Below are 138,551 nucleotides of genomic sequence, written 5' to 3'. Positions count from 1 at the left end.
GTTGGCCTCAACCAGCAGCACAGGCCCTGGTGTGGTGTAGTCGCCTCGGCCATAATCGCAGCCCCTGGTGTGGTGAAGATGGCCTCGGCCAGAAGCAAAGGCACTGCTGTGGTGAAGATGGCCTCAACCAGCCGCACAGGCCCTGGTGTGGTGTAGTTGGCCTCAACCAGCAGCACAGGCCCTGGTGTGGTGTAGTTGGCCTCAACCAGCAGCACAGGCCTGGTGTGGTGTAGTTGGGCTCAACAAGCAGCACAGGCCCTGGTGTGGGGTAGTTGGCCTCAGCAATAATCACAGGCCTGGTGTGGTGTAGTTGGCCTCAACCAGCAGCACAGGCCCTGATGTGGTGTAGTTGGCCTCAGCCATAATCACAGGCCATGGTGTGGTGTAGTTGGCCTTAGCCAGCAGCACAGGGCCTGGTGTGGTGTAGTCGTCTCGGCCGGAAGCAGAGCACTGGTGTGGTGAAGATGGCCACAGCCAGAGCCACAGGCCCTGTTGTGGTGTAGGTTGCCTCAGCGAGAAGCACAGGACCTGGTGTGGAGTAGTGGGCTCAGCCAGCAGCTCAGGTCCTGGTGTGGTGTAGTTGGCCTCAGCCATAATCACAGGCCCTGGTGTGGAGTAGTTGGGCGCAACCAGCAGCACAGGCCTGGTGTGGTGTAGTTGGCCTCAACCAGCAGCACAGGCCCTGGTGTGGTGTAGTCGCCTCGGCCATAATCACAGGCCCTGGTGTGGTGTAGTTGGCCTCAGCCAGCAGCACAGGGCCTGGTGTGGTGTAGTCGTCTCGGCCAGAAGCAACGGCACTGGTGTGGTGAAGATGGTCACAGCCAGAGCCACTGGCCCTGGTGTGGTGTAGTTGGCCTCAACCAGCAGCACAGGCCCTGGTGTGGTGTAGTTGGCCTCAGCCATAATCACAGGCCCTGGTGTGGTGAAGATGGCCTCGGCCAGAAGCAAAGGCACTCCTGTGGTGTAGATGGCCTAGGACAGAGCCACAGGCCATTGTCTGCAATGAAGGGTCTACAATGTCGATGTTGGGTTTTTACTCTTTGTATACGGCGAAGATGGCCTTCCAAAAGACCCTGGTGCGGTGTAGTTGGCCTCAAACAGCAGCACAGGCCCTGTTGTGGTTTAGGTTGCCTCAGCAAGAAGCACAGGACCTGGTGTGGAGTAGTGGGCTCAGCCAGAAGCAATGGCCTTGGTGTGGTGAAGGTGGCTTCAGCCAGCAGCACAGGCCATGGTGTGGTGTAGGTGGTCTCAGCAAGAAGCACAGGCCCTGGTGTGGTGTAGTCGCCTCGGCCAGAAGCATAGCACTATTGTGTTGTACATGGCCACAGCCAGTGCCACAGGCCCTGGTGTGGTGTAGTTGGGCTCAACAAGCAGCACAGGCCCTGGTGTGGGGTAGTTGGCCTCGGCCTGAAGCACAGGCCTGGTGTGGTGTAGTTGGCCTCAACCAGCAGCACAGGCCCTGGTGTGGAGTAGTTGGCCTCAGCCAGCAGCACAGGGCCTGGTGTGGTGTAGTCGTCTCGGCCAGAAGCAGAGCACTGGTGTGGTGAAGATGGCCACAGCCAGAGCCACAGGCCCTGGTGTGGTGTAGTTGGCCTCAGCCATAATCACAGGCCCTGGTGTGGTGAAGATGGCCTCGGCCAGAAGCAAAGGCACTGGTGTGGTGAAGATGGCCTCAACCAGCCGCACAGGCCCTGGTGTGGTGTAGTTGGCCTCAACCAGCAGCACAGGCCCTGGTGTGGGGTAGTTGGCCTCAAAAGCAGCTCAGGTCCTGGTGTGGTGTAGTTGGCCTCAGCAATAATCACAGGCCCTGGTGTGGTGTAGTTGGCCTCAACCAGCAGCACAGGCCTGGTGTGGTGTAGTTGGCCTCAACCAGCAGCACAGGCCCTGGTGTGGTGTAGTCGCCTCGGCCATAATCACAGGCCCTGGTGTGGTGTAGTTGGCCTCAGCCAGCAGCACAGGGCCTGGTGTGGTGTAGTCGTCTCGGCCAGAAGCAACGGCACTGGTGTGGTGAAGATGGCCACAGCCAGAGCCACTGGCCCTGGTGTGGTGTAGTTGGCCTCAACCAGCAGCACAGGCCCTGGTGTGGTGTAGTTGGCCTCAGCCATAATCACAGGCCCTGGTGTGGTGAAGATGGCCTCGGCCAGAAGCAAAGGCACTCCTGTGGTGTAGATGGCCTAGGACAGAGCCACAGGCCATTGTCTGCAATGAAGGGTCTACAATGTCGATGATGGGTTTTTACTCTTTGTATACGGCGAAGATGGCCTTCCAAAAGACCCTTGTGCGGTGTAGTTGGCCTCAAACAGCAGCACAGGCCCTGTTGTGGTTTAGGTTGCCTCAGCAAGAAGCACAGGACCTGGTGTGGAGTAGTGGGCTAAGCCAGAAGCACTGGCCTTGGTGTGGTGAAGGTGGCTTCAGCCAGCAGCACAGGCCATGGTGTGGTGTAGGTGGTCTCAGCAAGAAGCACAGCCCCTGGTGTGGTGTAGTCGCCTCGGCCAGAAGCATAGCACTATTGTGTTGTACATGGCCACAGCCAGTGCCACAGGCCCTGGTGTGGTGTAGTTGGGCTCAACAAGCAGCACAGGCCCTGGTGTGGGGTAGTTGGCCTCGGCCTGAAGCACAGGCGTGGTGTGGTGCAGTTGGCCTCAACATGCAGCACAGGCCCTGGTGTGGTGAAGTTGGGCGCAACAAGCAGCACAGGCCCTGGTGTGGTGAAGATCGCCTCGGCCAGAAGCAACGGCACTGGTGTGGTGAAGATGGCCTGAACAAGCAGCACAGGCCCTGGTGTGGTGTAGTTGGCCTCACCCAGCAGCACAGGCCCTGGTGTGGTGAAGTTGGCCTCAGCCATAATCACAGGCCCTGGTGTGGTGAAGATGGCCTTGGCCAGGAGCAAAGGCACTCCTGTGGTGTAGATGGCCTAGGACAGAGTCACAGGCCATTGTCTGCAATGAAGGGTCTACAATGTCGATGTTGGGTTTTTACTCTTTGTATACGGCGACGATGGCCTTCCAAAAGACCCTGGTGCGGTGTAGTTGGCCTCAAACAGCAGCACAGGCCCTGTTGTGGTTTAGGTTGCCTCAGCAAGAAGCACAGGACCGGGTGTGGAGTAGTGGGCTCAGCCAGAAGCAATGGCCTTGGTGTGGTGAAGGTGGCTTCAGCCAGCAGCACAGGCCATGGTGTGGTGTAGGTGGTCTCAGCAAGAAGCACAGGCCCTGGTGTGGTGTAGTCGCCTCGGCCAGAAGCATAGCACTATTGTGTTGTACATGGCCACAGCCAGTGCCACAGGCCCTGGTGTGGTGTAGTTGGGCCCAACAAGCAGCACAGGCCCTGGTGTGGTGTAGTTGCCTCGGCCAGAAGCACAGGCCTGGTGTGGTGGAGTTGGCCTCAACCAGCAGCACAGGCCCTGGTGTGGTGTAGTTGGCCTCAGCCAGCAGCACAGGGCCTGGTGTGGTGTAGTCGTCTCGGCCAGAAGTAGAGCACTGGTGTGGTGAAGATGGCCACAGCCAGAGCCACAGGCCCTGGTGTGGTGTAGTTGGCCTCAACCAGCAGCACAGGCCCTGGTGTGGTGTAGTTGGCCTCAGCCATAATCACAGGCCCTGGTGTGGTGAAGATGGCCTCGGCCATAAGCAAAGGCACTCCTGTGGTGTAGATGGCCTAGGACAGAGCCACAGGCCATTGTCTGCAATGAAGGGTCTACAATGTCGATGTTGGGTTTTTACTCTTTGTATAAGGCGAAGATGGCCTTCCAAAAGACCCTGGTGCGGTGTAGTTGGCCTCAAACAGCAGCACAGGCCCTGTTGTGGTTTAGGTTGCCTCAGCAAGAAGCACAGGCCCTGGTGTGGTGTAGTTGGCCTCAGCCATAATCACAGGCCCTGGTGTGGTGTAGTTGGCCTCAGCCAGCAGCACAGGGCCTGGTGTGGTGTAGTCGTCTCGGCCAGAAGCAGAGCACTGGTGTGGTGAAGATGGCCACAGCCAGAGCCACAGGCCCTGGTGTGGTGTAGTTGGCCTCAACCAGCAGCACAGGCCCTGGTGTGGTGAAGTTGGCCTCAGCCATAATCACAGGCCCTGGTGTGGTGAAGATGGAGTCGGCCAGAAGCAAAGGCCCTGGTGTGGTGTAGTTGGCCTCAGCAATAATCACAGGCCCTGGTGTGGTGTAGTTGGCCTCAACCAGCAGCACAGGCCCTGGTGTGGTGTAGTCGCCTCGGCCATATTCACAGGCCATGGTGTGGTGTAGTTGGCCTCAGCCAGCAGCACAGGGCCTGGTGTGGTGTAGTCGTCTCTAACAGAAGCAGAGCACTGGTGTGGTGAAGATGGCCACAGCCAGAGCCACAGGCCCTGGTGTGGTGTAGTTGGCCTCAACCAGCAGCACAGGCCCTGGTGTGGTGTAGTTGGCCTCAGCCATAATCACAGGCCCTGGTGTGGTGAAGATGGCCTCGGCCAGAAGCAAAGGCACTCCTGTGGTGTAGTTGGCCTAGGACAGAGCCACAGGCCATTGTCTGCAATGAAGGGTCTACAATGTCGATGTTGGATTTTTACTCTTTGTATGCGGCGAAGATGGCCTTCCAAAAGACCCTGGTGTGGTGTAGTTGGCCTCAAACAGCAGCACAGGCCCTGTTGTGGTTTAGGTTGCCTCAGCAAGAAGCACAGGACCGGGTGTGGAGTAGTGGGCTCAGCCAGAAGCACTGGCCTTGGTGTGGTGAAGGTGGTCTCAGCAAGAAGCACAGGCCCTGGTGTGGTGTAGTCGCCTCGGCCAGAAGCATAGCACTATTGTGTTGTACATGGCCACAGCCAGTGCCACAGGCCCTGGTGTGGTGTAGTTGCCTCGGCCAGAAGCACAGGCCTGGTGTGGTGTAGTTGGCCTCAACCAGCAGCACAGGCCCTGGTGTGGTGTACTTGGCCTCAGCCAGCAGCACAGGGCCTGGTGTGGTGTAGTCGTCTCGGCCAGAAGCAGAGCACTGGTGTGGTGAAGATGGCCACAGCCAGAGCCACAGGCCCTGGTGTGGTGTAGTTGGCCTCAACCAGCAGCACAGGCCCTGGTGTGGTGTAGTTGGCCTCAGCCATAATCACAGGCCCTGGTGTGGTGAAGATGGCCTCGGCCAGAAGCAAAGGCACTCCTGTGGTGTAGATGGCCTAGGACAGAGCCACAGGCCATTGTCTGCAATGAAGGGTCTACAATGTCGATGTTGGGTTTTTACTCTTTGTATACGGCGAAGATGGCCTTCCAAAAGACCCTGGTGCGGTGTAGTTGGCCTCAAACAGCAGCACAGGCCCTGTTGTGGTTTAGGTTGCCTCAGCAAGAAGCACAGGACCTGGTGTGGAGTAGTGGGCTCAGCCAGAAGCACAAGCCATGGTGTGGTGTACGTGGTCTCAATAAGAAGCACAGGCCATGGTGTGGTGTAGTCGCCTCGGCCAGAAGCAGAGCACTGGTGTGGTGCAGATGGCCTCAGCCAGTGCCACAGGCCCTAGTCTGGTGTAGTTGGCCTCAACCAGCAGCACAGGCCCCTTTGTGGTGTATTTGGCCTCAGCCATAATCACAGGCCCTGGTGTGGTGAAGATGGCCACAGCCAGAGCCACAGGCCCTGGTGTGGTGTAGTTGGCCTCAACAAGCAGCACAGACCCTGGTGTGGTGAAGATGGCCTCGGCCAGAAGCAACGGCACTGGTGTGGTGAAGATGGCCACAGCCAGAGCCACAGGCCCTGGTGTGGTGTAGTGGGCTCAGCCAGAAGCACTGGCCTTGGTGTGGTGAAGGTGGCTTCAGCCAGCAGCACAGGCCATGGTGTGGTGTAGGTGGTCTCAGCAAGAAGCAGAGGCCCTGGTGTGGTGTAGTCGCCTCGGCCAGAAGCATAGCACTATTGTGTTGTACATGGCCACAGCCAGTGCCACAGGCCCTGGTGTGGTGTAGTTGGGCTCAACAAGCAGCACAGGCCCTGGTGTGGTGTAGTTGGCTCGGCCAGAAGAAGAGCACTGTTGTGGTGCAGATGGCCTCAGCCAGTGCCACAGGCCTTAGTCTGGTGTAGTTGGCCTCAGCCATCAGCACAGGCCCTGTTGTGGTGTATTTGGCCTCAGCCATAATCACAGGCCCTGGTGTGGTGAAGATGGCCACAGCCAGAGCCACAGGCCCTGGTGTGGTGTAGTTGGCCTCAACATGCAGCACAGGCCCTGGTGTGGTGAAGTTGGGCTCAACAAGCAGCACAGGCCCTGGTGTGGTGAAGATGGCCTCGGCCAGAAGCAACGGCACTGGTGTGGTGAAGATGGCCTCAACAAGCAGCACAGGCCCTGGTGTGGTGTAGTTGGCCTCAGCCAGCAGCACAGGCCCTGTTGTGGTGTATTTGGCCTCAGCCATAATCACAGGCCCTGGTGCGGTGAAGATGGCCACAGCCAGAGCCACAGGCCCTGGTGTGGTGTAGTTGGCCTCAACATGCAGCACAGGCCCTGGTGTGGTGAACTTGGGCTCAACAAGCAGCACAGGCCCTGGTGTGGTGAAGATGGCCTCGGCCAGAAGCAACGGCACTGGTGTGGTGAAGGTGGCCTCAACAAGCAGCACAGGCCCTGGTGTGGTGTAGTTGGCCTCAACCAGCAACACAGGCCCTGGTGTGGTGAAGTTGGCCTTAGCCATAATCACAGGCCCTGGTGTGGTGTAGTCGCCTCGGCCAGAAGCATAGCACTATTGTGTTGTACATGGCCACAGCCAGTGCCACAGGCCCTGGTGTGGTGTAGTTTGGCTCAACAAGCAGCACAGGCCCTGGTGTGGTGTAGTTGCCTCGGCCAGAAGAAGAGCACTGTTGTGGTGCAGATGGCCTCAGCCAGTGCCAAAGGCCCTAGTCTGGTGTAGTTGGCCTCAACCAGCAGCACAGGCCCTGTTGTGGTGTATTTGGCCTCAGCCATAATCACAGGCCCTGGTGTGGTGAAGAAGGCCACAGCCAGAGCCACAGGCCCTGGTGTGGTGTAGTTGGCCTCAACAAGCAGCACAGACCCTGGTGTGGTGAAGATGGCCTCGGCCAGAAGCAACGGCACTGGTGTGGTGAAGATGGCCACAGCCAGAGCCACAGGCCCTGGTGTGGTGTAGTTGGCCTCAACCAGCAGCACAGGCCCTGGTGTGGTGTAGTTGGCATCAGCCATAATCACAGGCCCTGGTGTGGTGAAGATGGCCTCGGCCAGAAGCAAAGGCACTCCTGTGGTGTAGATGGCCTAGGACAGAGCCACAGGCCATTGTCTGCAATGAAGGGTCTACAATGTCGATGTTGGGTTTTTACTCTTTGTATACGGCGAAGATGGGCTTCCAAAAGACCCTGGTGCGGTGTAGTTGGCCTCAAACAGCAGCACAGGCCCTGTTGTGGTTTAGGTTGCCTCAGCAAGAAGCACAGGACCTGGTGTGGAGTAGTGGGCTCAGCCAGAAGCACTGGCCTTGGTGTGGTGAAGGTGGCTTCAGCCAGCAGCACAGGCCATGGTGTGGTGTAGGTGGTCTCAGCAAGAAGCAGAGGCCCTGGTGTGGTGTAGTCGCCTCGGCCAGAAGCATAGCACTATTGTGTTGTACATGGCCACAGCCAGTGCCACGGGCCTTGGTGTGGTGTAGTTGGGCTCAACAAGCAGCACAGGCCCTGGTGTGGTGTAGTTGGCTCGGCCAGAAGAAGAGCACTGTTGTGGTGCAGATGGCCTCAGCCAGTGCCACAGGCCCTAGTCTGGTGTAGTGGGCCTCAGCCAGCAGCACAGGCCCTGTTGTGGTGTATTTGGCCTCAGCCATAATCACAGGCCCTGGTGTGGTGAAGATGGCCACAGCCAGAGCCACAGGCCCTGGTGTGGTGTAGTTGGCCTCAACATGCAGCACAGGCCCTGGTGTGGTGAAGTTGGGCTCAACAAGCAGCACAGGCCCTGGTGTGGTGAAGATGGCCTCGGCCAGAAGCAACGGCACTGGTGTGGTGAAGATGGCCTCAACAAGCAGCACAGGCCCTGGTGTGGTGTAGTTGGCCTCAGCCATAATCACAGGCCCTGTTGTGGTGTATTTGGCCTCAGCTATAATCACAGGCCCTGGTGTGGTGAAGATGGCCACAGCCAGAGCCACAGGCCCTGGTGTGGTGTAGTTGGCCTCAACATGCAGCACAGGCCCTGGTGTGGTGAAGTTGGGCTCAACAAGCAGCACAGGCCCTGGTGTGGTGAAGATGGCCTCGGCCAGAAGCAACGGCACTGGTGTGGTGAAGATGGCCTCAACAAGCAGCACAGGCCCTGGTGTGGTGTAGTTGGCCTCAACCAGCAGCACAGGCCCTGGTGTGGTGAAGTTGGCCTTAGCCATAATCACAGGCCCTGGTGTGGTGTAGTCGCCTCGGCCAGAAGCATAGCACTATTGTGTTGTACATGGCCACAGCCAGTGCCACAGGCCCTGGTGTGGTGTAGTTGGGCTCAACAAGCAGCACAGGCCCTGGTGTGGTGTAGTTGCCTCGGCCAGAAGAAGAGCACTGTTGTGGTGCAGATGGCCTCAGCCAGTGCTACAGGCCCTAGTCTGGTGTAGTTGGCCTCAACCAGCAGCACAGGCCCTGTTGTGGTGTATTTGGCCTCAGCCATAATCACAGGCCCTGGTGTGGTGAAGATGGCCACAGCCAGAGCCACAGGCCCTGGTGTGGTGTAGTTGGCCTCAACAAGCAGCACAGACCCTGGTGTGGTGAAGATGGCCTCGGCCAGAAGCGACGGCACTGGTGTGGTGAAGATGGCCACAGCCAGAGCCACAGGCCCTGGTGTGGTGTAGTTGGCCTCAACCAGCAGCACAGGCCCTGTTGTGGTGTATTTGGCCTCAGCCATAATCACAGGCCCTGGTGTGGTGAAGATGGCCACAGCCAGAGCCACAGGCCCTGGTGTGGTGTACTTGGCCTCAACAAGCAGCACAGACCCTGTTGTGGTGTATTTGGCCTCAGCCATAATCACAGGCCCTGGTGTGGTGAAGATGGCCACAGCCAGAGCCACAGGCCCTGGTGTGGTGTAGTTGGCCTCAACAAGCAGCACAGACCCTGGTGTGGTGAAGATGGCCTCGGCCAGAAGCAACGGCACTGGTGTGGTGAAGATGGCCACAGCCAGAGCCACAGGCCCTGGTGTGGTGTAGTTGGCCTCAACCAGCAGCACAGGCCCTGGTGTGGTGTAGTTGGCATCAGCCATAATCACAGGCCCTGGTGTGGTGAAGATGGCCTCGGCCAGAAGCAAAGGCACTCCTGTGGTGTAGATGGCCTAGGACAGAGCCACAGGCCATTGTCTGCAATGAAGGGTCTACAATGTCGATGTTGGGTTTTTTACTCTTTGTATACGGCGAAGATGGCCTTCCAAAAGACCCTGGTGCGGTGTAGTTGGCCTCAAACAGCAGCACAGGCCCTGTTGTGGTTTAGGTTGCCTCAGCAAGAAGCACAGGACCTGGTGTGGAGTAGTGGGCTCAGCCAGAAGCACTGGCCTTGGTGTGGTGAAGGTGGCTTCAGCCAGCAGCACAGGCCCTGGTGTGGTGAAGTTGGCCTTAGCCATAATCACAGGCCCTGGTGTGGTGTAGTCGCCTCGGCCAGAAGCATAGCACTATTGTGTTGTACATGGCCACAGCCAGTGCCACAGGCCCTGGTGTGGTGTAGTTGGGCTCAACAAGCAGCACAGGCCCTGGTGTGGTGTAGTTGCCTCGGCCAGAAGAAGAGCACTGTTGTGGTGCAGATGGCCTCAGCCAGTGCCACAGGCCCTAGTCTGGTGTAGTTGGCCTCAACCAGCAGCACAGGCCCTGTTGTGGTGTATTTGGCCTCAGCCATAATCACAGGCCCTGGTGTGGTGAAGATGGCCACAGCCAGAGCCACAGGCCCTGGTGTGGTGTAGTTGGCCTCAACAAGCAGCACAGACCCTGGTGTGGTGAAGATGGCCTCGGCCAGAAGCAACGGCACTGGTGTGGTGAAGATGGCCACAGCCAGAGCCACAGGCCCTGGTGTGGTGTAGTTGGCCTCAACCAGCAGCACAGGCCCTGGTGTGGTGTAGTTGGCATCAGCCATAATCACAGGCCCTGGTGTGGTGAAGATGGCCTCGGCCAGAAGCAAAGGCACTCCTGTGGTGTAGATGGCCTAGGACAGAGCCACAGGCCATTGTCTGCAATGAAGGGTCTACAATGTCGATGTTGGGTTTTTACTCTTTGTATACGGCGAAGATGGCCTTCCAAAAGACCCTGGTGCGGTGTAGTTGGCCTCAAACAGCAGCACATGCCCTGTTGTGGTTTCGGTTGCCTCAGCAAGAAGCACAGGACCTGGTGTGGAGTAGTGGGCTCAGCCAGAAACACTGGCCTTGGTGTGGTGAAGGTGGCTTCAGCCAGCAGCACAGGCCATGGTGTGGTGTAGGTGGTCTCAGCAAGAAGCAGAGGCCCTGGTGTGGTGTAGTCGCCTCGGCCAGAAGCATAGCACTATTGTGTTGTACATGGCCACAGCCAGTGCCACAGGCCCTGGTGTGGTGTAGTTGGGCTCAACAAGCAGCACAGGCCCTGGTGTGGTGTAGTTGCCTCGGCCAGAAGAAGAGCACTGTTGTGGTGCAGATGGCCTCAGCCAGTGCCACAGGCCCTAGTCTGGTGTAGTTGGCCTCAGCCAGCAGCACAGGCCCTGTTGTGGTGTATTTGGCCTCAGCCATAATCACAGGCCATGGTGTGGTGAAGATGGCCACAGCCAGAGCCACAGGCCCTGGTGTGGTGTAGTTGGCCTCAACATGCAGCACAGGCCCTGGTGTGGTGAAGTTGGGCTCAACAAGCAGCACAGGCCCTGGTGTGGTGAAGATGGCCTCGGCCAGAAGCAACGGCACTGGTGTGGTGAAGATGGCCTCAACAAGCAGCACAGGCCCTGGTGTGGTGTAGTTGGCCTCAACCAGCAGCACAGGCCCTGGTGTGGTGAAGTTGGCCTCAGCCATAATCACAGGCCCTTTTGTGATGAAGATGGCCTCGGCCAGAAGCAAAGGCACTGGTGTGGTGAAGATGGCCTCAACCAGCAGTACAGGCCCTGTTGTGGTGTATTTGGCCTCAGCCATAATCACAGGCCCTGGTGTGGTGAAGATGGCCACAGCCAGAGCCACAGGCCCTGGTGTGGTGTAGTTGGCCTCAACAAGCAGCACAGACCCTGGTGTGGTGAAGATGGCCTCGGCCAGAAGCAACGGCACTGGTGTGGTGAAGATGGCCACAGCCAGAGCCACAGGCCCTGGTGTGGTGAAGTTGGGCTCAACAAGCAGCACAGGCCCTGGTGTGGTGAAGATGGCCTCGGCCAGAAGCAACGGCACTGGTGTGGTGAAGATGGCCTCAACAAGCAGCACAGGCCCTGGTGTGGTGTAGTTGGCCTCAACCAGCAGCACAGGCCCTGGTGTGGTGAAGTTGGCCTCAGCCATAATCACAGGCCCTGGTGTGGTGAAGATGGCCTTGGCCAGGAGCAAAGGCACTCCTGTGGTGTAGATGGCCTAGTACAGAGCCACAGGCCATTGTCTGCAATGAATGGTCTACAATGTCGATGTTGGTTTTTTACTCTATGTATACGGCGAAGATGGCATTCCAAAAGGCCCTGGTGCGGTGTAGTTGGCCTCAACCAGCAGCACGTGCCCTGGTGTGGTGAAGTTGGGCTTAGCCATAATCACAGGCCCTTTTGTGATGAAGATGGCCTCGGCCAGAAGCAAAGGCACTGGTGTGGTGACGATGGCCTCAACCAGCAGCACAGGCCTGGTGTGGTGTAGTTGGCCTCAACCAGCAGCACAGGACCTGGTGTGGTGTAGTTGGCCTCAACCAGCAGCTCAGGCCCTGGTGTGGTGTAGTTCGCCTCAGCAATAATCACAGGCCCTGGTGTGGTGTAGTTGGCCTCAACCAGCAGCACAGGCCCTGGTGTGGTGTAGTCGCCTCGGCCATATTCACAGGCCATGGTGTGGTGTAGTTGCCCTCAGCCAGCAGCACAGGGCCTGGTGTGGTGTAGTCGTCTCGGCCAGAAGCAGAGCACTGGTGTGGTGAAGATGGCCACAGCCAGAGCCACAGGACCTGGTGTGGTGTAGTTGGCCTCAACCAGCAGCACAGGCCCTGGTGTGGTGTAGTTGGCATCAGCCATAATCACAGGCGCTGGTGTGGTGAAGATGGCCTCGGCCAGAAGCAAAGGCACTCCTGTGGTGTAGATGGCCTAGGACAGAGCCACAGGCCATTGTCTGCAATGAAGGGTCTACAATGTCGATGTTGGGTTTTTACTCTTTGTATACGGCGAAGATGGCCTTCCAAAAGACCCTGGTGCGGGGTAGTTGGCCTCAAACAGCAGCACAGGCCCTGTTGTGGTTTAGTTTGCCTCAGCAAGAAGCACAGGACCTGGTGTGGAGTAGTGGGCTCAGCCAGAAGCACTGGCCTTGGTGTGGTGAAGGTGGCTTCAGCCAGCAGCACAGGCCATGGTGTGGTGTAGGTGGTCTCAGCAAGAAGCACAGGCCATGGTGTGGTGTAGTCGCCTCGGCCAGAAGCATAGCACTATTGTGTTGTACATGGCCACAGCCAGTGCCACAGGCCCTGGTGTGGTGTAGTTGGGCTCAACAAGCAGCACAGGCCCTGGTGTGGTGTAGTTGCCTCGGCCAGAAGAAGAGCACTGTTGTGGTGCAGATGGCCTCAGCCAGTGCCACAGGCCCTAGTCTGGTGTAGTTGGCCTCAGCCAGCAGCACAGGCCCTGTTGTGGTGTATTTGGCCTCAGCCATAATCACAGGCCATGGTGTGGTGAAGATGGCCACAGCCAGAGCCACAGGCCCTGGTGTGGTGTAGTTGGCCTCAACATGCAGCACAGGCCCTGGTGTGGTGAAGTTGGGCTCAACAAGCAGCACAGGCCCTGGTGTGGTGAAGATGGCCTCGGCCAGAAGCAACGGCACTGGTGTGGTGAAGATGGCCTCAACAAGCAGCACAGGCCCTGGTGTGGTGTAGTTGGCCTCAACCAGCAGCACAGGCCCTGGTGTGGTGAAGTTGGCCTCAGCCATAATCACAGGCCCTTTTGTGATGAAGATGGCCTCGGCCAGAAGCAAAGGCACTGGTGTGGTGAAGATGGCCTCAACCAGCAGCACAGGCCCTGGTGTGGTGTAGTTGGCCTTAACCAGCAGCTCAGGCCCTGGTGTGGTGAAGATGGCCACAGCAAGAGCCACAGGCCCTGGTGTGGTGTAGTTGGCCTCAACAAGCAGCACAGACCCTGGTGTGGTGAAGATGGCCTCGGCCAGAAGCGACGGCACTGGTGTGGTGAAGATGGCCACAGCCAGAGCCACAGGCCCTGGTGTGGTGTAGTTGGCCTCAACCAGCAGCACAGGCCCTGTTGTGGTGTATTTGGCCTCAGCCATAATCACAGGCCCTGGTGTGGTGAAGATGGCCACAGCCAGAGCCACAGGCCCTGGTGTGGTGTAGTTGGCCTCAACAAGCAGCACAGACCCTGGCGTGGTGAAGATGGCCTCGGCCAGAAGCAACGGCACTGGTGTGGTGAAGATGGCCACAGCCAGAGCCACAGGCCCTGGTGTGGTGTAGTTGGCCTCAACCAGCAGCACAGGCCCTGGTGTGGTGTAGTTGGCATCAGCCATAATCACAGGCCCTGGTGTGGTGTAGTTGGCCTCAACCAGCAGCACAGGCCCTGGTGTGGGGTAGTTGGCCTCAACCAGCAGCTCAGGTCCTGGTGTGGTGTAGTTGGCCTCAGCAATAATCACAGGCCCTGGTGTGGTGTAGTTGGCCTCAACCAGCAGCACAGGCCTGGTGTGGTGTAGTTGGCCTCAACCAGCAGCACAGGCCCTGGTGTGGTGTAGTCGCCTCGGCCATAATCACAGGCCCTGGTGTGGTGTAGTTGGCCTCAGCCAGCAGCACAGGGCCTGGTGTGGTGTAGTCGTCTCGGCCAGAAGCAACGGCACTGGTGTGGTGAAGATGGCCACAGCCAGAGCCACTGGCCCTGGTGTGGTGTAGTTGGCCTCAACCAGCAGCACAGGCCCTGGTGTGGTGTAGTTGGCCTCAGCCATAATCACAGGCCCTGGTGTGGTGAAGATGGCCTCGGCCAGAAGCAAAGGCACTCCTGTGGTGTAGATGGCCTAGGACAGAGCCACAGGCCATTGTCTGCAATGAAGGGTCTACAATGTCGATGATGGGTTTTTACTCTTTGCATACGGCGAAGATGGCCTTCCAAAAGACCCTTGTGCGGTGTAGTTGGCCTCAAACAGCAGCACAGGCCCTGTTGTGGTTTAGGTTGCCTCAGCAAGAAGCACAGGACCTGGTGTGGAGTAGTGGGCTAAGCCAGAAGCACTGGCCTTGGTGTGGTGAAGGTGGCTTCAGCCAGCAGCACAGGCCATGGTGTGGTGTAGGTGGTCTCAGCAAGAAGCACAGCCCCTGGTGTGGTGTAGTCGCCTCGGCCAGAAGCATAGCACTATTGTGTTGTACATGGCCACAGCCAGTGCCACAGGCCCTGGTGTGGTGTAGTTGGGCTCAACAAGCAGCACAGGCCCTGGTGTGGGGTAGTTGGCCTCGGCCTGAAGCACAGGCGTGGTGTGGTGCAGTTGGCCTCAACATGCAGCACAGGCCCTGGTGTGGTGAAGTTGGGCGCAACAAGCAGCACAGGCCCTGGTGTGGTGAAGATCGCCTCGGCCAGAAGCAACGGCACTGGTGTGGTGAAGATGGCCTGAACAAGCAGCACAGGCCCTGGTGTGGTGTAGTTGGCCTCAGCCATAATCACAGGCCCTGGTGTGGTGTAGTTGGCCTCAGCCAGCAGCACAGGGCCTGGTGTGGTGTAGTCGTCTCGGCCAGAAGCAGAGCACTGGTGTGGTGAAGATGGCCACAGCCAGAGCCACAGGCCCTGGTGTGGTGTAGTTGGCCTCAACCAGCAGCACAGGCCCTGGTGTGGTGAAGTTGGCCTCAGCCATAATCACAGGCCCTGGTGTGGTGAAGATGGAGTCGGCCAGAAGCAAAGGCCCTGGTGTGGTGTAGTTGGCCTCAGCAATAATCACAGGCCCTGGTGTGGTGTAGTTGGCCTCAACCAGCAGCACAGGCCCTGGTGTGGTGTAGTCGCCTCGGCCATATTCACAGGCCATGGTGTGGTGTAGTTGGCCTCAGCCAGCAGCACAGGGCCTGGTGTGGTGTAGTCGTCTCTAACAGAAGCAGAGCACTGGTGTGGTGAAGATGGCCACAGCCAGAGCCACAGGCCCTGGTGTGGTGTAGTTGGCCTCAACCAGCAGCACAGGCCCTGGTGTGGTGTAGTTGGCCTCAGCCATAATCACAGGCCCTGGTGTGGTGAAGATGGCCTCGGCCAGAAGCAAAGGCACTCCTGTGGTGTAGTTGGCCTAGGACAGAGCCACAGGCCATTGTCTGCAATGAAGGGTCTACAATGTCGATGTTGGATTTTTACTCTTTGTATGCGGCGAAGATGGCCTTCCAAAAGACCCTGGTGTGGTGTAGTTGGCCTCAAACAGCAGCACAGGCCCTGTTGTGGTTTAGGTTGCCTCAGCAAGAAGCACAGGACCGGGAGTGGAGTAGTGGGCTCAGCCAGAAGCACTGGCCTTGGTGTGGTGAAGGTGGTCTCAGCAAGAAGCACAGGCCCTGGTGTGGTGTAGTCGCCTCGGCCAGAAGCATAGCACTATTGTGTTGTACATGGCCACAGCCAGTGCCACAGGCCCTGGTGTGGTGTAGTTGCCTCGGCCAGAAGCACAGGCCTGGTGTGGTGTAGTTGGCCTCAACCAGCAGCACAGGCCCTGGTGTGGTGTACTTGGCCTCAGCCAGCAGCACAGGGCCTGGTGTGGTGTAGTCGTCTCGGCCAGAAGCAGAGCACTGGTGTGGTGAAGATGGCCACAGCCAGAGCCACAGGCCCTGGTGTGGTGTAGTTGGCCTCAACCAGCAGCACAGGCCCTGGTGTGGTGTAGTTGGCCTCAGCCATAATCACAGGCCCTGGTGTGGTGAAGATGGCCTCGGCCAGAAGCAAAGGCACTCCTGTGGTGTAGATGGCCTAGGACAGAGCCACAGGCCATTGTCTGCAATGAAGGGTCTACAATGTCGATGTTGGGTTTTTACTCTTTGTATACGTGCGAAGATGGCCTTCCAAAAGACCCTGGTGCGGTGTAGTTGGCCTCAAACAGCAGCACAGGCCCTGTTGTGGTTTAGGTTGCCTCAGCAAGAAGCACAGGACCTGGTGTGGAGTAGTGGGCTCAGCCAGAAGCACAAGCCATGGTGTGGTGTACGTGGTCTCAACAAGAAGCACAGGCCCTGGTGTGGTGTAGTCGCCTCGGCCAGAAGCAGAGCACTGGTGTGGTGCAGATGGCCTCAGCCAGTGCCACAGGCCCTAGTCTGGTGTAGTTGGCCTCAACCAGCAGCACAGGCCCTGTTGTGGTGTATTTGGCCTCAGCCATAATCACAGGCCCTGGTGTGGTGAAGATGGCCACAGCCAGAGCCACAGGCCCTGGTGTGGTGTAGTTGGCCTCAACAAGCAGCACAGACCCTGGTGTGGTGAAGATGGCCTCGGCCAGAAGCAACGGCACTGGTGTGGTGAAGATGGCCACAGCCAGAGCCACAGGCCCTGGTGTGGTGTAGTGGGCTCAGCCAGAAGCACTGGCCTTGGTGTGGTGAAGGTGGCTTCAGCCAGCAGCACAGGCCATGGTGTGGTGTAGGTGGTCTCAGCAAGAAGCAGAGGCCCTGGTGTGGTGTAGTCGCCTCGGCCAGAAGCATAGCACTATTGTGTTGTACATGGCCACAGCCAGTGCCACAGGCCCTGGTGTGGTGTAGTTGGGCTCAACAAGCAGCACAGGCCCTGGTGTGGTGTAGTTGGCTCGGCCAGAAGAAGAGCACTGTTGTGGTGCAGATGGCCTCAGCCAGTGCCACAGGCCCTAGTCTGGTGTAGTTGGCCTCAGCCATCAGCACAGGCCCTGTTGTGGTGTATTTGGCCTCAGCCATAATCACAGGCCCTGGTGTGGTGAAGATGGCCACAGCCAGAGCCACAGGCCCTGGTGTGGTGTAGTTGGCCTCAACATGCAGCACAGGCCCTGGTGTGGTGAAGTTGGGCTCAACAAGCAGCACAGGCCCTGGTGTGGTGAAGATGGCCTCGGCCAGAAGCAACGGCACTGGTGTGGTGAAGATGGCCTCAACAAGCAGCACAGGCCCTGGTGTGGTGTAGTTGGCCTCAGCCAGCAGCACAGGCCCTGTTGTGGTGTATTTGGCCTCAGCCATAATCACAGGCCCTGGTGTGGTGTAGTCGCCTCGGCCAGAAGCATAGCACTATTGTGTTGTACATGGCCACAGCCAGTGCCACAGGCCCTGGTGTGGTGTAGTTGGGCTCAACAAGCAGCACAGGCCCTGGTGTAGTGTAGTTGCCTCGGCCAGAAGAAGAGCACTGTTGTGGTGCAGATGGCCTCAGCCAGTGCCAAAGGCCCTAGTCTGGTGTAGTTGGCCTCAACCAGCAGCACAGGCCCTGTTGTGGTGTATTTGGCCTCAGCCATAATAACAGGCCCTGGTGTGGTGAAGAAGGCCACAGCCAGAGCCACAGGCCCTGGTGTGGTGTAGTTGGCCTCAACAAGCAGCACAGACCCTGGTGTGGTGAAGATGGCCTCGGCCAGAAGCAACGGCACTGGTGTGGTGAAGATGGCCACAGCCAGAGCCACAGGCCCTGGTGTGGTGTAGTTGGCCTCAACCAGCAGCACAGGCCCTGGTGTGGTGTAGTTGGCATCAGCCATAATCACAGGCCCTGGTGTGGTGAAGATGGCCTCGGCCAGAAGCAAAGGCACTCCTGTGGTGTAGATGGCCTAGGACAGAGCCACAGGCCATTGTCTGCAATGAAGGGTCTACAATGTCGATGTTGGGTTTTTACTCTTTGTATACGGCGAAGATGGGCTTCCAAAAGACCCTGGTGCGGTGTAGTTGGCCTCAAACAGCAGCACAGACCCTGTTGTGGTTTAGGTTGCCTCAGCAAGAAGCACAGGACCTGGTGTGGAGTAGTGGGCTCAGCCAGAAGCACTGGCCTTGGTGTGGTGAAGGTGGCTTCAGCCAGCAGCACAGGCCATGGTGTGGTGTAGGTGGTCTCAGCAAGAAGCAGAGGCCCTGGTGTGGTGTAGTCGCCTCGGCCAGAAGCATAGCACTATTGTGTTGTACATGGCCACAGCCAGTGCCACGGGCCTTGGTGTGGTGTAGTTGGGCTCAACAAGCAGCACAGGCCCTGGTGTGGTGTAGTTGGCTCGGCCAGAAGAAGAGCACTGTTGTGGTGCAGATGGCCTCAGCCAGTGCCACAGGCCCTAGTCTGGTGTAGTGGGCCTCAGCCAGCAGCACAGGCCCTGTTGTGGTGTATTTGGCCTCAGCCATAATCACAGGCCCTGGTGTGGTGAAGATGGCCACAGCCAGAGCCACAGGCCCTGGTGTGGTGTAGTTGGCCTCAACATGCAGCACAGGCCCTGGTGTGGTGAAGTTGGGCTCAACAAGCAGCACAGGCCCTGGTGTGGTGAAGATGGCCTCGGCCAGAAGCAACGGCACTGGTGTGGTGAAGATGGCCTCAACAAGCAGCACAGGCCCTGGTGTGGTGTAGTTGGCCTCAGCCATAATCACAGGCCCTGTTGTGGTGTATTTGGCCTCAGCTATAATCACAGGCCCTGGTGTGGTGAAGATGGCCACAGCCAGAGCCACAGGCCCTGGTGTGGTGTAGTTGGCCTCAACATGCAGCACAGGCCCTGGTGTGGTGAAGTTGGGCTCAACAAGCAGCACAGGCGCTGGTGTGGTGAAGATGGCCTCGGCCAGAAGCAACGGCACTGGTGTGGTGAAGATGGCCTCAACAAGCAGCACAGGCCCTGGTGTGGTGTAGTTGGCCTCAACCAGCAGCACAGGCCCTGGTGTGGTGAAGTTGGCCTCAGCCATAATCACAGGCCCTGGTGTGGTGTAGTCGCCTCGGCCAGAAGCATAGCACTATTGTGTTGTACATGGCCACAGCCAGTGCCACAGGCCCTGGTGTGGTGTAGTTTGGCTCAACAAGCAGCACAGGCCCTGGTGTGGTGTAGTTGCCTCGGCCAGAAGAAGAGCACTGTTGTGGTGCAGATGGCCTCAGCCAGTGCCAAAGGCCCTAGTCTGGTGTAGTTGGCCTCAACCAGCAGCACAGGCCCTGTTGTGGTGTATTTGGCCTCAGCCATAATAACAGGCCCTGGTGTGGTGAAGAAGGCCACAGCCAGAGCCACAGGCCCTGGTGTGGTGTAGTTGGCCTCAACAAGCAGCACAGACCCTGGTGTGGTGAAGATGGCCTCGGCCAGAAGCAACGGCACTGGTGTGGTGAAGATGGCCACAGCCAGAGCCACAGGCCCTGGTGTGGTGTAGTTGGCCTCAACCAGCAGCACAGGCCCTGGTGTGGTGTAGTTGGCATCAGCCATAATCACAGGCCCTGGTGTGGTGAAGATGGCCTCGGCCAGAAGCAAAGGCACTCCTGTGGTGTAGATGGCCTAGGACAGAGCCACAGGCCATTGTCTGCAATGAAGGGTCTACAATGTCGATGTTGGGTTTTTACTCTTTGTATACGGCGAAGATGGGCTTCCAAAAGACCCTGGTGCGGTGTAGTTGGCCTCAAACAGCAGCACAGACCCTGTTGTGGTTTAGGTTGCCTCAGCAAGAAGCACAGGACCTGGTGTGGAGTAGTGGGCTCAGCCAGAAGCACTGGCCTTGGTGTGGTGAAGGTGGCTTCAGCCAGCAGCACAGGCCATGGTGTGGTGTAGGTGGTCTCAGCAAGAAGCAGAGGCCCTGGTGTGGTGTAGTCGCCTCGGCCAGAAGCATAGCACTATTGTGTTGTACATGGCCACAGCCAGTGCCACGGGCCTTGGTGTGGTGTAGTTGGGCTCAACAAGCAGCACAGGCCCTGGTGTGGTGTAGTTGGCTCGGCCAGAAGAAGAGCACTGTTGTGGTGCAGATGGCCTCAGCCAGTGCCACAGGCCCTAGTCTGGTGTAGTGGGCCTCAGCCAGCAGCACAGGCCCTGTTGTGGTGTATTTGGCCTCAGCCATAATCACAGGCCCTGGTGTGGTGAAGATGGCCACAGCCAGAGCCACAGGCCCTGGTGTGGTGTAGTTGGCCTCAACATGCAGCACAGGCCCTGGTGTGGTGAAGTTGGGCTCAACAAGCAGCACAGGCCCTGGTGTGGTGAAGATGGCCTCGGCCAGAAGCAACGGCACTGGTGTGGTGAAGATGGCCTCAACAAGCAGCACAGGCCCTGGTGTGGTGTAGTTGGCCTCAGCCATAATCACAGGCCCTGTTGTGGTGTATTTGAACTCAGCTATAATCACAGGCCCTGGTGTGGTGAAGATGGCCACAGCCAGAGCCACAGGCCCTGGTGTGGTGTAGTTGGCCTCAACATGCAGCACAGGCCCTGGTGTGGTGAAGTTGGGCTCAACAAGCAGCACAGGCCCTGGTGTGGTGAAGATGGCCTCGGCCAGAAGCAACGGCACTGGTGTGGTGAAGATGGCCTCAACAAGCAGCACAGGCCCTGGTGTGGTGTAGTTGGCCTCAACCAGCAGCACAGGCCCTGGTGTGGTGAAGTTGGCCTTAGCCATAATCACAGGCCCTGGTGTGGTGTAGTCGCCTCGGCCAGAAGCATAGCACTATTGTGTTGTACATGGCCACAGCCAGTGCCACAGGCCCTGGTGTGGTGTAGTTGGGCTCAACAAGCAGCACAGGCCCTGGTGTGGTGTAGTTGCCTCGGCCAGAAGAAGAGCACTGTTGTGGTGCAGATGGCCTCAGCCAGTGCCACAGGCCCTAGTCTGGTGTAGTTGGCCTCAACCAGCAGCACAGGCCCTGTTGTGGTGTATTTGGCCTCAGCCATAATCACAGGCCCTGGTGTGGTGAAGATGGCCACAGCCAGAGCCACAGGCCATGGTGTGGTGTAGTTGGCCTCAACAAGCAGCACAGACCCTGGTGTGGTGAAGATGGCCTCGGCCAGAAGCGACGGCACTGGTGTGGTGAAGATGGCCACAGCCAGAGCCACAGGCCCTGGTGTGGTGTAGTTGGCCTCAACCAGCAGCACAGGCCCTGTTGTGGTGTATTTGGCGTCAGCCATAATCACAGGCCCTGGTGTGGTGAAGATGGCCACAGCCAGAGCCACAGGCCCTGGTGTGGTGTAGTTGGCCTCAACAAGCAGCACAGACCCTGTTGTGGTGTATTTGGCCTCAGCCATAATCACAGGCCCTGGTGTGGTGAAGATGGCCACAGCCAGAGCCACAGGCCCTGGTGTGGTGTAGTTGGCCTCAACAAGCAGCACAGACCCTGGTGTGGTGAAGATGGCCTCGGCCAGAAGCAACGGCACTGGTGTGGTGAAGATGGCCACAGCCAGAGCCACAGGCCCTGGTGTGGTGTAGTTGGCCTCAACCAGCAGCACAGGCCCTGGTGTGGTGTAGTTGGCATCAGCCATAATCACAGGCCCTGGTGTGGTGAAGATGGCCTCGGCCAGAAGCAAAGGCACTCCTGTGGTGTAGATGGCCTAGGACAGAGCCACAGGCCATTGTCTGCAATGAAGGGTCTACAATGTCGATGTTGGGTTTTTACTCTTTGTATACGGCGAAGATGGCCTTCCAAAAGACCCTGGTGCGGTGTAGTTGGCCTCAAACAGCAGCACAGGCCCTGTTGTGGTTTAGGTTGCCTCAGCAAGAAGCACAGGACCTGGTGTGGAGTAGTGGGCTCAGCCAGAAGCACTGGCCTTAGTGTGGTGAAGGTGGCTTCAGCCAGCAGCACAGGCCATGGTGTGGTGTAGGTGGTCTCAGCAAGAAGCAGAGGCCCTGGTGTGGTGTAGTCGCCTCGGCCAGAAGCATAGCACTATTGTGTTGTACATGGCCACAGCCAGTGCCACAGGCCCTGGTGTGGTGTAGTTGGGCTCAACAAGCAGCACAGGCCCTGGTGTGGTGTAGTTGCCTCGGCCAGATGAAGAGCACTGTTGTGGTGCAGATGGCCTCAGCCAGTGCCACAGGCCCTAGTCTGGTGTAGTTGGCCTCAGCCAGCAGCACAGGCCCTGTTGTGGTGTATTTGGCCTCAGCCATAATCACAGGCCCTGGTGTGGTGAAGATGGCCACAGCCAGAGCCACAGGCCCTGGTGTGGTGTAGTTGGCCTCAACATGCAGCACAGGCCCTGGTGTGGTGAAGTTGGGCTCAACAAGCAGCACAGGCCCTGGTGTGGTGAAGATGGCCTCGGCCAGAAGCAACGGCACTGGTGTGGTGAAGATGGCCTCAACAAGCAGCACAGGCCCTGGTGTGGTGTAGTTGGCCTCAGCCAGCAGCACAGGCCCTGTTGTGGTGTATTTGGCCTCAGCCATAATCACAGGCCCTGGTGTGGTGAAGATGGCCACAGCCAGAGCCACAGGCCCTGGTGTGGTGTAGTTGGCCTCAACATGCAGCACAGGCCCTGGTGTGGTGAAGTTGGGCTCAACAAGCAGCACAGGCCCTGGTGTGGTGAAGATGGCCTCGGCCAGAAGCAACGGCACTGGTGTGGTGAAGATGGCCTCAACAAGCAGCACAGGCCCTGGTGTGGTGTAGTTGGCCTCAACCAGCAGCACAGGCCCTGGTGTGGTGAAGTTGGCCTTAGCCATAATCACAGGCCCTGGTGTGGTGTAGTCGCCTCGGCCAGAAGCATAGCACTATTGTGTTGTACATGGCCACAGCCAGTGCCACAGGCCCTGGTGTGGTGTAGTTTGGCTCAACAAGCAGCACAGGCCCTGGTGTGGTGTAGTTGCCTCGGCCAGAAGAAGAGCACTGTTGTGGTGCAGATGGCCTCAGCCAGTGCCACAGGCCCTAGTCTGGTGTAGTTGGCCTCAACCAGCAGCACAGGCCCTGTTGTGGTGTATTTGGCCTCAGCCATAATCACAGGCCCTGGTGTGGTGAAGATGGCCACAGCCAGAGCCACAGGCCCTGGTGTGGTGTAGTTGGCCTCAACAAGCAGCACAGACCCTGGTGTGGTGAAGATGGCCTCGGCCAGAAGCAACGGCACTGGTGTGGTGAAGATGGCCACAGCCAGAGCCACAGGCCCTGGTGTGGTGTAGTTGGCCTCAACCAGCAGCACAGGCCCTGGTGTGGTGTAGTTGGCATCAGCCATAATCACAGGCCCTGGTGTGGTGAAGATGGCCTCGGCCAGAAGCAAAGGCACTCCTGTGGTGTAGATGGCCTAGGACAGAGCCACAGGCCATTGTCTGCAATGAAGGGTCTACAATGTCGATGTTGGGTTTTTACTCTTTGTATACGGCGAAGATGGCCTTCCAAAAGACCCTGGTGCGGTGTAGTTGGCCTCAAACAACAGCACAGGCCCTGTTGTGGTTTAGGTTGCCTCAGCAAGAAGCACAGGACCTGGTGTGGAGTAGTGGGCTCAGCCAGAAGCACTGGCCTTGGTGTGGTGAAGGTGGCTTCAGCCAGCAGCACAGGCCATGGTGTGGTGTAGGTGGTCTCAGCAAGAAGCAGAGGCCCTGGTGTGGTGTAGTCGCCTCGGCCAGAAGCATAGCACTATTGTGTTGTACATGGCCACAGCCAGTGCCACAGGCCCTGGTGTGGTGTAGTTGGGCTCAACAAGCAGCACAGGCCCTGGTGTGGTGTAGTTGCCTCGGCCAGAAGAAGAGCACTGTTGTGGTCCAGATGGCCTCAGCCAGTGCCACAGGCCCTAGTCTGGTGTAGTTGGCCTCAACCAGCAGCACAGGCCCTGTTGTGGTGTATTTGGCCTCAGCCATAATCACAGGCCCTGGTGTGGTGAAGATGGCCACAGCCAGAGCCACAGGCCCTGGTGTGGTGTAGTTGGCCTCAACATGCAGCACAGGCCCTGGTGTGGTGAAGTTGGGCTCAACAAGCAGCACAGGCCCTGGTGTGGTGAAGATGGCCTCGGCCAGAAGCAACGGCACTGGTGTGGTGAAGATGGCCTCAACAAGCAGCACAGGCCCTGGTGTGGTGTAGTTGGCCTCAACCAGCAGCACAGGCCCTGGTGTGGTGAAGTTGGCCTCAGCCATAATCACAGGCCCTGGTGTGGTGAAGATGGCCTTGGCCAGGAGCAAAGGCACTCCTGTGGTGTAGATGGCCTAGTACAGAGCCACAGGCCATTGTCTGCAATGAATGGTCTACAATGTCGATGTTGGTTTTTTACTCTATGTATACGGCGAAGATGGCATTCCAAAAGGCCCTGGTGCGGTGTAGTTGGCCTCAACCAGCAGCACGTGCCCTGGTGTGGTGAAGTTGGGCTTAGCCATAATCACAGGCCCTTTTGTGATGAAGATGGCCTCGGCCAGAAGCAAAGGCACTGGTGTGGTGACGATGGCCTCAACCAGCAGCACAGGCCTGGTGTGGTGTAGTTGGCCTCAACCAGCAGCACAGGACCTGGTGTGGTGTAGTTGGCCTCAACCAGCAGCTCAGGCCCTGGTGTGGTGTAGTTCGCCTCAGCAATAATCACAGGCCCTGGTGTGGTGTAGTTGGCCTCAACCAGCAGCACAGGCCCTGGTGTGGTGTAGTCGCCTCGGCCATATTCACAGGCCATGGTGTGGTGTAGTTGCCCTCAGCCAGCAGCACAGGGCCTGGTGTGGTGTAGTCGTCTCGGCCAGAAGCAGAGCACTGGTGTGGTGAAGATGGCCACAGCCAGAGCCACAGGCCCTGGTGTGGTGTAGTTGGCCTCAACAAGCAGCACAGACCCTGGTGTGGTGAAGATGGCCTCGGCCAGAAGCAACGGCACTGGTGTGGTGAAGATGGCCACAGCCAGAGCCACAGGCCCTGGTGTGGTGTAGTTGGCCTCAACCAGCAGCACAGGCCCTGGTGTGGTGTAGTTGGCATCAGCCATAATCACAGGCCCTGGTGTGGTGAAGATGGCCTCGGCCAGAAGCAAAGGCACTCCTGTGGTGTAGATGGCCTAGGACAGAGCCACAGGCCATTGTCTGCAATGAAGGGTCTACAATGTCGATGTTGGGTTTTTACTCTTTGTATACGGCGAAGATGGCCTTCCAAAAGACCCTGGTGCGGTGTAGTTGGCCTCAAACAGCAGCACAGGCCCTGTTGTGGTTTAGGTTGCCTCAGCAAGAAGCACAGGACCTGGTGTGGAGTAGTGGGCTCAGCCAGAAGCACTGGCCTTGGTGTGGTGAAGGTGGCTTCAGCCAGCAGCACAGGCCATGGTGTGGTGTAGGTGGTCTCAGCAAGAAGCAGAGGCCCTGGTGTGGTGTAGTCGCCTCGGCCAGAAGCATAGCACTATTGTGTTGTACATGGCCACAGCCAGTGCCACAGGCCCTGGTGTGGTGTAGTTGGGCTCAACAAGCAGCACAGGCCCTGGTGTGGTGTAGTTGCCTCGGCCAGAAGAAGAGCACTGTTGTGGTGCAGATGGCCTCAGCCAGTGCCACAGGCCCTAGTCTGGTGTAGTTGGCCTCAGCCAGCAGCACAGGCCCTGTTGTGGTGTATTTGGCCTCAGCCATAATCACAGGCCCTGGTGTGGTGAAGATGGCCACAGCCAGAGCCACAGGCCCTGGTGTGGTGTAGTTGGCCTCAACATGCAGCACAGGCCCTGGTGTGGTGAAGTTGGGCTCAACAAGCAGCACAGGCCCTGGTGTGGTGAAGATGGCCTCGGCCAGAAGCAACGGCACTGGTGTGGTGAAGATGGCCTCAACAAGCAGCACAGGCCCTGGTGTGGTGTAGTTGGCCTCAACCAGCAGCACAGGCCCTGGTGTGGTGAAGTTGGCCTCAGCCATAATCACAGGCCCTTTTGTGATGAAGATGGCCTCGGCCAGAAGCAAAGGCACTGGTGTGGTGAAGATGGCCTCAACCAGCAGCACAGGCCCTGGTGTGGTGTAGTTGGCCTTAACCAGCAGCTCAGGCCCTGGTGTGGTGAAGATGGCCACAGCCAGAGCCACAGGCCCTGGTGTGGTGTAGTTGGCCTCAACAAGCAGCACAGACCCTGGTGTGGTGAAGATGGCCTCGGCCAGAAGCGACGGCACTGGTGTGGTGAAGATGGCCACAGCCAGAGCCACAGGCCCTGGTGTGGTTTAGTTGGCCTCAACCAGCAGCACAGGCCCTGTTGTGGTGTATTTGGCCTCAGCCATAATCACAGGCCCTGGTGTGGTGAAGATGGCCACAGCCAGAGCCACAGGCCCTGGTGTGGTGTAGTTGGCCTCAACAAGCAGCACAGACCCTGGTGTGGTGAAGATGGCCTCGGCCAGAAGCAACGGCACTGGTGTGGTGAAGATGGCCACAGCCAGAGCCACAGGCCCTGGTGTGGTGTAGTTGGCCTCAACCAGCAGCACAGGCCCTGGTGTGGTGTAGTTGGCATCAGCCATAATCACAGGCCCTGGTGTGGTGAAGATGGCCTCGGCCAGAAGCAAAGGCACTCCTGTGGTGTAGATGGCCTAGGACAGAGCCACAGGCCATTGTCTGCAATGAAGGGTCTACAATGTCGATGTTGGGTTTTTTACTCTTTGTATACGGCGAAGATGGCCTTCCAAAAGACCCTGGTGCGGTGTAGTTGGCCTCAAACAGCAGCACAGGCCCTGTTGTGGTTTAGGTTGCCTCAGCAAGAAGCACAGGACCTGGTGTGGAGTAGTGGGCTCAGCCAGAAGCACTGGCCTTGGTGTGGTGAAGGTGGCTTCAGCCAGCAGCACAGGCCATGGTGTGGTGTAGGTGGTCTCAGCAAGAAGCAGAGGCCCTGGTGTGGTGTAGTCGCCTCGGCCAGAAGCATAACACTATTGTGTTGTACATGGCCACAGCCAGTGCCACAGGCCCTGGTGTGGTGTAGTTGGGCTCAACAAGCAGCACAGGCCCTGGTGTGGTGTAGTTGCCTCGGCCAGAAGAAGAGCACTGTTGTGGTGCAGATGGCCACAGCCAGTGCCACAGGCCCTAGTCTGGTGTAGTTGGCCTCAACCAGCAGTACAGGCCCTGTTGTGGTGTATTTGGCCTCAGCCATAATCACAGGCCCTGGTGTGGTGAAGATGGCCACAGCCAGAGCCACAGGCCCTGGTGTGGTGTAGTTGGCCTCAACAAGCAGCACAGACCCTGGTGTGGTGAAGATGGCCTCGGCCAGAAGCAACGGCACTGGTGTGGTGAAGATGGCCACAGCCAGAGCCACAGGCCCTGGTGTGGTGAAGTTGGGCTCAACAAGCAGCACAGGCCCTGGTGTGGTGAAGATGGCCTCGGCCAGAAGCAACGGCACTGGTGTGGTGAAGATGGCCTCAACAAGCAGCACAGGCCCTGGTGTGGTGTAGTTGGCCTCAACCAGCAGCACAGGCCCTGGTGTGGTGAAGTTGGCCTCAGCCATAATCACAGGCCCTGGTGTGGTGAAGATGGCCTTGGCCAGGAGCAAAGGCACTCCTGTGGTGTAGATGGCCTAGTACAGAGCCACAGGCCATTGTCTGCAATGAATGGTCTACAATGTCGATGTTGGTTTTTTACTCTATGTATACGGCGAAGATGGCATTCCAAAAGGCCCTGGTGCGGTGTAGTTGGCCTCAACCAGCAGCACGTGCCCTGGTGTGGTGAAGTTGGGCTTAGCCATAATCACAGGCCCATTTGTGATGAAGATGGCCTCGGCCAGAAGCAAAGGCACTGGTGTGGTGACGATGGCCTCAACCAGCAGCACAGGCCTGGTGTGGTGTAGTTGGCCTCAACCAGCAGCACAGGACCTGGTGTGGTGTAGTTGGCCTCGGCCAGCAGCTCAGGCCCTGGTGTGGTGTAGTTCGCCTCAGCAATAATCACAGGCCCTGGTGTGGTGTAGTTGGCCTCAACCAGCAGCACAGGCCCTGGTGTGGTGTAGTCGCCTCGGCCATATTCACAGGCCATGGTGTGGTGTAGTTGCCCTCAGCCAGCAGCACAGGGCCTGGTGTGGTGTAGTCGTCTCGGCCAGAAGCAGAGCACTGGTGTGGTGAAGATGGCCACAGCCAGAGCCACAGGACCTGGTGTGGTGTAGTTGGCCTCAACCAGCAGCACAGGCCCTGGTGTGGTGTAGTTGGCATCAGCCATAATCACAGGCGCTGGTGTGGTGAAGATGGCCTCGGCCAGAAGCAAAGGCACTCCTGTGGTGTAGATGGCCTAGGACAGAGCCACAGGCCATTGTCTGCAATGAAGGGTCTACAATGTCGATGTTGGGTTTTTACTCTTTGTATACGGCGAAGATGGCCTTCCAAAAGACCCTGGTGCGGTGTAGTTGGCCTCAAACAGCAGCACAGGCCCTGTTGTGGTTTAGTTTGCCTCAGCAAGAAGCACAGGACCTGGTGTGGAGTAGTGGGCTCAGCCAGAAGCACTGGCTTTGGTGTGGTGAAGGTGGCTTCAGCCAGCAGCACAGGCCACGGTGTGGTGTAGGTGGTCTCAGCAAGAAGCACAGGCCATGGTGTGGTGTAGTCGCCTCGGCCAGAAGCATAGCACTATTGTGTTGTACATGGCCACAGCCAGTGCCACAGGCCCTGGTGTGGTGTAGTTGGGCTCAACAAGCAGCACAGGCCCTGGTGTGGTGTAGTTGCCTCGGCCAGAAGAAGAGCACTGTTGTGGTGCAGATGGCCTCAGCCAGTGCCACAGGCCCTAGTCTGGTGTAGTTGGGCGCAACCAGCAGCACAGGCCCTGTTGTGGTGTATTTGGCCTCAGCCATAATCACAGGCCCTGGTGTGGTGAAGATGGCCACAGCCAGAGCCACAGGCCCTGGTGTGGTGTAGTTGGCCTCAACAAGCAGCACAGACCCTGGTGTGGTGAAGATGGCCTCGGCCAGAAGCAACGGCACTGGTGTGGTGAAGATGGCCACAGCCAGAGCCACAGGCCCTGGTGTGGTGTAGTTGGCCTCAACCAGCAGCACAGGCCCTGGTGTGGTGTAGTTGGCATCAGCCATAATCACAGGCCCTGGTGTGGTGAAGATGGCCTCGGCCAGAAGCAAAGGCACTCCTGTGGTGTAGATGGCCTAGGACAGAGCCACAGGCCATTGTCTGCAATGAAGGGTCTACAATGTCGATGTTGGGTTTTTACTCTTTGTATACGGCGAAGATGGCCTTCCAAAAGACCCTGGTGCGGTGTAGTTGGCCTCAAACAGCAGCACAGGCCCTGTTGTGGTTTCGGTTGCCTCAGCAAGAAGCACAGGACCTGGTGTGGAGTAGTGGGCTCAGCCAGAAACACTGGCCTTGGTGTGGTGAAGGTGGCTTCAGCCAGCAGCACAGGCCATGGTGTGGTGTAGGTGGTCTCAGCAAGAAGCAGAGGCCCTGGTGTGGTGTAGTCGCCTCGGCCAGAAGCATAGCACTATTGTGTTGTACATGGCCACAGCCAGTGCCACAGGCCCTGGTGTGGTGTAGTTGGGCTCAACAAGCAGCACAGGCCCTGGTGTGGTGTAGTTGCCTCGGCCAGAAGAAGAGCACTGTTGTGGTGCAGATGGCCTCAGCCAGTGCCACAGGCCCTAGTCTGGTGTAGTTGGCCTCAGCCAGCAGCACAGGCCCTGTTGTGGTGTATTTGGCCTCAGCCATAATCACAGGCCATGGTGTGGTGAAGATGGCCACAGCCAGAGCCACAGGCCCTGGTGTGGTGTAGTTGGCCTCAACATGCAGCACAGGCCCTGGTGTGGTGAAGTTGGGCTCAACAAGCAGCACAGGCCCTGGTGTGGTGAAGATGGCCTCGGCCAGAAGCAACGGCACTGGTGTGGTGAAGATGGCCTCAACAAGCAGCACAGGCCCTGGTGTGGTGTAGTTGGCCTCAACCAGCAGCACAGGCCCTGGTGTGGTGAAGTTGGCCTCAGCCATAATCACAGGCCCTTTTGTGATGAAGATGGCCTCGGCCAGAAGCAAAGGCACTGGTGTGGTGAAGATGGCCTCAACCAGCAGTACAGGCCCTGTTGTGGTGTATTTGGCCTCAGCCATAATCACAGGCCCTGGTGTGGTGAAGATGGCCACAGCCAGAGCCACAGGCCCTGGTGTGGTGTAGTTGGCCTCAACAAGCAGCACAGACCCTGGTGTGGTGAAGATGGCCTCGGCCAGAAGCAACGGCACTGGTGTGGTGAAGATGGCCACAGCCAGAGCCACAGGCCCTGGTGTGGTGAAGTTGGGCTCAACAAGCAGCACAGGCCCTGGTGTGGTGAAGATGGCCTCGGCCAGAAGCAACGGCACTGGTGTGGTGAAGATGGCCTCAACCAGCAGCACAGGCCCTGGTGTGGTGTAGTTGGCATCAGCCATAATCACAGGCCCTGGTGTGGTGAAGATGGCCTTCCAAAAGACCCTGGTGCGGTGTAGTTGGCCTCAAACAGCAGCACAGGCCCTGTTGTGGTTTAGTTTGCCTCAGCAAGAAGCACAGGACCTGGTGTGGAGTAGTGGGCTCAGCCAGAAGCACTGGCCTTGGTGTGGTGAAGGTGGCTTCAGCCAGCAGCACAGGCCATGGTGTGGTGTAGGTGGTCTCAGCAAGAAGCACAGGCCATGGTGTGGTGTAGTCGCCTCGGCCAGAAGCATAGCACTATTGTGTTGTACATGGCCACAGCCAGTGCCACAGGCCCTGGTGTGGTGTAGTTGGGCTCAACAAGCAGCACAGGCCCTGGTGTGGTGTAGTTGCCTCGGCCAGAAGAAGAGCACTGTTGTGGTGCAGATGGCCTCAGCCAGTGCCACAGGAACTAGTCTGGTGTAGTTGGGCGCAACCAGCAGCACAGGCCCTGTTGTGGTGTATTTGGCCTCAGCCATAATCACAGGCCCTGGTGTGGTGAAGATGGCCACAGCCAGAGCCACAGGCCCTGGTGTGGTGTAGTTGGCCTCAACAAGCAGCACAGACCCTGGTGTGGTGAAGATGGCCTCGGCCAGAAGCAACGGCACTGGTGTGGTGAAGATGGCCACAGCCAGAGCCACAGGCCCTGGTGTGGTGTAGTTGGCCTCAACCAGCAGCACAGGCCCTGGTGTGGTGTAGTTGGCATCAGCCATAATCACAGGCCCTGGTGTGGTGAAGATGGCCTCGGCCAGAAGCAAAGGCACTCCTGTGGTGTAGATGGCCTAGGACAGAGCCACAGGCCATTGTCTGCAATGAAGGGTCTACAATGTCGATGTTGGGTTTTTACTCTTTGTATACGGCGAAGATGGCCTTCCAAAAGACCCTGGTGCGGTGTAGTTGGCCTCAAACAGCAGCACAGGCCCTGTTGTGGTTTAGGTTGCCTCAGCAAGAAGCACAGGACCTGGTGTGGAGTAGTGGGCTCAGCCAGAAACACTGGCCTTGGTGTGGTGAAGGTGGCTTCAGCCAGCAGCACAGGCCATGGTGTGGTGTAGGTGGTCTCAGCAAGAAGCAGAGGCCCTGGTGTGGTGTAGTCGCCTCGGCCAGAAGCATAGCACTATTGTGTTGTACATGGCCACAGCCAGTGCCACAGGCCCTGGTGTGGTGTAGTTGGGCTCAACAAGCAGCACAGGCCCTGGTGTGGTGTAGTTGCCTCGGCCAGAAGAAGAGCACTGTTGTGGTGCAGATGGCCTCAGCCAGTGCCACAGGCCCTAGTCTGGTGTAGTTGGCCTCAGCCAGCAGCACAGGCCCTGTTCTGGTGTATTTGGCCTCAGCCATAATCACAGGCCATGGTGTGGTGAAGATGGCCACAGCCAGAGCCACAGGCCCTGGTGTGGTGTAGTTGGCCTCAACATGCAGCACAGGCCCTGGTGTGGTGAAGTTGGGCTCAACAAGCAGCACAGGCCCTGGTGTGGTGAAGATGGCCTCGGCCAGAAGCAACGGCACTGGTGTGGTGAAGATGGCCTCAACAAGCAGCACAGGCCCTGGTGTGGTGTAGTTGGCCTCAACCAGCAGCACAGGCCCTGGTGTGGTGAAGTTGGCCTCAGCCATAATCACAGGCCCTTTTGTGATGAAGATGGCCTCGGCCAGAAGCAAAGGCACTGGTGTGGTGAAGATGGCCTCAACCAGCAGCACAGGCCCTGGTGTGGTGTAGTTGGCCTTAACCAGCAGCTCAGGCCCTGGTGTGGTGAAGATGGCCACAGCCAGAGCCACAGGCCCTGGTGTGGTGTAGTTGGCCTCAACAAGCAGCACAGACCCTGGTGTGGTGAAGATGGCCTCGGCCAGAAGCGACGGCACTGGTGTGGTGAAGATGGCCACAGCCAGAGCCACAGGCCCTGGTGTGGTGTAGTTGGCCTCAACCAGCAGCACAGGCCCTGTTGTGGTGTATTTGGCCTCAGCCATAATCACAGGCCCTGGTGTGGTGAAGATGGCCACAGCCAGAGCCACAGGCCCTGGTGTGGTGTAGTTGGCCTCAACAAGCAGCACAGACCCTGGTGTGGTGAAGATGGCCTCGGCCAGAAGCAACGGCACTGGTGTGGTGAAGATGGCCACAGCCAGAGCCACAGGCCCTGGTGTGGTGTAGTTGGCCTCAACCAGCAGCACAGGCCCTGGTGTGGTGTAGTTGGCATCAGCCATAATCACAGGCCCTGGTGTGGTGAAGATGGCCTCGGCCAGAAGCAAAGGCACTCCTGTGGTGTAGATGGCCTAGGACAGAGCCACAGGCCATTGTCTGCAATGAAGGGTCTACAATGTCGATGTTGGGTTTTTTACTCTTTGTATACGGCGAAGATGGCCTTCCAAAAGACCCTGGTGCGGTGTAGTTGGCCTCAAACAGCAGCACAGGCCCTGTTGTGGTTTAGGTTGCCTCAGCAAGAAGCACAGGACCTGGTGTGGAGTAGTGGGCTCAGCCAGAAGCACTGGCCTTGGTGTGGTGAAGGTGGCTTCAGCCAGCAGCACAGGCCATGGTGTGGTGTAGGTGGTCTCAGCAAGAAGCAGAGGCCCTGGTGTGGTGTAGTCGCCTCGGCCAGAAGCATAGCACTATTGTGTTGTACATGGCCACAGCCAGTGCCACAGGCCCTGGTGTGGTGTAGTTGGGCTCAACAAGCAGCACAGGCCCTGGTGTGGTGTAGTTGCCTCGGCCAGAAGAAGAGCACTGTTGTGGTGCAGATGGCCTCAGCCAGTGCCACAGGCCCTAGTCTGGTGTAGTTGGCCTCAGCCAGCAGCACAGGCCCTGTTGTGGTGTATTTGGCCTCAGCCATAATCACAGGCCATGGTGTGGTGAAGATGGCCACAGCCAGAGCCACAGGCCCTGGTGTGGTGTAGTTGGCCTCAACATGCAGCACAGGCCCTGGTGTGGTGAAGTTGGGCTCAACAAGCAGCACAGGCCCTGGTGTGGTGAAGATGGCCTCGGCCAGAAGCAACGGCACTGGTGTGGTGAAGATGGCCTCAACAAGCAGCACAGGCCCTGGTGTGGTGTAGTTGGCCTCAACCAGCAGCACAGGCCCTGGTGTGGTGAAGTTGGCCTCAGCCATAATCACAGGCCCTTTTGTGATGAAAATGGCCTCGGCCAGAAGCAAAGGCACTGGTGTGGTGAAGATGGCCTCAACCAGCAGTACAGGCCCTGTTGTGGTGTATTTGGCCTCAGCCATAATCACAGGCCCTGGTGTGGTGAAGATGGCCACAGCCAGAGCCACAGGCCCTGGTGTGGTGTAGTTGGCCTCAACAAGCAGCACAGACCCTGGTGTGGTGAAGATGGCCTCGGCCAGAAGCAACGGCACTGGTGTGGTGAAGATGGCCACAGCCAGAGCCACAGGCCCTGGTGTGGTGAAGTTGGGCTCAACAAGCAGCACAGGCCCTGGTGTGGTGAAGATGGCCTCGGCCAGAAGCAACGGCACTGGTGTGGTGAAGATGGCCTCAACAAGCAGCACAGGCCCTGGTGTGGTGTAGTTGGCCTCAACCAGCAGCACAGGCCCTGGTGTGGTGAAGTTGGCCTCAGCCATAATCACAGGCCCTGGTGTGGTGAAGATGGCCTTGGCCAGGAGCAAAGGCACTCCTGTGGTGTAGATGGCCTAGTACAGAGCCACAGGCCATTGTCTGCAATGAATGGTCTACAATGTCGATGTTGGTTTTTTACTCTATGTATACGGCGAAGATGGCATTCCAAAAGGCCCTGGTGCGGTGTAGTTGGCCTCAACCAGCAGCACGTGCCCTGGTGTCGTGAAGTTGGGCTTAGCCATAATCACAGGCCCTTTTGTGATGAAGATGGCCTCGGCCAGAAGCAAAGACACTGGTGTGGTGACGATGGCCTCAACCAGCAGCACAGGCCTGGTGTGGTGTAGTTGGCCTCAACCAGCAGCACAGGACCTGGTGTGGTGTAGTTGGCCTCAACCAGCAGCTCAGGCCCTGGTGTGGTGTAGTTCGCCTCAGCAATAATCACAGGCCCTGGTGTGGTGTAGTTGGCCTCAACCAGCAGCACAGGCCCTGGTGTGGTGTAGTCGCCTCGGCCATATTCACAGGCCATGGTGTGGTGTAGTTGCCCTCAGCCAGCAGCACAGGGCCTGGTGTGGTGTAGTCGTCTCGGCCAGAAGCAGAGCACTGGTGTGGTGAAGATGGCCACAGCCAGAGCCACAGGACCTGGTGTGGTGTAGTTGGCCTCAACCAGCAGCACAGGCCCTGGTGTGGTGTAGTTGGCATCAGCCATAATCACAGGCGCTGGTGTGGTGAAGATGGCCTCGGCCAGAAGCAAAGGCACTCCTGTGGTGTAGATGGCCTAGGACAGAGCCACAGGCCATTGTCTGCAATGAAGGGTCTACAATGTCGATGTTGGGTTTTTACTCTTTGTATACGGCGAAGATGGCCTTCCAAAAGACCCTGGTGCGGTGTAGTTGGCCTCAAACAGCAGCACAGGCCCTGTTGTGGTTTAGTTTGCCTCAGCAAGAAGCACAGGACCTGGTGTGGAGTAGTGGGCTCAGCCAGAAGCACTGGCCTTGGTGTGGTGAAGGTGGCTTCAGCCAGCAGCACAGGCCATGGTGTGGTGTAGGTGGTCTCAGCAAGAAGCACAGGCCATGGTGTGGTGTAGTCGCCTCGGCCAGAAGCATAGCACTATTGTGTTGTACATGGCCACAGCCAGTGCCACAGGCCCTGGTGTGGTGTAGTTGGGCTCAACAAGCAGCACAGGCCCTGGTGTGGTGTAGTTGCCTCGGCCAGAAGAAGAGCACTGTTGTGGTGCAGATGGCCTCAGCCAGTGCCACAGGCCCTAGTCTGGTGTAGTTGGGCGCAACCAGCAGCACAGGCCCTGTTGTGGTGTATTTGGCCTCAGCCATAATCACAGGCCCTGGTGTGGTGAAGATGGCCACAGCCAGAGCCACAGGCCCTGGTGTGGTGTAGTTGGCCTCAACAAGCAGCACAGACCCTGGTGTGGTGAAGATGGCCTCGGCCAGAAGCAACGGCACTGGTGTGGTGAAGATGGCCACAGCCAGAGCCACAGGCCCTGGTGTGGTGTAGTTGGCCTCAACCAGCAGCACAGGCCCTGGTGTGGTGTAGTTGGCATCAGCCATAATCACAGGCCCTGGTGTGGTGAAGATGGCCTCGGCCAGAAGCAAAGGCACTCCTGTGGTGTAGATGGCCTAGGACAGAGCCACAGGCCATTGTCTGCAATGAAGGGTCTACAATGTCGATGTTGGGTTTTTACTCTTTGTATACGGCGAAGATGGCCTTCCAAAAGACCCTGGTGCGGTGTAGTTGGCCTCAAACAGCAGCACAGGCCCTGTTGTGGTTTAGGTTGCCTCAGCAAGAAGCACAGGACCTGGTGTGGAGTAGTGGGCTCAGCCAGAAACACTGGCCTTGGTGTGGTGAAGGTGGCTTCAGCCAGCAGCACAGGCCATGGTGTGGTGTAGGTGGTCTCAGCAAGAAGCAGAGGCCCTGGTGTGGTGTAGTCGCCTCGGCCAGAAGCATAGCACTATTGTGTTGTACATGGCCACAGCCAGTGCCACAGGCCCTGGTGTGGTGTAGTTGGGCTCAACAAGCAGCACAGGCCCTGGTGTGGTGTAGTTGCCTCGGCCAGAAGAAGAGCACTGTTGTGGTGCAGATGGCCTCAGCCAGTGCCACAGGCCCTAGTCTGGTGTAGTTGGCCTCAGCCAGCAGCACAGGCCCTGTTGTGGTGTATTTGGCCTCAGCCATAATCACAGGCCATGGTGTGGTGAAGATGGCCACAGCCAGAGCCACAGGCCCTGGTGTGGTGTAGTTGGCCTCAACATGCAGCACAGGCCCTGGTGTGGTGAAGTTGGGCTCAACAAGCAGCACAGGCCCTGGTGTGGTGAAGATGGCCTCGGCCAGAAGCAACGGCACTGGTGTGGTGAAGATGGCCTCAACAAGCAGCACAGGCCCTGGTGTGGTGTAGTTGGCCTCAACCAGCAGCACAGGCCCTGGTGTGGTGAAGTTGGCCTCAGCCATAATCACAGGCCCTTTTGTGATGAAGATGGCCTCGGCCAGAAGCAAAGGCACTGGTGTGGTGAAGATGGCCTCAACCAGCAGCACAGGCCCTGGTGTGGTGTAGTTGGCCTTAACCAGCAGCTCAGGCCCTGGTGTGGTGAAGATGGCCACAGCCAGAGCCACAGGCCCTGGTGTGGTGTAGTTGGCCTCAGCAAGCAGCACAGACCCTGGTGTGGTGAAGATGGCCTCGGCCATAATCACAGGCCCTTTTGTGCTGAAGATGGCCTCGGCCAGAAGCAAAGGCACTGGTGTGGTGTAGTTCGCCTCAGCAATAATCACAGGCCCTGGTGTAGTGTAGTTGGCCTCAACCAGCAGCACAGGCCCTGGTGTGGTGTAGTCGCCTCGGCCATATTCACAGGCCATGGTGTGGTGTAGTTGCCCTCAGCCAGCAGCACAGGGCCTGGTGTGGTGTAGTCGTCTCGGCCAGAAGCAGAGCACTGGTGTGGTGAAGATGGCCACAGCCAGAGCCACAGGACCTGGTGTGGTGTAGTTGGCCTCAACCAGCAGCACAGGCCCTGGTGTGGTGTAGTTGGCATCAGCCATAATCACAGGCGCTGGTGTGGTGAAGATGGCCTCGGCCAGAAGCAAAGGCACTCCTGTGGTGTAGATGGCCTAGGACAGAGCCACAGGCCATTGTCTGCAATGAAGGGTCTACAATGTCGATGTTGGGTTTTTACTCTTTGTATACGGCGAAGATGGCCTTCCAAAAGACCCTGGTGCGGTGTAGTTGGCCTCAAACAGCAGCACAGGCCCTGTTGTGGTTTAGTTTGCCTCAGCAAGAAGCACAGGACCTGGTGTGGAGTAGTGGGCTCAGCCAGAAGCACTGGCCTTGGTGTGGTGAAGGTGGCTTCAGCCAGCAGCACAGGCCATGGTGTGGTGTAGGTGGTCTCAGCAAGAAGCACAGGCCATGGTGTGGTGTAGTCGCCTCGGCCAGAAGCATAGCACTATTGTGTTGTACATGGCCACAGCCAGTGCCACAGGCCCTGGTGTGGTGTAGTTGGGCTCAACAAGCAGCACAGGCCCTGGTGTGGTGTAGTTGCCTCGGCCAGAAGAAGAGCACTGTTGTGGTGCAGATGGCCTCAGCCAGTGCCACAGGCCCTAGTCTGGTGTAGTTGGGCGCAACCAGCAGCACAGGCCCTGTTGTGGTGTATTTGGCCTCAGCCATAATCACAGGCCCTGGTGTGGTGAAGATGGCCACAGCCAGAGCCACAGGCCCTGGTGTGGTGTAGTTGGCCTCAACAAGCAGCACAGACCCTGGTGTGGTGAAGATGGCCTCGGCCAGAAGCAACGGCACTGGTGTGGTGAAGATGGCCACAGCCAGAGCCACAGGCCCTGGTGTGGTGTAGTTGGCCTCAACCAGCAGCACAGGCCCTGGTGTGGTGTAGTTGGCATCAGCCATAATCACAGGCCCTGGTGTGGTGAAGATGGCCTCGGCCAGAAGCAAAGGCCCTCCTGTGGTGTAGATGGCCTAGGACAGAGCCACAGGCCATTGTCTGCAATGAAGGGTCTACAATGTCGATGTTGGGTTTTTACTCTTTGTATACGGCGAAGATGGCCTTCCAAAAGACCCTGGTGCGGTGTAGTTGGCCTCAAACAGCAGCACAGGCCCTGTTGTGGTTTAGGTTGCCTCAGCAAGAAGCACAGGACCTGGTGTGGAGTAGTGGGCTCAGCCAGAAACACTGGCCTTGGTGTGGTGAAGGTGGCTTCAGCCAGCAGCACAGGCCATGGTGTGGTGTAGGTGGTCTCAGCAAGAAGCAGAGGCCCTGGTGTGGTGTAGTCGCCTCGGCCAGAAGCATAGCACTATTGTGTTGTACATGGCCACAGCCAGTGCCACAGGCCCTGGTGTGGTGTAGTTGGGCTCAACAAGCAGCACAGGCCCTGGTGTGGTGTAGTTGCCTCGGCCAGAAGAAGAGCACTGTTGTGGTGCAGATGGCCTCAGCCAGTGCCACAGGCCCTAGTCTGGTGTAGTTGGCCTCAGCCAGCAGCACAGGCCCTGTTGTGGTGTATTTGGCCTCAGCCATAATCACAGGCCATGGTGTGGTGAAGATGGCCTCGGCCAGAGCCACAGGCCCTGGTGTGGTGTAGTTGGCCTCAACATGCAGCACAGGCCCTGGTGTGGTGAAGTTGGGCTCAACAAGCAGCACAGGCCCTGGTGTGGTGAAGATGGCCTCGGCCAGAAGCAACGGCACTGGTGTGGTGAAGATGGCCTCAACAAGCAGCACAGGCCCTGGTGTGGTGTAGTTGGCCTCAACCAGCAGCACAGGCCCTGGTGTGGTGAAGTTGGCCTCAGCCATAATCACAGGCCCTTTTGTGATGAAGATGGCCTCGGCCAGAAGCAAAGGCACTGGTGTGGTGAAGATGGCCTCAACCAGCAGCACAGGCCCTGGTGTGGTGTAGTTGGCCTTAACCAGCAGCTCAGGCCCTGGTGTGGTGAAGATGGCCACAGCCAGAGCCACAGGCCCTGGTGTGGTGTAGTTGGCCTCAACACGCAGCACAGACCCTGGTGTGGTGAAGATGGCCTCGGCCAGAAGCGACGGCACTGGTGTGGTGAAGATGGCCACAGCCAGAGCCACAGGCCCTGGTGTGGTGTAGTTGGCCTCAACCAGCAGCACAGGCCCTGTTGTGGTGTATTTGGCCTCAGCCATAATCACAGGCCCTGGTGTGGTGAAGATGGCCACAGCCAGAGCCACAGGCCCTGGTGTGGTGTAGTTGGCCTCAACAAGCAGCACAGACCCTGGTGTGGTGAAGATGGCCTCGGCCAGAAGCAACGGCACTGGTGTGGTGAAGATGGCCACAGCCAGAGCCACAGGCCCTGGTGTGGTGTAGTTGGCCTCAACCAGCAGCACAGGCCCTGGTGTGGTGTAGTTGGCATCAGCCATAATCACAGGCCCTGGTGTGGTGAAGATGGCCTCGGCCAGAAGCAAAGGCACTCCTGTGGTGTAGATGGCCTAGGACAGAGCCACAGGCCATTGTCTGCAATGAAGGGTCTACAATGTCGATGTTGGGTTTTTTACTCTTTGTATACGGCGAAGATGGCCTTCCAAAAGACCCTGGTGCGGTGTAGTTGGCCTCAAACAGCAGCACAGGCCCTGTTGAGGTTTAGGTTGCCTCAGCAAGAAGCACAGGACCTGGTGTGGAGTAGTGGGCTCAGCCAGAAGCACTGGCCTTGGTGTGGTGAAGGTGGCTTCAGCCAGCAGCACAGGCCATGGTGTGGTGTAGGTGGTCTCAGCAAGAAGCAGAGGCCCTGGTGTGGTGTAGTCGCCTCGGCCAGAAGCATAGCACTATTGTGTTGTACATGGCCACAGCCAGTGCCACAGGCCCTGGTGTGGTGTAGTTGGGCTCAACAAGCAGCACAGGCCCTGGTGTGGTGTAGTTGCCTCGGCCAGAAGAAGAGCACTGTTGTGGTGCAGATGGCCACAGCCAGTGCCACAGGCCCTAGTCTGGTGTAGTTGGCCTCAACCAGCAGTACAGGCCCTGTTGTGGTGTATTTGGCCTCAGCCATAATCACAGGCCCTGGTGTGGTGAAGATGGCCACAGCCAGAGCCACAGGCCCTGGTGTGGTGTAGTTGGCCTCAACAAGCAGCACAGACCCTGGTGTGGTGAAGATGGCCTCGGCCAGAAGCAACGGCACTGGTGTGGTGAAGATGGCAACAGCCAGAGCCACAGGCCCTGGTGTGGTGTAGTTGGCCTCAGCCAGCAGCACAGGCCCTGTTGTGGTGTATTTGGCCTCAGCCATAATCACAGGCCATGGTGTGGTGAAGATGGCCACAGCCAGAGCCACAGGCCCTGGTGTGGTGTAGTTGGCCTCAACATGCAGCACAGGCCCTGGTGTGGTGAAGTTGGGCTCAACAAGCAGCACAGGCCCTGGTGTGGTGAAGATGGCCTCGGCCAGAAGCAACGGCACTGGTGTGGTGAAGATGGCCTCAACAAGCAGCACAGGCCCTGGTGTGGTGTAGTTGGCCTCAACCAGCAGCACAGGCCCTGGTGTGGTGAAGTTGGCCTCAGCCATAATCACAGGCCCTTTTGTGCTGAAGATGGCCTCGGCCAGAAGCAAAGGCACTGGTGTGGTGAAGATGGCCTCAACCAGCAGCACAGGCCCTGGTGTGGTGTAGTTCGCCTTAACCAGCAGCTCAGGCCCTGGTGTGGTGAAGATGGCCACAGCCAGAGCCACAGGCCCTGGTGTGGTGTAGTTGGCCTCAACAAGCAGCACAGACCCTGGTGTGGTGAAGATGGCCTCGGCCAGAAGCGACGGCACTGGTGTGGTGAAGATGGCCACAGCCAGAGCCACAGGCCCTGGTGTGGTGTAGTTGGCCTCAACCAGCAGCACAGGCCCTGTTGTGGTGTATTTGGCCTCAGCCATAATCACAGGCCCTGGTGTGGTGAAGATGGCCACAGCCAGAGCCACAGGCCCTGGTGTGGTGTAGTTGGCCTCAACAAGCAGCACAGACCCTGGTGTGGTGAAGATGGCCTCGGCCAGAAGCAACGGCACTGGTGTGGTGAAGATGGCCACAGCCAGAGCCACAGGCCCTGGTGTGGTGTAGTTGGCCTCAACCAGCAGCACAGGCCCTGGTGTGGTGTAGTTGGCATCAGCCATAATCACAGGCCCTGGTGTGGTGAAGATGGCCTCGGCCAGAAGCAAAGGCACTCCTGTGGTGTAGATGGCCTAGGACAGAGCCACAGGCCATTGTCTGCAATGAAGGGTCTACAATGTCGATGTTGGGTTTTTTACTCTTTGTATACGGCGAAGATGGCCTTCCAAAAGACCCTGGTGCGGTGTAGTTGGCCTCAAACAGCAGCACAGGCCCTGTTGTGGTTTAGGTTGCCTCAGCAAGAAGCACAGGACCTGGTGTGGAGTAGTGGGCTCAGCCAGAAGCACTGGCCTTGGTGTGGTGAAGGTGGCTTCAGCCAGCAGCACAGGCCATGGTGTGGTGTAGGTGGTCTCAGCAAGAAGCAGAGGCCCTGGTGTGGTGTAGTCGCCTCGGCCAGAAGCATAGCACTATTGTGTTGTACATGGCCACAGCCAGTGCCACAGGCCCTGGTGTGGTGTAGTTGGGCTCAACAAGCAGCACAGGCCCTGGTGTGGTGTAGTTGCCTCGGCCAGAAGAAGAGCACTGTTGTGGTGCAGATGGCCACAGCCAGTTCCACAGGCCCTGGTCTGGTGTAGTTGGCCTCAACCAGCAGTACAGGCCCTGTTGTGGTGTATTTGGCCTCAGCCATAATCACAGGCCCTGGTGTGGTGAAGATGGCCACAGCCAGAGCCACAGGCCCTGGTGTGGTGTAGTTGGCCTCAACAAGCAGCACAGACCCTGGTGTGGTGAAGATGGCCTCGGCCAGAAGCAACGGCACTGGTGTGGTGAAGATGGCAACAGCCAGAGCCACAGGCCCTGGTGTGGTGTAGTTGGCCTCAGCCAGCAGCACAGGCCCTGTTGTGGTGTATTTGGCCTCAGCCATAATCACAGGCCATGGTGTGGTGAAGATGGCCACAGCCAGAGCCACAGGCCCTGGTGTGGTGTAGTTGGCCTCAACATGCAGCACAGGCCCTGGTGTGGTGAAGTTGGGCTCAACAAGCAGCACAGGCCCTGGTGTGGTGAAGATGGCCTCGGCCAGAAGCAACGGCACTGGTGTGGTGAAGATGGCCTCAACAAGCAGCACAGGCCCTGGTGTGGTGTAGTTGGCCTCAACCAGCAGCACAGGCCCTGGTGTGGTGAAGTTGGCCTCAGCCATAATCACAGGCCCTTTTGTGCTGAAGATGGCCTCGGCCAGAAGCAAAGGCACTGGTGTGGTGAAGATGGCCTCAACCAGCAGCACAGGCCCTGGTGTGGTGTAGTTGGCCTTAACCAGCAGCTCAGGCCCTGGTGTGGTGAAGATGGCCACAGCCAGAGCCACAGGCCCTGGTGTGGTGTAGTTGGCCTCAACAAGCAGCACAGACCCTGGTGTGGTGAAGATGGCCTCGGCCAGAAGCGACGGCACTGGTGTGGTGAAGATGGCCACAGCCAGAGCCACAGGCCCTGGTGTGGTGTAGTTGGCCTCAACCAGCAGCACAGGCCCTGTTGTGGTGTATTTGGCCTCAGCCATAATCACAGGCCCTGGTGTGGTGAAGATGGCCACAGCCAGAGCCACAGGCCCTGGTGTGGTGTAGTTGGCCTCAACAAGCAGCACAGACCCTGGTGTGGTGAAGATGGCCTCGGCCAGAAGCAACGGCACTGGTGTGGTGAAGATGGCCACAGCCAGAGCCACAGGCCCTGGTGTGGTGTAGTTGGCCTCAACCAGCAGCACAGGCCCTGGTGTGGTGTAGTTGGCATCAGCCATAATCACAGGCCCTGGTGTGGTGAAGATGGCCTCGGCCAGAAGCAAAGGCACTCCTGTGGTGTAGATGGCCTAGGACAGAGCCACAGGCCATTGTCTGCAATGAAGGGTCTACAATGTCGATGTTGGGTTTTTTACTCTTTGTATACGGCGAAGATGGCCTTCCAAAAGACCCTGGTGCGGTGTAGTTGGCCTCAAACAGCAGCACAGGCCCTGTTGTGGTTTAGGTTGCCTCAGCAAGAAGCACAGGACCTGGTGTGGAGTAGTGGGCTCAGCCAGAAGCACTGGCCTTGGTGTGGTGAAGGTGGCTTCAGCCAGCAGCACAGGCCATGGTGTGGTGTAGGTGGTCTCAGCAAGAAGCAGAGGCCCTGGTGTGGTGTAGTCGCCTCGGCCAGAAGCATAGCACTATTGTGTTGTACATGGCCACAGCCAGTGCCACAGGCCCTGGTGTGGTGTAGTTGGGCTCAACAAGCAGCACAGGCCCTGTTGTGGTGTAGTTGCCTCGGCCAGAAGAAGAGCACTGTTGTGGTGCAGATGGCCACAGCCAGTGCCACAGACCCTAGTCTGGTGTAGTTGGCCTCAACCAGCAGTACAGGCCCTGTTGTGGTGTATTTGGCCTCAGCCATAATCACAGGCCCTGGTGTGGTGAAGATGGCCACAGCCAGAGCCACAGGCCCTGGTGTGGTGTAGTTGGCCTCAACAAGCAGCACAGACCCTGGTGTGGTGAAGATGGCCTCGGCCAGAAGCAACGGCACTGGTGTGGTGAAGATGGCCACAGCCAGAGCCACAGGCCCTGGTGTGGTGAAGTTGGGCTCAACAAGCTGCACAGGCCCTGGTGTGGTGAAGATGGCCTCGGCCAGAAGCAACGGCACTGGTGTGGTGAAGATGGCCTCAACAAGCAGCACAGGCCCTGGTGTGGTGTAGTTGGGCTCAACCAGCAGCACAGGCCCTGGTGTGGTGAAGTTGGCATCAGCCATAATCACAGGCCCTGGTGTGGTGAAGATGGCCTTGGCCAGGAGCAAAGGCACTCCTGTGGTGTAGATGGCCTAGTACAGAGCCACAGGCCATTGTCTGCAATGAATGGTCTACAATGTCGATGTTGGTTTTTTACTCTATGTATACGGCGAAGATGGCATTCCAAAAGGCCCTGGTGCGGTGTAGTTGGCCTCAACCAGCAGCACGTGCCCTGGTGTGGTGAAGTTGGGCTTAGCCATAATCACAGGCCCTTTTGTGATGAAGATGGCCTCGGCCAGAAGCAAAGGCACTGGTGTGGTGACGATGGCCTCAACCAGCAGCACAGGCCTGGTGTGGTGTAGTTGGCCTCAACCAGCAGCACAGGACCTGGTGTGGTGTAGTTGGCCTCAACCAGCAGCTCAGGCCCTGGTGTGGTGTAGTTCGCCTCAGCAATAATCACAGGCCCTGGTGTGGTGTAGTTGGCCTCAACCAGCAGCACAGGCCCTGGTGTGGTGTAGTCGCCTCGGCCATATTCACAGGCCATGGTGTGGTGTAGTTGCCCTCAGCCAGCAGCACAGGGCCTGGTGTGGTGTAGTCGTCTCGGCCAGAAGCAGAGCACTGGTGTGGTGAAGATGGCCACAGCCAGAGCCACAGGACCTGGTGTGGTGTAGTTGGCCTCAACCAGCAGCACAGGCCCTGGTGTGGTGTAGTTGGCATCAGCCATAATCACAGGCGCTGGTGTGGTGAAGATGGCCTCGGCCAGAAGCAAAGGCACTCCTGTGGTGTAGATGGCCTAGGACAGAGCCACAGGCCATTGTCTGCAATGAAGGGTCTACAATGTCGATGTTGGGTTTTTACTCTTTGTATACGGCGAAGATGGCCTTCCAAAAGACCCTGGTGCGGTGTAGTTGGCCTCAAACAGCAGCACAGGCCCTGTTGTGGTTTAGTTTGCCTCAGCAAGAAGCACAGGACCTGGTGTGGAGTAGTGGGCTCAGCCAGAAGCACTGGCCTTGGTGTGGTGAAGGTGGCTTCAGCCAGCAGCACAGGCCATGGTGTGGTGTAGGTGGTCTCAGCAAGAAGCACAGGCCATGGTGTGGTGTAGTCGCCTCGGCCAGAAGCATAGCACTATTGTGTTGTACATGGCCACAGCCAGTGCCACAGGCCCTGGTGTGGTGTAGTTGGGCTCAACAAGCAGCACAGGCCCTGGTGTGGTGTAGTTGCCTCGGCCAGAAGAAGAGCACTGTTGTGGTGCAGATGGCCTCAGCCAGTGCCACAGGCCCTAGTCTGGTGTAGTTGGGCGCAACCAGCAGCACAGGCCCTGTTGTGGTGTATTTGGCCTCAGCCATAATCACAGGCCCTGGTGTGGTGAAGATGGCCACAGCCAGAGCCACAGGCCCTGGTGTGGTGTAGTTGGCCTCAACAAGCAGCACAGACCCTGGTGTGGTGAAGATGGCCTCGGCCAGAAGCAACGGCACTGGTGTGGTGAAGATGGCCTCGGCCAGAGCCACAGGCCCTGGTGTGGTGTAGTTGGCCTCAACCAGCAGCACAGGCCCTGGTGTGGTGTAGTTGGCATCAGCCATAATCACAGGCCCTGGTGTGGTGAAGATGGCCTCGGCCAGAAGCAAAGGCACTCCTGTGGTGTAGATGGCCTAGGACAGAGCCACAGGCCATTGTCTGCAATGAAGGGTCTACAATGTCGATGTTGGGTTTTTACTCTTTGTATACGGCGAAGATGGCCTTCCAAAAGACCCTGGTGCGGTGTAGTTGGCCTCAAACAGCAGCACAGGCCCTGTTGTGGTTTAGGTTGCCTCAGCAAGAAGCACAGGACCTGGTGTGGAGTAGTGGGCTCAGCCAGAAACACTGGCCTTGGTGTGGTGAAGGTGGCTTCAGCCAGCAGCACAGGCCATGGTGTGGTGTAGGTGGTCTCAGCAAGAAGCAGAGGCCCTGGTGTGGTGTAGTCGCCTCGGCCAGAAGCATAGCACTATTGTGTTGTACATGGCCACAGCCAGTGCCACAGGCCCTGGTGTGGTGTAGTTGGGCTCAACAAGCAGCACAGGCCCTGGTGTGGTGTAGTTGCCTCGGCCAGAAGAAGAGCACTGTTGTGGTGCAGATGGCCTCAGCCAGTGCCACAGGCCCTAGTCTGGTGTAGTTGGCCTCAGCCAGCAGCACAGTCCCTGTTGTGGTGTATTTGGCCTCAGCCATAATCACAGGCCATGGTGTGGTGAAGATGGCCACAGCCAGAGCCACAGGCCCTGGTGTGGTGTAGTTGGCCTCAACATGCAGCACAGGCCCTGGTGTGGTGAAGTTGGGCTCAACAAGCAGCACAGGCCCTGGTGTGGTGAAGATGGCCTCGGCCAGAAGCAACGGCACTGGTGTGGTGAAGATGGCCTCAACAAGCAGCACAGGCCCTGGTGTGGTGTAGTTGGCCTCAACCAGCAGCACAGGCCCTGGTGTGGTGAAGTTGGCCTCAGCCATAATCACAGGCCCTGGTGTGATGAAGATGGCCTCGGCCAGAAGCAAAGGCACTGGTGTGGTGAAGATGGCCTCAACCAGCTGCACAGGCACTGGTGTGGTGAAGATGGCCACAGCCAGAGCCACAGGCCCTGGTGTGGTGTAGTTGGCCTCAACCAGCAGCACAGGCCCTGGTGTGGTGTAGTTGGCATCAGCCATAATCACAGGCCCTGGTGTGGTGAAGATGGCCTCGGCCAGAAGCAAAGGCACTCCTGTGGTGTAGATGGCCTAGGACAGAGCCACAGGCCATTGTCTGCAATGAAGGGTCTACAATGTCGATGTTGGGTTTTTTACTCTTTGTATACGGCGAAGATGGCCTTCCAAAAGACCCTGGTGCGGTGTAGTTGGCCTCAAACAGCAGCACAGGCCCTGTTGTGGTTTAGGTTGCCTCAGCAAGAAGCACAGGACCTGGTGTGGAGTAGTGGGCTCAGCCAGAAGCACTGGCCTTGGTGTGGTGTAGGTGGCTTCAGCCAGCAGCACAGGCCATGGTGTGGTGTAGGTGGTCTCAGCAAGAAGCAGAGGCCCTGGTGTGGTGTAGTCGCCTCGGCCAGAAGCATAGCACTATTGTGTTGTACATGGCCACAGCCAGTGCCACAGGCCCTGGTGTGGTGTAGTTGGGCTCAACAAGCAGCACAGGCCCTGGTGTGGTGTAGTTGCCTCGGCCAGAAGAAGAGCACTGTTGTGGTGCAGATGGCCACAGCCTGTGCCACAGGCCCTAGTCTGGTGTAGTTGGCCTCAACCAGCAGTACAGGCCCTGTTGTGGTGTATTTGGCCTCAGCCATAATCACAGGCCCTGGTGTGGTGAAGATGGCCACAGCCAGAGCCACAGGCCCTGGTGTGGTGTAGTTGGCCTTAACAAGCAGCACAGACCCTGGTGTGGTGAAGATGGCCTCGGCCAGAAGCAACGGCACTGGTGTGGTGAAGATGGCCACAGCCAGAGCCACAGGCCCTGGTGTGGTGTAGTTGGCCTCAACCAGCAGCACAGGCCCTGGTGTGGTGTAGTTGGCATCAGCCATAATCACAGGCCCTGGTGTGGTGAAGATGGCCTCGGCCAGAAGCAAAGGCACTCCTGTGGTGTAGATGGCCTAGGACAGAGCCACAGGCCATTGTCTGCAATGAAGGGTCTACAATGTCGATGTTGGGTTTTTACTCTTTGTATATGGCGAAGATGGCCTTCCAAAAGACCCTGGTGCGGTGTAGTTGGCCTCAAACAGCAGCACAGGCCCTGTTGTGGTTTAGGTTGCCTCAGCAAGAAGCACAGGACCTGGTGTGGAGTAGTGGGCTCAGCCAGAAGCACTGGCCTTGGTGTGGTGAAGGTGGCTTCAGCCAGCAGCACAGGCCCTGGTGTGGTGAAGTTGGCCTTAGCCATAATCACAGGCCCTGGTGTGGTGTAGTCGCCTCGGCCAGAAGCATAGCACTATTGTGTTGTACATGGCCACAGCCAGTGCCACAGGCCCTGGTGTGGTGTAGTTGGGCTCAACAAGCAGCACAGGCCCTGGTGTGGTGTAGTTGCCTCGGCCAGAAGAAGAGCACTGTTGTGGTGCAGATGGCCTCAGCCAGTGCCACAGGCCCTAGTCTGGTGTAGTTGGCCTCAACCAGCAGCACAGGCCCTGTTGTGGTGTATTTGGCCTCAGCCATAATCACAGGCCCTGGTGTGGTGAAGATGGCCACAGCCAGAGCCACAGGCCCTGGTGTGGTGTAGTTGGCCTCAACAAGCAGCACAGACCCTGGTGTGGTGAAGATGGCCTCGGCCAGAAGCAACGGCACTGGTGTGGTGAAGATGGCCACAGCCAGAGCCACAGGCCCTGGTGTGGTGTAGTTGGCCTCAACCAGCAGCACAGGCCCTGGTGTGGTGTAGTTGGCATCAGCCATAATCACAGGCCCTGGTGTGGTGAAGATGGCCTCGGCCAGAAGCAAAGGCACTCCTGTGGTGTAGATGGCCTAGGACAGAGCCACAGGCCATTGTCTGCAATGAAGGGTCTACAATGTCGATGTTGGGTTTTTACTCTTTGTATACGGCGAAGATGGCCTTCCAAAAGACCCTGGTGCGGTGTAGTTGGCCTCAAACAGCAGCACAGGCCCTGTTGTGGTTTAGGTTGCCTCAGCAAGAAGCACAGGACCTGGTGTGGAGTAGTGGGCTCAGCCAGAAGCACTGGCCTTAGTGTGGTGTAGGTGGTCTCAGCAAGAAGCAGAGGCCCTGGTGTGGTGTAGTCGCCTCGGCCAGAAGCATAGCACTATTGTGTTGTACATGGCCACAGCCAGTGCCACAGGCCCTGGTGTGGTGTAGTTTGGCTCAACAAGCAGCACAGGCCCTGGTGTGGTGTAGTTGCCTCGGCCAGATGAAGAGCACTGTTGTGGTGCAGATGGCCTCAGCCAGTGCCACAGGCCCTAGTCTGGTGTAGTTGGCCTCAGCCAGCAGCACAGGCCCTGTTGTGGTGTATTTGGCCTCAGCCATAATCACAGGCCCTGGTGTGGTGAAGATGGCCACAGCCAGAGCCACAGGCCCTGGTGTGGTGTAGTTGGCCTCAACATGCAGCACAGGCCCTGGTGTGGTGAAGTTGGGCTCAACAAGCAGCACAGGCCCTGGTGTGGTGAAGATGGCCTCGGCCAGAAGCAACGGCACTGGTGTGGTGAAGATGGCCTCAACAAGCAGCACAGGCCCTGGTGTGGTGTAGTTGGCCTCAGCCAGCAGCACAGGCCCTGTTGTGGTGTATTTGGCCTCAGCCATAATAACAGGCCCTGGTGTGGTGAAGATGGCCACAGCCAGAGCCACAGGCCCTGGTGTGGTGTAGTTGGCCTCAACATGCAGCACAGGCCCTGGTGTGGTGAACTTGGGCTCAACAAGCAGCACAGGCCCTGGTGTGGTGAAGATGGCCTCGGCCAGAAGCAACGGCACTGGTGTGGTGAAGATGGCCTCAACAAGCAGCACAGGCCCTGGTGTGGTGTAGTTGGCCTCAACCAGCAGCACAGGCCCTGGTGTGGTGAAGTTGGCCTCAGCCATAATCACAGGCCCTTTTGTGATGAAGATGGCCTCGGCCAGAAGCAAAGGCACTGGTGTGGTGAAGATGGCCTCAACCAGCTGCACAGGCCCTGGTGTGGTGTAGTTGGCCTTAACCAGCAGCTCAGGCCCTGGTGTGGTGAAGATGGCCACAGCCAGAGCCACAGGCCCTGGTGTGGTGTAGTTGGCCTCAACAAGCAGCACAGACCCTGGTGTGGTGAAGATGGCCTCGGCCAGAAGCGACGGCACTGGTGTGGTGAAGATGGCCACAGCCAGAGCCACAGGCCCTGGTGTGGTGTAGTTGGCCTCAACCAGCAGCACAGGCCCTGTTGTGGTGTATTTGGCCTCAGCCATAATCACAGGCCCTGGTGTGGTGAAGATGGCCACAGCCAGAGCCACAGGCCCTGGTGTGGTGTAGTTGGCCTCAACAAGCAGCACAGACCCTGGTGTGGTGAAGATGGCCTCGGCCAGAAGCAACGGCACTGGTGTGGTGAAGATGGCCACAGCCAGAGCCACATGCCCTGGTGTGGTGTAGTTGGCCTCAACCAGCAGCACAGGCCCTGGTGTGGTGTAGTTGGCATCAGCCATAATCACAGGCCCTGGTGTGGTGAAGATGGCCTCGGCCAGAAGCAAAGGCACTCCTGTGGTGTAGATGGCCTAGGACAGAGCCACAGGCCATTGTCTGCAATGAAGGGTCTACAATGTCGATGTTGGGTTTTTACTCTTTGTATACGGCGAAGATGGCCTTCCAAAAGACCCTGGTGCGGTGTAGTTGGCCTCAAACAGCAGCACAGGCCCTGTTGTGGTTTAGGTTGCCTCAGCAAGAAGCACAGGACCTGGTGTGGAGTAGTGGGCTCAGCCAGAAGCACTGGCCTTAGTGTGGTGAAGGTGGCTTCAGCCAGCAGCACAGGCCATGGTGTGGTGTAGGTGGTCTCAGCAAGAAGCAGAGGCCCTGGTGTGGTGTAGTCGCCTCGGCCAGAAGCATAGCACTATTGTGTTGTACATGGCCACAGCCAGTGCCACAGGCCCTGGTGTGGTGTAGTTTGGCTCAACAAGCAGCACAGGCCCTGGTGTGGTGTAGTTGCCTCGGCCAGATGAAGAGCACTGTTGTGGTGCAGATGGCCTCAGCCAGTGCCACAGGCCCTAGTCTGGTGTAGTTGGCCTCAGCCAGCAGCACAGGCCCTGTTGTGGTGTATTTGGCCTCAGCCATAATCACAGGCCCTGGTGTGGTGAAGATGGCCACAGCCAGAGCCACAGGCCCTGGTGTGGTGTAGTTGGCCTCAACATGCAGCACAGGCCCTGGTGTGGTGAAGTTGGGCTCAACAAGCAGCACAGGCCCTGGTGTGGTGAAGATGGCCTCGGCCAGAAGCAACGGCACTGGTGTGGTGAAGATGGCCTCAACAAGCAGCACAGGCCCTGGTGTGGTGTAGTTGGCCTCAGCCAGCAGCACAGGCCCTGTTGTGGTGTATTTGGCCTCAGCCATAATAACAGGCCCTGGTGTGGTGAAGATGGCCACAGCCAGAGCCACAGGCCCTGGTGTGGTGTAGTTGGCCTCAACATGCAGCACAGGCCCTGGTGTGGTGAACTTGGGCTCAACAAGCAGCACAGGCCCTGGTGTGGTGAAGATGGCCTCGGCCAGAAGCAACGGCACTGGTGTGGTGAAGATGGCCTCAACAAGCAGCACAGGCCCTGGTGTGGTGTAGTTGGCCTCAACCAGCAGCACAGGCCCTGGTGTGGTGAAGTTGGCCTCAGCCATAATCACAGGCCCTTTTGTGATGAAGATGGCCTCGGCCAGAAGCAAAGGCACTGGTGTGGTGAAGATGGCCTCAACCAGCTGCACAGGCCCTGGTGTGGTGTAGTTGGCCTTAACCAGCAGCTCAGGCCCTGGTGTGGTGAAGATGGCCACAGCCAGAGCCACAGGCCCTGGTGTGGTGTAGTTGGCCTCAACAAGCAGCACAGACCCTGGTGTGGTGAAGATGGCCTCGGCCAGAAGCGACGGCACTGGTGTGGTGAAGATGGCCACAGCCAGAGCCACAGGCCCTGGTGTGGTGTAGTTGGCCTCATCCAGCAGCACAGGCCCTGTTGTGGTGTATTTGGCCTCAGCCATAATCACAGGCCCTGGTGTGGTGAAGATGGCCACAGCCAGAGCCACAGGCCCTGGTGTGGTGTAGTTGGCCTCAACAAGCAGCACAGACCCTGGTGTGGTGAAGATGGCCTCGGCCAGAAGCAACGGCACTGGTGTGGTGAAGATGGCCACAGCCAGAGCCACAGGCCCTGGTGTGGTGTAGTTGGCCTCAACCAGCAGCACAGGCCCTGGTGTGGTGTAGTTGGCATCAGCCATAATCACAGGCCCTGGTGTGGTGAAGATGGCCTCGGCCAGAAGCAAAGGCACTCCTGTGGTGTAGATGGCCTAGGACAGAGCCACAGGCCATTGTCTGCAATGAAGGGTCTACAATGTCGATGTTGGGTTTTTTACTCTTTGTATACGGCGAAGATGGCCTTCCAAAAGACCCTGGTGCGGTGTAGTTGGCCTCAAACAGCAGCACAGGCCCTGTTGTGGTTTAGGTTGCCTCAGCAAGAAGCACAGGACCTGGTGTGGAGTAGTGGGCTCAGCCAGAAGCACTGGCCTTGGTGTGGTGTAGGTGGCTTCAGCCAGCAGCACAGGCCATGGTGTGGTGTAGGTGGTCTCAGCAAGAAGCAGAGGCCCTGGTGTGGTGTAGTCGCCTCGGCCAGAAGCATAGCACTATTGTGTTGTACATGGCCACAGCCAGTGCCACAGGCCCTGGTGTGGTGTAGTTGGGCTCAACAAGCAGCACAGGCCCTGGTGTGGTGTAGTTGCCTCGGCCAGAAGAAGAGCACTGTTGTGGTGCAGATGGCCACAGCCAGTGCCACAGGCCCTAGTCTGGTGTAGTTGGCCTCAACCAGCAGTACAGGCCCTGTTGTGGTGTATTTGGCCTCAGCCATAATCACAGGCCCTGGTGTGGTGAAGATGGCCACAGCCAGAGCCACAGGCCCTGGTGTGGTGTAGTTGGCCTCAACAAGCAGCACAGACCCTGGTGTGGTGAAGATGGCCTCGGCCAGAAGCAACGGCACTGGTGTGGTGAAGATGGCCACAGCCAGAGCCACAGGCCCTGGTGTGGTGTAGTTGGCCTCAACCAGCAGCACAGGCCCTGGTGTGGTGTAGTTGGCATCAGCCATAATCACAGGCCCTGGTGTGGTGAAGATGGCCTCGGCCAGAAGCAAAGGCACTCCTGTGGTGTAGATGGCCTAGGACAGAGCCACAGGCCATTGTCTGCAATGAAGGGTCTACAATGTCGATGTTGGGTTTTTACTCTTTGTATATGGCGAAGATGGCCTTCCAAAAGACCCTGGTGCGGTGTAGTTGGCCTCAAACAGCAGCACAGGCCCTGTTGTGGTTTAGGTTGCCTCAGCAAGAAGCACAGGACCTGGTGTGGAGTAGTGGGCTCAGCCAGAAGCACTGGCCTTGGTGTGGTGAAGGTGGCTTCAGCCAGCAGCACAGGCCCTGGTGTGGTGAAGTTGGCCTTAGCCATAATCACAGGCCCTGGTGTGGTGTAGTCGCCTCGGCCAGAAGCATAGCACTATTGTGTTGTACATGGCCACAGCCAGTGCCACAGGCCCTGGTGTGGTGTAGTTGGGCTCAACAAGCAGCACAGGCCCTGGTGTGGTGTAGTTGCCTCGGCCAGAAGAAGAGCACTGTTGTGGTGCAGATGGCCTCAGCCAGTGCCACAGGCCCTAGTCTGGTGTAGTTGGGCGCAACCAGCAGCACAGGCCCTGTTGTGGTGTATTTGGCCTCAGCCATAATCACAGGCCCTGGTGTGGTGAAGATGGCCACAGCCAGAGCCACAGGCCCTGGTGTGGTGTAGTTGGCCTCAACAAGCAGCACAGACCCTGGTGTGGTGAAGATGGCCTCGGCCAGAAGCAACGGCACTGGTGTGGTGAAGATGGCCACAGCCAGAGCCACAGGCCCTGGTGTGGTGTAGTTGGCCTCAACCAGCAGCACAGGCCCTGGTGTGGTGTAGTTGGCATCAGCCATAATCACAGGCCCTGGTGTGGTGAAGATGGCCTCGGCCAGAAGCAAAGGCACTCCTGTGGTGTAGATGGCCTAGGACAGAGCCACAGGCCATTGTCTGCAATGAAGGGTCTACAATGTCGATGTTGGGTTTTTACTCTTTGTATACGGCGAAGATGGCCTTCCAAAAGACCCTGGTGCGGTGTAGTTGGCCTCAAACAGCAGCACAGGCCCTGTTGTGGTTTAGGTTGCCTCAGCAAGAAGCACAGGACCTGGTGTGGAGTAGTGGGCTCAGCCAGAAGCACTGGCCTTAGTGTGGTGAAGGTGGCTTCAGCCAGCAGCACAGGCCATGGTGTGGTGTAGGTGGTCTCAGCAAGAAGCAGAGGCCCTGGTGTGGTGTAGTCGCCTCGGCCAGAAGCATAGCACTATTGTGTTGTACATGGCCACAGCCAGAGCCACAGGCCCTGGTGTGGTGTAGTTTGGCTCAACAAGCAGCACAGGCCCTGGTGTGGTGTAGTTGCCTCGGCCAGATGAAGAGCACTGTTGTGGTGCAGATGGCCTCAGCCAGTGCCACAGGCCCTAGTCTGGTGTAGTTGGCCTCAGCCAGCAGCACAGGCCCTGTTGTGGTGTATTTGGCCTCAGCCATAATCACAGGCCCTGGTGTGGTGAAGATGGCCACAGCCAGAGCCACAGGCCCTGGTGTGGTGTAGTTGGCCTCAACATGCAGCACAGGCCCTGGTGTGGTGAAGTTGGGCTCAACAAGCAGCACAGGCCCTGGTGTGGTGAAGATGGCCTCGGCCAGAAGCAACGGCACTGGTGTGGTGAAGATGGCCTCAACAAGCAGCACAGGCCCTGGTGTGGTGTAGTTGGCCTCAGCCAGCAGCACAGGCCCTGTTGTGGTGTATTTGGCCTCAGCCATAATAACAGGCCCTGGTGTGGTGAAGATGGCCACAGCCAGAGCCACAGGCCCTGGTGTGGTGTAGTTGGCCTCAACATGCAGCACAGGCCCTGGTGTGGTGAAGTTGGGCTCAACAAGCAGCACAGGCCCTGGTGTGGTGAAGATGGCCTCGGCCAGAAGCAACGGCACTGGTGTGGTGAAGATGGCCTCAACAAGCAGCACAGGCCCTGGTGTGGTGTAGTTGGCCTCAACCAGCAGCACAGGCCCTGGTGTGGTGAAGTTGGCCTTAGCCATAATCACAGGCCCTGGTGTGGTGTAGTCGCCTCGGCCAGAAGCATAGCACTATTGTGTTGTACATGGCCACAGCCAGTGCCACAGGCCCTGGTGTGGTGTAGTTTGGCTAAACAAGCAGCACAGGCCCTGGTGTGGTGTAGTTGCCTCGGCCAGAAGAAGAGCACTGTTGTGGTGCAGATGGCCTCAGCCAGTGCCACAGGCCCTAGTCTGGTGTAGTTGGCCTCAACCAGCAGCACAGGCCCTGTTGTGGTGTATTTGGCCTCAGCCATAATCACAGGCCCTGGTGTGGTGAAGATGGCCACAGCCAGAGCCACAGGCCCTGGTGTGGTGTAGTTGGCCTCAACAAGCAGCACAGACCCTGGTGTGGTGAAGATGGCCTCGGCCAGAAGCAACGGCACTGGTGTGGTGAAGATGGCCACAGCCAGAGCCACAGGCCCTGGTGTGGTGTAGTTGGCCTCAACCAGCAGCACAGGCCCTGGTGTGGTGTAGTTGGCATCAGCCATAATCACAGGCCCTGGTGTGGTGAAGATGGCCTCGGCCAGAAGCAAAGGCACTCCTGTGGTGTAGATGGCCTAGGACAGAGCCACAGGCCATTGTCTGCAATGAAGGGTCTACAATGTCGATGTTGGGTTTTTACTCTTTGTATACGGCGAAGATGGCCTTCCAAAAGACCCTGGTGCGGTGTAGTTGGCCTCAAACAACAGCACAGGCCCTGTTGTGGTTTAGGTTGCCTCAGCAAGAAGCACAGGACCTGGTGTGGAGTAGTGGGCTCAGCCAGAAGCACTGGCCTTGGTGTGGTGAAGGTGGCTTCAGCCAGCAGCACAGGCCATGGTGTGGTGTAGGTGGTCTCAGCAAGAAGCAGAGGCCCTGGTGTGGTGTAGTCGCCTCGGCCAGAAGCATAGCACTATTGTGTTGTACATGGCCACAGCCAGTGCCACAGGCCCTGGTGTGGTGTAGTTGGGCTCAACAAGCAGCACAGGCCCTGGTGTGGTGTAGTTGCCTCGGCCAGAAGAAGAGCACTGTTGTGGTCCAGATGGCCTCAGCCAGTGCCACAGGCCCTAGTCTGGTGTAGTTGGCCTCAACCAGCAGCACAGGCCCTGTTGTGGTGTATTTGGCCTCAGCCATAATCACAGGAACTGGTGTGGTGAAGATGGCCACAGCCAGAGCCACAGGCCCTGGTGTGGTGTAGTTGGCCTCAACATGCAGCACAGGCCCTGGTGTGGTGAAGTTGGGCTCAACAAGCAGCACAGGCCCTGGTGTGGTGAAGATGGCCTCGGCCAGAAGCAAGGGCACTGGTGTGGTGAAGATGGCCTCAACAAGCAGCACAGGCCCTGGTGTGGTGTAGTTGGCCTCAACCAGCAGCACAGGCCCTGGTGTGGTGAAGTTGGCCTCAGCCATAATCACAGGCCCTGGTGTGGTGAAGATGGCCTTGGCCAGGAGCAAAGGCACTCCTGTGGTGTAGATGGCCTAGTACAGAGCCACAGGCCATTGTCTGCAATGAATGGTCTACAATGTCGATGTTGGTTTTTTACTCTATGTATACGGCGAAGATGGCATTCCAAAAGGCCCTGGTGCGGTGTAGTTGGCCTCAACCAGCAGCACGTGCCCTGGTGTGGTGAAGTTGGGCTTAGCCATAATCACAGGCCCTTTTGTGATGAAGATGGCCTCGGCCAGAAGCAAAGGCACTGGTGTGGTGACGATGGCCTCAACCAGCAGCACAGGCCTGGTGTGGTGTAGTTGGCCTCAACCAGCAGCACAGGACCTGGTGTGGTGTAGTTGGCCTCAACCAGCAGCTCAGGCCCTGGTGTGGTGTAGTTCGCCTCAGCAATAATCACAGGCCCTGGTGTGGTGTAGTTGGCCTCAACCAGCAGCACAGGCCCTGGTGTGGTGTAGTCGCCTCGGCCATATTCACAGGCCATGGTGTGGTGTAGTTGCCCTCAGCCAGCAGCACAGGGCCTGGTGTGGTGTAGTCGTCTCGGCCAGAAGCAGAGCACTGGTGTGGTGAAGATGGCCACAGCCAGAGCCACAGGCCCTGGTGTGGTGTAGTTGGCCTCAACAAGCAGCACAGACCCTGGTGTGGTGAAGATGGCCTCGGCCAGAAGCAACGGCACTGGTGTGGTGAAGATGGCCACAGCCAGAGCCACAGGCCCTGGTGTGGTGTAGTTGGCCTCAACCAGCAGCACAGGCCCTGGTGTGGTGTAGTTGGCATCAGCCATAATCACAGGCCCTGGTGTGGTGAAGATGGCCTCGGCCAGAAGCAAAGGCACTCCTGTGGTGTAGATGGCCTAGGACAGAGCCACAGGCCATTGTCTGCAATGAAGGGTCTACAATGTCGATGTTGGGTTTTTACTCTTTGTATACGGCGAAGATGGCCTTCCAAAAGACCCTGGTGCGGTGTAGTTGGCCTCAAACAGCAGCACAGGCCCTGTTGTGGTTTAGGTTGCCTCAGCAAGAAGCACAGGACCTGGTGTGGAGTAGTGGGCTCAGCCAGAAGCACTGGCCTTGGTGTGGTGAAGGTGGCTTCAGCCAGCAGCACAGGCCATGGTGTGGTGTAGGTGGTCTCAGCAAGAAGCAGAGGCCCTGGTGTGGTGTAGTCGCCTCGGCCAGAAGCATAGCACTATTGTGTTGTACATGGCCACAGCCAGTGCCACAGGCCCTGGTGTGGTGTAGTTGGGCTCAACAAGCAGCACAGGCCCTGGTGTGGTGTAGTTGCCTCGGCCAGAAGAAGAGCACTGTTGTGGTGCAGATGGCCTCAGCCAGTGCCACAGGCCCTAGTCTGGTGTAGTTGGCCTCAGCCAGCAGCACAGGCCCTGTTGTGGTGTATTTGGCCTCAGCCATAATCACAGGCCCTGGTGTGGTGAAGATGGCCACAGCCAGAGCCACAGGCCCTGGTGTGGTGTAGTTGGCCTCAACATGCAGCACAGGCCCTGGTGTGGTGAAGTTGGGCTCAACAAGCAGCACAGGCCCTGGTGTGGTGAAGATGGCCTCGGCCAGAAGCAACGGCACTGGTGTGGTGAAGATGGCCTCAACAAGCAGCACAGGCCCTGGTGTGGTGTAGTTGGCCTCAACATGCAGCACAGGCCCTGGTGTGGTGAAGTTGGCCTCAGCCATAATCACAGGCCCTTTTGTGATGAAGATGGCCTCGGCCAGAAGCAAAGGCACTGGTGTGGTGAAGATGGCCTCAACCAGCAGCACAGGCCCTGGTGTGGTGTAGTTGGCCTTAACCAGCAGCTCAGGCCCTGGTGTGGTGAAGATGGCCACAGCCAGAGCCACAGGCCCTGGTGTGGTGTAGTTGGCCTCAACCAGCAGCACAGGCCCTGGTGTGGTGTAGTCGCCTCGGCCAGAAGCATAGCACTATTGTGTTGTACATGGCCACAGCCAGTGCCACAGGCCCTGGTGTGGTGTAGTTGGGCTCAACAAGCAGCACAGGCCCTGGTGTGGTGTAGTTGCCTCGGCCAGAAGAAGAGCACTGTTGTGGTGCAGATGGCCACAGCCAGTGCCACAGGCCCTAGTCTGGTGTAGTTGGCCTCAACCAGCAGTACAGGCCCTGTTGTGGTGTATTTGGCCTCAGCCATAATCACAGGCCCTGGTGTGGTGAAGATGGCCACAGCCAGAGCCACAGGCCCTGGTGTGGTGTAGTTGGCCTCAACAAGCAGCACAGACCCTGGTGTGGTGAAGATGGCCTCGGCCAGAAGCAACGGCACTGGTGTGGTGAAGATGGCCACAGCCAGAGCCACAGGCCCTGGTGTGGTGAAGTTGGGCTCAACAAGCAGCACAGGCCCTGGTGTGGTGAAGATGGCCTCGGCCAGAAGCAACGGCACTGGTGTGGTGAAGATGGCCTCAACAAGCAGCACAGGCCCTGGTGTGGTGTAGTTGGCCTCAACCAGCAGCACAGGCCCTGGTGTGGTGAAGTTGGCCTCAGCCATAATCACAGGCCCTGGTGTGGTGAAGATGGCCTTGGCCAGGAGCAAAGGCACTCCTGTGGTGTAGATGGCCTAGTACAGAGCCACAGGCCATTGTCTGCAATGAATGGTCTACAATGTCGATGTTGGTTTTTTACTCTATGTATACGGCGAAGATGGCATTCCAAAAGGCCCTGGTGCGGTGTAGTTGGCCTCAACCAGCAGCACGTGCCCTGGTGTGGTGATGTTGGGCTTAGCCATAATCACAGGCCCATTTGTGATGAAGATGGCCTCGGCCAGAAGCAAAGGCACTGGTGTGGTGACGATGGCCTCAACCAGCAGCACAGGCCTGGTGTGGTGTAGTTGGCCTCAACCAGCAGCACAGGACCTGGTGTGGTGTAGTTGGCCTCGGCCAGCAGCTCAGGCCCTGGTGTGGTGTAGTTCGCCTCAGCAATAATCACAGGCCCTGGTGTGGTGTAGTTGGCCTCAACCAGCAGCACAGGCCCTGGTGTGGTGTAGTCGCCTCGGCCATATTCACAGGCCATGGTGTGGTGTAGTTGCCCTCAGCCAGCAGCACAGGGCCTGGTGTGGTGTAGTCGTCTCGGCCAGAAGCAGAGCACTGGTGTGGTGAAGATGGCCACAGCCAGAGCCACAGGACCTGGTGTGGTGTAGTTGGCCTCAACCAGCAGCACAGGCCCTGGTGTGGTGTAGTTGGCATCAGCCATAATCACAGGCGCTGGTGTGGTGAAGATGGCCTCGGCCAGAAGCAAAGGCACTCCTGTGGTGTAGATGGCCTAGGACAGAGCCACAGGCCATTGTCTGCAATGAAGGGTCTACAATGTCGATGTTGGGTTTTTACTCTTTGTATACGGCGAAGATGGCCTTCCAAAAGACCCTGGTGCGGTGTAGTTGGCCTCAAACAGCAGCACAGGCCCTGTTGTGGTTTAGTTTGCCTCAGCAAGAAGCACAGGACCTGGTGTGGAGTAGTGGGCTCAGCCAGAAGCACTGGCTTTGGTGTGGTGAAGGTGGCTTCAGCCAGCAGCACAGGCCACGGTGTGGTGTAGGTGGTCTCAGCAAGAAGCACAGGCCATGGTGTGGTGTAGTCGCCTCGGCCAGAAGCATAGCACTATTGTGTTGTACATGGCCACAGCCAGTGCCACAGGCCCTGGTGTGGTGTAGTTGGGCTCAACAAGCAGCACAGGCCCTGGTGTGGTGTAGTTGCCTCGGCCAGAAGAAGAGCACTGTTGTGGTGCAGATGGCCTCAGCCAGTGCCACAGGCCCTAGTCTGGTGTAGTTGGGCGCAACCAGCAGCACAGGCCCTGTTGTGGTGTATTTGGCCTCAGCCATAATCACAGGCCCTGGTGTGGTGAAGATGGCCACAGCCAGAGCCACAGGCCCTGGTGTGGTGTAGTTGGCCTCAACAAGCAGCACAGACCCTGGTGTGGTGAAGATGGCCTCGGCCAGAAGCAACGGCACTGGTGTGGTGAAGATGGCCACAGCCAGAGCCACAGGCCCTGGTGTGGTGTAGTTGGCCTCAACCAGCAGCACAGGCCCTGGTGTGGTGTAGTTGGCATCAGCCATAATCACAGGCCCTGGTGTGGTGAAGATGGCCTCGGCCAGAAGCAAAGGCACTCCTGTGGTGTAGATGGCCTAGGACAGAGCCACAGGCCATTGTCTGCAATGAAGGGTCTACAATGTCGATGTTGGGTTTTTACTCTTTGTATACGGCGAAGATGGCCTTCCAAAAGACCCTGGTGCGGTGTAGTTGGCCTCAAACAGCAGCACAGGCCCTGTTGTGGTTTCGGTTGCCTCAGCAAGAAGCACAGGACCTGGTGTGGAGTAGTGGGCTCAGCCAGAAACACTGGCCTTGGTGTGGTGAAGGTGGCTTCAGCCAGCAGCACAGGCCATGGTGTGGTGTAGGTGGTCTCAGCAAGAAGCAGAGGCCCTGGTGTGGTGTAGTCGCCTCGGCCAGAAGCATAGCACTATTGTGTTGTACATGGCCACAGCCAGTGCCACAGGCCCTGGTGTGGTGTAGTTGGGCTCAACAAGCAGCACAGGCCCTGGTGTGGTGTAGTTGCCTCGGCCAGAAGAAGAGCACTGTTGTGGTGCAGATGGCCTCAGCCAGTGCCACAGGCCCTAGTCTGGTGTAGTTGGCCTCAGCCAGCAGCACAGGCCCTGTTGTGGTGTATTTGGCCTCAGCCATAATCACAGGCCATGGTGTGGTGAAGATGGCCACAGCCAGAGCCACAGGCCCTGGTGTGGTGTAGTTGGCCTCAACATGCAGCACAGGCCCTGGTGTGGTGAAGTTGGGCTCAACAAGCAGCACAGGCCCTGGTGTGGTGAAGATGGCCTCGGCCAGAAGCAACGGCACTGGTGTGGTGAAGATGGCCTCAACAAGCAGCACAGGCCCTGGTGTGGTGTAGTTGGCCTCAACCAGCAGCACAGGCCCTGGTGTGGTGAAGTTGGCCTCAGCCATAATCACAGGCCCTTTTGTGATGAAGATGGCCTCGGCCAGAAGCAAAGGCACTGGTGTGGTGAAGATGGCCTCAACCAGCAGCACAGGCCCTGGTGTGGTGTAGTTGGCCTTAACCAGCAGCTCAGGCCCTGGTGTGGTGAAGATGGCCACAGCCAGAGCCACAGGCCCTGGTGTGGTGTAGTTGGCCTCAACAAGCAGCACAGACCCTGGTGTGGTGAAGATGGCCTCGGCCAGAAGCGACGGCACTGGTGTGGTGAAGATGGCCACAGCCAGAGCCACAGGCCCTGGTGTGGTGTAGTTGGCCTCAACCAGCAGCACAGGCCCTGTTGTGGTGTATTTGGCCTCAGCCATAATCACAGGCCCTGGTGTGGTGAAGATGGCCACAGCCAGAGCCACAGGCCCTGGTGTGGTGTAGTTGGCCTCAACAAGCAGCACAGACCCTGGTGTGGTGAAGATGGCCTCGGCCAGAAGCAACGGCACTGGTGTGGTGAAGATGGCCACAGCCAGAGCCACAGGCCCTGGTGTGGTGTAGTTGGCCTCAACCAGCAGCACAGGCCCTGGTGTGGTGTAGTTGGCATCAGCCATAATCACAGGCCCTGGTGTGGTGAAGATGGCCTCGGCCAGAAGCAAAGGCACTCCTGTGGTGTAGATGGCCTAGGACAGAGCCACAGGCCATTGTCTGCAATGAAGGGTCTACAATGTCGATGTTGGGTTTTTTACTCTTTGTATACGGCGAAGATGGCCTTCCAAAAGACCCTGGTGCGGTGTAGTTGGCCTCAAACAGCAGCACAGGCCCTGTTGAGGTTTAGGTTGCCTCAGCAAGAAGCACAGGACCTGGTGTGGAGTAGTGGGCTCAGCCAGAAGCACTGGCCTTGGTGTGGTGAAGGTGGCTTCAGCCAGCAGCACAGGCCATGGTGTGGTGTAGGTGGTCTCAGCAAGAAGCAGAGGCCCTGGTGTGGTGTAGTCGCCTCGGCCAGAAGCATAGCACTATTGTGTTGTACATGGCCACAGCCAGTGCCACAGGCCCTGGTGTGGTGTAGTTGGGCTCAACAAGCAGCACAGGCCCTGGTGTGGTGTAGTTGCCTCGGCCAGAAGAAGAGCACTGTTGTGGTGCAGATGGCCACAGCCAGTGCCACAGGCCCTAGTCTGGTGTAGTTGGCCTCAACCAGCAGTACAGGCCCTGTTGTGGTGTATTTGGCCTCAGCCATAATCACAGGCCCTGGTGTGGTGAAGATGGCCACAGCCAGAGCCACAGGCCCTGGTGTGGTGTAGTTGGCCTCAACAAGCAGCACAGACCCTGGTGTGGTGAAGATGGCCTCGGCCAGAAGCAACGGCACTGGTGTGGTGAAGATGGCAACAGCCAGAGCCACAGGCCCTGGTGTGGTGTAGTTGGCCTCAGCCAGCAGCACAGGCCCTGTTGTGGTGTATTTGGCCTCAGCCATAATCACAGGCCATGGTGTGGTGAAGATGGCCACAGCCAGAGCCACAGGCCCTGGTGTGGTGTAGTTGGCCTCAACATGCAGCACAGGCCCTGGTGTGGTGAAGTTGGGCTCAACAAGCAGCACAGGCCCTGGTGTGGTGAAGATGGCCTCGGCCAGAAGCAACGGCACTGGTGTGGTGAAGATGGCCTCAACAAGCAGCACAGGCCCTGGTGTGGTGTAGTTGGCCTCAACCAGCAGCACAGGCCCTGGTGTGGTGAAGTTGGCCTCAGCCATAATCACAGGCCCTTTTGTGCTGAAGATGGCCTCGGCCAGAATCAAAGGCACTGGTGTGGTGAAGATGGCCTCAACCAGCAGCACAGGCCCTGGTGTGGTGTAGTTGGCCTTAACCAGCAGCTCAGGCCCTGGTGTGGTGAAGATGGCCACAGCCAGAGCCACAGGCCCTGGTGTGGTGTAGTTGGCCTCAACAAGCAGCACAGACCCTGGTGTGGTGAAGATGGCCTCGGCCAGAAGCAACGGCACTGGTGTGGTGAAGATGGCCACAGCCAGAGCCACAGGCCCTGGTGTGGTGTAGTTGGCCTCAACATGCAGCACAGGCCCTGGTGTGGTGAAGTTGGGCTCAACAAGCAGCACAGGCCCTGGTGTGGTGAAGATGGCCTCGGCCAGAAGCAACGGCACTGGTGTGGTGAAGATGGCCTCAACAAGCAGCACAGGCCCTGGTGTGGTGTAGTTGGCCTCAACCAGCAGCACAGGCCCTGGTGTGGTGAAGTTGGCCTCAGCCATAATCACAGGCCCTTTTGTGCTGAAGATGGCCTCGGCCAGAAGCAAAGGCACTGGTGTGGTGAAGATGGCCTCAACCAGCAGCACAGGCCCTGGTGTGGTGTAGTTGGCCTTAACCAGCAGCTCAGGCCCTGGTGTGGTGAAGATGGCCACAGCCAGAGCCACAGGCCCTGGTGTGGTGTAGTTGGCCTCAACAAGCAGCACAGACCCTGGTGTGGTGAAGATGGCCTCGGCCAGAAGCGACGGCACTGGTGTGGTGAAGATGGCCACAGCCAGAGCCACAGGCCCTGGTGTGGTGTAGTTGGCCTCAACCAGCAGCACAGGCCCTGTTGTGGTGTATTTGGCCTCAGCCATAATCACAGGCCCTGGTGTGGTGAAGATGGCCACAGCCAGAGCCACAGGCCCTGGTGTGGTGTAGTTGGCCTCAACAAGCAGCACAGACCCTGGTGTGGTGAAGATGGCCTCGGCCAGAAGCAACGGCACTGGTGTGGTGAAGATGGCCACAGCCAGAGCCACAGGCCCTGGTGTGGTGTAGTTGGCCTCAACCAGCAGCACAGGCCCTGGTGTGGTGTAGTTGGCATCAGCCATAATCACAGGCCCTGGTGTGGTGAAGATGGCCTCGGCCAGAAGCAAAGGCACTCCTGTGGTGTAGATGGCCTAGGACAGAGCCACAGGCCATTGTCTGCAATGAAGGGTCTACAATGTCGATGTTGGGTTTTTTACTCTTTGTATACGGCGAAGATGGCCTTCCAAAAGACCCTGGTGCGGTGTAGTTGGCCTCAAACAGCAGCACAGGCCCTGTTGTGGTTTAGGTTGCCTCAGCAAGAAGCACAGGACCTGGTGTGGAGTAGTGGGCTCAGCCAGAAGCACTGGCCTTGGTGTGGTGAAGGTGGCTTCAGCCAGCAGCACAGGCCATGGTGTGGTGTAGGTGGTCTCAGCAAGAAGCAGAGGCCCTGGTGTGGTGTAGTCGCCTCGGCCAGAAGCATAGCACTATTGTGTTGTACATGGCCACAGCCAGTGCCACAGGCCCTGGTGTGGTGTAGTTGGGCTCAACAAGCAGCACAGGCCCTGGTGTGGTGTAGTTGCCTCGGCCAGAAGAAGAGCACTGTTGTGGTGCAGATGGCCACAGCCAGTGCCACAGACCCTAGTCTGGTGTAGTTGGCCTCAACCAGCAGTACAGGCCCTGTTGTGGTGTATTTGGCCTCAGCCATAATCACAGGCCCTGGTGTGGTGAAGATGGCCACAGCCAGAGCCACAGGCCCTGGTGTGGTGTAGTTGGCCTCAACAAGCAGCACAGACCCTGGTGTGGTGAAGATGGCCTCGGCCAGAAGCAACGGCACTGGTGTGGTGAAGATGGCCACAGCCAGAGCCACAGGCCCTGGTGTGGTGAAGTTGGGCTCAACAAGCTGCACAGGCCCTGGTGTGGTGAAGATGGCCTCGGCCAGAAGCAACGGCACTGGTGTGGTGAAGATGGCCTCAACAAGCAGCACAGGCCCTGGTGTGGTGTAGTTGGGCTCAACCAGCTGCACAGGCCCTGGTGTGGTGAAGTTGGCATCAGCCATAATCACAGGCCCTGGTGTGGTGAAGATGGCCTTGGCCAGGAGCAAAGGCACTCCTGTGGTGTAGATGGCCTAGTACAGAGCCACAGGCCATTGTCTGCAATGAATGGTCTACAATGTCGATGTTGGTTTTTTACTCTATGTATACGGCGAAGATGGCATTCCAAAAGGCCCTGGTGCGGTGTAGTTGGCCTCAACCAGCAGCACGTGCCCTGGTGTGGTGAAGTTGGGCTTAGCCATAATCACAGGCCCTTTTGTGATGAAGATGGCCTCGGCCAGAAGCAAAGGCACTGGTGTGGTGACGATGGCCTCAACCAGCAGCACAGGCCTGGTGTGGTGTAGTTGGCCTCAACCAGCAGCACAGGACCTGGTGTGGTGTAGTTGGCCTCAACCAGCAGCTCAGGCCCTGGTGTGGTGTAGTTCGCCTCAGCAATAATCACAGGCCCTGGTGTGGTGTAGTTGGCCTCAACCAGCAGCACAGGCCCTGGTGTGGTGTAGTCGCCTCGGCCATATTCACAGGCCATGGTGTGGTGTAGTTGCCCTCAGCCAGCAGCACAGGGCCTGGTGTGGTGTAGTCGTCTCGGCCAGAAGCAGAGCACTGGTGTGGTGAAGATGGCCACAGCCAGAGCCACAGGACCTGGTGTGGTGTAGTTGGCCTCAACCAGCAGCACAGGCCCTGGTGTGGTGTAGTTGGCATCAGCCAGAATCACAGGCGCTGGTGTGGTGAAGATGGCCTCGGCCAGAAGCAAAGGCACTCCTGTGGTGTAGATGGCCTAGGACAGAGCCACAGGCCATTGTCTGCAATGAAGGGTCTACAATGTCGATGTTGGGTTTTTACTCTTTGTATACGGCGAAGATGGCCTTCCAAAAGACCCTGGTGCGGTGTAGTTGGCCTCAAACAGCAGCACAGGCCCTGTTGTGGTTTAGTTTGCCTCAGCAAGAAGCACAGGACCTGGTGTGGAGTAGTGGGCTCAGCCAGAAGCACTGGCCTTGGTGTGGTGAAGGTGGCTTCAGCCAGCAGCACAGGCCATGGTGTGGTGTAGGTGGTCTCAGCAAGAAGCACAGGCCATGGTGTGGTGTAGTCGCCTCGGCCAGAAGCATAGCACTATTGTGTTGTACATGGCCACAGCCAGTGCCACAGGCCCTGGTGTGGTGTAGTTGGGCTCAACAAGCAGCACAGGCCCTGGTGTGGTGTAGTTGCCTCGGCCAGAAGAAGAGCACTGTTGTGGTGCAGATGGCCTCAGCCAGTGCCACAGGCCCTAGTCTGGTGTAGTTGGCCTCAACCAGCAGCACAGGCCCTGTTGTGGTGTATTTGGCCTCAGCCATAATCACAGGCCCTGGTGTGGTGAAGATGGCCACAGCCAGAGCCACAGGCCCTGGTGTGGTGTAGTTGGCCTCAACAAGCAGCACAGACCCTGGTGTGGTGAAGATGGCCTCGGCCAGAAGCAACGGCACTGGTGTGGTGAAGATGGCCACAGCCAGAGCCACAGGCCCTGGTGTGGTGTAGTTGGCCTCAACCAGCAGCACAGGCCCTGGTGTGGTGTAGTTGGCATCAGCCATAATCACAGGCCCTGGTGTGGTGAAGATGGCCTCGGCCAGAAGCAAAGGCACTCCTGTGGTGTAGATGGCCTAGGACAGAGCCACAGGCCATTGTCTGCAATGAAGGGTCTACAATGTCGATGTTGGGTTTTTACTCTTTGTATACGGCGAAGATGGCCTTCCAAAAGACCCTGGTGCGGTGTAGTTGGCCTCAAACAGCAGCACAGGCCCTGTTGTGGTTTAGGTTGCCTCAGCAAGAAGCACAGGACCTGGTGTGGAGTAGTGGGCTCAGCCAGAAACACTGGCCTTGGTGTGGTGAAGGTGGCTTCAGCCAGCAGCACAGGCCATGGTGTGGTGTAGGTGGTCTCAGCAAGAAGCAGAGGCCCTGGTGTGGTGTAGTCGCCTCGGCCAGAAGCATAGCACTATTGTGTTGTACATGGCCACAGCCAGTGCCACAGGCCCTGGTGTGGTGTAGTTGGGCTCAACAAGCAGCACAGGCCCTGGTGTGGTGTAGTTGCCTCGGCCAGAAGAAGAGCACTGTTGTGGTGCAGATGGCCTCAGCCAGTGCCACAGGCCCTAGTCTGGTGTAGTTGGCCTCAGCCAGCAGCACAGTCCCTGTTGTGGTGTATTTGGCCTCAGCCATAATCACAGGCCATGGTGTGGTGAAGATGGCCACAGCCAGAGCCACAGGCCCTGGTGTGGTGTAGTTGGCCTCAACATGCAGCACAGGCCCTGGTGTGGTGAAGTTGGGCTCAACAAGCAGCACAGGCCCTGGTGTGGTGAAGATGGCCTCGGCCAGAAGCAACGGCACTGGTGTGGTGAAGATGGCCTCAACAAGCAGCACAGGCCCTGGTGTGGTGTAGTTGGCCTCAACCAGCAGCACAGGCCCTGGTGTGGTGAAGTTGGCCTCAGCCATAATCACAGGCCCTTTTGTGATGAAGATGGCCTCGGCCAGAAGCAAAGGCACTGGTGTGGTGAAGATGGCCTCAACCAGCTGCACAGGCACTGGTGTGGTGAAGATGGCCACAGCCAGAGCCACAGGCCCTGGTGTGGTGTAGTTGGCCTCAACCAGCAGCACAGGCCCTGGTGTGGTGTAGTTGGCATCAGCCATAATCACAGGCCCTGGTGTGGTGAAGATGGCCTCGGCCAGAAGCAAAGGCACTCCTGTGGTGTAGATGGCCTAGGACAGAGCCACAGGCCATTGTCTGCAATGAAGGGTCTACAATGTCGATGTTGGGTTTTTTACTCTTTGTATACGGCGAAGATGGCCTTCCAAAAGACCCTGGTGCGGTGTAGTTGGCCTCAAACAGCAGCACAGGCCCTGTTGTGGTTTAGGTTGCCTCAGCAAGAAGCACAGGACCTGGTGTGGAGTAGTGGGCTCAGCCAGAAGCACTGGCCTTGGTGTGGTGTAGGTGGCTTCAGCCAGCAGCACAGGCCATGGTGTGGTGTAGGTGGTCTCAGCAAGAAGCAGAGGCCCTGGTGTGGTGTAGTCGCCTCGGCCAGAAGCATAGCACTATTGTGTTGTACATGGCCACAGCCAGTGCCACAGGCCCTGGTGTGGTGTAGTTGGGCTCAACAAGCAGCACAGGCCCTGGTGTGGTGTAGTTGCCTCGGCCAGAAGAAGAGCACTGTTGTGGTGCAGATGGCCACAGCCAGTGCCACAGGCCCTAGTCTGGTGTAGTTGGCCTCAACCAGCAGTACAGGCCCTGTTGTGGTGTATTTGGCCTCAGCCATAATCACAGGCCCTGGTGTGGTGAAGATGGCCACAGCCAGAGCCACAGGCCCTGGTGTGGTGTAGTTGGCCTTAACAAGCAGCACAGACCCTGGTGTGGTGAAGATGGCCTCGGCCAGAAGCAACGGCACTGGTGTGGTGAAGATGGCCACAGCCAGAGCCACAGGCCCTGGTGTGGTGTAGTTGGCCTCAACCAGCAGCACAGGCCCTGGTGTGGTGTAGTTGGCATCAGCCATAATCACAGGCCCTGGTGTGGTGAAGATGGCCTCGGCCAGAAGCAAAGGCACTCCTGTGGTGTAGATGGCCTAGGACAGAGCCACAGGCCATTGTCTGCAATGAAGGGTCTACAATGTCGATGTTGGGTTTTTACTCTTTGTATATGGCGAAGATGGCCTTCCAAAAGACCCTGGTGCGGTGTAGTTGGCCTCAAACAGCAGCACAGGCCCTGTTGTGGTTTAGGTTGCCTCAGCAAGAAGCACAGGACCTGGTGTGGAGTAGTGGGCTCAGCCAGAAGCACTGGCCTTGGTGTGGTGAAGGTGGCTTCAGCCAGCAGCACAGGCCCTGGTGTGGTGAAGTTGGCCTTAGCCATAATCACAGGCCCTGGTGTGGTGTAGTCGCCTCGGCCAGAAGCATAGCACTATTGTGTTGTACATGGCCACAGCCAGTGCCACAGGCCCTGGTGTGGTGTAGTTGGGCTCAACAAGCAGCACAGGCCCTGGTGTGGTGTAGTTGCCTCGGCCAGAAGAAGAGCACTGTTGTGGTGCAGATGGCCTCAGCCAGTGCCACAGGCCCTAGTCTGGTGTAGTTGGCCTCAACCAGCAGCACAGGCCCTGTTGTGGTGTATTTGGCCTCAGCCATAATCACAGGCCCTGGTGTGGTGAAGATGGCCACAGCCAGAGCCACAGGCCCTGGTGTGGTGTAGTTGGCCTCAACAAGCAGCACAGACCCTGGTGTGGTGAAGATGGCCTCGGCCAGAAGCAACGGCACTGGTGTGGTGAAGATGGCCACAGCCAGAGCCACAGGCCCTGGTGTGGTGTAGTTGGCCTCAACCAGCAGCACAGGCCCTGGTGTGGTGTAGTTGGCATCAGCCATAATCACAGGCCCTGGTGTGGTGAAGATGGCCTCGGCCAGAAGCAAAGGCACTCCTGTGGTGTAGATGGCCTAGGACAGAGCCACAGGCCATTGTCTGCAATGAAGGGTCTACAATGTCGATGTTGGGTTTTTACTCTTTGTATACGGCGAAGATGGCCTTCCAAAAGACCCTGGTGCGGTGTAGTTGGCCTCAAACAGCAGCACAGGCCCTGTTGTGGTTTAGGTTGCCTCAGCAAGAAGCACAGGACCTGGTGTGGAGTAGTGGGCTCAGCCAGAAGCACTGGCCTTAGTGTGGTGAAGGTGGCTTCAGCCAGCAGCACAGGCCATGGTGTGGTGTAGGTGGTCTCAGCAAGAAGCAGAGGCCCTGGTGTGGTGTAGTCGCCTCGGCCAGAAGCATAGCACTATTGTGTTGTACATGGCCACAGCCAGAGCCACAGGCCCTGGTGTGGTGTAGTTTGGCTCAACAAGCAGCACAGGCCCTGGTGTGGTGTAGTTGCCTCGGCCAGATGAAGAGCACTGTTGTGGTGCAGATGGCCTCAGCCAGTGCCACAGGCCCTAGTCTGGTGTAGTTGGCCTCAGCCAGCAGCACAGGCCCTGTTGTGGTGTATTTGGCCTCAGCCATAATCACAGGCCCTGGTGTGGTGAAGATGGCCACAGCCAGAGCCACAGGCCCTGGTGTGGTGTAGTTGGCCTCAACATGCAGCACAGGCCCTGGTGTGGTGAAGTTGGGCTCAACAAGCAGCACAGGCCCTGGTGTGGTGAAGATGGCCTCGGCCAGAAGCAACGGCACTGGTGTGGTGAAGATGGCCTTAGCCATAATCACAGGCCCTGGTGTGGTGTAGTCGCCTCGGCCAGAAGCATAGCACTATTGTGTTGTACATGGCCACAGCCAGTGCCACAGGCCCTGGTGTGGTGTAGTTGGGCTCAACAAGCAGCACAGGCCCTGGTGTGGTGTAGTTGCCTCGGCCAGAAGAAGAGCACTGTTGTGGTGCAGATGGCCTCAGCCAGTGCCACAGGCCCTAGTCTGGTGTAGTTGGCCTCAACCAGCAGCACAGGCCCTGTTGTGGTGTATTTGGCCTCAGCCATAATCACAGGCCCTGGTGTGGTGAAGATGGCCACAGCCAGAGCCACAGGCCCTGGTGTGGTGTAGTTGGCCTCAACAAGCAGCACAGACCCTGGTGTGGTGAAGATGGCCTCGGCCAGAAGCAACGGCACTGGTGTGGTGAAGATGGCCACAGCCAGAGCCACAGGCCCTGGTGTGGTGTAGTTGGCCTCAACCAGCAGCACAGGCCCTGGTGTGGTGTAGTTGGCATCAGCCATAATCACAGGCCCTGGTGTGGTGAAGATGGCCTCGGCCAGAAGCAAAGGCACTCCTGTGGTGTAGATGGCCTAGGACAGAGCCACAGGCCATTGTCTGCAATGAAGGGTCTACAATGTCGATGTTGGGTTTTTACTCTTTGTATACGGCGAAGATGGCCTTCCAAAAGACCCTGGTGCGGTGTAGTTGGCCTCAAACAGCAGCACAGGCCCTGTTGTGGTTTAGGTTGCCTCAGCAAGAAGCACAGGACCTGGTGTGGAGTAGTGGGCTCAGCCAGAAGCACTGGCCTTAGTGTGGTGAAGGTGGCTTCAGCCAGCAGCACAGGCCATGGTGTGGTGTAGGTGGTCTCAGCAAGAAGCAGAGGCCCTGGTGTGGTGTAGTCGCCTCGGCCAGAAGCATAGCACTATTGTGTTGTACATGGCCACAGCCAGAGCCACAGGCCCTGGTGTGGTGTAGTTTGGCTCAACAAGCAGCACAGGCCCTGGTGTGGTGTAGTTGCCTCGGCCAGATGAAGAGCACTGTTGTGGTGCAGATGGCCTCAGCCAGTGCCACAGGCCCTAGTCTGGTGTAGTTGGCCTCAGCCAGCAGCACAGGCCCTGTTGTGGTGTATTTGGCCTCAGCCATAATCACAGGCCCTGGTGTGGTGAAGATGGCCACAGCCAGAGCCACAGGCCCTGGTGTGGTGTAGTTGGCCTCAACATGCAGCACAGGCCCTGGTGTGGTGAAGTTGGGCTCAACAAGCAGCACAGGCCCTGGTGTGGTGAAGATGGCCTCGGCCAGAAGCAACGGCACTGGTGTGGTGAAGATGGCCTCAACAAGCAGCACAGGCCCTGGTGTGGTGTAGTTGGCCTCAGCCAGCAGCACAGGCCCTGTTGTGGTGTATTTGGCCTCAGCCATAATAACAGGCCCTGGTGTGGTGAAGATGGCCACAGCCAGAGCCACAGGCCCTGGTGTGGTGTAGTTGGCCTCAACATGCAGCACAGGCCCTGGTGTGGTGAAGTTGGGCTCAACAAGCAGCACAGGCCCTGGTGTGGTGAAGATGGCCTCGGCCAGAAGCAACGGCACTGGTGTGGTGAAGATGGCCTCAACAAGCAGCACAGGCCCTGGTGTGGTGTAGTTGGCCTCAACCAGCAGCACAGGCCCTGGTGTGGTGAAGTTGGCCTTAGCCATAATCACAGGCCCTGGTGTGGTGTAGTCGCCTCGGCCAGAAGCATAGCACTATTGTGTTGTACATGGCCACAGCCAGTGCCACAGGCCCTGGTGTGGTGTAGTTTGGCTAAACAAGCAGCACAGGCCCTGGTGTGGTGTAGTTGCCTCGGCCAGAAGAAGAGCACTGTTGTGGTGCAGATGGCCTCAGCCAGTGCCACAGGCCCTAGTCTGGTGTAGTTGGCCTCAACCAGCAGCACAGGCCCTGTTGTGGTGTATTTGGCCTCAGCCATAATCACAGGCCCTGGTGTGGTGAAGATGGCCACAGCCAGAGCCACAGGCCCTGGTGTGGTGTAGTTGGCCTCAACAAGCAGCACAGACCCTGGTGTGGTGAAGATGGCCTCGGCCAGAAGCAACGGCACTGGTGTGGTGTAGTTGGCCTCAACAAGCAGCACAGGCCCTGGTGTGGGGTAGTTGGCCTCGGCCTGAAGCACAGGCCTGGTGTGGTGTAGTTGGCCTCAACCAGCAGCACAGGCCATGGTGTGGTGTAGTTGGCCTCAGCCATAATCACAGGCCCTGCTGTGGTGAAGATGGCCTCGGCCAGAAGCAAAGGCACTGGTGTGGTGTAGTTGGCCTCAACAAGCAGCACAGGCCCTGGTGTGGGGTAGTTGGCCTCGGCCTGAAGCACAGGCCTGGTGTGGTGTAGTTGGCCTCAACCAGCAGCACAGGCCATGGTGTGGTGTAGTTGGCCTCAGCCATAATCACAGGCCCTGGTGTGGTGTAGTTGGCCTCAGCCAGCAGCACAGGGCCTGGTGTGGTGTAGTCTCTCGGCCAGAAGCAGAGCACTGGTGTGGTGAAGATGGCCACAGCCAGAGCCACAGGCCCTGGTGTGGTGTAGTTGGCGTCAGCCATAATCACAGGCCCTGGTGTGGTGAAGATGGCCTCGGCCAGAAGCAAAGGCACTCCTGTGGTGTAGATGGCCTAGGACAGAGCCACAGGCCATTGTCTGCAATGAAGGGTCTACAATGTCGATGTTGGGTTTTTACTCTTTGTATACGGCGAAGATGGCCTTCCAAAAGACCCTGGTGCGGTGTAGTTGGCCTCAAACAGCAGCAGAGGCCCTGTTGTGTGTTAGGTTGCCTCAGCAAGAAGCACAGGACCTGGTGTGGAGTAGTGTGCTCAGCCTCAAACAGCAGCACACTGTGGTGTAGTCGCCTCGGCCAGAAGCATAGCACTATTGTGTTGTACATGGCCACAGCCAGTGCCACGGGCCTTGGTGTGGTGTAGTTGGGCTTAACAAGCAGCACAGGCCCTGGTGTGGGGTAGTTGGCCTCGGCCTGAAGCACAGGCCTGGTGTGGTGTAGTTGGCCTCAACCAGCAGCACAGGCCCTGGTGTGGTGTAGTTGGCCTCAGCCATAATCACAGGCCATGGTGTGGTGTAGTTGGCCTCAACCAGCAGCACAGGGCCTGGTGTGGTGTAGTCGTCTCGGCCAGAAGCAGAGCACTGGTGTGGTGAAGATGGCCACAGCCAGAGCCACAGGCCCTGGTGTGGTGTAGTTGGCCTCAACCAGCAGCACAGGCCCTGGTGTGGTGAAGTTGGCCTCAGCCATAATCACAGGCCCTGGTGTGGTGAAAATGGCCTCGGCCAGAAGCAAATGCCCTGGTGTGGTGTAGTTCGCCTCAGCAATAATCACAGGCCCTGGTGTGGTGTAGTTGGCCTCAACCAGCAGCACAGGCCCTGGTGTGGTGTAGTCGCCTCGGCCATATTCACAGGCCATGGTGTGGTGTAGTTGGCCTCAGCCAGCAGCACAGGGCCTGGTGTGGTGTAGTCGTCTCGGCCAGAAGCAGAGCACTGGTGTGGTGAAGATGGCCACAGCCAGAGCCACAGGCCCTGGTGTGGTGTACTTGGCCTCAACATGCAGCACAGGCCCTGGTGTGGTGAAGTTGGGCGCACCAAGCAGCACAGGCCCTGGTGTGGTGAAGATGGCCTCGGCCAGAAGCAACGGCACTGGTGTGGTGAAGATGGCCTCAACAAGCAGCACAGGCCCTGGTGTGGTGTAGTTGGCCTCAACCAGCAGCACAGGCCCTGGTGTGGTGAAGTTGGCCTTGGCCAGGAGCAAAGGCACTCCTGTGGTGTAGATGGCCTAGTACAGAGCCACAGTCCATTGTCTGCAGTGAATGGTCTACAATGTCGATGTTGGGTTTTTACTCTTTGTATACGGCGAAGATGGCATTCCAAAAGGCCCTGGTGCGGTGTAGTTGGCCTCAACCAGCAGCACAGGCCCTGGTGTGGTGAAGTTGGCCTCAGCCATAATCACATGCCCTTTTGTGGTGAAGATGGCCTCGGCCAGAAGCAAAGGCACTGGTGTGGTGAAGATGGCCTCAACCAGCCGCACAGGCCCTGGTGTGGTGTAGTTGGCCTCAACCAGCAGCACAGGCCCTGGTGTGGTGTAGTTGGCCTCAACCAGCAGCTCAGGCCCTGGTGTGGTGTAGTTCGCCTCAGCAATAATCACAGGCCCTGGTGTGGTGTAGTTGGCCTCAACCAGCAGCACAGGCCCTGGTGTGGTGTAGTCGCCTAGGCCATATTCACAGGCCATGGTGTGGTGTAGTTGGCCTCAGCCAGCAGCACAGGGCCTGGTGTGGTGTAGTCGTCTCGGCCAGAAGCAGAGCACTGGTGTGGTGAAGATGGCCACAGCCAGAGCCACAGGCCCTGGTGTGGTGTAGTTGGCCTCAACCAGCAGCACAGGCCCTGGTGTGGTGTAGTTGGCCTCAGCCATAATCACAGGCCCTGGTGTGGTCAAGATGGCCTCGGCCAGAAGCAAAGGCACTCCTGTGGTGTAGATGGCCTAGGACAGAGCCACAGGCCATTGTCTGCAATGAAGGGTCTACAATGTCGATGTTGGGTTTTTACTCTTTGTATACGGCGAAGATGGCCTTCCAAAAGACCCTGGTGCGGTGTAGATGGCCTCAAACAGCAGCACAGGCCCTGTTGTGGTTTAGGTTGCCTCAGCAAGAAGCACAGGACCTGGTGTGGAGTAGTGGGCTCTGCCAGAAGCACAGGCCTTGGTGTGGTGAAGGTGGCTTCAGCCAGCAGCACAGGCCATGGTGTGGTGTAGGTGGTCTCAGCAAGAAGCACAGGCCCTGGTGTGGTGTAGTCGCCTCGGCCAGAAGCATAGCACTATTGTGTTGTACATGGCCACAGCCAGTGCCACATGCCCTGGTGTGGTGTAGTTGGGCACAACAATTAGCACCGGCCCTGGTGTGGTGTAGTTGCCTCGGCCAGATGAAGAGCACTGTTGTGGTGCAGATGGCCTCAGCCAGTGCCACAGGCCCTAGTCTGGTGTAGTTGTCCTCAACCAGCAGCACATGCCCTGTTGTGGTGTATTTGGCCTCAGCCATAATCACAGGCCCTGGTGTGGTGAAGATGGCCACAGCCAGAGCCACAGGCCCTGGTGTGGTGTAGTTGGCCTCAACATGCAGCACAGGCCCTGGTGTGGTGAAGTTGGGCGCAACAAGCAGCACAGGCCCTGGTGTGGTGAAGATGGCCTCGGCCAGAAGCAACGGCACTGGTGTGGTGAAGATGGCCTCAACAAGCAGCACAGGCCCTGGTGTGGTGTAGTTGGCCTCAACCAGCAGCACAGGCCCTGGTGTGGTGAAGTTGGCCTCAGCCATAATCACAGGCCCTGGTGTGGTGAAGATGGCCTTGGCCAGGAGCAAAGGCACTCCTGTGGTGTAAATGGCCTAGGACAGAGCCACAGGCCATTGTCTGCAATGAATGGTCTACAATGTCGATGTTGGGTTTTTACTCTTTGTATACGGCGAAGATGGCATTCCAAAAGGCCCTGGTGCGGTGTACTTGGCCTCAACCAGCAGCACAGGCCCTGGTGTGGTGAAGTTGGCCTCGGCCATAAGCAAAGGCACTGGTGTGGTGAAGATGGCCTCAACCAGCCGCACAGGCCCTGGTGTGGTGTAGTTGGCCTCAACCAGCAGCACAGGCCCTGGTGTGGTGTAGTTGGCCTCAACCAGCAGCTCAGGTCCTGGTGTGGTGTAGTTGGCTTCAGCAATAATCACAGGCCCTGGTGTGGTGTAGTTGGCCTCAACCAGCAGCTCAGGTCCTGGTGTGGTGTAGTTGGCTTCAGCAATAATCACAGGCCCTGGTGTGGTGTAGTTGGCCTCAACCAGCAACACAGGCCTGGTGTGGTGTAGTTGGCCTCAACCAGCAGCACAGGCCCTGGTGTGGTGTAGTCGCCTCGGCCATAATCGCAGCCCCTGGTGTGGTGAAGATGGCCTCGGCCAGAAGCAAAGGCACTGGTGTGGTGAAGATGGCCTCAACCAGCCGCACAGGCCCTGGTGTGGTGTAGTTGGCCTCAACCAGCAGCACAGGCCCTGGTGTGGTGTAGATGGCCTCAAACAGCAGCACAGGCACTGTTGTGGTTTAGGTTGCCTCAGCAAGAAGCACAGGACCTCGTGTGGAGTAGTGGGCTCAGCCAGAAGCACAAGCCATGGTGTGGTGTAGGTGGTCTCAGCAAGAAGCACAGGCCCTGGTGTGGTGTAGTCGCCTCGGCCAGAAGCATAGCACTATTGTGTTGTACATGGCCACAGCCAGTGCCACGGGCCTTGGTGTGGTGTAGTTGGCCTCAACCAGCAGCTCAGGTCCTGGTGTGGTGTAGTTGGCCTCAGCAATAATCACAGGCCCTGGTGTGGTGTAGTTGGCCTCAACCAGCAACACAGGCCTGGTGTGGTGTAGCTGGCCTCAACCAGCAACACAGGCCCTGGTGTGGTGTAGTGGGCTCGGCCATAATCGCAGGCCCTGCTGTGGTGAAGATGGCCTCGGCCAGAAGCAAAGGCACTGGTGTGGTGAAGATGGCCTCAACCAGCCGCACAGGCCCTGGTGTGGTGTAGTTGGCCTCAACTAGCAGCACAGGCCCTGGTGTGGTGTAGTTGGCCTCAACCAGCAGCTCAGGTCCTGGTGTGGTGTAGTTGGCCTCAGCAATAATCACAGGCCCTGGTGTGGTGTAGTTGGCCTCAACCAGCAGCACAGGCCTGGTGTGGTGTAGTTGGGCTCAACAAGCAGCACAGGCCCTGGTGTGGGGTAGTTGGCCTCAGCCTGAAGCACAGGCCTGGTGTGGTGTAGTTGGCCTCAACCAACAGCACAGGCCCTGGTGTGGTGTAGTTGGCCTCAGCCATAATCACAGGCCATGGTGTGGTGTAGTTGGCCTCAGCCAGCAGCACAGGGCCTGGTGTGGTGTAGTCGTCTCGGCCAGAAGCAGAGCACTGGTGTGGTGAAGATGGCCACAGCCAGAGCCACAGGCCCTGGTGTGGTGTAGTTGGCCTCACCCAGCAGCACAGGCCCTGGTGTGGTGTAGTTGGCCTCAAACAGCAGCACAGGCCCTGTTGTGGTTTAGGTTGCCCCAGCAAGAAGCACAGGACCTGGTGTGGAGTAGTGGGCTCAGCCAGAAGCACAAGAAATGGTGTGGTGTAGGTGGTCTCAGCAAGAAGCACAGGCCCTGGTGTGGTGTAGTCGCCTCGGCCAGAAGCATAGCACCATTGTGTTGTACATGGCCACAGCCAGTGCCACGGGCCCTGGTGTGGTGAAGATGGCCTCGGCCCGAAGCAACGGCACTGGTGTGGTGAAGATGGCCTCAACAAGCAGCACAGGCCCTGGTGTGGTGTAGTTGGCCTCAACCAGCAGCACAGGCCCTGGTGTGGTGAAGTTGGCCTCAGCCATAATCACAGGCCCTGGTGTGGTGAAGATGGCCTTGGCCAGGAGCAGAGCACTCCTGTGGTGTAGATGGCCTAGGACAGAGCCACAGGCCATTGTCTGCAATGAATGGTCTACAGTGTCGATGTTGGGTTTTTACTCCTTGTATACGGCGAAGATGGCATTCCAAGAGGCCCTGGTGCGGTGTAGTTGGCCTCAACCAGCAGCACAGGCCCTGGTGTGGTGAAGTTGGCCTCGGCCATAAGCAAAGGCACTGGTGTGGTGAAGATGGCCTCAACCAGCCGCACAGGCCCTGGTGTGGTGTAGTTGTCCTCAACCAGCAGCACAGGCCCTGGTGTGGTGTAGTTGGCCTCAACCAGCAGCTCAGGTCCTGGTGTGGTGTAGTTGGCCTCAGCAATAATCACAGGCCCTGGTGTGGTGTAGTTGGCCTCAACCAGCAACACAGGCCTGGTGTGGTGTAGTTGGCCTCAACCAGCAGCACAGGCCCTGGTGTGGTGTAGTCGCCTCGGCCATAATCGCAGCCCCTGGTGTGGTGAAGATGGCCTCGGCCAGAAGCAAAGGCACTGCTGTGGTGAAGATGGCCTCAACCAGCCGCACAGGCCCTGGTGTGGTGTAGTTGGCCTCAACCAGCAGCACAGGCCCTGGTGTGGTGTAGTTGGCCTCAACCAGCAGCACAGGCCTGGTGTGGTGTAGTTGGGCTGAACAAGCAGCACAGGCCCTGGTGTGGGGTAGTTGGCCTCAGCAATAATCACAGGCCTGGTGTGGTGTAGTTGGCATCAACCAGCAGCACAGGCCCTGGTGTGGTGTAGTTGGCCTCAAACAGCAGCACAGGCCCTGTTGTGGTTTAGGTTGCCCCAGCAAGAAGCACAGGACCTGGTGTGGAGTAGTGGGCTCAGCCAGAAGCACAAGCCATGGTGTGGTGTAGGTGGTCTCAGCAAGAAGCACAGGCCCTGGTGTGGTGTAGTCGCCTCGGCCAGAAGCATAGCACTATTGTGTTGTACATGGCCACAGCCAGTGCCACAGGCCCTGGTGTGGTGTAGTTGGGCTCAACAAGCAGCACAGGCCCTGGTGTGGGGTAGTTGGCCTCGGCCTGAAGCACAGGCCTGGTGTGGTGTAGTTGGCCTCAACCAGCAGCACAGGCCCTGGTGTGGAGTAGTTGGCCTCAGCCAGCAGCACAGGGCCTGGTGTGGTGTAGTCGTCTCGGCCAGAAGCAGAGCACTGGTGTGGTGAAGATGGCCACAGCCAGAGCCACAGGCCCTGGTGTGGTGTAGTTGGCCTCAGCCATAATCACAGGCCCTGGTGTGGTGAAGATGGCCTCGGCCAGAAGCAAAGGCACTGGTGTGGTGAAGATGGCCTCAACCAGCCGCACAGGCCCTGTTGTGGTGTAGTTGGCCTCAACCAGCAGCACAGGCCCTGGTGTGGGGTAGTTGGCCTCAACCAGCAGCTCAGGTCCTGGTGTGGTGTAGTTGGCCTCAGCAATAATCACAGGCCCTGGTGTGGTGTCGTTGGCCTCAACCAGCAGCACAGGCCTGGTGTGGTGTAGTTGGCCTCAACCAGCAGCACAGGCCCTGGTGTGGTGTAGTCGCCTCGGCCATAATCACAGGCCCTGGTGTGGTGTAGTTGGCCTCAGCCAGCAGCACAGGGCCTGGTGTGGTGTAGTCGTCTCGGCCAGAAGTAACGGCACTGGTGTGGTGAAGATGGCCACAGCCAGAGCCACTGGCCCTGGTGTGGTGTAGTTGGCCTCAACCAGCAGCACAGGCCCTGGTGTGGTGTAGTTGGCCTCAGCCATAATCACAGGCCCTGGTGTGGTGAAGATGGCCTCGGCCAGAAGCAAAGGCACTCCTGTGGTGTAGATGGCCTAGGACAGAGCCACAGGCCATTGTCTGCAATGAAGGGTCTACAATGTCGATGACGGGTTTTTACTCTTTGTATACGGCGAAGATGGCCTTCCAAAAGACCCTTGTGTGGTGTAGTTGGCCTCAAACAGCAGCACAGGCCCTGTTGTGGTTTAGGTTGCCTCAGCAAGAAGCACAGGACCTGGTGTGGAGTAGTGGGCTCTGCCAGAAGCACTGGCCTTGGTGTGGTGAAGGTGGCTTCAGCCAGCAGCACAGGCCATGGTGTGGTGTAGTTGGGCTCAACAAGCAGCACAGGCCCTGGTGTGGTGTAGTTGCCTCAGCCAGAAGAAGAGCACTGTTGTGGTGCAGATGGCCTCAGCCAGTGCCACAGGCCCTAGTCTGGTGTAGTTGGCCTCACCCAGCAGCACAGGCCCTGTTGTGGTGTATTTGGCCTCAGCCATAATCACAGGCCCTGGTGTGGTGAAGATGGCCACAGCCAGAGCCACAGGCCCTGGTGTGGTGTACTTGGCCTCAACATGCAGCACAGGCCCTGGTGTGGTGAAGTTGGGCGCAACAAGCAGCACAGGCCCTGGTGTGGTGAAGATGGCCTCGGCCAGAAGCAACGGCACTGGTGTGGTGAAAATGGCCTCAACAAGCAGCACAGGCCCTGGTGTGGTGTAGTTGGCCTCAACCAGCAGCACAGGCCCTGGTGTGGTGAAGTTGGCCTTGGCCAGGAGCAAAGGCACTCCTGTGGTGTAGATGGCCTAGTACAGAGCCACAGTCCATTGTCTGCAGTGAATGGTCTACAATGTCGATGTTGGGTTTTTACTCTTTGTATACGGCGAAGATGGCATTCCAAAAGGCCCTGGTGCGGTGTAGTTGGCCTCAACCAGCAGCACAGGCCCTGGTGTGGTGAAGTTGGCCTCAGCCATAATCACATGCCCTTTTGTGGTGAAGATGGCCTCGGCCAGAAGCAAAGGCACTGGTGTGGTGAAGATGGCCTCAACCAGCCGCACAGGCCCTGGTGTGGTGTAGTTGGCCTCAACCAGCAGCACAGGCCCTGGTGTGGTGTAGTTGGCCTCAACCAGCAGCTCAGGCCCTGGTGTGGTGTAGTTTGCCTCAGCAATAATCACAGGCCCTGGTGTGGTGTAGTTGGCCTCAACCAGCAGCACAGGCCCTGGTGTGGTGTAGTCGCCTAGGCCATATTCACAGGCCATGGTGTGGTGTAGTTGGCCTCAGCCAGCAGCACAGGGCCTGGTGTGGTGTAGTCGTCTCGGCCAGAAGCAGAGCACTGGTGTGGTGAAGATGGCCACAGCCAGAGCCACAGGCCCTGGTGTGGTGTAGTTGGCCTCAACCAGCAGCACAGGCCCTGGTGTGGTGTAGTTGGCCTCAGCCATAATCACAGGCCCTGGTGTGGTCAAGATGGCCTCGGCCAGAAGCAAAGGCACTCCTGTGGTGTAGATGGCCTAGGACAGAGCCACAGGCCATTGTCTGCAATGAAGGGTCTACAATGTCGATGTTGGGTTTTTACTCTTTGTATACGGCGAAGATGGCCTTCCAAAAGACCCTGGTGCGGTGTAGATGGCCTCAAACAGCAGCACAGGCCCTGTTGTGGTTTAGGTTGCCTCAGCAAGAAGCACAGGACCTGGTGTGGAGTAGTGGGCTCTGCCAGAAGCACAGGCCTTGGTGTGGTGAAGGTGGCTTCAGCCAGCAGCACAGGCCATGGTGTGGTGTAGGTGGTCTCAGCAAGAAGCACAGGCCCTGGTGTGGTGTAGTCGCCTCGGCCAGAAGCATAGCACTATTGTGTTGTACATGGCCACAGCCAGTGCCACAGGCCCTGGTGTGGTGTAGTTGGGCACAACAAGCAGCACCGGCCCTGGTGTGGTGTAGTTGCCTCGGCCAGAAGAAGAGCACTGTTGTGGTGCAGATGGCCTCAGCCAGTGCCACAGGCCCTAGTCTGGTGTAGTTGTCCTCAACCAGCAGCACATGCCCTGTTGTGGTGTATTTGGCCTCAGCCATAATCACAGGCCCTGGTGTGGTGAAGATGGCCACAGCCAGAGCCACAGGCCCTGGTGTGGTGTAGTTGGCCTCAACATGCAGCACAGGCCCTGGTGTGGTGAAGTTGGGCGCAACAAGCAGCACAGGCCCTGGTGTGGGGTAGTTGGCCTCAGCCTGAAGCACAGGCCTGGTGTGGTGTAGTTGGCCTCAACCAGCAGCACAGGCCCTGGTGTGGTGAAGTCGCCTCGGCCATAATCGCAGCCCCTGGTGTGGTGAAGATGGCCTCGGCCAGAAGCAAAGGCACTGGTGTGGTGAAGATGGCCTCAACCAGCCGCACAGGCCCTGGTGTGGTGTAGTTGGCCTCAACCAGCAGCACAGGCCCTGGTGTGGTGTAGATGGCCTCAAACAGCAGCACAGGCACTGTTGTGGTTTAGGTTGCCTCAGCAAGAAGCACAGGACCTGGTGTGGAGTAGTGGTCTCAGCCAGAAGCACAAGCCATGGTGTGGTGTAGGTGGTCTCAGCAAGAAGCACAGGCCCTGGTGTGGTGTAGTCGCCTCGGCCAGAAGCATAGCACTATTGTGTTGTACATGGCCACAGCCAGTGCCACGGGCCTTGGTGTGGTGTAGTTGGCCTCAACCAGCAGCTCAGGTCCTGGTGTGGTGTAGTTGGCCTCAGCAATAATCACAGGCCCTGGTGTGGTGTAGTTGGCCTCAACCAGCAACACAGGCCTGGTGTGGTGTAGCTGGCCTCAACCAGCAACACAGGCCCTGGTGTGGTGTAGTCGCCTCGGCCATAATCGCAGGCCCTGCTGTGGTGAAGATGGCCTCGGCCAGAAGCAAAGGCACTGGTGTGGTGAAGATGGCCTCAACCAGCCGCACAGGCCCTGGTGTGGTGTAGTAGGCCTCAACTAGCAGCACAGGCCCTGGTGTGGTGTAGTTGGCCTCAACCAGGAGCTCAGGTCCTGGTGTGGTGTAGTTGGCCTCAGCAATAATCACAGGCCCTGGTGTGGTGTAGTTGGCCTCAACCAGCAGCACAGGCCTGGTGTGGTGTAGTTGGGCTCAACAAGCAGCACAGGCCCTGGTGTGGGGTAGTTGGCCTCAGCCTGAAGCACAGGCCTGGTGTGGTGTAGTTGGCCTCAACCAACAGCACAGGCCCTGGTGCGGTGTAGTTGGCCTCAGCCATAATCACAGGCCATGGTGTGGTGTAGTTGGCCTCAGCCAGCAGCACAGGGCCTGGTGTGGTGTAGTCGTCTCGGCCAGAAGCAGAGCACTGGTGTGGTGAAGATGGCCACAGCCAGAGCCACAGGCTCTGGTGTGGTGTAGTTGGCCTCACCCAGCAGCACAGGCCCTGGTGTGGTGTAGTTGGCCTCAAACAGCAGCACAGGCCCTGTTGTGGTTCAGGTTGCCCCAGCAAGAAGCACAGGACCTGGTGTGGAGTAGTGGGCTCAGCCAGAAGCACAAGCCATGGTGTGGTGTAGGTGGTCTCAGCAAGAAGCACAGGCCCTGGTGTGGTGTAGTCGCCTCGGCCAGAAGCATAGCACTATTGTGTTGTACATGGCCACAACCAGTGCCACGGGCCCTGGTGTGGTGAAGATGGCCTCGGCCCGAAGCAACGGCACTGGTGTGGTGAAGATGGCCTCAACAAGCAGCACAGGCCCTGGTGTGGTGTAGTTGGCCTCAACCAGCAGCACAGGCCCTGGTGTGGTGAAGTTGGCCTCAGCCATAATCACAGGCCCTGGTGTGGTGAAGATGGCCTTGGCCAGGAGCAAAGGCACTCCTGTGGTGTAGATGGCCTAGGACAGAGCCACAGGCCATTGTCTGCAATGAATGGTCTACAGTGTCGATGTTGGGTTTTTACTCCTTGTATACGGCGAAGATGGCATTCCAAGAGGCCCTGGTGCGGTGTAGTTGGCCTCAAGCAGCAGCACAGGCCCTGGTGTGGTGAAGTTGGCCTCGGCCAGAAGCAAAGGCACTGGTGTGGTGAAGATGGCCTCAACCAGCCGCACAGGCCCTGGTGTGGTGTAGTTGTCCTCAACCAGCAGCACAGGCCCTGGTGTGGTGTAGTTGGCCTCAACCAGCAGCTCAGGTCCTGGTGTGGTGTAGTTGGCCTCAGCAATAATCACAGGCCCTGGTGTGGTGTAGTTGGCCTCAACCAGCAACACAGGCCTGGTGTGGTGTAGTTGGCCTCAACCAGCAGCACAGGCCCTGGTGTGGTGTAGTCGCCTCGGCCATAATCGCAGCCCCTGGTGTGGTGAAGATGGCCTCGGCCAGAAGCAAAGGCACTGCTGTGGTGAAGATGGCCTCAACCAGCCGCACAGGCCCTGGTGTGGTGTAGTTGGCCTCAACCAGCAGCACAGGCCCTGGTGTGGTGTAGTTGGCCTCAACCAGCAGCACAGGCCTGGTGTGGTGTAGTTGGGCTCAACAAGCAGCACAGGCCCTGGTGTGGGGTAGTTGGCCTCAGCAATAATCACAGGCCTGGTGTGGTGTAGTTGGCCTCAACCAGCAGCACAGGCCCTGGTGTGGTGTAGTTGGCCTCAGCCATAATCACAGGCCATGGTGTGGTGTAGTTGGCCTTAGCCAGCAGCACAGGGCCTGGTGTGGTGTAGTCGTCTCGGCCGGAAGCAGAGCACTGGTGTGGTGAAGATGGCCACAGCCAGAGCCACAGGCCCTGTTGTGGTGTAGGTTGCCTCAGCGAGAAGCACAGGACCTGGTGTGGAGTAGTGGGCTCAGCCAGCAGCTCAGGTCCTGGTGTGGTGTAGTTGGCCTCAGACATAATCACAGGCCCTGGTGTGGAGTAGTTGGCCTCAACCAGCAGCACAGGCCTGGTGTGGTGTAGTTGGCCTCAACCAGCAGCACAGGCCCTGGTGTGGTGTAGTCGCCTCGGCCATAATCACAGGCCCTGGTGTGGTGTAGTTGGCCTCAGCCAGCAGCACAGGGCCTGGTGTGGTGTAGTCGTCTCGGCCAGAAGCAACGGCACTGGTGTGGTGAAGATGGCCACAGCCAGAGCCACTGGCCCTGGTGTGGTGTAGTTGGCCTCAACCAGCAGCACAGGCCCTGGTGTGGTGTAGTTGGCCTCAGCCATAATCACAGGCCCTGGTGTGGTGAAGATGGCCTCGGCCAGAAGCAAAGGCACTCCTGTGGTGTAGATGGCCTAGGACAGAGCCACAGGCCATTGTCTGCAATGAAGGGTCTACAATGTCGATGTTGGGTTTTTACTCTTTGTATACGGCGAAGATGGCCTTCCAAAAGACCCTGGTGCGGTGTAGTTGGCCTCAAACAGCAGCACAGGCCCTGTTGTGGTTTAGGTTGCCTCAGCAAGAAGCACAGGACCTGGTGTGGAGTAGTGGGCTCAGCCAGAAGCAATGGCCTTGGTGTGGTGAAGGTGGCTTCAGCCAGCAGCACAGGCCATGGTGTGGTGTAGGTGGTCTCAGCAAGAAGCACAGGCCCTGGTGTGGTGTAGTCGACTCGGCCAGAAGCATAGCACTATTGTGTTGTACATGGCCACAGCCAGTGCCACAGGCCCTGGTGTGGTGTAGTTGGGCTCAACAAGCAGCACAGGCCCTGGTGTGGGGTAGTTGGCCTCGGCCTGAAGCACAGGCCTGGTGTGGTGTAGTTGGCCTCAACCAGCAGCACAGGCCCTGGTGTGGAGTAGTTGGCCTCAGCCAGCAGCACAGGGCCTGGTGTGGTGTAGTCGTCTCGGCCAGAAGCAGAGCACTGGTGTGGTGAAGATGGCCACAGCCAGAGCCACAGGCCCTGGTGTGGTGTAGTTGGCCTCAGCCATAATCACAGGCCCTGGTGTGGTGAAGATGGCCTCGGCCAGAAGCAAAGGCACTGGTGTGGTGAAGATGGCCTCAACCAGCCGCACAGGCCCCGGTGTGGTGTAGTTGGCCTCAACCAGCAGCACAGGCCCTGGTGTGGGGTAGTTGGCCTCAACCAGCAGCTCAGGTCCTGGTGTGGTGTAGTTGGCCTCAGCAATAATCACAGGCCCTGGTGTGGTGTAGTTGGCCTCAACCAGCAGCACAGGCCTGGTGTGGTGTAGTTGGCCTCAACCAGCAGCACAGGCCCTGGTGTGGTGTAGTCGCCTCGGCCATAATCACAGGCCCTGGTGTGGTGTAGTTGGCCTCAGCCAGCAGCACAGGGCCTGGTGTGGTGTAGTCGTCTCGGCCAGAAGCAACGGCACTGGTGTGGTGAAGATGGCCACAGCCAGAGCCACTGGCCCTGGTGTGGTGTAGTTGGCCTCAACCAGCAGCACAGGCCCTGGTGTGGTGTAGTTGGCCTCAGCCATAATCACAGGCCCTGGTGTGGTGAAGATGGCCTCGGCCAGAAGCAAAGGCACTCCTGTGGTGTAGATGGCCTAGGACAGAGCCACAGGCCATTGTCTGCAATGAAGGGTCTACAATGTCGATGATGGGTTTTTACTCTTTGTATACGGCGAAGATGGCCTTCCAAAAGACCCTTGTGCGGTGTAGTTGGCCTCAAACAGCAGCACAGGCCCTGTTGTGGTTTAGGTTGCCTCAGCAAGAAGCACAGGACCTGGTGTGGAGTAGTGGGCTAAGCCAGAAGCACTGGCCTTGGTGTGGTGAAGGTGGCTTCAGCCAGCAGCACAGGCCATGGTGTGGTGTAGGTGGTCTCAGCAAGAAGCACAGCCCCTGGTGTGGTGTAGTCGCCTCGGCCAGAAGCATAGCACTATTGTGTTGTACATGGCCACAGCCAGTGCCACAGGCCCTGGTGTGGTGTAGTTGGGCTCAACAAGCAGCACAGGCCCTGGTGTGGGGTAGTTGGCCTCGGCCTGAAGCACAGGCGTGGTGTGGTGCAGTTGGCCTCAACATGCAGCACAGGCCCTGGTGTGGTGAAGTTGGGCGCAACAAGCAGCACAGGCCCTGGTGTGGTGAAGATCGCCTCGGCCAGAAGCAACGGCACTGGTGTGGTGAAGATGGCCTCAACAAGCAGCACAGGCCCTGGTGTGGTGTAGTTGGCCTCACCCAGCAGCACAGGCCCTGGTGTGGTGAAGTTGGCCTCAGCCATAATCACAGGCCCTGGTGTGGTGAAGATGGCCTTGGCCAGGAGCAAAGGCACTCCTGTGGTGTAGATGGCCTAGGACAGAGCCACAGGCCATTGTCTGCAATGAAGGGTCTACAATGTCGATGTTGGGTTTTTACTCTTTGTATACGGCGACGATGGCCTTCCAAAAGACCCTGGTGCGGTGTAGTTGGCCTCAAACAGCAGCACAGGCCCTGTTGTGGTTTAGGTTGCCTCAGCAAGAAGCACAGGACCGGGTGTGGAGTAGTGGGCTCAGCCAGAAGCACTGGCCTTGGTGTGGTGAAGGTGGCTTCAGCCAGCAGCACAGGCCATGGTGTGGTGTAGGTGGTCTCAGCAAGAAGCACAGGCCCTGGTGTGGTGTAGTCGCCTCGGCCAGAAGCATAGCACTATTGTGTTGTACATGGCCACAGCCAGTGCCACAGGCCCTGGTGTGGTGTAGTTGGGCCCAACAAGCAGCACAGGCCCTGGTGTGGTGTAGTTGCCTCGGCCAGAAGCACAGGCCTGGTGTGGTGGAGTTGGCCTCAACCAGCAGCACAGGCCCTGGTGTGGTGTAGTTGGCCTCAGCCAGCAGCACAGGGCCTGGTGTGGTGTAGTCGTCTCGGCCAGAAGTAGAGCACTGGTGTGGTGAAGATGGCCACAGCCAGAGCCACAGGCCCTGGTGTGGTGTATTTGGCCTCAACCAGCAGCACAGGCCCTGGTGTGGTGTAGTTGGCCTCAGCCATAATCACAGGCCCTGGTGTGGTGAAGATGGCCTCGGCCATAAGCAAAGGCACTCCTGTGGTGTAGATGGCCTAGGACAGAGCCACAGGCCATTGTCTGCAATGAAGGGTCTACAATGTCGATGTTGGGTTTTTACTCTTTGTATAAGGCGAAGATGGCCTTCCAAAAGACCCTGGTGCGGTGTAGTTGGCCTCAAACAGCAGCACAGGCCCTGTTGTGGTTTAGGTTGCCTCAGCAAGAAGCACAGGCCCTGGTGTGGTGTAGTTGGCCTCAGCCATAATCACAGGCCCTGGTGTGGTGTAGTTGGCCTCAGCCAGCAGCACAGGGCCTGGTGTGGTGTAGTCGTCTCGGCCAGAAGCAGAGCACTGGTGTGGTGAAGATGGCCACAGCCAGAGCCACAGGCCCTGGTGTGGTGTAGTTGGCCTCAACCAGCAGCACAGGCCCTGGTGTGGTGAAGTTGGCCTCAGCCATAATCACAGGCCCTGGTGTGGTGAAGATGGAGTCGGCCAGAAGCAAAGGCCCTGGTGTGGTGTAGTTCGCCTCAGCAATAATCACAGGCCCTGGTGTGGTGTAGTTGGCCTCAACCAGCAGCACAGGCCCTGGTGTGGTGTAGTCGCCTCGGCCATATTCACAGGCCATGGTGTGGTGTAGTTGGCCTCAGCCAGCAGCACAGGGCCTGGTGTGGTGTAGTCGTCTCGAACAGAAGCAGAGCACTGGTGTGGTGAAGATGGCCACAGCCAGAGCCACAGGCCCTGGTGTGGTGTAGTTGGCCTCAACCAGCAGCACAGGCCCTGGTGTGGTGTAGTTGGCCTCAGCCATAATCACAGGCCCTGGTGTGGTGAAGATGGCCTCGGCCAGAAGCAAAGGCACTCCTGTGGTGTAGTTGGCCTAGGACAGAGCCACAGGCCATTGTCTGCAATGAAGGGTCTACAATGTCGATGTTGGATTTTTACTCTTTGTATGCGGCGAAGATGGCCTTCCAAAAGACCCTGGTGTGGTGTAGTTGGCCTCAAACAGCAGCACAGGCCCTGTTGTGGTTTAGGTTGCCTCAGCAAGAAGCACAGGACCGGGTGTGGAGTAGTGGGCTCAGCCAGAAGCACTGGCCTTGGTGTGGTGAAGGTGGTCTCAGCAAGAAGCACAGGCCCTGGTGTGGTGTAGTCGCCTCGGCCAGAAGCATAGCACTATTGTGTTGTACATGGCCACAGCCAGTGCCACAGGCCCTGGTGTGGTGTAGTTGCCTCGGCCAGAAGCACAGGCCTGGTGTGGTGTAGTTGGCCTCAACCAGCAGCACAGGCCCTGGTGTGGTGTACTTGGCCTCAGCCAGCAGCACAGGGCCTGGTGTGGTGTAGTCGTCTCGGCCAGAAGCAGAGCACTGGTGTGGTGAAGATGGCCACAGCCAGAGCCACAGGCCCTGGTGTGGTGTAGTTGGCCTCAGCCATAATCACAGGCCCTGGTGTGGTGAAGATGGCCTCGGCCAGAAGCAAAGGCACTCCTGTGGTGTAGATGGCCTAGGACAGAGCCACAGGCCATTGTCTGCAATGAAGGGTCTACAATGTCGATGTTGGGTTTTTACTCTTTGTATATGGCGAAGATGGCCTTCCAAAAGACCCTGGTGCGGTGTAGTTGGCCTCAAACAGCAGCACAGGCCCTGTTGTGGTTTAGGTTGCCTCAGCAAGAAGCACAGGACCTGGTGTGGAGTAGTGGGCTCAGCCAGAAGCACAAGCCATGGTGTGGTGTACGTGGTCTCAACAAGAAGCACAGGCCATGGTGTGGTGTAGTCGCCTCGGCCAGAAGCAGAGCACTGGTGTGGTGCAGATGGCCTCAGCCAGTGCCACAGGCCCTAGTCTGGTGTAGTTGGCCTCAACCAGCAGCACAGGCCCTGTTGTGGTGTATTTGGCCTCAGCCATAATCACAGGCCCTGGTGTGGTGAAGATGGCCACAGCCAGAGCCACTGGCCCTGGTGTGGTGTAGTTGGCCTCAACAAGCAGCACAGACCCTGGTGTGGTGAAGATGGCCTCGGCCAGAAGCAACGGCACTGGTGTGGTGAAGATGGCCACAGCCAGAGCCACAGGCCCTGGTGTGGTGTAGTGGGCTCAGCCAGAAGCACTGGCCTTGGTGTGGTGAAGGTGGCTTCAGCCAGCAGCACAGGCCATGGTGTGGTGTAGGTGGTCTCAGCAAGAAGCAGAGGCCCTGGTGTGGTGTAGTCGCCTCGGCCAGAAGCATAGCACTATTGTGTTGTACATGGCCACAGCCAGTGCCACAGGCCCTGGTGTGGTGTAGTTGGGCTCAACAAGCAGCACAGGCCCTGGTGTGGTGTAGTTGGCTTGGCCAGAAGAAGAGCACTGTTGTGGTGCAGATGGCCTCAGCCAGTGCCACAGGCCCTAGTCTGGTGTAGTTGGCCTCAGCCATCAGCACAGGCCCTGTTGTGGTGTATTTGGCCTCAGCCATAATCACAGGCCCTGGTGTGGTGAAGATGGCCACAGCCAGAGCCACAGGCCCTGGTGTGGTGTAGTTGGCCTCAACATGCAGCACAGGCCCTGGTGTGGTGAACTTGGGCTCAACAAGCAGCACAGGCCCTGGTGTGGTGAAGATGGCCTCGGCCAGAAGCAACGGCACTGGTGTGGTGAAGATGGCCTCAACAAGCAGCACAGGCCCTGGTGTGGTGTAGTTGGCCTCAACCAGCAGCACAGGCCCTGGTGTGGTGAAGTTGGCCTTAGCCATAATCACAGGCCCTGGTGTGGTGTAGTCGCCTCGGCCAGAAGCATAGCACTATTGTGTTGTACATGGCCACAGCCAGTGCCACAGGCCCTGGTGTGGTGTAGTTTGGCTCAACAAGCAGCACAGGCCCTGGTGTGGTGTAGTTGCCTCGGCCAGAAGAAGAGCACTGTTGTGGTGCAGATGGCCTCAGCCAGTGCCAAAGGCCCTAGTCTGGTGTAGTTGGCCTCAACCAGCAGCACAGGCCCTGTTGTGGTGTATTTGGCCTCAGCCATAATCACAGGCCCTGGTGTGGTGAAGAAGGCCACAGCCAGAGCCACAGGCCCTGGTGTGGTGTAGTTGGCCTCAACAAGCAGCACAGACCCTGGTGTGGTGAAGATGGCCTCGGCCAGAAGCAACGGCACTGGTGTGGTGAAGATGGCCACAGCCAGAGCCACAGGCCCTGGTGTGGTGTAGTTGGCCTCAACCAGCAGCACAGGCCCTGGTGTGGTGTAGTTGGCATCAGCCATTATCACAGGCCCTGGTGTGGTGAAGATGGCCTCAGCCAGAAGCAAAGGCACTCCTGTGGTGTAGATGGCCTAGGACAGAGCCACAGGCCATTGTCTGCAATGAAGGGTCTACAATGTCGATGTTGGGTTTTTACTCTTTGTATACGGCGAAGATGGGCTTCCAAAAGACCCTGGTGCGGTGTAGTTGGCCTCAAACAGCAGCACAGGCCCTGTTGTGGTTTAGGTTGCCTCAGCAAGAAGCACAGGACCTGGTGTGGAGTAGTGGGCTCAGCCAGAAGCACTGGCCTTGGTGTGGTGAAGGTGGCTTCAGCCAGCAGCACAGGCCATGGTGTGGTGTAGGTGGTCTCAGCAAGAAGCAGAGGCCCTGGTGTGGTGTAGTCGCCTCGGCCAGAAGCATAGCACTATTGTGTTGTACATGGCCACAGCCAGTGCCACGGGCCTTGGTGTGGTGTAGTTGGGCTCAACAAGCAGCACAGGCCCTGGTGTGGTGTAGTTGGCTCGGCCAGAAGAAGAGCACTGTTGTGGTGCAGATGGCCTCAGCCAGTGCCACAGGCCCTAGTCTGGTGTAGTTGGCCTCAGCCAGCAGCACAGGCCCTGTTGTGGTGTATTTGGCCTCAGCCATAATCACAGGCCCTGGTGTGGTGAAGATGGCCACAGCCAGAGCCACAGGCCCTGGTGTGGTGTAGTTGGCCTCAACATGCAGCACAGGCCCTGGTGTGGTGAAGTTGGGCTCAACAAGCAGCACAGGCCCTGGTGTGGTGAAGATGGCCTCGGCCAGAAGCAACGGCACTGGTGTGGTGAAGATGGCCTCAACAAGCAGCACAGGCCCTGGTGTGGTGTAGTTGGCCTCAGCCATAATCACAGGCCCTGTTGTGGTGTATTTGGCCTCAGCTATAATCACAGGCCCTGGTGTGGTGAAGATGGCCACAGCCAGAGCCCCAGGCCCTGGTGTGGTGTAGTTGGCCTCAACATGCAGCACAGGCCCTGGTGTGGTGAAGTTGGGCTCAACAAGCAGCACAGGCCCTGGTGTGGTGAAGATGGCCTCGGCCAGAAGCAACGGCACTGGTGTGGTGAAGATGGCCTCAACAAGCAGCACAGGCCCTGGTGTGGTGTAGTTGGCCTCAACCAGCAGCACAGGCCCTGGTGTGGTGAAGTTGGCCTTAGCCATAATCACAGGCCCTGGTGTGGTGTAGTCGCCTCGGCCAGAAGCATAGCACTATTGTGTTGTACATGGCCACAGCCAGTGCCACAGGCCCTGGTGTGGTGTAGTTGGGCTCAACAAGCAGCACAGGCCCTGGTGTGGTGTAGTTGCCTCGGCCAGAAGAAGAGCACTGTTGTGGTGCAGATGGCCTCAGCCAGTGCCACAGGCCCTAGTCTGGTGTAGTTGGCCTCAACCAGCAGCACAGGCCCTGTTGTGGTGTATTTGGCCTCAGCCATAATCACAGGCCCTGGTGTGGTGAAGATGGCCACAGCCAGAGCCACAGGCCCTGGTGTGGTGTAGTTGGCCTCAACAAGCAGCACAGACCCTGGTGTGGTGAAGATGACCTCGGCCAGAAGCGACGGCACTGGTGTGGTGAAGATGGCCACAGCCAGAGCCACAGGCCCTGGTGTGGTGTAGTTGGCCTCAACCAGCAGCACAGGCCCTGTTGTGGTTTATTTGGCCTCAGCCATAATCACAGGCCCTGGTGTGGTGAAGATGGCCACAGCCAGAGCCACAGGCCCTGGTGTGGTGTAGTTGGCCTCAACAAGCAGCACAGACCCTGTTGTGGTGTATTTGGCCTCAGCCATAATCACAGGCCCTGGTGTGGTGAAGATGGCCACAGCCAGAGCCACAGGCCCTGGTGTGGTGTAGTTGGCCTCAACAAGCAGCACAGACCCTGGTGTGGTGAAGATGGCCTCGGCCAGAAGCAACGACACTGGTGTGGTGAAGATGGCCACAGGCAGAGCCACAGGCCCTGGTGTGGTGTAGTTGGCCTCAACCAGCAGCACAGGCCCTGGTGTGGTGAAGTTGGCCTTAGCCATAATCACAGGCCCTGGTGTGGTGTAGTCGCCTCGGCCAGAAGCATAGCACTATTGTGTTGTACATGGCCACAGCCAGTGCCACAGGCCCTGGTGTGGTGTAGTTGGGCTCAACAAGCAGCACAGGCCCTGGTGTGGTGTAGTTGCCTCGGCCAGAAGAAGAGCACTGTTGTGGTGCAGATGGCCTCAGCCAGTGCCACAGGCCCTAGTCTGGTGTAGTTGGCCTCAACCAGCAGCACAGGCCCTGTTGTGGTGTATTTGGCCTCAGCCATAATCACAGGCCCTGGTGTGGTGAAGATGGCCACAGCCAGAGCCACAGGCCCTGGTGTGGTGTACTTGGCCTCAACATGCAGCACAGGCCCTGGTGTGGTGAAGTTGGGCGCAACAAGCAGCACAGGCCCTGGTGTGGTGAAGATGGCCTCGGCCAGAAGCAACAGCACTGGTGTGGTGAAAATGGCCTCAACAAGCAGCACAGGCCCTGGTGTGGTGTAGTTGGCCTCAACCAGCAGCACAGGCCCTGGTGTGGTGAAGTTGGCCTCAGCCATAATCACAGGCCCTGGTGTGGTGAAGATGGCCTTGGCCAGGAGCAAAGGCACTCCTGTGGTGTAAATGGCCTAGGACAGAGCCACAGGCCATTGTCTGCAATGAATGGTCTACAATGTCGATGTTGGATTTTTACTCTTTGTATACGGCGAAGATGGCATTCCAAAAGGCCCTGGTGCGGTGTAGTTGGCCTCAACCAGCAGCACAGGCCCTGGTGTGGTGTAGTTGGCCTCAACCAGCAGCACAGGCCCTGGTGTGGTGTAGTTGGCCTCAACCAGCAGCTCAGGTCCTGGTGTGGTGTAGTTGGCTTCAGCAATAATCACAGGCCCTGGTGTGGTGTAGTTGGCCTCAACCAGCAGCTCAGGTCCTGGTGTGGTGTAGTTGGCTTCAGCAATAATCACAGGCCCTGGTGTGGTGTAGTTGGCCTCAACCACCAACAGAGGCCTGGTGTGGTGTAGTTGGCCTCAACCAGCAGCACAGGCCCTGGTGTGGTGAAGTCGCCTCGGCCATAATCGCAGCCCCTGGTGTGGTGAAGATGGCCTCGGCCAGAAGCAAAGGCACTGGTGTGGTGAAGATGGCCTCAACCAGCCGCACAGGCCCTGGTGTGGTGTAGTTGGCCTCAACCAGCAGCACAGGCCCTGGTGTGGTGTAGATGGCCTCAAACAGCAGCACAGGCACTGTTGTGGTTTAGGTTGCCTCAGCAAGAAGCACAGGACCTGGTGTGGAGTAGTGGGCTCAGCCAGAAGCACAAGCCATGGTGTGGTGTAGGTGGTCTCGGCAAGAAACACAGGCCCTGGTGTGGTGTAGTCGCCTCGGCCAGAAGCATAGCACTATTGTGTTGTACATGGCCACAGCCAGTGCCACGGGCCTTGGTGTGGTGTAGTTGGCCTCAACCAGCAGCTCAGGTCCTGGTGTGGTGTAGTTGGCCTCAGCAATAATCACAGGCCCTGGTGTGGTGTAGTTGGCCTCAACCAGCAACACAGGCCTGGTGTGGTGTAGCTGGCCTCAACCAGCAACACAGGCCCTGGTGTGGTGTAGTCGCCTCGGCCATAATCGCAGGCCCTGCTGTGGTGAAGATGGCCTCGGCCAGAAGCAAAGGCACTGGTGTGGTGAAGATGGCCTCAACCAGCCGCACAGGCCCTGGTGTGGTGTAGTTGGCCTCAACTAGCAGCACAGGCCCTGGTGTGGTGTAGTTGGCCTCAACCAGGAGCTCAGGTCCTGGTGTGGTCTAGTTGGCCTCAGCAATAATCACAGGCCCTGGTGTGGTGTAGTTGGCCTCAACCAGCAGCACAGGCCTGGTGTGGTGTAGTTGGGCTCAACAAGCAGCACAGGCCCTGGTGTGGGGTAGTTGGCCTCAGCCTGAAGCACAGGCCTGGTGTGGTGTAGTTGGCCTCAACCAACAGCACAGGCCCTGGTGTGGTGTAGTTGGCCTCAGCCATAATCACAGGCCATGGTGTGGTGTAGTTGGCCTCAGCCAGCAGCACAGGGCCTGGTGTGGTGTAGTCGTCTCGGCCAGAAGCAGAGCACTGGTGTGGTGAAGATGGCCACAGCCAGAGCCACAGGCCCTGGTGTGGTGTAGTTGGCCTCACCCAGCAGCACAGGCCCTGGTGTGGTGTAGTTGGCCTCAAACAGCAGCACAGGCCCTGTTGTGGTTCAGGTTGCCCCAGCAAGAAGCACAGGACCTGGTGTGGAGTAGTGGGCTCAGCCAGAAGCACAAGCCATGGTGTGGTGTAGGTGGTCTCAGCAAGAAGCACAGGCCCTGGTGTGGTGTAGTCGCCTCGGCCAGAAGCATAGCACTATTGTGTTGTACATGGCCACAACCAGTGCCACGGGCCCTGGTGTGGTGAAGATGGCCTCGGCCCGAAGCAACGGCACTGGTGTGGTGAAGATGGCCTCAACAAGCAGCACAGGCCCTGGTGTGGTGTAGTTGGCCTCAACCAGCAGCACAGGCCCTGGTGTGGTGAAGTTGGCCTCAGCCATAATCACAGGCCCTGGTGTGGTGAAGATGGCCTTGGCCAGGAGCAAAGGCACTCCTGTGGTGTAGATGGCCTAGGACAGAGCCACAGGCCATTGTCTGCAATGAATGGTCTACAGTGTCGATGTTGGGTTTTTACTCCTTGTATACGGCGAAGATGGCATTCCAAGAGGCCCTGGTGCGGTGTAGTTGGCCTCAACCAGCAGCACAGGCCCTGGTGTGGTGAAGTTGGCCTCGGCCAGAAGCAAAGGCACTGCTGTGGTGAAGATGGCCTCAACCAGCCGCACAGGCCCTGGTGTGGTGTAGTTGTCCTCAACCAGCAGCACAGGCCCTGGTGTGTTGTAGTTGGCCTCAACCAGCAGCTCAGGTCCTGGTGTGGTGTAGTTGGCCTCAGCAATAATCACAGGCCCTGGTGTGGTGTAGTTGGCCTCAACCAGCAACACAGGCCTGGTGTGGTGTAGTTGGCCTCAACCAGCAGCACAGGCCCTGGTGTGGTGTAGTCGCCTCGGCCATAATCGCAGCCCCTGGTGTGGTGAAGATGGCCTCGGCCAGAAGCAAAGGCACTGCTGTGGTGAAGATGGCCTCAACCAGCCGCACAGGCCCTGGTGTGGTGTAGTTGGCCTCAACCAGCAGCACAGGCCCTGGTGTGGTGTAGTTGGCCTCAACCAGCAGCACAGGCCTGGTGTGGTGTAGTTGGGCTCAACAAGCAGCACAGGCCCTGGTGTGGGGTAGTTGGCCTCAGCAATAATCACAGGCCTGGTGTGGTGTAGTTGGCCTCAACCAGCAGCACAGGCCCTGGTGTGGTGTAGTTGGCCTCAGCCATAATCACAGGCCATGGTGTGGTGTAGTTGGCCTTAGCCAGCAGCACAGGGCCTGGTGTGGTGTAGTCGTCTCGGCCGGAAGCAGAGCACTGGTGTGGTGAAGATGGCCACAGCCAGAGCCACAGGCCCTGTTGTGGTGTAGGTTGCCTCAGCGAGAAGCACAGGACCTGGTGTGGAGTAGTGGGCTCAGCCAGCAGCTCAGGTCCTGGTGTGGTGTAGTTGGCCTCAGCCATAATCACAGGCCCTGGTGTGGAGTAGTTGGCCTCAACCAGCAGCACAGGCCTGGTGTGGTGTAGTTGGCCTCAACCAGCAGCACAGGCCCTGGTGTGGTGTAGTCGCCTCGGCCATAATCACAGGCCCTGGTGTGGTGTAGTTGGCCTCAGCCAGCAGCACAGGGCCTGGTGTGGTGTAGTCGTCTCGGCCAGAAGCAACGGCACTGGTGTGGTGAAGATGGCCACAGCCAGAGCCACTGGCCCTGGTGTGGTGTAGTTGGCCTCAACCAGCAGCACAGGCCCTGGTGTGGTGTAGTTGGCCTCAGCCATAATCACAGGCCCTGGTGTGGTGAAGATGGCCTCGGCCAGAAGCAAAGGCACTCCTGTGGTGTAGATGGCCTAGGACAGAGCCACAGGCCATTGTCTGCAATGAAGGGTCTACAATGTCGATGTTGGGTTTTTACTCTTTGTATACGGCGAAGATGGCCTTCCAAAAGACCCTGGTGCGGTGTAGTTGGCCTCAAACAGCAGCACAGGCCCTGTTGTGGTTTAGGTTGCCTCAGCAAGAAGCACAGGACCTGGTGTGGAGTAGTGGGCTCAGCCAGAAGCAATGGCCTTGGTGTGGTGAAGGTGGCTTCAGCCAGCAGCACAGGCCATGGTGTGGTGTAGGTGGTCTCAGCAAGAAGCACAGGCCCTGGTGTGGTGTAGTCGCCTCGGCCAGAAGCATAGCACTATTGTGTTGTACATGGCCACAGCCAGTGCCACAGGCCCTGGTGTGGTGTAGTTGGGCTCAACAAGCAGCACAGGCCCTGGTGTGGGGTAGTTGGCCTCGGCCTGAAGCACAGGCCTGGTGTGGTGTAGTTGGCCTCAACCAGCAGCACAGGCCCTGGTGTGGAGTAGTTGGCCTCAGCCAGCAGCACAGGGCCTGGTGTGGTGTAGTCGTCTCGGCCAGAAGCAGAGCACTGGTGTGGTGAAGATGGCCACAGCCAGAGCCACAGGCCCTGGTGTGGTGTAGTTGGCCTCAGCCATAATCACAGGCCCTGGTGTGGTGAAGATGGCCTCGGCCAGAAGCAAAGGCACTGGTGTGGTGAAGATGGCCTCAACCAGCCGCACAGGCCCTGGTGTGGTGTAGTTGGCCTCAACCAGCAGCACAGGCCCTGGTGTGGGGTAGTTGGCCTCAAAAGCAGCTCAGGTCCTGGTGTGGTGTAGTTGGCCTCAGCAATAATCACAGGCCCTGGTGTGGTGTAGTTGGCCTCAACCAGCAGCACAGGCCTGGTGTGGTGTAGTTGGCCTCAACCAGCAGCACAGGCCCTGGTGTGGTGTAGTCGCCTCGGCCATAATCACAGGCCCTGGTGTGGTGTAGTTGGCCTCAGCCAGCAGCACAGGGCCTGGTGTGGTGTAGTCGTCTCGGCCAGAAGCAACGGCACTGGTGTGGTGAAGATGGCCACAGCCAGAGCCACTGGCCCTGGTGTGGTGTAGTTGGCCTCAACCAGCAGCACAGGCCCTGGTGTGGTGTAGTTGGCCTCAGCCATAATCACAGGCCCTGGTGTGGTGAAGATGGCCTCGGCCAGAAGCAAAGGCACTCCTGTGGTGTAGATGGCCTAGGACAGAGCCACAGGCCATTGTCTGCAATGAAGGGTCTACAATGTCGATGATGGGTTTTTACTCTTTGTATACGGCGAAGATGGCCTTCCAAAAGACCCTTGTGCGGTGTAGTTGGCCTCAAACAGCAGCACAGGCCCTGTTGTGGTTTAGGTTGCCTCAGCAAGAAGCACAGGACCTGGTGTGGAGTAGTGGGCTAAGCCAGAAGCACTGGCCTTGGTGTGGTGAAGGTGGCTTCAGCCAGCAGCACAGGCCATGGTGTGGTGTAGGTGGTCTCAGCAAGAAGCACAGCCCCTGGTGTGGTGTAGTCGCCTCGGCCAGAAGCATAGCACTATTGTGTTGTACATGGCCACAGCCAGTGCAACAGGCCCTGGTGTGGTGTAGTTGGGCTCAACAAGCAGCACAGGCCCTGGTGTGGGGTAGTTGGCCTCGGCCTGAAGCACAGGCGTGGTGTGGTGCAGTTGGCCTCAACATGCAGCACAGGCCCTGGTGTGGTGAAGTTGGGCGCAACAAGCAGCACAGGCCCTGGTGTGGTGAAGATCGCCTCGGCCAGAAGCAACGGCACTGGTGTGGTGAAGATGGCCTGAACAAGCAGCACAGGCCCTGGTGTGGTGTAGTTGGCCTCACCCAGCAGCACAGGCCCTGGTGTGGTGAAGTTGGCCTCAGCCATAATCACAGGCCCTGGTGTGGTGAAGATGGCCTTGGCCAGGAGCAAAGGCACTCCTGTGGTGTAGATGGCCGAGGACAGAGTCACAGGCCATTGTCTGCAATGAAGGGTCTACAATGTCGATGTTGGGTTTTTACTCTTTGTATACGGCGACGATGGCCTTCCAAAAGACCCTGGTGCGGTGTAGTTGGCCTCAAACAGCAGCACAGGCCCTGTTGTGGTTTAGGTTGCCTCAGCAAGAAGCACAGGACCGGGTGTGGAGTAGTGGGCTCAGCCAGAAGCAATGGCCTTGGTGTGGTGAAGGTGGCTTCAGCCAGCAGCACAGGCCATGGTGTGGTGTAGGTGGTCTCAGCAAGAAGCACAGGCCCTGGTGTGGTGTAGTCGCCTCGGCCAGAAGCATAGCACTATTGTGTTGTACATGGCCACAGCCAGTGCCACAGGCCCTGGTGTGGTGTAGTTGGGCCCAACAAGCAGCACAGGCCCTGGTGTGGTGTAGTTGCCTCGGCCAGAAGCACAGGCCTGGTGTGGTGGAGTTGGCCTCAACCAGCAGCACAGGCCCTGGTGTGGTGTAGTTGGCCTCAGCCAGCAGCACAGGGCCTGGTGTGGTGTAGTCGTCTCGGCCAGAAGTAGAGCACTGGTGTGGTGAAGATGGCCACAGCCAGAGCCACAGGCCCTGGTGTGGTGTAGTTGGCCTCAACCAGCAGCACAGGCCCTGGTGTGGTGTAGTTGGCCTCAGCCATAATCACAGGCCCTGGTGTGGTGAAGATGGCCTCGGCCATAAGCAAAGGCACTCCTGTGGTGTAGATGGCCTAGGACAGAGCCACAGGCCATTGTCTGCAATGAAGGGTCTACAATGTCGATGTTGGGTTTTTACTCTTTGTATAAGGCGAAGATGGCCTTCCAAAAGACCCTGGTGCGGTGTAGTTGGCCTCAAACAGCAGCACAGGCCCTGTTGTGGTTTAGGTTGCCTCAGCAAGAAGCACAGGCCCTGGTGTGGTGTAGTTGGCCTCAGCCATAATCACAGGCCCTGGTGTGGTGTAGTTGGCCTCAGCCAGCAGCACAGGGCCTGGTGTGGTGTAGTCGTCTCGGCCAGAAGCAGAGCACTGGTGTGGTGAAGATGGCCACAGCCAGAGCCACAGGCCCTGGTGTGGTGTAGTTGGCCTCAACCAGCAGCACAGGCCCTGGTGTGGTGAAGTTGGCCTCAGCCATAATCACAGGCCCTGGTGTGGTGAAGATGGAGTCGGCCAGAAGCAAAGGCCCTGGTGTGGTGTAGTTGGCCTCAGCAATAATCACAGGCCCTGGTGTGGTGTAGTTGGCCTCAACCAGCAGCACAGGCCCTGGTGTGGTGTAGTCGCCTCGGCCATATTCACAGGCCATGGTGTGGTGTAGTTGGCCTCAGCCAGCAGCACAGGGCCTGGTGTGGTGTAGTCGTCTCTAACAGAAGCAGAGCACTGGTGTGGTGAAGATGGCCACAGCCAGAGCCACAGGCCCTGGTGTGGTGTAGTTGGCCTCAACCAGCAGCACAGGCCCTGGTGTGGTGTAGTTGGCCTCAGCCATAATCACAGGCCCTGGTGTGGTGAAGATGGCCTCGGCCAGAAGCAAAGGCACTCCTGTGGTGTAGTTGGCCTAGGACAGAGCCACAGGCCATTGTCTGCAATGAAGGGTCTACAATGTCGATGTTGGATTTTTACTCTTTGTATGCGGCGAAGATGGCCTTCCAAAAGACCCTGGTGTGGTGTAGTTGGCCTCAAACAGCAGCACAGGCCCTGTTGTGGTTTAGGTTGCCTCAGCAAGAAGCACAGGACCGGGTGTGGAGTAGTGGGCTCAGCCAGAAGCACTGGCCTTGGTGTGGTGAAGGTGGTCTCAGCAAGAAGCACAGGCCCTGGTGTGGTGTAGTCGCCTCGGCCAGAAGCATAGCACTATTGTGTTGTACATGGCCACAGCCAGTGCCACAAGCCCTGGTGTGGTGTAGTTGCCTTGGCAAGAAGCACAGGCCTGGTGTGGTGTAGTTGGCCTCAACCAGCAGCACAGGCCCTGGTGTGGTGTACTTGGCCTCAGCCAGCAGCACAGGGCCTGGTGTGGTGTAGTCATCTCGGCCAGAAGCAGAGCACTGGTGTGGTGAAGATGGCCACAGCCAGAGCCACAGGCCCTGGTGTGGTGTAGTTGGCCTCAACCAGCAGCACAGGCCCTGGTGTGGTGTAGTTGGCCTCAGCCATAATCACAGGCCCTGGTGTGGTGAAGATGGCCTCGGCCAGAAGCAAAGGCACTCCTGTGGTGTAGATGGCCTAGGACAGAGCCACAGGCCATTGTCTGCAATGAAGGGTCTACAATGTCGATGTTGGGTTTTTACTCTTTGTATACGGCGAAGATGGCCTTCCAAAAGACCCTGGTGCGGTGTAGTTGGCCTCAAACAGCAGCACAGGCCCTGTTGTGGTTTAGGTTGCCTCAGCAAGAAGCACAGGACCTGGTGTGGAGTAGTGGGCTCAGCCAGAAGCACAAGCCATGGTGTGGTGTACGTGGTCTCAATAAGAAGCACAGGCCATGGTGTGGTGTAGTCGCCTCGGCCAGAAGCAGAGCACTGGTGTGGTGCAGATGGCCTCAGCCAGTGCCACAGGCCCTAGTCTGGTGTAGTTGGCCTCAACCAGCAGCACAGGCCCTGTTGTGGTGTATTTGGCCTCAGCCATAATCACAGGCCCTGGTGTGGTGAAGATGGCCACAGCCAGAGCCACAGGCCCTGGTGTGGTGTAGTTGGCCTCAACAAGCAGCACAGACCCTGGTGTGGTGAAGATGGCCTCGGCCAGAAGCAACGGCACTGGTGTGGTGAAGATGGCCACAGCCAGAGCCACAGGCCCTGGTGTGGTGTAGTGGGCTCAGCCAGAAGCACTGGCCTTGGTGTGGTGAAGGTGGCTTCAGCCAGCAGCACAGGCCATGGTGTGGTGTAGGTGGTCTCAGCAAGAAGCAGAGGCCCTGGTGTGGTGTAGTCGCCTCGGCCAGAAGCATAGCACTATTGTGTTGTACATGGCCACAGCCAGTGCCACAGGCCCTGGTGTGGTGTAGTTGGGCTCAACAAGCAGCACAGGCCCTGGTGTGGTGTAGTTGGCTCGGCCAGAAGAAGAGCACTGTTGTGGTGCAGATGGCCTCAGCCAGTGCCACAGGCCTTAGTCTGGTGTAGTTGGCCTCAGCCATCAGCACAGGCCCTGTTGTGGTGTATTTGGCCTCAGCCATAATCACAGGCCCTGGTGTGGTGAAGATGGCCACAGCCAGAGCCACAGGCCCTGGTGTGGTGTAGTTGGCCTCAACATGCAGCACAGGCCCTGGTGTGGTGAAGTTGGGCTCAACAAGCAGCACAGGCCCTGGTGTGGTGAAGATGGCCTCGGCCAGAAGCAACGGCACTGGTGTGGTGAAGATGGCCTCAACAAGCAGCACAGGCCCTGGTGTGGTGTAGTTGGCCTCAGCCAGCAGCACAGGCCCTGTTGTGGTGTATTTGGCCTCAGCCATAATCACAGGCCCTGGTGTGGTGAAGATGGCCACAGCCAGAGCCACAGGCCCTGGTGTGGTGTAGTTGGCCTCAACATGCAGCACAGGCCCTGGTGTGGTGAACTTGGGCTCAACAAGCAGCACAGGCCCTGGTGTGGTGAAGATGGCCTCGGCCAGAAGCAACGGCACTGGTGTGGTGAAGGTGGCCTCAACAAGCAGCACAGGCCCTGGTGTGGTGTAGTTGGCCTCAACCAGCAACACAGGCCCTGGTGTGGTGAAGTTGGCCTTAGCCATAATCACAGGCCCTGGTGTGGTGTAGTCGCCTCGGCCAGAAGCATAGCACTATTGTGTTGTACATGGCCACAGCCAGTGCCACAGGCCCTGGTGTGGTGTAGTTTGGCTCAACAAGCAGCACAGGCCCTGGTGTGGTGTAGTTGCCTCGGCCAGAAGAAGAGCACTGTTGTGGTGCAGATGGCCTCAGCCAGTGCCAAAGGCCCTAGTCTGGTGTAGTTGGCCTCAACCAGCAGCACAGGCCCTGTTGTGGTGTATTTGGCCTCAGCCATAATCACAGGCCCTGGTGTGGTGAAGAAGGCCACAGCCAGAGCCACAGGCCCTGGTGTGGTGTAGTTGGCCTCAACAAGCAGCACAGACCCTGGTGTGGTGAAGATGGCCTCGGCCAGAAGCAACGGCACTGGTGTGGTGAAGATGGCCACAGCCAGAGCCACAGGCCCTGGTGTGGTGTAGTTGGCCTCAACCAGCAGCACAGGCCCTGGTGTGGTGTAGTTGGCATCAGCCATAATCACAGGCCCTGGTGTGGTGAAGATGGCCTCGGCCAGAAGCAAAGGCACTCCTGTGGTGTAGATGGCCTAGGACAGAGCCACAGGCCATTGTCTGCAATGAAGGGTCTACAATGTCGATGTTGGGTTTTTACTCTTTGTATACGGCGAAGATGGGCTTCCAAAAGACCCTGGTGCGGTGTAGTTGGCCTCAAACAGCAGCACAGGCCCTGTTGTGGTTTAGGTTGCCTCAGCAAGAAGCACAGGACCTGGTGTGGAGTAGTGGGCTCAGCCAGAAGCACTGGCCTTGGTGTGGTGAAGGTGGCTTCAGCCAGCAGCACAGGCCATGGTGTGGTGTAGGTGGTCTCAGCAAGAAGCAGAGGCCCTGGTGTGGTGTAGTCGCCTCGGCCAGAAGCATAGCACTATTGTGTTGTACATGGCCACAGCCAGTGCCACGGGCCTTGGTGTGGTGTAGTTGGGCTCAACAAGCAGCACAGGCCCTGGTGTGGGGTAGTTGGCTCGGCCAGAAGAAGAGCACTGTTGTGGTGCAGATGGCCTCAGCCAGTGCCACAGGCCCTAGTCTGGTGTAGTGGGCCTCAGCCAGCAGCACAGGCCCTGTTGTGGTGTATTTGGCCTCAGCCATAATCACAGGCCCTGGTGTGGTGAAGATGGCCACAGCCAGAGCCACAGGCCCTGGTGTGGTGTAGTTGGCCTCAACATGCAGCACAGGCCCTGGTGTGGTGAAGTTGGGCTCAACAAGCAGCACAGGCCCTGGTGTGGTGAAGATGGCCTCGGCCAGAAGCAACGGCACTGGTGTGGTGAAGATGGCCTCAACAAGCAGCACAGGCCCTGGTGTGGTGTAGTTGGCCTCAGCCATAATCACAGGCCCTGTTGTGGTGTATTTGGCCTCAGCTATAATCACAGGCCCTGGTGTGGTGAAGATGGCCACAGCCAGAGCCACAGGCCCTGGTGTGGTGTAGTTGGCCTCAACATGCAGCACAGGCCCTGGTGTGGTGAAGTTGGGCTCAACAAGCAGCACAGGCCCTGGTGTGGTGAAGATGGCCTCGGCCAGAAGCAACGGCACTGGTGTGGTGAAGATGGCCTCAACAAGCAGCACAGGCCCTGGTGTGGTGTAGTTGGCCTCAACCAGCAGCACAGGCCCTGGTGTGGTGAAGTTGGCCTTAGCCATAATCACAGGCCCTGGTGTGGTGTAGTCGCCTCGGCCAGAAGCATAGCACTATTGTGTTGTACATGGCCACAGCCAGTGCCACAGGCCCTGGTGTGGTGTAGTTGGGCTCAACAAGCAGCACAGGCCCTGGTGTGGTGTAGTTGCCTCGGCCAGAAGAAGAGCACTGTTGTGGTGCAGATGGCCTCAGCCAGTGCCACAGGCCCTAGTCTGGTGTAGTTGGCCTCAACCAGCAGCACAGGCCCTGTTGTGGTGTATTTGGCCTCAGCCATAATCACAGGCCCTGGTGTGGTGAAGATGGCCACAGCCAGAGCCACAGGCCCTGGTGTGGTGTAGTTGGCCTCAACAAGCAGCACAGACCCTGGTGTGGTGAAGATGGCCTCGGCCAGAAGCGACGGCACTGGTGTGGTGAAGATGGCCACAGCCAGAGCCACAGGCCCTGGTGTGGTGTAGTTGGCCTCAACCAGCAGCACAGGCCCTGTTGTGGTGTATTTGGCCTCAGCCATAATCACAGGCCCTGGTGTGGTGAAGATGGCCACAGCCAGAGCCACAGGCCCTGGTGTGGTGTAGTTGGCCTCAACAAGCAGCACAGACCCTGTTGTGGTGTATTTGGCCTCAGCCATAATCACAGGCCCTGGTGTGGTGAAGATGGCCACAGCCAGAGCCACAGGCCCTGGTGTGGTGTAGTTGGCCTCAACAAGCAGCACAGACCCTGGTGTGGTGAAGATGGCCTCGGCCAGAAGCAACGGCACTGGTGTGGTGAAGATGGCCACAGCCAGAGCCACAGGCCCTGGTGTGGTGTAGTTGGCCTCAACCAGCAGCACAGGCCCTGGTGTGGTGTAGTTGGCATCAGCCATAATCACAGGCCCTGGTGTGGTGAAGATGGCCTCGGCCAGAAGCAAAGGCACTCCTGTGGTGTAGATGGCCTAGGACAGAGCCACAGGCCATTGTCTGCAATGAAGGGTCTACAATGTCGATGTTGGGTTTTTTACTCTTTGTATACGGCGAAGATGGCCTTCCAAAAGACCCTGGTGCGGTGTAGTTGGCCTCAAACAGCAGCACAGGCCCTGTTGTGGTTTAGGTTGCCTCAGCAAGAAGCACAGGACCTGGTGTGGAGTAGTGGGCTCAGCCAGAAGCACTGGCCTTGGTGTGGTGAAGGTGGCTTCAGCCAGCAGCACAGGCCCTGGTGTGGTGAAGTTGGCCTTAGCCATAATCACAGGCCCTGGTGTGGTGTAGTCGCCTCGGCCAGAAGCATAGCACTATTGTGTTGTACATGGCCACAGCCAGTGCCACAGGCCCTGGTGTGGTGTAGTTGGGCTCAACAAGCAGCACAGGCCCTGGTGTGGTGTAGTTGCCTCGGCCAGAAGAAGAGCACTGTTGTGGTGCAGATGGCCTCAGCCAGTGCCACAGGCCCTAGTCTGGTGTAGTTGGCCTCAACCAGCAGCACAGGCCCTGTTGTGGTGTATTTGGCCTCAGCCATAATCACAGGCCCTGGTGTGGTGAAGATGGCCACAGCCAGAGCCACAGGCCCTGGTGTGGTGTAGTTGGCCTCAACAAGCAGCACAGACCCTGGTGTGGTGAAGATGGCCTCGGCCAGAAGCAACGGCACTGGTGTGGTGAAGATGGCCACAGCCAGAGCCACAGGCCCTGGTGTGGTGTAGTTGGCCTCAACCAGCAGCACAGGCCCTGGTGTGGTGTAGTTGGCATCAGCCATAATCACAGGCCCTGGTGTGGTGAAGATGGCCTCGGCCAGAAGCAAAGGCACTCCTGTGGTGTAGATGGCCTAGGACAGAGCCACAGGCCATTGTCTGCAATGAAGGGTCTACAATGTCGATGTTGGGTTTTTACTCTTTGTATACGGCGAAGATGGCCTTCCAAAAGACCCTGGTGCGGTGTAGTTGGCCTCAAACAGCAGCACAGGCCCTGTTGTGGTTTCGGTTGCCTCAGCAAGAAGCACAGGACCTGGTGTGGAGTAGTGGGCTCAGCCAGAAACACTGGCCTTGGTGTGGTGAAGGTGGCTTCAGCCAGCAGCACAGGCCATGGTGTGGTGTAGGTGGTCTCAGCAAGAAGCAGAGGCCCTGGTGTGGTGTAGTCGCCTCGGCCAGAAGCATAGCACTATTGTGTTGTACATGGCCACAGCCAGTGCCACAGGCCCTGGTGTGGTGTAGTTGGGCTCAACAAGCAGCACAGGCCCTGGTGTGGTGTAGTTGCCTCGGCCAGAAGAAGAGCACTGTTGTGGTGCAGATGGCCTCAGCCAGTGCCACAGGCCCTAGTCTGGTGTAGTTGGCCTCAGCCAGCAGCACAGGCCCTGTTGTGGTGTATTTGGCCTCAGCCATAATCACAGGCCATGGTGTGGTGAAGATGGCCACAGCCAGAGCCACAGGCCCTGGTGTGGTGTAGTTGGCCTCAACATGCAGCACAGGCCCTGGTGTGGTGAAGTTGGGCTCAACAAGCAGCACAGGCCCTGGTGTGGTGAAGATGGCCTCGGCCAGAAGCAACGGCACTGGTGTGGTGAAGATGGCCTCAACAAGCAGCACAGGCCCTGGTGTGGTGTAGTTGGCCTCAACCAGCAGCACAGGCCCTGGTGTGGTGAAGTTGGCCTCAGCCATAATCACAGGCCCTTTTGTGATGAAGATGGCCTCGGCCAGAAGCAAAGGCACTGGTGTGGTGAAGATGGCCTCAACCAGCAGTACAGGCCCTGTTGTGGTGTATTTGGCCTCAGCCATAATCACAGGCCCTGGTGTGGTGAAGATGGCCACAGCCAGAGCCACAGGCCCTGGTGTGGTGTAGTTGGCCTCAACAAGCAGCACAGACCCTGGTGTGGTGAAGATGGCCTCGGCCAGAAGCAACGGCACTGGTGTGGTGAAGATGGCCACAGCCAGAGCCACAGGCCCTGGTGTGGTGAAGTTGGGCTCAACAAGCAGCACAGGCCCTGGTGTGGTGAAGATGGCCTCGGCCAGAAGCAACGGCACTGGTGTGGTGAAGATGGCCTCAACAAGCAGCACAGGCCCTGGTGTGGTGTAGTTGGCCTCAACCAGCAGCACAGGCCCTGGTGTGGTGAAGTTGGCCTCAGCCATAATCACAGGCCCTGGTGTGGTGAAGATGGCCTTGGCCAGGAGCAAAGGCACTCCTGTGGTGTAGATGGCCTAGTACAGAGCCACAGGCCATTGTCTGCAATGAATGGTCTACAATGTCGATGTTGGTTTTTTACTCTATGTATACGGCGAAGATGGCATTCCAAAAGGCCCTGGTGCGGTGTAGTTGGCCTCAACCAGCAGCACGTGCCCTGGTGTGGTGAAGTTGGGCTTAGCCATAATCACAGGCCCTTTTGTGATGAAGATGGCCTCGGCCAGAAGCAAAGGCACTGGTGTGGTGACGATGGCCTCAACCAGCAGCACAGGCCTGGTGTGGTGTAGTTGGCCTCAACCAGCAGCACAGGACCTGGTGTGGTGTAGTTGGCCTCAACCAGCAGCTCAGGCCCTGGTGTGGTGTAGTTCGCCTCAGCAATAATCACAGGCCCTGGTGTGGTGTAGTTGGCCTCAACCAGCAGCACAGGCCCTGGTGTGGTGTAGTCGCCTCGGCCATATTCACAGGCCATGGTGTGGTGTAGTTGCCCTCAGCCAGCAGCACAGGGCCTGGTGTGGTGTAGTCGTCTCGGCCAGAAGCAGAGCACTGGTGTGGTGAAGATGGCCACAGCCAGAGCCACAGGACCTGGTGTGGTGTAGTTGGCCTCAACCAGCAGCACAGGCCCTGGTGTGGTGTAGTTGGCATCAGCCATAATCACAGGCGCTGGTGTGGTGAAGATGGCCTCGGCCAGAAGCAAAGGCACTCCTGTGGTGTAGATGGCCAAGGACAGAGCCACAGGCCATTGTCTGCAATGAAGGGTCTACAATGTCGATGTTGGGTTTTTACTCTTTGTATACGGCGAAGATGGCCTTCCAAAAGACCCTGGTGCGGGGTAGTTGGCCTCAAACAGCAGCACAGGCCCTGTTGTGGTTTAGTTTGCCTCAGCAAGAAGCACAGGACCTGGTGTGGAGTAGTGGGCTCAGCCAGAAGCACTGGCCTTGGTGTGGTGAAGGTGGCTTCAGCCAGCAGCACAGGCCATGGTGTGGTGTAGGTGGTCTCAGCAAGAAGCACAGGCCATGGTGTGGTGTAGTCGCCTCGGCCAGAAGCATAGCACTATTGTGTTGTACATGGCCACAGCCAGTGCCACAGGCCCTGGTGTGGTGTAGTTGGGCTCAACAAGCAGCACAGGCCCTGGTGTGGTGTAGTTGCCTCGGCCAGAAGAAGAGCACTGTTGTGGTGCAGATGGCCTCAGCCAGTGCCACAGGCCCTAGTCTGGTGTAGTTGGCCTCAGCCAGCAGCACAGGCCCTGTTGTGGTGTATTTGGCCTCAGCCATAATCACAGGCCATGGTGTGGTGAAGATGGCCACAGCCAGAGCCACAGGCCCTGGTGTGGTGTAGTTGGCCTCAACATGCAGCACAGGCCCTGGTGTGGTGAAGTTGGGCTCAACAAGCAGCACAGGCCCTGGTGTGGTGAAGATGGCCTCGGCCAGAAGCAACGGCACTGGTGTGGTGAAGATGGCCTCAACAAGCAGCACAGGCCCTGGTGTGGTGTAGTTGGCCTCAACCAGCAGCACAGGCCCTGGTGTGGTGAAGTTGGCCTCAGCCATAATCACAGGCCCTTTTGTGATGAAGATGGCCTCGGCCAGAAGCAAAGGCACTGGTGTGGTGAAGATGGCCTCAACCAGCAGCACAGGCCCTGGTGTGGTGTAGTTGGCCTTAACCAGCAGCTCAGGCCCTGGTGTGGTGAAGATGGCCACAGCAAGAGCCACAGGCCCTGGTGTGGTGTAGTTGGCCTCAACAAGCAGCACAGACCCTGGTGTGGTGAAGATGGCCTCGGCCAGAAGCGACGGCACTGGTGTGGTGAAGATGGCCACAGCCAGAGCCACAGGCCCTGGTGTGGTGTAGTTGGCCTCAACCAGCAGCACAGGCCCTGTTGTGGTGTATTTGGCCTCAGCCATAATCACAGGCCCTGGTGTGGTGAAGATGGCCACAGCCAGAGCCACAGGCCCTGGTGTGGTGTAGTTGGCCTCAACAAGCAGCACAGACCCTGGCGTGGTGAAGATGGCCTCGGCCAGAAGCAACGGCACTGGTGTGGTGAAGATGGCCACAGCCAGAGCCACAGGCCCTGGTGTGGTGTAGTTGGCCTCAACCAGCAGCACAGGCCCTGGTGTGGTGTAGTTGGCATCAGCCATAATCACAGGCCCTGGTGTGGTGTAGTTGGCCTCAACCAGCAGCACAGGCCCTGGTGTGGGGTAGTTGGCCTCAACCAGCAGCTCAGGTCCTGGTGTGGTGTAGTTGGCCTCAGCAATAATCACAGGCCCTGGTGTGGTGTAGTTGGCCTCAACCAGCAGCACAGGCCTGGTGTGGTGTAGTTGGCCTCAACCAGCAGCACAGGCCCTGGTGTGGTGTAGTCGCCTCGGCCATAATCACAGGCCCTGGTGTGGTGTAGTTGGCCTCAGCCAGCAGCACAGGGCCTGGTGTGGTGTAGTCGTCTCGGCCAGAAGCAACGGCACTGGTGTGGTGAAGATGGCCACAGCCAGAGCCACTGGCCCTGGTGTGGTGTAGTTGGCCTCAACCAGCAGCACAGGCCCTGGTGTGGTGTAGTTGGCCTCAGCCATAATCACAGGCCCTGGTGTGGTGAAGATGGCCTCGGCCAGAAGCAAAGGCACTCCTGTGGTGTAGATGGCCTAGGACAGAGCCACAGGCCATTGTCTGCAATGAAGGGTCTACAATGTCGATGATGGGTTTTTACTCTTTGCATACGGCGAAGATGGCCTTCCAAAAGACCCTTGTGCGGTGTAGTTGGCCTCAAACAGCAGCACAGGCCCTGTTGTGGTTTAGGTTGCCTCAGCAAGAAGCACAGGACCTGGTGTGGAGTAGTGGGCTAAGCCAGAAGCACTGGCCTTGGTGTGGTGAAGGTGGCTTCAGCCAGCAGCACAGGCCATGGTGTGGTGTAGGTGGTCTCAGCAAGAAGCACAGCCCCTGGTGTGGTGTAGTCGCCTCGGCCAGAAGCATAGCACTATTGTGTTGTACATGGCCACAGCCAGTGCCACAGGCCCTGGTGTGGTGTAGTTGGGCTCAACAAGCAGCACAGGCCCTGGTGTGGGGTAGTTGGCCTCGGCCTGAAGCACAGGCGTGGTGTGGTGCAGTTGGCCTCAACATGCAGCACAGGCCCTGGTGTGGTGAAGTTGGGCGCAACAAGCAGCACAGGCCCTGGTGTGGTGAAGATCGCCTCGGCCAGAAGCAACGGCACTGGTGTGGTGAAGATGGCCTGAACAAGCAGCACAGGCCCTGGTGTGGTGTAGTTGGCCTCAGCCATAATCACAGGCCCTGGTGTGGTGTAGTTGGCCTCAGCCAGCAGCACAGGGCCTGGTGTGGTGTAGTCGTCTCGGCCAGAAGCAGAGCACTGGTGTGGTGAAGATGGCCACAGCCAGAGCCACAGGCCCTGGTGTGGTGTAGTTGGCCTCAACCAGCAGCACAGGCCCTGGTGTGGTGAAGTTGGCCTCAGCCATAATCACAGGCCCTGGTGTGGTGAAGATGGAGTCGGCCAGAAGCAAAGGCCCTGGTGTGGTGTAGTTGGCCTCAGCAATAATCACAGGCCCTGGTGTGGTGTAGTTGGCCTCAACCAGCAGCACAGGCCCTGGTGTGGTGTAGTCGCCTCGGCCATATTCACAGGCCATGGTGTGGTGTAGTTGGCCTCAGCCAGCAGCACAGGGCCTGGTGTGGTGTAGTCGTCTCTAACAGAAGCAGAGCACTGGTGTGGTGAAGATGGCCACAGCCAGAGCCACAGGCCCTGGTGTCGTGTAGTTGGCCTCAACCAGCAGCACAGGCCCTGGTGTGGTGTAGTTGGCCTCAGCCATAATCACAGGCCCTGGTGTGGTGAAGATGGCCTCGGCCAGAAGCAAAGGCACTCCTGTGGTGTAGTTGGCCTAGGACAGAGCCACAGGCCATTGTCTGCAATGAAGGGTCTACAATGTCGATGTTGGATTTTTACTCTTTGTATGCGGCGAAGATGGCCTTCCAAAAGACCCTGGTGTGGTGTAGTTGGCCTCAAACAGCAGCACAGGCCCTGTTGTGGTTTAGGTTGCCTCAGCAAGAAGCACAGGACCGGGTGTGGAGTAGTGGGCTCAGCCAGAAGCACTGGCCTTGGTGTGGTGAAGGTGGTCTCAGCAAGAAGCACAGGCCCTGGTGTGGTGTAGTCGCCTCGGCCAGAAGCATAGCACTATTGTGTTGTACATGGCCACAGCCAGTGCCACAGGCCCTGGTGTGGTGTAGTTGCCTCGGCCAGAAGCACAGGCCTGGTGTGGTGTAGTTGGCCTCAACCAGCAGCACAGGCCCTGGTGTGGTGTACTTGGCCTCAGCCAGCAGCACAGGGCCTGGTGTGGTGTAGTCGTCTCGGCCAGAAGCAGAGCACTGGTGTGGTGAAGATGGCCACAGCCAGAGCCACAGGCCCTGGTGTGGTGTAGTTGGCCTCAACCAGCAGCACAGGCCCTGGTGTGGTGTAGTTGGCCTCAGCCATAATCACAGGCCCTGGTGTGGTGAAGATGGCCTCGGCCAGAAGCAAAGGCACTCCTGTGGTGTAGATGGCCTAGGACAGAGCCACAGGCCATTGTCTGCAATGAAGGGTCTACAATGTCGATGTTGGGTTTTTACTCTTTGTATACGGCGAAGATGGCCTTCCAAAAGACCCTGGTGCGGTGTAGTTGGCCTCAAACAGCAGCACAGGCCCTGTTGTGGTTTAGGTTGCCTCAGCAAGAAGCACAGGACCTGGTGTGGAGTAGTGGGCTCAGCCAGAAGCACAAGCCATGGTGTGGTGTACGTGGTCTCAACAAGAAGCACAGGCCATGGTGTGGTGTAGTCGCCTCGGCCAGAAGCAGAGCACTGGTGTGGTGCAGATGGCCTCAGCCAGTGCCACAGGCCCTAGTCTGGTGTAGTTGGCCTCAACCAGCAGCACAGGCCCTGTTGTGGTGTATTTGGCCTCAGCCATAATCACAGGCCCTGGTGTGGTGAAGATGGCCACAGCCAGAGCCACAGGCCCTGGTGTGGTGTAGTTGGCCTCAACAAGCAGCACAGACCCTGGTGTGGTGAAGATGGCCTCGGCCAGAAGCAACGGCACTGGTGTGGTGAAGATGGCCACAGCCAGAGCCACAGGCCCTGGTGTGGTGTAGTGGGCTCAGCCAGAAGCACTGGCCTTGGTGTGGTGAAGGTGGCTTCAGCCAGCAGCACAGGCCATGGTGTGGTGTAGGTGGTCTCAGCAAGAAGCAGAGGCCCTGGTGTGGTGTAGTCGCCTCGGCCAGAAGCATAGCACTATTGTGTTGTACATGGCCACAGCCAGTGCCACAGGCCCTGGTGTGGTGTAGTTGGGCTCAACAAGCAGCACAGGCCCTGGTGTGGTGTAGTTGGCTCGGCCAGAAGAAGAGCACTGTTGTGGTGCAGATGGCCTCAGCCAGTGCCACAGGCCCTAGTCTGGTGTAGTTGGCCTCAGCCATCAGCACAGGCCCTGTTGTGGTGTATTTGGCCTCAGCCATAATCACAGGCCCTGGTGTGGTGAAGATGGCCACAGCCAGAGCCACAGGCCCTGGTGTGGTGTAGTTGGCCTCAACATGCAGCACAGGCCCTGGTGTGGTGAAGTTGGGCTCAACAAGCAGCACAGGCCCTGGTGTGGTGAAGATGGCCTCGGCCAGAAGCAACGGCACTGGTGTGGTGAAGATGGCCTCAACAAGCAGCACAGGCCCTAGTCTGGTGTAGTTGGCCTCAGCCAGCAGCACAGGCCCTGTTGTGGTGTATTTGGCCTCAGCCATAATCACAGGCCCTGGTGTGGTGAAGATGGCCACAGCCAGAGCCACAGGCCCTGGTGTGGTGTAGTTGGCCTCAACATGCAGCACAGGCCCTGGTGTGGTGAACTTGGGCTCAACAAGCAGCACAGGCCCTGGTGTGGTGAAGATGGCCTCGGCCAGAAGCAACGGCACTGGTGTGGTGAAGATGGCCTCAACAAGCAGCACAGGCCCTGTTGTGGTGTAGTTGGCCTCAACCAGCAGCACAGGCCCTGGTGTGGTGAAGTTGGCCTTAGCCATAATCACAGGCCCTGGTGTGGTGTAGTCGCCTCGGCCAGAAGCATAGCACTATTGTGTTGTACATGGCCACAGCCAGTGCCACAGGCCCTGGTGTGGTGTAGTTTGGCTCAACAAGCAGCACAGGCCCTGGTGTGGTGTAGTTGCCTCGGCCAGAAGAAGAGCACTGTTGTGGTGCAGATGGCCTCAGCCAGTGCCAAAGGCCCTAGTCTGGTGTAGTTGGCCTCAACCAGCAGCACAGGCCCTGTTGTGGTGTATTTGGCCTCAGCCATAATAACAGGCCCTGGTGTGGTGAAGAAGGCCACAGCCAGAGCCACAGGCCCTGGTGTGGTGTAGTTGGCCTCAACAAGCAGCACAGACCCTGGTGTGGTGAAGATGGCCTCGGCCAGAAGCAACGGCACTGGTGTGGTGAAGATGGCCACAGCCAGAGCCACAGGCCCTGGTGTGGTGTAGTTGGCCTCAACCAGCAGCACAGGCCCTGGTGTGGTGTAGTTGGCATCAGCCATAATCACAGGCCCTGGTGTGGTGAAGATGGCCTCGGCCAGAAGCAAAGGCACTCCTGTGGTGTAGATGGCCTAGGACAGAGCCACAGGCCATTGTCTGCAATGAAGGGTCTACAATGTCGATGTTGGGTTTTTACTCTTTGTATACGGCGAAGATGGGCTTCCAAAAGACCCTGGTGCGGTGTAGTTGGCCTCAAACAGCAGCACAGACCCTGTTGTGGTTTAGGTTGCCTCAGCAAGAAGCACAGGACCTGGTGTGGAGTAGTGGGCTCAGCCAGAAGCACTGGCCTTGGTGTGGTGAAGGTGGCTTCAGCCAGCAGCACAGGCCATGGTGTGGTGTAGGTGGTCTCAGCAAGAAGCAGAGGCCCTGGTGTGGTGTAGTCGCCTCGGCCAGAAGCATAGCACTATTGTGTTGTACATGGCCACAGCCAGTGCCACGGGCCTTGGTGTGGTGTAGTTGGGCTCAACAAGCAGCACAGGCCCTGGTGTGGTGTAGTTGGCTCGGCCAGAAGAAGAGCACTGTTGTGGTGCAGATGGCCTCAGCCAGTGCCACAGGCCCTAGTCTGGTGTAGTGGGCCTCAGCCAGCAGCACAGGCCCTGTTGTGGTGTATTTGGCCTCAGCCATAATCACAGGCCCTGGTGTGGTGAAGATGGCCACAGCCAGAGCCACAGGCCCTGGTGTGGTGTAGTTGGCCTCAACATGCAGCACAGGCCCTGGTGTGGTGAAGTTGGGCTCAACAAGCAGCACAGGCCCTGGTGTGGTGAAGATGGCCTCGGCCAGAAGCAACGGCACTGGTGTGGTGAAGATGGCCTCAACAAGCAGCACAGGCCCTGGTGTGGTGTAGTTGGCCTCAGCCATAATCACAGGCCCTGTTGTGGTGTATTTGGCCTCAGCTATAATCACAGGCCCTGGTGTGGTGAAGATGGCCACAGCCAGAGCCACAGGCCCTGGTGTGGTGTAGTTGGCCTCAACATGCAGCACAGGCCCTGGTGTGGTGAAGTTGGGCTCAACAAGCAGCACAGGCCCTGGTGTGGTGAAGATGGCCTCGGCCAGAAGCAACGGCACTGGTGTGGTGAAGATGGCCTCAACAAGCAGCACAGGCCCTGGTGTGGTGTAGTTGGCCTCAACCAGCAGCACAGGCCCTGGTGTGGTGAAGTTGGCCTTAGCCATAATCACAGGCCCTGGTGTGGTGTAGTCGCCTCGGCCAGAAGCATAGCACTATTGTGTTGTACATGGCCACAGCCAGTGCCACAGGCCCTGGTGTGGTGTAGTTTGGCTCAACAAGCAGCACAGGCCCTGGTGTGGTGTAGTTGCCTCGGCCAGAAGAAGAGCACTGTTGTGGTGCAGATGGCCTCAGCCAGTGCCAAAGGCCCTAGTCTGGTGTAGTTGGCCTCAACCAGCAGCACAGGCCCTGTTGTGGTGTATTTGGCCTCAGCCATAATAACAGGCCCTGGTGTGGTGAAGAAGGCCACAGCCAGAGCCACAGGCCCTGGTGTGGTGTAGTTGGCCTCAACAAGCAGCACAGACCCTGGTGTGGTGAAGATGGCCTCGGCCAGAAGCAACGGCACTGGTGTGGTGAAGATGGCCACAGCCAGAGCCACAGGCCCTGGTGTGGTGTAGTTGGCCTCAACCAGCAGCACAGGCCCTGGTGTGGTGTAGTTGGCATCAGCCATAATCACAGGCCCTGGTGTGGTGAAGATGGCCTCGGCCAGAAGCAAAGGCACTCCTGTGGTGTAGATGGCCTAGGACAGAGCCACAGGCCATTGTCTGCAATGAAGGGTCTACAATGTCGATGTTGGGTTTTTACTCTTTGTATACGGCGAAGATGGGCTTCCAAAAGACCCTGGTGCGGTGTAGTTGGCCTCAAACAGCAGCACAGACCCTGTTGTGGTTTAGGTTGCCTCAGCAAGAAGCACAGGACCTGGTGTGGAGTAGTGGGCTCAGCCAGAAGCACTGGCCTTGGTGTGGTGAAGGTGGCTTCAGCCAGCAGCACAGGCCATGGTGTGGTGTAGGTGGTCTCAGCAAGAAGCAGAGGCCCTGGTGTGGTGTAGTCGCCTCGGCCAGAAGCATAGCACTATTGTGTTGTACATGGCCACAGCCAGTGCCACGGGCCTTGGTGTGGTGTAGTTGGGCTCAACAAGCAGCACAGGCCCTGGTGTGGTGTAGTTGGCTCGGCCAGAAGAAGAGCACTGTTGTGGTGCAGATGGCCTCAGCCAGTGCCACAGGCCCTAGTCTGGTGTAGTGGGCCTCAGCCAGCAGCACAGGCCCTGTTGTGGTGTATTTGGCCTCAGCCATAATCACAGGCCCTGGTGTGGTGAAGATGGCCACAGCCAGAGCCACAGGCCCTGGTGTGGTGTAGTTGGCCTCAACATGCAGCACAGGCCCTGGTGTGGTGAAGTTGGGCTCAACAAGCAGCACAGGCCCTGGTGTGGTGAAGATGGCCTCGGCCAGAAGCAACGGCACTGGTGTGGTGAAGATGGCCTCAACAAGCAGCACAGGCCCTGGTGTGGTGTAGTTGGCCTCAGCCATAATCACAGGCCCTGTTGTGGTGTATTTGGACTCAGCTATAATCACAGGCCCTGGTGTGGTGAAGATGGCCACAGCCAGAGCCACAGGCCCTGGTGTGGTGTAGTTGGCCTCAACATGCAGCACAGGCCCTGGTGTGGTGAAGTTGGGCTCAACAAGCAGCACAGGCCCTGGTGTGGTGAAGATGGCCTCGGCCAGAAGCAACGGCACTGGTGTGGTGAAGATGGCCTCAACAAGCAGCACAGGCCCTGGTGTGGTGTAGTTGGCCTCAACCAGCAGCACAGGCCCTGGTGTGGTGAAGTTGGCCTTAGCCATAATCACAGGCCCTGGTGTGGTGTAGTCGCCTCGGCCAGAAGCATAGCACTATTGTGTTGTACATGGCCACAGCCAGTGCCACAGGCCCTGGTGTGGTGTAGTTGGGCTCAACAAGCAGCACAGGCCCTGGTGTGGTGTAGTTGCCTCGGCCAGAAGAAGAGCACTGTTGTGGTGCAGATGGCCTCAGCCAGTGCCACAGGCCCTAGTCTGGTGTAATTGGCCTCAACCAGCAGCACAGGCCCTGTTGTGGTGTATTTGGCCTCAGCCATAATCACAGGCCCTGGTGTGGTGAAGATGGCCACAGCCAGAGCCACAGGCCATGGTGTGGTGTAGTTGGCCTCAACAAGCAGCACAGACCCTGGTGTGGTGAAGATGGCCTCGGCCAGAAGCGACGGCACTGGTGTGGTGAAGATGGCCACAGCCAGAGCCACAGGCCCTGGTGTGGTGTAGTTGGCCTCAACCAGCAGCACAGGCCCTGTTGTGGTGTATTTGGCGTCAGCCATAATCACAGGCCCTGGTGTGGTGAAGATGGCCACAGCCAGAGCCACAGGCCCTGGTGTGGTGTAGTTGGCCTCAACAAGCAGCACAGACCCTGTTGTGGTGTATTTGGCCTCAGCCATAATCACAGGCCCTGGTGTGGTGAAGATGGCCACAGCCAGAGCCACAGGCCCTGGTGTGGTGTAGTTGGCCTCAACAAGCAGCACAGACCCTGGTGTGGTGAAGATGGCCTCGGCCAGAAGCAACGGCACTGGTGTGGTGAAGATGGCCACAGCCAGAGCCACAGGCCCTGGTGTGGTGTAGTTGGCCTCAACCAGCAGCACAGGCCCTGGTGTGGTGTAGTTGGCATCAGCCATAATCACAGGCCCTGGTGTGGTGAAGATGGCCTCGGCCAGAAGCAAAGGCACTCCTGTGGTGTAGATGGCCTAGGACAGAGCCACAGGCCATTGTCTGCAATGAAGGGTCTACAATGTCGATGTTGGGTTTTTTACTCTTTGTATACGGCGAAGATGGCCTTCCAAAAGACCCTGGTGCGGTGTAGTTGGACTCAAACAGCAGCACAGGCCCTGTTGTGGTTTAGGTTGCCTCAGCAAGAAGCACAGGACCTGGTGTGGAGTAGTGGGCTCAGCCAGAAGCACTGGCCTTGGTGTGGTGAAGGTGGCTTCAGCCAGCAGCACAGGCCCTGGTGTGGTGAAGTTGGCCTTAGCCATAATCACAGGCCCTGGTGTGGTGTAGTCGCCTCGGCCAGAAGCATAGCACTATTGTGTTGTACATGGCCACAGCCAGTGCCACAGGCCCTGGTGTGGTGTAGTTGGGCTCAACAAGCAGCACAGGCCCTGGTGTGGTGTAGTTGCCTCGGCCAGAAGAAGAGCACTGTTGTGGTGCAGATGGCCTCAGCCAGTGCCACAGGCCCTAGTCTGGTGTAGTTGGCCTCAACCAGCAGCACAGGCCCTGTTGTGGTGTATTTGGCCTCAGCCATAATCACAGGCCCTGGTGTGGTGAAGATGGCCACAGCCAGAGCCACAGGCCCTGGTGTGGTGTAGTTGGCCTCAACAAGCAGCACAGACCCTGGTGTGGTGAAGATGGCCTCGGCCAGAAGCAACGGCACTGGTGTGGTGAAGATGGCCACAGCCAGAGCCACAGGCCCTGGTGTGGTGTAGTTGGCCTCAACCAGCAGCACAGGCCCTGGTGTGGTGTAGTTGGCATCAGCCATAATCACAGGCCCTGGTGTGGTGAAGATGGCCTCGGCCAGAAGCAAAGGCACTCCTGTGGTGTAGATGGCCTAGGACAGAGCCACAGGCCATTGTCTGCAATGAAGGGTCTACAATGTCGATGTTGGGTTTTTACTCTTTGTATACGGCGAAGATGGCCTTCCAAAAGACCCTGGTGCGGTGTAGTTGGCCTCAAACAGCAGCACAGGCCCTGTTGTGGTTTAGGTTGCCTCAGCAAGAAGCACAGGACCTGGTGTGGAGTAGTGGGCTCAGCCAGAAGCACTGGCCTTAGTGTGGTGAAGGTGGCTTCAGCCAGCAGCACAGGCCATGGTGTGGTGTAGGTGGTCTCAGCAAGAAGCAGAGGCCCTGGTGTGGTGTAGTCGCCTCGGCCAGAAGCATAGCACTATTGTGTTGTACATGGCCACAGCCAGTGCCACAGGCCCTGGTGTGGTGTAGTTGGGCTCAACAAGCAGCACAGGCCCTGGTGTGGTGTAGTTGCCTCGGCCAGATGAAGAGCACTGTTGTGGTGCAGATGGCCTCAGCCAGTGCCACAGGCCCTAGTCTGGTGTAGTTGGCCTCAGCCAGCAGCACAGGCCCTGTTGTGGTGTATTTGGCCTCAGCCATAATCACAGGCCCTGGTGTGGTGAAGATGGCCACAGCCAGAGCCACAGGCCCTGGTGTGGTGTAGTTGGCCTCAACATGCAGCACAGGCCCTGGTGTGGTGAAGTTGGGCTCAACAAGCAGCACAGGCCCTGGTGTGGTGAAGATGGCCTCGGCCAGAAGCAACGGCACTGGTGTGGTGAAGATGGCCTCAACAAGCAGCACAGGCCCTGGTGTGGTGTAGTTGGCCTCAGCCAGCAGCACAGGCCCTGTTGTGGTGTATTTGGCCTCAGCCGTAATCACAGGCCCTGGTGTGGTGAAGATGGCCACAGCCAGAGCCACAGGCCCTGGTGTGGTGTAGTTGGCCTCAACATGCAGCACAGGCCCTGGTGTGGTGAAGTTGGGCTCAACAAGCAGCACAGGCCCTGGTGTGGTGAAGATGGCCTCGGCCAGAAGCAACGGCACTGGTGTGGTGAAGATGGCCTCAACAAGCAGCACAGGCCCTGGTGTGGTGTAGTTGGCCTCAACCAGCAGCACAGGCCCTGGTGTGGTGTATTTGGCCTCAGCCGTAATCACAGGCCCTGGTGTGGTGAAGATGGCCACAGCCAGAGCCACAGGCCCTGGTGTGGTGTAGTTGGCCTCAACATGCAGCACAGGCCCTGGTGTGGTGAAGTTGGGCTCAACAAGCAGCACAGGCCCTGGTGTGGTGAAGATGGCCTCGGCCAGAAGCAACGGCACTGGTGTGGTGAAGATGGCCTCAACAAGCAGCACAGGCCCTGGTGTGGTGTAGTTGGCCTCAACCAGCAGCACAGGCCCTGGTGTGGTGAAGTTGGCCTTAGCCATAATCACAGGCCCTGGTGTGGTGTAGTCGCCTCGGCCAGAAGCATAGCACTATTGTGTTGTACATGGCCACAGCCAGTGCCACAGGCCCTGGTGTGGTGTAGTTTGGCTCAACAAGCAGCACAGGCCCTGGTGTGGTGTAGTTGCCTCGGCCAGAAGAAGAGCACTGTTGTGGTGCAGATGGCCTCAGCCAGTGCCACAGGCCCTAGTCTGGTGTAGTTGGCCTCAACCAGCAGCACAGGCCCTGTTGTGGTGTATTTGGCCTCAGCCATAATCACAGGCCCTGGTGTGGTGAAGATGGCCACAGCCAGAGCCACAGGCCCTGGTGTGGTGTAGTTGGCCTCAACAAGCAGCACAGACCCTGGTGTGGTGAAGATGGCCTCGGCCAGAAGCAACGGCACTGGTGTGGTGAAGATGGCCACAGCCAGAGCCACAGGCCCTGGTGTGGTGTAGTTGGCCTCAACCAGCAGCACAGGCCCTGGTGTGGTGTAGTTGGCATCAGCCATAATCACAGGCCCTGGTGTGGTGAAGATGGCCTCGGCCAGAAGCAAAGGCACTCCTGTGGTGTAGATGGCCTAGGACAGAGCCACAGGCCATTGTCTGCAATGAAGGGTCTACAATGTCGATGTTGGGTTTTTACTCTTTGTATACGGCGAAGATGGCCTTCCAAAAGACCCTGGTGCGGTGTAGTTGGCCTCAAACAACAGCACAGGCCCTGTTGTGGTTTAGGTTGCCTCAGCAAGAAGCACAGGACCTGGTGTGGAGTAGTGGGCTCAGCCAGAAGCACTGGCCTTGGTGTGGTGAAGGTGGCTTCAGCCAGCAGCACAGGCCATGGTGTGGTGTAGGTGGTCTCAGCAAGAAGCAGAGGCCCTGGTGTGGTGTAGTCGCCTCGGCCAGAAGCATAGCACTATTGTGTTGTACATGGCCACAGCCAGTGCCACAGGCCCTGGTGTGGTGTAGTTGGGCTCAACAAGCAGCACAGGCCCTGGTGTGGTGTAGTTGCCTCGGCCAGAAGAAGAGCACTGTTGTGGTCCAGATGGCCTCAGCCAGTGCCACAGGCCCTAGTCTGGTGTAGTTGGCCTCAACCAGCAGCACAGGCCCTGTTGTGGTGTATTTGGCCTCAGCCATAATCACAGGCCCTGGTGTGGTGAAGATGGCCACAGCCAGAGCCACAGGCCCTGGTGTGGTGTAGTTGGCCTCAACATGCAGCACAGGCCCTGGTGTGGTGAAGTTGGGCTCAACAAGCAGCACAGGCCCTGGTGTGGTGAAGATGGCCTCGGCCAGAAGCAACGGCACTGGTGTGGTGAAGATGGCCTCAACAAGCAGCACAGGCCCTGGTGTGGTGTAGTTGGCCTCAACCAGCAGCACAGGCCCTGGTGTGGTGAAGTTGGCCTCAGCCATAATCACAGGCCCTGGTGTGGTGAAGATGGCCTTGGCCAGGAGCAAAGGCACTCCTGTGGTGTAGATGGCCTAGTACAGAGCCACAGGCCATTGTCTGCAATGAATGGTCTACAATGTCGATGTTGGTTTTTTACTCTATGTATACGGCGAAGATGGCATTCCAAAAGGCCCTGGTGCGGTGTAGTTGGCCTCAACCAGCAGCACGTGCCCTGGTGTGGTGAAGTTGGGCTTAGCCATAATCACAGGCCCTTTTGTGATGAAGATGGCCTCGGCCAGAAGCAAAGGCACTGGTGTGGTGACGATGGCCTCAACCAGCAGCACAGGCCTGGTGTGGTGTAGTTGGCCTCAACCAGCAGCACAGGACCTGGTGTGGTGTAGTTGGCCTCAACCAGCAGCTCAGGCCCTGGTGTGGTGTAGTTCGCCTCAGCAATAATCACAGGCCCTGGTGTGGTGTAGTTGGCCTCAACCAGCAGCACAGGCCCTGGTGTGGTGTAGTCGCCTCGGCCATATTCACAGGCCATGGTGTGGTGTAGTTGCCCTCAGCCAGCAGCACAGGGCCTGGTGTGGTGTAGTCGTCTCGGCCAGAAGCAGAGCACTGGTGTGGTGAAGATGGCCACAGCCAGAGCCACAGGCCCTGGTGTGGTGTAGTTGGCCTCAACAAGCAGCACAGACCCTGGTGTGGTGAAGATGGCCTCGGCCAGAAGCAACGGCACTGGTGTGGTGAAGATGGCCACAGCCAGAGCCACAGGCCCTGGTGTGGTGTAGTTGGCCTCAACCAGCAGCACAGGCCCTGGTGTGGTGTAGTTGGCATCAGCCATAATCACAGGCCCTGGTGTGGTGAAGATGGCCTCGGCCAGAAGCAAAGGCACTCCTGTGGTGTAGATGGCCTAGGACAGAGCCACAGGCCATTGTCTGCAATGAAGGGTCTACAATGTCGATGTTGGGTTTTTACTCTTTGTATACGGCGAAGATGGCCTTCCAAAAGACCCTGGTGCGGTGTAGTTGGCCTCAAACAGCAGCACAGGCCCTGTTGTGGTTTAGGTTGCCTCAGCAAGAAGCACAGGACCTGGTGTGGAGTAGTGGGCTCAGCCAGAAGCACTGGCCTTGGTGTGGTGAAGGTGGCTTCAGCCAGCAGCACAGGCCATGGTGTGGTGTAGGTGGTCTCAGCAAGAAGCAGAGGCCCTGGTGTGGTGTAGTCGCCTCGGCCAGAAGCATAGCACTATTGTGTTGTACATGGCCACAGCCAGTGCCACAGGCCCTGGTGTGGTGTAGTTGGGCTCAACAAGCAGCACAGGCCCTGGTGTGGTGTAGTTGCCTCGGCCAGAAGAAGAGCACTGTTGTGGTGCTGATGGCCTCAGCCAGTGCCACAGGCCCTAGTCTGGTGTAGTTGGCCTCAGCCAGCAGCACAGGCCCTGTTGTGGTGTATTTGGCCTCAGCCATAATCACAGGCCCTGGTGTGGTGAAGATGGCCACAGCCAGAGCCACAGGCCCTGGTGTGGTGTAGTTGGCCTCAACATGCAGCACAGGCCCTGGTGTGGTGAAGTTGGGCTCAACAAGCAGCACAGGCCCTGGTGTGGTGAAGATGGCCTCGGCCAGAAGCAACGGCACTGGTGTGGTGAAGATGGCCTCAACAAGCAGCACAGGCCCTGGTGTGGTGTAGTTGGCCTCAACCAGCAGCACAGGCCCTGGTGTGGTGAAGTTGGCCTCAGCCATAATCACAGGCCCTTTTGTGATGAAGATGGCCTCGGCCAGAAGCAAAGGCACTGGTGTGGTGAAGATGGCCTCAACCAGCAGCACAGGCCCTGGTGTGGTGTAGTTGGCCTTAACCAGCAGCTCAGGCCCTGGTGTGGTGAAGATGGCCACAGCCAGAGCCACAGGCCCTGGTGTGGTGTAGTTGGCCTCAACAAGCAGCACAGACCCTGGTGTGGTGAAGATGGCCTCGGCCAGAAGCGACGGCACTGGTGTGGTGAAGATGGCCACAGCCAGAGCCACAGGCCCTGGTGTGGTTTAGTTGGCCTCAACCAGCAGCACAGGCCCTGTTGTGGTGTATTTGGCCTCAGCCATAATCACAGGCCCTGGTGTGGTGAAGATGGCCACAGCCAGAGCCACAGGCCCTGGTGTGGTGTAGTTGGCCTCAACAAGCAGCACAGACCCTGGTGTGGTGAAGATGGCCTCGGCCAGAAGCAACGGCACTGGTGTGGTGAAGATGGCCACAGCCAGAGCCACAGGCCCTGGTGTGGTGTAGTTGGCCTCAACCAGCAGCACAGGCCCTGGTGTGGTGTAGTTGGCATCAGCCATAATCACAGGCCCTGGTGTGGTGAAGATGGCCTCGGCCAGAAGCAAAGGCACTCCTGTGGTGTAGATGGCCACAGCCAGAGCCACAGGCCCTGGTGTGGTGTAGTTGGCCTCAACAAGCAGCACAGACCCTGGTGTGGTGAAGATGGCCTCGGCCAGAAGCAACGGCACTGGTGTGGTGAAGATGGCCACAGCCAGAGCCACAGGCCCTGGTGTGGTGAAGTTGGGCTCAACAAGCAGCACAGGCCCTGGTGTGGTGAAGATGGCCTCGGCCAGAAGCAACGGCACTGGTGTGGTGAAGATGGCCTCAACAAGCAGCACAGGCCCTGGTGTGGTGTAGTTGGCCTCAACCAGCAGCACAGGCCCTGGTGTGGTGAAGTTGGCCTCAGCCATAATCACAGGCCCTGGTGTGGTGAAGATGGCCTTGGCCAGGAGCAAAGGCACTCCTGTGGTGTAGATGGCCTAGTACAGAGCCACAGGCCATTGTCTGCAATGAATGGTCTACAATGTCGATGTTGGTTTTTTACTCTATGTATACGGCGAAGATGGCATTCCAAAAGGCCCTGGTGCGGTGTAGTTGGCCTCAACCAGCAGCACGTGCCCTGGTGTGGTGAAGTTGGGCTTAGCCATAATCACAGGCCCATTTGTGATGAAGATGGCCTCGGCCAGAAGCAAAGGCACTGGTGTGGTGACGATGGCCTCAACCAGCAGCACAGGCCTGGTGTGGTGTAGTTGGCCTCAACCAGCAGCACAGGACCTGGTGTGGTGTAGTTGGCCTCGGCCAGCAGCTCAGGCCCTGGTGTGGTGTAGTTCGCCTCAGCAATAATCACAGGCCCTGGTGTGGTGTAGTTGGCCTCAACCAGCAGCACAGGCCCTGGTGTGGTGTAGTCGCCTCGGCCATATTCACAGGCCATGGTGTGGTGTAGTTGCCCTCAGCCAGCAGCACAGGGCCTGGTGTGGTGTAGTCGTCTCGGCCAGAAGCAGAGCACTGGTGTGGTGAAGATGGCCACAGCCAGAGCCACAGGACCTGGTGTGGTGTAGTTGGCCTCAACCAGCAGCACAGGCCCTGGTGTGGTGTAGTTGGCATCAGCCATAATCACAGGCGCTGGTGTGGTGAAGATGGCCTCGGCCAGAAGCAAAGGCACTCCTGTGGTGTAGATGGCCTAGGACAGAGCCACAGGCCATTGTCTGCAATGAAGGGTCTACAATGTCGATGTTGGGTTTTTACTCTTTGTATACGGCGAAGATGGCCTTCCAAAAGACCCTGGTGCGGTGTAGTTGGCCTCAAACAGCAGCACAGGCCCTGTTGTGGTTTAGTTTGCCTCAGCAAGAAGCACAGGACCTGGTGTGGAGTAGTGGGCTCAGCCAGAAGCACTGGCTTTGGTGTGGTGAAGGTGGCTTCAGCCAGCAGCACAGGCCACGGTGTGGTGTAGGTGGTCTCAGCAAGAAGCACAGGCCATGGTGTGGTGTAGTCGCCTCGGCCAGAAGCATAGCACTATTGTGTTGTACATGGCCACAGCCAGTGCCACAGGCCCTGGTGTGGTGTAGTTGGGCTCAACAAGCAGCACAGGCCCTGGTGTGGTGTAGTTGCCTCGGCCAGAAGAAGAGCACTGTTGTGGTGCAGATGGCCTCAGCCAGTGCCACAGGCCCTAGTCTGGTGTAGTTGGGCGCAACCAGCAGCACAGGCCCTGTTGTGGTGTATTTGGCCTCAGCCATAATCACAGGCCCTGGTGTGGTGAAGATGGCCACAGCCAGAGCCACAGGCCCTGGTGTGGTGTAGTTGGCCTCAACAAGCAGCACAGACCCTGGTGTGGTGAAGATGGCCTCGGCCAGAAGCAACGGCACTGGTGTGGTAAAGATGGCCACAGCCAGAGCCACAGGCCCTGGTGTGGTGTAGTTGGCCTCAACCAGCAGCACAGGCCCTGGTGTGGTGTAGTTGGCATCAGCCATAATCACAGGCGCTGGTGTGGTGAAGATGGCCTCGGCCAGAAGCAAAGGCACTCCTGTGGTGTAGATGGCCTAGGACAGAGCCACAGGCCATTGTCTGCAATGAAGGGTCTACAATGTCGATGTTGGGTTTTTACTCTTTGTATACGGCGAAGATGGCCTTCCAAAAGACCCTGGTGCGGTGTAGTTGGCCTCAAACAGCAGCACAGGCCCTGTTGTGGTTTAGTTTGCCTCAGCAAGAAGCACAGGACCTGGTGTGGAGTAGTGGGCTCAGCCAGAAGCACTGGCTTTGGTGTGGTGAAGGTGGCTTCAGCCAGCAGCACAGGCCACGGTGTGGTGTAGGTGGTCTCAGCAAGAAGCACAGGCCATGGTGTGGTGTAGTCGCCTCGGCCAGAAGCATAGCACTATTGTGTTGTACATGGCCACAGCCAGTGCCACAGGCCCTGGTGTGGTGTAGTTGGGCTCAACAAGCAGCACAGGCCCTGGTGTGGTGTAGTTGCCTCGGCCAGAAGAAGAGCACTGTTGTGGTGCAGATGGCCTCAGCCAGTGCCACAGGCCCTAGTCTGGTGTAGTTGGGCGCAACCAGCAGCACAGGCCCTGTTGTGGTGTATTTGGCCTCAGCCATAATCACAGGCCCTGGTGTGGTGAAGATGGCCACAGCCAGAGCCACAGGCCCTGGTGTGGTGTAGTTGGCCTCAACAAGCAGCACAGACCCTGGTGTGGTGAAGATGGCCTCGGCCAGAAGCAACGGCACTGGTGTGGTAAAGATGGCCACAGCCAGAGCCACAGGCCCTGGTGTGGTGTAGTTGGCCTCAACCAGCAGCACAGGCCCTGGTGTGGTGTAGTTGGCATCAGCCATAATCACAGGCCCTGGTGTGGTGAAGATGGCCTCGGCCAGAAGCAAAGGCACTCCTGTGGTGTAGATGGCCTAGGACAGAGCCACAGGCCATTGTCTGCAATGAAGGGTCTACAATGTCGATGTTGGGTTTTTACTCTTTGTATACGGCGAAGATGGCCTTCCAAAAGACCCTGGTGCGGTGTAGTTGGCCTCAAACAGCAGCACAGGCCCTGTTGTGGTTTCGGTTGCCTCAGCAAGAAGCACAGGACCTGGTGTGGAGTAGTGGGCTCAGCCAGAAACACTGGCCTTGGTGTGGTGAAGGTGGCTTCAGCCAGCAGCACAGGCCATGGTGTGGTGTAGGTGGTCTCAGCAAGAAGCAGAGGCCCTGGTGTGGTGTAGTCGCCTCGGCCAGAAGCATAGCACTATTGTGTTGTACATGGCCACAGCCAGTGCCACAGGCCCTGGTGTGGTGTAGTTGGGCTCAACAAGCAGCACAGGCCCTGGTGTGGTGTAGTTGCCTCGGCCAGAAGAAGAGCACTGTTGTGGTGCAGATGGCCTCAGCCAGTGCCACAGGCCCTAGTCTGGTGTAGTTGGCCTCAGCCAGCAGCACAGGCCCTGTTGTGGTGTATTTGGCCTCAGCCATAATCACAGGCCATGGTGTGGTGAAGATGGCCACAGCCAGAGCCACAGGCCCTGGTGTGGTGTAGTTGGCCTCAACATGCAGCACAGGCCCTGGTGTGGTGAAGTTGGGCTCAACAAGCAGCACAGGCCCTGGTGTGGTGAAGATGGCCTCGGCCAGAAGCAACGGCACTGGTGTGGTGAAGATGGCCTCAACAAGCAGCACAGGCCCTGGTGTGGTGTAGTTGGCCTCAACCAGCAGCACAGGCCCTGGTGTGGTGAAGTTGGCCTCAGCCATAATCACAGGCCCTTTTGTGATGAAGATGGCCTCGGCCAGAAGCAAAGGCACTGGTGTGGTGAAGATGGCCTCAACCAGCAGTACAGGCCCTGTTGTGGTGTATTTGGCCTCAGCCATAATCACAGGCCCTGGTGTGGTGAAGATGGCCACAGCCAGAGCCACAGGCCCTGGTGTGGTGTAGTTGGCCTCAACAAGCAGCACAGACCCTGGTGTGGTGAAGATGGCCTCGGCCAGAAGCAACGGCACTGGTGTGGTGAAGATGGCCACAGCCAGAGCCACAGGCCCTGGTGTGGTGAAGTTGGGCTCAACAAGCAGCACAGGCCCTGGTGTGGTGAAGATGGCCTCGGCCAGAAGCAACGGCACTGGTGTGGTGAAGATGGCCTCAACCAGCAGCACAGGCCCTGGTGTGGTGTAGTTGGCATCAGCCATAATCACAGGCCCTGGTGTGGTGAAGATGGCCTTCCAAAAGACCCTGGTGCGGTGTAGTTGGCCTCAAACAGCAGCACAGGCCCTGTTGTGGTTTAGTTTGCCTCAGCAAGAAGCACAGGACCTGGTGTGGAGTAGTGGGCTCAGCCAGAAGCACTGGCCTTGGTGTGGTGAAGGTGGCTTCAGCCAGCAGCACAGGCCATGGTGTGGTGTAGGTGGTCTCAGCAAGAAGCACAGGCCATGGTGTGGTGTAGTCGCCTCGGCCAGAAGCATAGCACTATTGTGTTGTACATGGCCACAGCCAGTGCCACAGGCCCTGGTGTGGTGTAGTTGGGCTCAACAAGCAGCACAGGCCCTGGTGTGGTGTAGTTGCCTCGGCCAGAAGAAGAGCACTGTTGTGGTGCAGATGGCCTCAGCCAGTGCCACAGGAACTAGTCTGGTGTAGTTGGGCGCAACCAGCAGCACAGGCCCTGTTGTGGTGTATTTGGCCTCAGCCATAATCACAGGCCCTGGTGTGGTGAAGATGGCCACAGCCAGAGCCACAGGCCCTGGTGTGGTGTAGTTGGCCTCAACAAGCAGCACAGACCCTGGTGTGGTGAAGATGGCCTCGGCCAGAAGCAACGGCACTGGTGTGGTGAAGATGGCCACAGCCAGAGCCACAGGCCCTGGTGTGGTGTAGTTGGCCTCAACCAGCAGCACAGGCCCTGGTGTGGTGTAGTTGGCATCAGCCATAATCACAGGCCCTGGTGTGGTGAAGATGGCCTCGGCCAGAAGCAAAGGCACTCCTGTGGTGTAGATGGCCTAGGACAGAGCCACAGGCCATTGTCTGCAATGAAGGGTCTACAATGTCGATGTTGGGTTTTTACTCTTTGTATACGGCGAAGATGGCCTTCCAAAAGACCCTGGTGCGGTGTAGTTGGCCTCAAACAGCAGCACAGGCCCTGTTGTGGTTTAGGTTGCCTCAGCAAGAAGCACAGGACCTGGTGTGGAGTAGTGGGCTCAGCCAGAAACACTGGCCTTGGTGTGGTGAAGGTGGCTTCAGCCAGCAGCACAGGCCATGGTGTGGTGTAGGTGGTCTCAGCAAGAAGCAGAGGCCCTGGTGTGGTGTAGTCGCCTCGGCCAGAAGCATAGCACTATTGTGTTGTACATGGCCACAGCCAGTGCCACAGGCCCTGGTGTGGTGTAGTTGGGCTCAACAAGCAGCACAGGCCCTGGTGTGGTGTAGTTGCCTCGGCCAGAAGAAGAGCACTGTTGTGGTGCAGATGGCCTCAGCCAGTGCCACAGGCCCTAGTCTGGTGTAGTTGGCCTCAGCCAGCAGCACAGGCCCTGTTGTGGTGTATTTGGCCTCAGCCATAATCACAGGCCATGGTGTGGTGAAGATGGCCACAGCCAGAGCCACAGGCCCTGGTGTGGTGTAGTTGGCCTCAACATGCAGCACAGGCCCTGGTGTGGTGAAGTTGGGCTCAACAAGCAGCACAGGCCCTGGTGTGGTGAAGATGGCCTCGGCCAGAAGCAACGGCACTGGTGTGGTGAAGATGGCCTCAACAAGCAGCACAGGCCCTGGTGTGGTGTAGTTGGCCTCAACCAGCAGCACAGGCCCTGGTGTGGTGAAGTTGGCCTCAGCCATAATCACAGGCCCTTTTGTGATGAAGATGGCCTCGGCCAGAAGCAAAGGCACTGGTGTGGTGAAGATGGCCTCAACCAGCAGCACAGGCCCTGGTGTGGTGTAGTTGGCCTTAACCAGCAGCTCAGGCCCTGGTGTGGTGAAGATGGCCACAGCCAGAGCCACAGGCCCTGGTGTGGTGTAGTTGGCCTCAACAAGCAGCACAGACCCTGGTGTGGTGAAGATGGCCTCGGCCAGAAGCGACGGCACTGGTGTGGTGAAGATGGCCACAGCCAGAGCCACAGGCCCTGGTGTGGTGTAGTTGGCCTCAACCAGCAGCACAGGCCCTGTTGTGGTGTATTTGGCCTCAGCCATAATCACAGGCCCTGGTGTGGTGAAGATGGCCACAGCCAGAGCCACAGGCCCTGGTGTGGTGTAGTTGGCCTCAACAAGCAGCACAGACCCTGGTGTGGTGAAGATGGCCTCGGCCAGAAGCAACGGCACTGGTGTGGTGAAGATGGCCACAGCCAGAGCCACAGGCCCTGGTGTGGTGTAGTTGGCCTCAACCTGCAGCACAGGCCCTGGTGTGGTGTAGTTGGCATCAGCCATAATCACAGGCCCTGGTGTGGTGAAGATGGCCTCGGCCAGAAGCAAAGGCACTCCTGTGGTGTAGATGGCCTAGGACAGAGCCACAGGCCATTGTCTGCAATGAAGGGTCTACAATGTCGATGTTGGGTTTTTTACTCTTTGTATACGGCGAAGATGGCCTTCCAAAAGACCCTGGTGCGGTGTAGTTGGCCTCAAACAGCAGCACAGGCCCTGTTGTGGTTTAGGTTGCCTCAGCAAGAAGCACAGGACCTGGTGTGGAGTAGTGGGCTCAGCCAGAAGCACTGGCCTTGGTGTGGTGAAGGTGGCTTCAGCCAGCAGCACAGGCCATGGTGTGGTGTAGGTGGTCTCAGCAAGAAGCAGAGGCCCTGGTGTGGTGTAGTCGCCTCGGCCAGAAGCATAGCACTATTGTGTTGTACATGGCCACAGCCAGTGCCACAGGCCCTGGTGTGGTGTAGTTGGGCTCAACAAGCAGCACAGGCCCTGGTGTGGTGTAGTTGCCTCGGCCAGAAGAAGAGCACTGTTGTGGTGCAGATGGCCTCAGCCAGTGCCACAGGCCCTAGTCTGGTGTAGTTGGCCTCAGCCAGCAGCACAGGCCCTGTTGTGGTGTATTTGGCCTCAGCCATAATCACAGGCCATGGTGTGGTGAAGATGGCCACAGCCAGAGCCACAGGCCCTGGTGTGGTGTAGTTGGCCTCAACATGCAGCACAGGCCCTGGTGTGGTGAAGTTGGGCTCAACAAGCAGCACAGGCCCTGGTGTGGTGAAGATGGCCTCGGCCAGAAGCAACGGCACTGGTGTGGTGAAGATGGCCTCAACAAGCAGCACAGGCCCTGGTGTGGTGTAGTTGGCCTCAACCAGCAGCACAGGCCCTGGTGTGGTGAAGTTGGCCTCAGCCATAATCACAGGCCCTTTTGTGATGAAGATGGCCTCGGCCAGAAGCAAAGGCACTGGTGTGGTGAAGATGGCCTCAACCAGCAGTACAGGCCCTGTTGTGGTGTATTTGGCCTCAGCCATAATCACAGGCCCTGGTGTGGTGAAGATGGCCACAGCCAGAGCCACAGGCCCTGGTGTGGTGTAGTTGGCCTCAACAAGCAGCACAGACCCTGGTGTGGTGAAGATGGCCTCGGCCAGAAGCAACGGCACTGGTGTGGTGAAGATGGCCACAGCCAGAGCCACAGGCCCTGGTGTGGTGAAGTTGGGCTCAACAAGCAGCACAGGCCCTGGTGTGGTGAAGATGGCCTCGGCCAGAAGCAACGGCACTGGTGTGGTGAAGATGGCCTCAACAAGCAGCACAGGCCCTGGTGTGGTGTAGTTGGCCTCAACCAGCAGCACAGGCCCTGGTGTGGTGAAGTTGGCCTCAGCCATAATCACAGGCCCTGGTGTGGTGAAGATGGCCTTGGCCAGGAGCAAAGGCACTCCTGTGGTGTAGATGGCCTAGTACAGAGCCACAGGCCATTGTCTGCAATGAATGGTCTACAATGTCGATGTTGGTTTTTTACTCTATGTATACGGCGAAGATGGCATTCCAAAAGGCCCTGGTGCGGTGTAGTTGGCCTCAACCAGCAGCACGTGCCCTGGTGTCGTGAAGTTGGGCTTAGCCATAATCACAGGCCCTTTTGTGATGAAGATGGCCTCGGCCAGAAGCAAAGACACTGGTGTGGTGACGATGGCCTCAACCAGCAGCACAGGCCTGGTGTGGTGTAGTTGGCCTCAACCAGCAGCACAGGACCTGGTGTGGTGTAGTTGGCCTCAACCAGCAGCTCAGGCCCTGGTGTGGTGTAGTTCGCCTCAGCAATAATCACAGGCCCTGGTGTGGTGTAGTTGGCCTCAACCAGCAGCACAGGCCCTGGTGTGGTGTAGTCGCCTCGGCCATATTCACAGGCCATGGTGTGGTGTAGTTGCCCTCAGCCAGCAGCACAGGGCCTGGTGTGGTGTAGTCGTCTCGGCCAGAAGCAGAGCACTGGTGTGGTGAAGATGGCCACAGCCAGAGCCACAGGACCTGGTGTGGTGTAGTTGGCCTCAACCAGCAGCACAGGCCCTGGTGTGGTGTAGTTGGCATCAGCCATAATCACAGGCGCTGGTGTGGTGAAGATGGCCTCGGCCAGAAGCAAAGGCACTCCTGTGGTGTAGATGGCCTAGGACAGAGCCACAGGCCATTGTCTGCAATGAAGGGTCTACAATGTCGATGTTGGGTTTTTACTCTTTGTATACGGCGAAGATGGCCTTCCAAAAGACCCTGGTGCGGTGTAGTTGGCCTCAAACAGCAGCACAGGCCCTGTTGTGGTTTAGTTTGCCTCAGCAAGAAGCACAGGACCTGGTGTGGAGTAGTGGGCTCAGCCAGAAGCACTGGCCTTGGTGTGGTGAAGGTGGCTTCAGCCAGCAGCACAGGCCATGGTGTGGTGTAGGTGGTCTCAGCAAGAAGCACAGGCCATGGTGTGGTGTAGTCGCCTCGGCCAGAAGCATAGCACTATTGTGTTGTACATGGCCACAGCCAGTGCCACAGGCCCTGGTGTGGTGTAGTTGGGCTCAACAAGCAGCACAGGCCCTGGTGTGGTGTAGTTGCCTCGGCCAGAAGAAGAGCACTGTTGTGGTGCAGATGGCCTCAGCCAGTGCCACAGGCCCTAGTCTGGTGTAGTTGGGCGCAACCAGCAGCACAGGCCCTGTTGTGGTGTATTTGGCCTCAGCCATAATCACAGGCCCTGGTGTGGTGAAGATGGCCACAGCCAGAGCCACAGGCCCTGGTGTGGTGTAGTTGGCCTCAACAAGCAGCACAGACCCTGGTGTGGTGAAGATGGCCTCGGCCAGAAGCAACGGCACTGGTGTGGTGAAGATGGCCACAGCCAGAGCCACAGGCCCTGGTGTGGTGTAGTTGGCCTCAACCAGCAGCACAGGCCCTGGTGTGGTGTAGTTGGCATCAGCCATAATCACAGGCCCTGGTGTGGTGAAGATGGCCTCGGCCAGAAGCAAAGGCACTCCTGTGGTGTAGATGGCCTAGGACAGAGCCACAGGCCATTGTCTGCAATGAAGGGTCTACAATGTCGATGTTGGGTTTTTACTCTTTGTATACGGCGAAGATGGCCTTCCAAAAGACCCTGGTGCGGTGTAGTTGGCCTCAAACAGCAGCACAGGCCCTGTTGTGGTTTAGGTTGCCTCAGCAAGAAGCACAGGACCTGGTGTGGAGTAGTGGGCTCAGCCAGAAACACTGGCCTTGGTGTGGTGAAGGTGGCTTCAGCCAGCAGCACAGGCCATGGTGTGGTGTAGGTGGTCTCAGCAAGAAGCAGAGGCCCTGGTGTGGTGTAGTCGCCTCGGCCAGAAGCATAGCACTATTGTGTTGTACATGGCCACAGCCAGTGCCACAGGCCCTGGTGTGGTGTAGTTGGGCTCAACAAGCAGCACAGGCCCTGGTGTGGTGTAGTTGCCTCGGCCAGAAGAAGAGCACTGTTGTGGTGCAGATGGCCTCAGCCAGTGCCACAGGCCCTAGTCTGGTGTAGTTGGCCTCAGCCAGCAGCACAGGCCCTGTTGTGGTGTATTTGGCCTCAGCCATAATCACAGGCCATGGTGTGGTGAAGATGGCCACAGCCAGAGCCACAGGCCCTGGTGTGGTGTAGTTGGCCTCAACATGCAGCACAGGCCCTGGTGTGGTGAAGTTGGGCTCAACAAGCAGCACAGGCCCTGGTGTGGTGAAGATGGCCTCGGCCAGAAGCAACGGCACTGGTGTGGTGAAGATGGCCTCAACAAGCAGCACAGGCCCTGGTGTGGTGTAGTTGGCCTCAACCAGCAGCACAGGCCCTGGTGTGGTGAAGTTGGCCTCAGCCATAATCACAGGCCCTTTTGTGATGAAGATGGCCTCGGCCAGAAGCAAAGGCACTGGTGTGGTGAAGATGGCCTCAACCAGCAGCACAGGCCCTGGTGTGGTGTAGTTGGCCTTAACCAGCAGCTCAGGCCCTGGTGTGGTGAAGATGGCCACAGCCAGAGCCACAGGCCCTGGTGTGGTGTAGTTGGCCTCAACAAGCAGCACAGACCCTGGTGTGGTGAAGATGGCCTCGGCCATAATCACAGGCCCTTTTGTGCTGAAGATGGCCTCGGCCAGAAGCAAAGGCACTGGTGTGGTGTAGTTCGCCTCAGCAATAATCACAGGCCCTGGTGTAGTGTAGTTGGCCTCAACCAGCAGCACAGGCCCTGGTGTGGTGTAGTCGCCTCGGCCATATTCACAGGCCATGGTGTGGTGTAGTTGCCCTCAGCCAGCAGCACAGGGCCTGGTGTGGTGTAGTCGTCTCGGCCAGAAGCAGAGCACTGGTGTGGTGAAGATGGCCACAGCCAGAGCCACAGGACCTGGTGTGGTGTAGTTGGCCTCAACCAGCAGCACAGGCCCTGGTGTGGTGTAGTTGGCATCAGCCATAATCACAGGCGCTGGTGTGGTGAAGATGGCCTCGGCCAGAAGCAAAGGCACTCCTGTGGTGTAGATGGCCTAGGACAGAGCCACAGGCCATTGTCTGCAATGAAGGGTCTACAATGTCGATGTTGGGTTTTTACTCTTTGTATACGGCGAAGATGGCCTTCCAAAAGACCCTGGTGCGGTGTAGTTGGCCTCAAACAGCAGCACAGGCCCTGTTGTGGTTTAGTTTGCCTCAGCAAGAAGCACAGGACCTGGTGTGGAGTAGTGGGCTCAGCCAGAAGCACTGGCCTTGGTGTGGTGAAGGTGGCTTCAGCCAGCAGCACAGGCCATGGTGTGGTGTAGGTGGTCTCAGCAAGAAGCACAGGCCATGGTGTGGTGTAGTCGCCTCGGCCAGAAGCATAGCACTATTGTGTTGTACATGGCCACAGCCAGTGCCACAGGCCCTGGTGTGGTGTAGTTGGGCTCAACAAGCAGCACAGGCCCTGGTGTGGTGTAGTTGCCTCGGCCAGAAGAAGAGCACTGTTGTGGTGCAGATGGCCTCAGCCAGTGCCACAGGCCCTAGTCTGGTGTAGTTGGGCGCAACCAGCAGCACAGGCCCTGTTGTGGTGTATTTGGCCTCAGCCATAATCACAGGCCCTGGTGTGGTGAAGATGGCCACAGCCAGAGCCACAGGCCCTGGTGTGGTGTAGTTGGCCTCAACAAGCAGCACAGACCCTGGTGTGGTGAAGATGGCCTCGGCCAGAAGCAACGGCACTGGTGTGGTGAAGATGGCCACAGCCAGAGCCACAGGCCCTGGTGTGGTGTAGTTGGCCTCAACCAGCAGCACAGGCCCTGGTGTGGTGTAGTTGGCATCAGCCATAATCACAGGCCCTGGTGTGGTGAAGATGGCCTCGGCCAGAAGCAAAGGCCCTCCTGTGGTGTAGATGGCCTAGGACAGAGCCACAGGCCATTGTCTGCAATGAAGGGTCTACAATGTCGATGTTGGGTTTTTACTCTTTGTATACGGCGAAGATGGCCTTCCAAAAGACCCTGGTGCGGTGTAGTTGGCCTCAAACAGCAGCACAGGCCCTGTTGTGGTTTAGGTTGCCTCAGCAAGAAGCACAGGACCTGGTGTGGAGTAGTGGGCTCAGCCAGAAACACTGGCCTTGGTGTGGTGAAGGTGGCTTCAGCCAGCAGCACAGGCCATGGTGTGGTGTAGGTGGTCTCAGCAAGAAGCAGAGGCCCTGGTGTGGTGTAGTCGCCTCGGCCAGAAGCATAGCACTATTGTGTTGTACATGGCCACAGCCAGTGCCACAGGCCCTGGTGTGGTGTAGTTGGGCTCAACAAGCAGCACAGGCCCTGGTGTGGTGTAGTTGCCTCGGCCAGAAGAAGAGCACTGTTGTGGTGCAGATGGCCTCAGCCAGTGCCACAGGCCCTAGTCTGGTGTAGTTGGCCTCAGCCAGCAGCACAGGCCCTGTTGTGGTGTATTTGGCCTCAGCCATAATCACAGGCCATGGTGTGGTGAAGATGGCCACAGCCAGAGCCACAGGCCCTGGTGTGGTGTAGTTGGCCTCAACATGCAGCACAGGCCCTGGTGTGGTGAAGTTGGGCTCAACAAGCAGCACAGGCCCTGGTGTGGTGAAGATGGCCTCGGCCAGAAGCAACGGCACTGGTGTGGTGAAGATGGCCTCAACAAGCAGCACAGGCCCTGGTGTGGTGTAGTTGGCCTCAACCAGCAGCACAGGCCCTGGTGTGGTGAAGTTGGCCTCAGCCATAATCACAGGCCCTTTTGTGATGAAGATGGCCTCGGCCAGAAGCAAAGGCACTGGTGTGGTGAAGATGGCCTCAACCAGCAGCACAGGCCCTGGTGTGGTGTAGTTGGCCTTAACCAGCAGCTCAGGCCCTGGTGTGGTGAAGATGGCCACAGCCAGAGCCACAGGCCCTGGTGTGGTGTAGTTGGCCTCAACAAGCAGCACAGACCCTGGTGTGGTGAAGATGGCCTCGGCCAGAAGCGACGGCACTGGTGTGGTGAAGATGGCCACAGCCAGAGCCACAGGCCCTGGTGTGGTGTAGTTGGCCTCAACCAGCAGCACAGGCCCTGTTGTGGTGTATTTGGCCTCAGCCATAATCACAGGCCCTGGTGTGGTGAAGATGGCCACAGCCAGAGCCACAGGCCCTGGTGTGGTGTAGTTGGCCTCAACAAGCAGCACAGACCCTGGTGTGGTGAAGATGGCCTCGGCCAGAAGCAACGGCACTGGTGTGGTGAAGATGGCCACAGCCAGAGCCACAGGCCCTGGTGTGGTGTAGTTGGCCTCAACCAGCAGCACAGGCCCTGGTGTGGTGTAGTTGGCATCAGCCATAATCACAGGCCCTGGTGTGGTGAAGATGGCCTCGGCCAGAAGCAAAGGCACTCCTGTGGTGTAGATGGCCTAGGACAGAGCCACAGGCCATTGTCTGCAATGAAGGGTCTACAATGTCGATGTTGGGTTTTTTACTCTTTGTATACGGCGAAGATGGCCTTCCAAAAGACCCTGGTGCGGTGTAGTTGGCCTCAAACAGCAGCACAGGCCCTGTTGAGGTTTAGGTTGCCTCAGCAAGAAGCACAGGACCTGGTGTGGAGTAGTGGGCTCAGCCAGAAGCACTGGCCTTGGTGTGGTGAAGGTGGCTTCAGCCAGCAGCACAGGCCATGGTGTGGTGTAGGTGGTCTCAGCAAGAAGCAGAGGCCCTGGTGTGGTGTAGTCGCCTCGGCCAGAAGCATAGCACTATTGTGTTGTACATGGCCACAGCCAGTGCCACAGGCCCTGGTGTGGTGTAGTTGGGCTCAACAAGCAGCACAGGCCCTGGTGTGGTGTAGTTGCCTCGGCCAGAAGAAGAGCACTGTTGTGGTGCAGATGGCCACAGCCAGTGCCACAGGCCCTAGTCTGGTGTAGTTGGCCTCAACCAGCAGTACAGGCCCTGTTGTGGTGTATTTGGCCTCAGCCATAATCACAGGCCCTGGTGTGGTGAAGATGGCCACAGCCAGAGCCACAGGCCCTGGTGTGGTGTAGTTGGCCTCAACAAGCAGCACAGACCCTGGTGTGGTGAAGATGGCCTCGGCCAGAAGCAACGGCACTGGTGTGGTGAAGATGGCAACAGCCAGAGCCACAGGCCCTGGTGTGGTGTAGTTGGCCTCAGCCAGCAGCACAGGCCCTGTTGTGGTGTATTTGGCCTCAGCCATAATCACAGGCCATGGTGTGGTGAAGATGGCCACAGCCAGAGCCACAGGCCCTGGTGTGGTGTAGTTGGCCTCAACATGCAGCACAGGCCCTGGTGTGGTGAAGTTGGGCTCAACAAGCAGCACAGGCCCTGGTGTGGTGAAGATGGCCTCGGCCAGAAGCAACGGCACTGGTGTGGTGAAGATGGCCTCAACAAGCAGCACAGGCCCTGGTGTGGTGTAGTTGGCCTCAACCAGCAGCACAGGCCCTGGTGTGGTGAAGTTGGCCTCAGCCATAATCACAGGCCCTTTTGTGCTGAAGATGGCCTCGGCCAGAAGCAAAGGCACTGGTGTGGTGAAGATGGCCTCAACCAGCAGCACAGGCCCTGGTGTGGTGTAGTTGGCCTTAACCAGCAGCTCAGGCCCTGGTGTGGTGAAGATGGCCACAGCCAGAGCCACAGGCCCTGGTGTGGTGTAGTTGGCCTCAACAAGCAGCACAGACCCTGGTGTGGTGAAGATGGCCTCGGCCAGAAGCGACGGCACTGGTGTGGTGAAGATGGCCACAGCCAGAGCCACAGGCCCTGGTGTGGTGTAGTTGGCCTCAACCAGCAGCACAGGCCCTGTTGTGGTGTATTTGGCCTCAGCCATAATCACAGGCCCTGGTGTGGTGAAGATGGCCACAGCCAGAGCCACAGGCCCTGGTGTGGTGTAGTTGGCCTCAACAAGCAGCACAGACCCTGGTGTGGTGAAGATGGCCTCGGCCAGAAGCAACGGCACTGGTGTGGTGAAGATGGCCACAGCCAGAGCCACAGGCCCTGGTGTGGTGTAGTTGGCCTCAACCAGCAGCACAGGCCCTGGTGTGGTGTAGTTGGCATCAGCCATAATCACAGGCCCTGGTGTGGTGAAGATGGCCTCGGCCAGAAGCAAAGGCACTCCTGTGGTGTAGATGGCCTAGGACAGAGCCACAGGCCATTGTCTGCAATGAAGGGTCTACAATGTCGATGTTGGGTTTTTTACTCTTTGTATACGGCGAAGATGGCCTTCCAAAAGACCCTGGTGCGGTGTAGTTGGCCTCAAACAGCAGCACAGGCCCTGTTGTGGTTTAGGTTGCCTCAGCAAGAAGCACAGGACCTGGTGTGGAGTAGTGGGCTCAGCCAGAAGCACTGGCCTTGGTGTGGTGAAGGTGGCTTCAGCCAGCAGCACAGGCCATGGTGTGGTGTAGGTGGTCTCAGCAAGAAGCAGAGGCCCTGGTGTGGTGTAGTCGCCTCGGCCAGAAGCATAGCACTATTGTGTTGTACATGGCCACAGCCAGTGCCACAGGCCCTGGTGTGGTGTAGTTGGGCTCAACAAGCAGCACAGGCCCTGGTGTGGTGTAGTTGCCTCGGCCAGAAGAAGAGCACTGTTGTGGTGCAGATGGCCACAGCCAGTTCCACAGGCCCTGGTCTGGTGTAGTTGGCCTCAACCAGCAGTACAGGCCCTGTTGTGGTGTATTTGGCCTCAGCCATAATCACAGGCCCTGGTGTGGTGAAGATGGCCACAGCCAGAGCCACAGGCCCTGGTGTGGTGTAGTTGGCCTCAACAAGCAGCACAGACCCTGGTGTGGTGAAGATGGCCTCGGCCAGAAGCAACGGCACTGGTGTGGTGAAGATGGCAACAGCCAGAGCCACAGGCCCTGGTGTGGTGTAGTTGGCCTCAGCCAGCAGCACAGGCCCTGTTGTGGTGTATTTGGCCTCAGCCATAATCACAGGCCATGGTGTGGTGAAGATGGCCACAGCCAGAGCCACAGGCCCTGGTGTGGTGTAGTTGGCCTCAACATGCAGCACAGGCCCTGGTGTGGTGAAGTTGGGCTCAACAAGCAGCACAGGCCCTGGTGTGGTGAAGATGGCCTCGGCCAGAAGCAACGGCACTGGTGTGGTGAAGATGGCCTCAACAAGCAGCACAGGCCCTGGTGTGGTGTAGTTGGCCTCAACCAGCAGCACAGGCCCTGGTGTGGTGAAGTTGGCCTCAGCCATAATCACAGGCCCTTTTGTGCTGAAGATGGCCTCGGCCAGAAGCAAAGGCACTGGTGTGGTGAAGATGGCCTCAACCAGCAGCACAGGCCCTGGTGTGGTGTAGTTGGCCTTAACCAGCAGCTCAGGCCCTGGTGTGGTGAAGATGGCCACAGCCAGAGCCACAGGCCCTGGTGTGGTGTAGTTGGCCTCAACAAGCAGCACAGACCCTGGTGTGGTGAAGATGGCCTCGGCCAGAAGCGACGGCACTGGTGTGGTGAAGATGGCCACAGCCAGAGCCACAGGCCCTGGTGTGGTGTAGTTGGCCTCAACCAGCAGCACAGGCCCTGTTGTGGTGTATTTGGCCTCAGCCATAATCACAGGCCCTGGTGTGGTGAAGATGGCCACAGCC

This window comes from Pelmatolapia mariae, linkage group LG7 (assembly GCF_036321145.2).
Source record: "Pelmatolapia mariae isolate MD_Pm_ZW linkage group LG7, Pm_UMD_F_2, whole genome shotgun sequence".
NCBI lineage: Eukaryota > Metazoa > Chordata > Actinopteri > Cichliformes > Cichlidae > Pelmatolapia > Pelmatolapia mariae.
Note: the sequence above shows the minus strand (reverse complement) of the source record.